The sequence below is a fragment of the Lepisosteus platostomus genome, unplaced genomic scaffold (assembly GCF_059453375.1).
Source record: "Lepisosteus platostomus isolate fLepPlt1 unplaced genomic scaffold, fLepPlt1.hap1 Scaffold_29_H1, whole genome shotgun sequence".
Taxonomy (NCBI): Eukaryota; Metazoa; Chordata; class Actinopteri; order Semionotiformes; family Lepisosteidae; genus Lepisosteus; species Lepisosteus platostomus.
In genome coordinates, this window is record NW_028291657.1 from 762247 (window position 1) to 906425 (window position 144179).

The following is a 144179-nucleotide window of genomic DNA, read 5'->3' on the forward strand; positions in this document are numbered from 1 at the left end:
TCAGCAGAAATAAACATGTTTCTGCAAGTTTGGTCACCCCCATGTAACTTATAGGGCAGTAACAGCACCTTTTCAAAACGTGTTTTTCAGCCCGAAATAAACGCGTTTTTTCAGACATCAGAATCCTAATGTAACTGCAAGGCTCAGAAGAGCCCACACACTCTGCTCTTAACCCCAGTGTGCTGAAAGTGTCAAAACGTGTTTTTCAGCAGAAATAAACATGTTTCTGCAAGTTTGGTCACCCCCATGTAAGTTATGGGGCAGTAACAGAACACTTTTCAAAACGTGTTTTTCAGCCCGAAATAAACGCGTTTTTTCAGACATCAGAATCCTAATGTAACTGCAAGGCTCAGAAGAGCCTACACACTCTGCTCTTAACCCCAGTGTGCTGAAAGTTTCAAAACGTGTTTTTCAGCAGAAATAAACATGTTTCTGCAAGTTTGGTCACCCCCATGTAAGTTATGGGGCAGTAACAGCACACTTTTCAAAACGTGTTTTTCAGCCCGAAATAAACACGTTTTTTCAGACTTCAGAATCCTAATGTAACTGCAAGGCTCAGAAGAGCCTACACACTCTGCTCTTAACCCCAGTGTGCTGAAAGTTTCAAAACGTGTTTTTCAGCAGAAATAAACATGTTTCTGCAAGTTTGGTCACACCCATGTAACTTATGGGGCAGTAACAGCACCCTTTTCAAAACGTGTTTTTCAGCCCGAAATAAACGCGTTTTTTCAGACATCAGAATCCTAATGTAACTGCAAGGCTCAGAAGAGCCCACACACTCTGCTCTTAACCCCAGTGTGCTGAAAGTGTCAAAACGTGTTTTTCAGCAGAAATAAACATGTTTCTGCAAGTTTGGTCAACCCCATGTAACTTATGGGGCAGTAACAGAACACTTTTCAAAACGTGTTTTTCAGCCCGAAATAAACGCGTTTTTTCAGACATTAGGATCCTAAAGTAACTGCAAGGCTCAGAAGAGCCCACACACTCTGCTCTTAACCCCAGTGTGCTGAAAGTGTCAAAACGTGCTTTTCAGCAGAAATAAACATGTTTCTGCAAGTTTGGTCAACCCCATGTAACTTATGGGGCAGTAACAGCACACATTTCAAAACGTGTTTTTCAGCCCGAAATAAACGCGTTTTTTCAGACATCAGAATCCTAATGTAACTGCAAGGCTCAGAAGAGCCCACACACTCTGCTCTTAACCCCAGTGTGCTGAAAGTGTCAAAACGTGTTTTTCAGCAGAAATAAACATGTTTCTGCAAGTTTGGTCACCCCCATGTAAGTTATGGGGCAGTAACAGCACACTTTTCAAAACGTGTTTTTCAGCCCGAAATAAACACGTTTTTTCAGACTTCAGAATCCTAATGTAACTGCAAGGCTCAGAAGAGCCTACACACTCTGCTCTTAACCCCAGTGTGCTGAATGTTTCAAAACGTGTTTTTCAGCAGAAATAAACATGTTTCTACAAGTTTGGTCACCCCCATGTAACTTATGGGGCAGTAACAGCACACATTTCAAAACGTGTTTTTCAGCCCGAAATAAACGCGTTTTTTCAGACATCAGAATCCTAATGTAACTGCAAGGCTCAGAAGAGCCCACACACTCTGCTCTTAACCCCAGTGTGCTGAAAGTGTCAAAACGTGTTTTTCAGCAGAAATAAACATGTTTCTGCAAGCTTGGTCACCCCCATGTAAGTTATGGGGCAGTAACAGCACACTTTTCAAAACGTGTTTTTCAGCCCGAAATAAACACGTTTTTTCAGACTTCAGAATCCCAATGTATCTGCAAGGCTCAGTAGAGCCCACACACTCAGCTCTTAACCCCAGTGTGCTGAAAGTGTCAAAACGTGTTTTTCAGCAGAAATAAACATGTTTCTGCAAGTTTGGTCAACCCCATGTAAGTTATGGGGCAATAACAGCACCCTTTTCAAAACGTGTTTTTCAGCCCGAAATAAACGCGTTTTTTCAGACATCAGAATCCTAATGTAACTGCAAGGCTCAGAAGAGCCCACACACTCTGCTCTTAACCCCAGTGTGCTGAAAGTGTCAAAACGTGTTTTTCAGCAGAAATAAACATGTTTCTGCAAGTTTGGTCAACCCCATGTAACTTATGGGGCAGTAACAGAACACTTTTCAAAACGTGTTTTTCAGCCCGAAATATACGCGTTTTTTCAGACATCAGAATCCTAATGTAACTGCAAGGCTCAGAAGAGCCCACACACTCTGCTCTTAACCCCAGTGTGCTGAAAGTGTCAAAACGTGTTTTTCAGCAGAAATAAACATGTTTCTGCAAGTTTGGTCACCCCCATGTAAGTTATGGGGCAGTAACAGCACACTTTTCAAAACGTGTTTTTCAGCCCGAAATAAACACGTTTTTTCAGACTTCAGAATCCTAATGTAACTGCAAGGCTCAGAAGAGCCTACACACTCTGCTCTTAACCCCAGTGTGCTGAAAGTTTCAAAACGTGTTTTTCAGCAGAAATAAACATGTTTCTACAAGTTTGGTCACCCCCATGTAACTTATGGGGCAGTAACAGCACACATTTCAAAACGTGTTTTTCAGCCCGAAATAAACGCGTTTTTTCAGACATCAGAATCCTAATGTAACTGCAAGGCTCAGAAGAGCCCACACACTCTGCTCTTAACCCCAGTGTGCTGAAAGTGTCAAAACGTGTTTTTCAGCAGAAATAAACATGTTTCTGCAAGCTTGGTCACCCCCATGTAAGTTATGGGGCAGTAACAGCACACTTTTCAAAACGTGTTTTTCAGCCCGAAATAAACACGTTTTTTCAGACTTCAGAATCCCAATGTATCTGCAAGGCTCAGTAGAGCCCACACACTCAGCTCTTAACCCCAGTGTGCTGAAAGTGTCAAAACGTGTTTTTCAGCAGAAATAAACATGTTTCTGCAAGTTTGGTCAACCCCATGTAAGTTATGGGGCAGTAACAGCACCCTTTTCAAAACGTGTTTTTCAGCCCGAAATAAACGCGTTTTTTCAGACATCAGAATCCTAATGTAACTGCAAGGCTCAGAAGAGCCCACACACTCTGCTCTTAACCCCAGTGTGCTGAAAGTGTCAAAACGTGTTTTTCAGCAGAAATAAACATGTTTCTGCAAGTTTGGTCAACCCCATGTAACTTATGGGGCAGTAACAGAACACTTTTCAAAACGTGTTTTTCAGCCCGAAATATACGCGTTTTTTCAGACATCAGAATCCTAATGTAACTGCAAGGCTCAGAAGAGCCTACACACTCTGCTCTTAACCCCAGTGTGCTGAAAGTTTCAAAACGTGTTTTCGAGCAGAAATAAACATGTTTCTGCAAGTTTGGTCACCCCCATGTAACTTATGGGGCAGTAACAGCACACTTTTCAAAACGTGTTTTTCAGCCCGAAATAAACGCGTTTTTTCAGACATCAGAATCCTAATGTAACTGCAAGGCTCAGAAGAGTCCACACACTCTGCTCTTAACCCCAGTGTGCTGAAAGTGTCAAAACGTGTTTTTCAGCAGAAATAAACATGTTTCTGCAAGTTTGGTCAACCCCATGTAACTTATGGGGCAGTAACAGCACCCTTTTCAAAACGTGTTTTTCAGCCCGAAATAAACGCGTTTTTTCATACATCAGAATCCTAATGTAACTGCAAGGCTCAGAAGAGCCCACACACTCTGCTCTTAACCCCAGTGTGCTGAAAGTGTCAAAAACGTGTTTTTCAGCAGAAATAAACATGTTTCTGCAAGTTTGGTCAACCCCATGTAAGTTATGGGGCAGTAACAGCACACTTTTCAAAACGTGTTTTTCAGCCCGAAATAAACACGTTTTTTCAGACTGCAGAATGCCAATGTAACTGCAAGGCTCAGAAGAGCCCACACACTCAGCTCTTAACCCCAGTGTGCTGAAAGTGTCAAAACGTGTTTTTCAGCAGAAATAAACATGTTTCTGCAAGTTTGGTCAACCCCATGTAACTTATGGGGCAGTAACAGCACCCTTTTCAAAACGTGTTTTTCAGCCCGAATTAAACGCGTTTTTTCATACATCAGAATCCTAATGTAACTGCAAGGCACATAAGAGCCCACACACTCTGCTCTTAACCCCAGTGTGCTGAAAGTGTCAAAACGTGTTTTTCAGCAGAAATAAACATGTTTCTGCAAGTTTGGTCAACCCCATGTAACTTATGGGGCAGTAACAGCACCCTTTTCAAAACGTGTTTTTCAGCCCGAAATAAACGCGTTTTTTCAGACATCAGAATCCTAATGTAACTGCAAGGCTCAGAAGAGCCCACACACTCTGCTCTTAACCCCAGTGTGCTGAAAGTGTCAAAACGTGTTTTTCAGCAGAAATAAACATGTTTCTGCAAGTTTGGTCAACCCCATGTAACTTATGGGGCAGTAACAGAACACTTTTCAAAACATGTTTTTCAGCCCGAAATATACGCGTTTTTTCAGACATCAGAATCCTAATGTAACTGCAAGGCTCAGAAGAGCCCACACACTCTGCTCTTAACCCCAGTGTGCTGAAAGTGTCAAAAACGTGTTTTTCAGCAGAAATAAACATGTTTCTGCAAGTTTGGTCAACCCCATGTAAGTTATGGGGCAGTAACAGCACACTTTTCAAAACGTGTTTTTCAGCCCGAAATAAACACGTTTTTTCAGACTGCAGAATGCCAATGTAACTGCAAGGCTCAGAAGAGCCCACACACTCAGCTCTTAACCCCAGTGTGCTGAAAGTGTCAAAACGTGTTTTTCAGCAGAAATAAACATGTTTCTGCAAGTTTGGTCAACCCCATGTAACTTATGGGGCAGTAACAGCACCCTTTTCAAAACGTGTTTTTCAGCCCGAATTAAACGCGTTTTTTCATACATCAGAATCCTAATGTAACTGCAAGGCACATAAGAGCCCACACACTCTGCTCTTAACCCCAGTGTGCTGAAAGTGTCAAAACGTGTTTTTCAGCAGAAATAAACATGTTTCTGCAAGTTTGGTCAACCCCATGTAACTTATGGGGCAGTAACAGCACCCTTTTCAAAACGTGTTTTTCAGCCCGAAATAAACGCGTTTTTTCAGACATCAGAATCCTAATGTAACTGCAAGGCTCAGAAGAGCCCACACACTCTGCTCTTAACCCCAGTGTGCTGAAAGTGTCAAAACGTGTTTTTCAGCAGAAATAAACATGTTTCTGCAAGTTTGGTCAACCCCATGTAACTTATGGGGCAGTAACAGAACACTTTTCAAAACGTGTTTTTCAGCCCGAAATAAACGCGTTTTTTCAGACATCAGAATCCTAATGTAACTGCAAGGCTCAGAAGAGCCTACACACTCTGCTCTTAACCCCAGTGTGCTGAAAATGTCAAAACGTGTTTTTCAGCAGAAATAAACATGTTTCTGCAAGTTTGGTCACCCCCATGTAAGTTATGGGGCAGTAACAGCACACTTTTCAAAACGTGTTTTTCAGCCCGAAATAAACGCGTTTTTTCAGACATCAGAATCCTAAAGTAACTGCAAGGCTCAGAAGAGCCTACACACTCTGCTCTTAACCCCAGTGTGCTGAAAGTTTCAAAACGTGTTTTTCAGCAGAAATAAACATGTTTCTGCAAGTTTGGTCACCCCCATGTAAGTTATGGGGCAGTAACAGCACACTTTTCAAAACGTGTTTTTCAGCCCGAAATAAACACGTTTTTTCAGACTTCAGAATCCTAATGTAACTGCAAGGCTCAGAAGAGCCTACACACTCTGCTCTTAACCCCAGTGTGCTGAAAGTTTCAAAACATGTTTTTCAGCAGAAATAAACATGTTTCTGCAAGTTTGGTCACCCCCATGTAACTTATGGGGCAGTAACAGAACACTTTTCAAAACGTGTTTTTCAGCCCGAAATAAACGCGTTTTTTCAGACATCAGAATCCTAATGTAACTGCAAGGCTCAGAAGAGCCTACACACTCTGCTCTTAACCCCAGTGTGCTGAAAGTTTCAAAACGTGTTTTTCAGCAGAAATAAACATGTTTCTGCAAGTTTGGTCACCCCCATGTAAGTTATGGGGCAGTAACAGCACACTTTTCAAAACGTGTTTTTCAGCCCGAAATAAACACGTTTTTTCAGACTTCAGAATCCTAATGTAACTGCAAGGCTCAGAAGAGCCTACACACTCTGCTCTTAACCCCAGTGTGCTGAAAGTTTCAAAACGTGTTTTTCAGCAGAAATAAACATGTTTCTGCAAGTTTGGTCACCCCCATGTAAGTTATGGGGCAGTAACAGCACACTTTTCAAAACGTGTTTTTCAGCCCGAAATAAACACGTTTTTTCAGACTTCAGAATCCTAATGTAACTGCAAGGCTCAGAAGAGCCTACACACTCTGCTCTTAACCCCAGTGTGCTGAAAGTTTCAAAACGTGTTTTTCAGCAGAAATAAACATGTTTCTGCAAGTTTAGTCACCCCCATGTAACTTATGGGGCAGTAACAGCACACTTTTCAAAACGTGTTTTTCAGCCCGAAATAAACGCGTTTTTTCAGACATCAGAATCCTAATGTAACTGCAAGGCTCAGAAGAGTCCACACACTCTGCTCTTAACCCCAGTGTGCTGAAAGTTTCAAAACGTGTTTTTCAGCAGAAATAAACATGTTTCTGCAAGTTTGGTCAACCCCTTGTAACTTATGGGGCAGTAACAGCACCCTTTTCAAAACGTGTTTTTCAGCCCGAAATAAACGCGTTTTTTCAGACATCAGAATCCTAATGTAACTGCAAGGCTCAGAAGAGCCCACACACTCTGCTCTTAACCCCAGTGTGCTGAAAGTGTCAAAACGTGTTTTTCAGCAGAAATAAACATGTTTCTGCAAGTTTGGTCAACCCCATGTAACTTATGGGGCAGTAAGAGAACACTTTTCAAAACGTGTTTTTCAGCCCGAAATAAACGCGTTTTTTCAGACATCAGGATCCTAATGTAACTGCAAGTCTCAGAAGAGCCCACACACTCTGCTCTTAACCCCAGTGTGCTGAAAGTGTCAAAACGTGTTTTTCAGCAGAAATAAACATGTTTCTGCAAGTTTGGTCACCCCCATGTAACTTATGGGGCAGTAACAGCACACATTTCAAAACGTGTTTTTCAGCCTGAAATAAACGCGTTTTTTCAGACATCAGAATCCTAATGTAACTGCAAGGCTCAGAAGAGCCCACACACTCTGCTCTTAACCCCAGTGTGCTGAAAGTGTCAAAACGTGTTTTTCAGCAGAAATAAACATGTTTCTGCAAGTTTGGTCAACCCCATGTAACTTAAGAGGCAGTAACAGAACACTTTTCAAAACGTGTTTTTCAGCCCGAAATTAACGCGTTTTTTCAGACATCAGAATCCTAATGTAACTGCAAGGCTCAGAAGAGCCCACACACTCTGCTCTTAACCCCAGTGTGCTGAAAGTGTCAAAACGTGTTTTTCAGCAGAAATAAACATGTATCTGCAAGTTTGGTCACCCCCATGTAACTTATGGGGCAGTAACAGCACCCTTTTCAAAACGTGTTTTTCAGCCCGAAATAAACGCGTTTTTTCAGACATCAGAATCCTAATGTAACTGCAAGGCTCAGAAGAGCCCACACACTCTGCTCTTAACCCCAGTGTGCTGAAAGTGTCAAAACGTGTTTTTCAGCAGAAATAAACATGTTTCTGCAAGTTTGGTCACCCCCATGTAAGTTATGGGGCAGTAACAGAACACTTTTCAAAACGTGTTTTTCAGCCCGAAATAAACGCGTTTTTTCAGACATCAGAATCCTAATGTAACTGCAAGGCTCAGAAGAGCCTACACACTCTGCTCTTAACCCCAGTGTGCTGAAAGTTTCAAAACGTGTTTTTCAGCAGAAATAAACATGTTTCTGCAAGTTTGGTCACCCCCATGTAAGTTATGGGGCAGTAACAGCACACTTTTCAAAACGTGTTTTTCAGCCCGAAATAAACACGTTTTTTCAGACTTCAGAATCCTAATGTAACTGCAAGGCTCAGAAGAGCCTACACACTCTGCTCTTAACCCCAGTGTGCTGAAAGTTTCAAAACGTGTTTTTCAGCAGAAATAAACATGTTTCTGCAAGTTTGGTCACACCCATGTAACTTATGGGGCAGTAACAGCACCCTTTTCAAAACGTGTTTTTCAGCCCGAAATAAACGCGTTTTTTCAGACATCAGAATCCTAATGTAACTGCAAGGCTCAGAAGAGCCCACACACTCTGCTCTTAACCCCAGTGTGCTGAAAGTGTCAAAACGTGTTTTTCAGCAGAAATAAACATGTTTCTGCAAGTTTGGTCAACCCCATGTAACTTATGGGGCAGTAACAGAACACTTTTCAAAACGTGTTTTTCAGCCCGAAATAAACGCGTTTTTTCAGACATTAGGATCCTAAAGTAACTGCAAGGCTCAGAAGAGCCCACACACTCTGCTCTTAACCCCAGTGTGCTGAAAGTGTCAAAACGTGTTTTTCAGCAGAAATAAACATGTTTCTGCAAGTTTGGTCAACCCCATGTAACTTATGGGGCAGTAACAGCACCCTTTTCAAAACGTGTTTTTCAGCCCGAAATAAACGCGTTTTTTCAGACATCAGAATCCTAATGTAACTGCAAGGCTCAGAAGAGCCCACACACTCTGCTCTTAACCCCAGTGTGCTGAAAGTGTCAAAACGTGTTTTTCAGCAGAAATAAACATGTTTCTGCAAGTTTGGTCAACCCCATGTAACTTATGGGGCAGTAACAGAACACTTTTCAAAACGTGTTTTTCAGCCCGAAATAAACGCGTTTTTTCAGACATTAGGATCCTAAAGTAACTGCAAGGCTCAGAAGAGCCCACACACTCTGCTCTTAACCCCAGTGTGCTGAAAGTGTCAAAACGTGTTTTTCAGCAGAAATAAACATGTTTCTGCAAGTTTGGTCAACCCCATGTAACTTATGGGGCAGTAACAGAACCCTTTTCAAAACGTGTTTTTCAGCCCGAAATAAACGCGTTTTTTCAGACATCAGAATCCTAATGTAACTGCAAGGCTCAGAAGAGCCTACACACTCTGCTCTTAACCCCAGTGTGCTGAAAATGTCAAAACGTGTTTTTCAGCAGAAATAAACATGTTTCTGCAAGTTTGGTCACCCCCATGTAAGTTATGGGGCAGTAACAGCACACTTTTCAAAACGTGTTTTTCAGCCCGAAATAAACGCGTTTTTTCAGACATCAGAATCCTAATGTAACTGCAAGGCTCAGAAGAGCCTACACACTCTGCTCTTAACCCCAGTGTGCTGAAAGTTTCAAAACGTGTTTTTCAGCAGAAATAAACATGTTTCTGCAAGTTTGGTCACCCCCATGTAAGTTATGGGGCAGTAACAGCACACTTTTCAAAACGTGTTTTTCAGCCCGAAATAAACACGTTTTTTCAGACTTCAGAATCCTAATGTAACTGCAAGGCTCAGAAGAGCCTACACACTCTGCTCTTAACCCCAGTGTGCTGAAAGTGTCAAAACGTGTTTTTCAGCAGAAATAAACATGTTTCTGCAAGTTTGGTCAACCCCATGTAACTTATGGGGCAGTAACAGCACCCTTTTCAAAACGTGTTTTTCAGCCCGAAATAAACGCGTTTTTTCAGACATCAGAATCCTAATGTAACTGCAAGGCTCAGAAGAGCCCACACACTCTGCTCTTAACCCCAGTGTGCTGAAAGTGTCAAAACGTGTTTTTCAGCAGAAATAAACATGTTTCTGCAAGTTTGGTCAACCCCATGTAACTTATGGGGCAGTAACAGAACACTTTTCAAAACGTGTTTTTCAGCCCGAAATAAACGCGTTTTTTCAGACATTAGGATCCTAAAGTAACTGCAAGGCTCAGAAGAGCCCACACACTCTGCTCTTAACCCCAGTGTGCTGAAAGTGTCAAAACGTGTTTTTCAGCAGAAATAAACATGTTTCTGCAAGTTTGGTCAACCCCATGTAACTTATGGGGCAGTAACAGAACCCTTTTCAAAACGTGTTTTTCAGCCCGAAATAAACGCGTTTTTTCAGACATCAGAATCCTAATGTAACTGCAAGGCTCAGAAGAGCCTACACACTCTGCTCTTAACCCCAGTGTGCTGAAAATGTCAAAACGTGTTTTTCAGCAGAAATAAACATGTTTCTGCAAGTTTGGTCACCCCCATGTAAGTTATGGGGCAGTAACAGCACACTTTTCAAAACGTGTTTTTCAGCCCGAAATAAACGCGTTTTTTCAGACATCAGAATCCTAATGTAACTGCAAGGCTCAGAAGAGCCTACACACTCTGCTCTTAACCCCAGTGTGCTGAAAGTTTCAAAACGTGTTTTTCAGCAGAAATAAACATGTTTCTGCAAGTTTGGTCACCCCCATGTAAGTTATGGGGCAGTAACAGCACACTTTTCAAAACGTGTTTTTCAGCCCGAAATAAACACGTTTTTTCAGACTTCAGAATCCTAATGTAACTGCAAGGCTCAGAAGAGCCTACACACTCTGCTCTTAACCCCAGTGTGCTGAAAGTGTCAAAACGTGTTTTTCAGCAGAAATAAACATGTTTCTGCAAGTTTGGTCAACCCCATGTAACTTATGGGGCAGTAACAGAACACTTTTCAAAACGTGTTTTTCAGCCCGAAATAAACGCGTTTTTTCAGACATTAGGATCCTAAAGTAACTGCAAGGCTCAGAAGAGCCCACACACTCTGCTCTTAACCCCAGTGTGCTGAAAGTGTCAAAACGTGTTTTTCAGCAGAAATAAACATGTTTCTGCAAGTTTGGTCAACCCCATGTAACTTATGGGGCAGTAACAGAACCCTTTTCAAAACGTGTTTTTCAGCCCGAAATAAACGCGTTTTTTCAGACATCAGAATCCTAATGTAACTGCAAGGCTCAGAAGAGCCTACACACTCTGCTCTTAACTCCAGTGTGCTGAAAATGTCAAAACGTGTTTTTCAGCAGAAATAAACATGTTTCTGCAAGTTTGGTCACCCCCATGTAAGTTATGGGGCAGTAACAGCACACTTTTCAAAACGTGTTTTTCAGCCCGAAATAAACGCGTTTTTTCAGACATCAGAATCCTAATGTAACTGCAAGGCTCAGAAGAGCCTACACACTCTGCTCTTAACCCCAGTGTGCTGAAAGTTTCAAAACGTGTTTTTCAGCAGAAATAAACATGTTTCTGCAAGTTTGGTCACCCCCATGTAAGTTATGGGGCAGTAACAGCACACTTTTCAAAACGTGTTTTTCAGCCCGAAATAAACACGTTTTTTCAGACTTCAGAATCCTAATGTAACTGCAAGGCTCAGAAGAGCCTACACACTCTGCTCTTAACCCCAGTGTGCTGAAAGTTTCAAAACGTGTTTTTCAGCAGAAATAAACATGTTTCTGCAAGTTTAGTCACCCCCATGTAACTTATGGGGCAGTAACAGCACACTTTTCAAAACGTGTTTTTCAGCCCGAAATAAACGCGTTTTTTCAGACATCAGAATCCTAATGTAACTGCAAGGCTCAGAAGAGTCCACACACTCTGCTCTTAACCCCAGTGTGCTGAAAGTTTCAAAACGTGTTTTTCAGCAGAAATAAACATGTTTCTGCAAGTTTGGTCACCCCCATGTAACTTATGGGGCAGTAACAGCACACTTTTCAAAACGTGTTTTTCAGCCCGAAATAAACGCGTTTTTTCAGACATCAGAATCCTAATGTAACTGCAAGGCTCAGAAGAGCCCACACACTCTGCTCTTAACCCCAGTGTGCTGAAAGTGTCAAAACGTGTTTTTCAGCAGAAATAAACATGTTTCTGCAAGTTTGGTCAACCCCATGTAACTTAAGGGGCAGTAACAGAACACTTTTCAAAACGTGTTTTTCAGCCCGAAATTAACGCGTTTTTTCAGACATCAGGATCCTAATGTAACTGCAAGTCTCAGAAGAGCCCACACACTCTGCTCTTAACCCCAGTGTGCTGAAAGTGTCAAAACGTGTTTTTCAGCAGAAATAAACATGTTTCTGCAAGTTTGGTCACCCCCATGTAACTTATGGGGCAGTAACAGCACACATTTCAAAACGTGTTTTTCAGCCTGAAATAAACGCGTTTTTTCAGACATCAGAATCCTAATGTAACTGCAAGGCTCAGAAGAGCCCACACACTCTGCTCTTAACCCCAGTGTGCTGAAAGTGTCAAAACGTGTTTTTCAGCAGAAATAAACATGTTTCTGCAAGTTTGGTCAACCCCATGTAACTTAAGGGGCAGTAACAGAACACTTTTCAAAACGTGTTTTTCAGCCCGAAATTAACGCGTTTTTTCAGACATCAGAATCCTAATGTAACTGCAAGGCTCAGAAGAGCCCACACACTCTGCTCTTAACCCCAGTGTGCTGAAAGTGTCAAAACGTGTTTTTCAGCAGAAATAAACATGTTTCTGCAAGTTTGGTCACCCCCATGTAACTTATAGGGCAGTAACAGCACCTTTTCAAAACGTGTTTTTCAGCCCGAAATAAACGCGTTTTTTCAGACATCAGAATCCTAATGTAACTGCAAGGCTCAGAAGAGCCCACACACTCTGCTCTTAACCCCAGTGTGCTGAAAGTTTCAAAACGTGTTTTTCAGCAGAAATAAACATGTTTCTGCAAGTTTGGTCACCCCCATGTAAGTTATGGGGCAGTAACAGCACACTTTTCAAAACGTGTTTTTCAGCCCGAAATAAACACGTTTTTTCAGACTTCAGAATCCTAATGTAACTGCAAGGCTCAGAAGAGCCTACACACTCTGCTCTTAACCCCAGTGTGCTGAAAGTTTCAAAACGTGTTTTTCAGCAGAAATAAACATGTTTCTGCAAGTTTGGTCACACCCATGTAACTTATGGGGCAGTAACAGCACCCTTTTCAAAACGTGTTTTTCAGCCCGAAATAAACGCGTTTTTTCAGACATCAGAATCCTAATGTAACTGCAAGGCTCAGAAGAGCCCACACACTCTGCTCTTAACCCCAGTGTGCTGAAAGTGTCAAAACGTGTTTTTCAGCAGAAATAAACATGTTTCTGCAAGTTTGGTCAACCCCATGTAACTTATGGGGCAGTAACAGAACACTTTTCAAAACGTGTTTTTCAGCCCGAAATAAACGCGTTTTTTCAGACATTAGGATCCTAAAGTAACTGCAAGGCTCAGAAGAGCCCACACACTCTGCTCTTAACCCCAGTGTGCTGAAAGTGTCAAAACGTGCTTTTCAGCAGAAATAAACATGTTTCTGCAAGTTTGGTCAACCCCATGTAACTTATGGGGCAGTAACAGCACACATTTCAAAACGTGTTTTTCAGCCCGAAATAAACGCGTTTTTTCAGACATCAGAATCCTAATGTAACTGCAAGGCTCAGAAGAGCCCACACACTCTGCTCTTAACCCCAGTGTGCTGAAAGTGTCAAAACGTGTTTTTCAGCAGAAATAAACATGTTTCTGCAAGTTTGGTCACCCCCATGTAAGTTATGGGGCAGTAACAGCACACTTTTCAAAACGTGTTTTTCAGCCCGAAATAAACACGTTTTTTCAGACTTCAGAATCCTAATGTAACTGCAAGGCTCAGAAGAGCCTACACACTCTGCTCTTAACCCCAGTGTGCTGAAAGTTTCAAAACGTGTTTTTCAGCAGAAATAAACATGTTTCTACAAGTTTGGTCACCCCCATGTAACTTATGGGGCAGTAACAGCACACATTTCAAAACGTGTTTTTCAGCCCGAAATAAACGCGTTTTTTCAGACATCAGAATCCTAATGTAACTGCAAGGCTCAGAAGAGCCCACACACTCTGCTCTTAACCCCAGTGTGCTGAAAGTGTCAAAACGTGTTTTTCAGCAGAAATAAACATGTTTCTGCAAGCTTGGTCACCCCCATGTAAGTTATGGGGCAGTAACAGCACACTTTTCAAAACGTGTTTTTCAGCCCGAAATAAACACGTTTTTTCAGACTTCAGAATCCCAATGTATCTGCAAGGCTCAGTAGAGCCCACACACTCAGCTCTTAACCCCAGTGTGCTGAAAGTGTCAAAACGTGTTTTTCAGCAGAAATAAACATGTTTCTGCAAGTTTGGTCAACCCCATGTAAGTTATGGGGCAGTAACAGCACCCTTTTCAAAACGTGTTTTTCAGCCCGAAATAAACGCGTTTTTTCAGACATCAGAATCCTAATGTAACTGCAAGGCTCAGAAGAGCCCACACACTCTGCTCTTAACCCCAGTGTGCTGAAAGTGTCAAAACGTGTTTTTCAGCAGAAATAAACATGTTTCTGCAAGTTTGGTCAACCCCATGTAACTTATGGGGCAGTAACAGCACCCTTTTCAAAACGTGTTTTTCAGCCCGAATTAAACGCGTTTTTTCATACATCAGAATCCTAATGTAACTGCAAGGCACATAAGAGCCCACACACTCTGCTCTTAACCCCAGTGTGCTGAAAGTGTCAAAACGTGTTTTTCAGCAGAAATAAACATGTTTCTGCAAGTTTGGTCAACCCCATGTAACTTATGGGGCAGTAACAGCACCCTTTTCAAAACGTGTTTTTCAGCCCGAAATAAACGCGTTTTTTCAGACATCAGAATCCTAATGTAACTGCAAGGCTCAGAAGAGCCCACACACTCTGCTCTTAACCCCAGTGTGCTGAAAGTGTCAAAACGTGTTTTTCAGCAGAAATAAACATGTTTCTGCAAGTTTGGTCAACCCCATGTAACTTATGGGGCAGTAACAGAACACTTTTCAAAACGTGTTTTTCAGCCCGAAATAAACGCGTTTTTTCAGACATCAGAATCCTAATGTAACTGCAAGGCTCAGAAGAGCCTACACACTCTGCTCTTAACCCCAGTGTGCTGAAAATGTCAAAACGTGTTTTTCAGCAGAAATAAACATGTTTCTGCAAGTTTGGTCACCCCCATGTAAGTTATGGGGCAGTAACAGCACACTTTTCAAAACGTGTTTTTCAGCCCGAAATAAACGCGTTTTTTCAGACATCAGAATCCTAATGTAACTGCAAGGCTCAGAAGAGCCTACACACTCTGCTCTTAACCCCAGTGTGCTGAAAGTTTCAAAACGTGTTTTTCAGCAGAAATAAACATGTTTCTGCAAGTTTGGTCACCCCCATGTAAGTTATGGGGCAGTAACAGCACACTTTTCAAAACGTGTTTTTCAGCCCGAAATAAACACGTTTTTTCAGACTTCAGAATCCTAATGTAACTGCAAGGCTCAGAAGAGCCTACACACTCTGCTCTTAACCCCAGTGTGCTGAAAGTTTCAAAACGTGTTTTTCAGCAGAAATAAACATGTTTCTGCAAGTTTGGTCACCCCCATGTAACTTATGGGGCAGTAACAGAACACTTTTCAAAACGTGTTTTTCAGCCCGAAATAAACGCGTTTTTTCAGACATCAGAATCCTAATGTAACTGCAAGGCTCAGAAGAGCCTACACACTCTGCTCTTAACCCCAGTGTGCTGAAAGTTTCAAAACGTGTTTTTCAGCAGAAATAAACATGTTTCTGCAAGTTTGGTCACCCCCATGTAAGTTATGGGGCAGTAACAGCACACTTTTCAAAACGTGTTTTTCAGCCCGAAATAAACACGTTTTTTCAGACTTCAGAATCCTAATGTAACTGCAAGGCTCAGAAGAGCCTACACACTCTGCTCTTAACCCCAGTGTGCTGAAAGTTTCAAAACGTGTTTTTCAGCAGAAATAAACATGTTTCTGCAAGTTTGGTCACCCCCATGTAAGTTATGGGGCAGTAACAGCACACTTTTCAAAACGTGTTTTTCAGCCCGAAATAAACACGTTTTTTCAGACTTCAGAATCCTAATGTAACTGCAAGGCTCAGAAGAGCCTACACACTCTGCTCTTAACCCCAGTGTGCTGAAAGTTTCAAAACGTGTTTTTCAGCAGAAATAAACATGTTTCTGCAAGTTTAGTCACCCCCATGTAACTTATGGGGCAGTAACAGCACACTTTTCAAAACGTGTTTTTCAGCCCGAAATAAACGCGTTTTTTCAGACATCAGAATCCTAATGTAACTGCAAGGCTCAGAAGAGTCCACACACTCTGCTCTTAACCCCAGTGTGCTGAAAGTTTCAAAACGTGTTTTTCAGCAGAAATAAACATGTTTCTGCAAGTTTGGTCAACCCCTTGTAACTTATGGGGCAGTAACAGCACCCTTTTCAAAACGTGTTTTTCAGCCCGAAATAAACGCGTTTTTTCAGACATCAGAATCCTAATGTAACTGCAAGGCTCAGAAGAGCCCACACACTCTGCTCTTAACCCCAGTGTGCTGAAAGTGTCAAAACGTGTTTTTCAGCTGAAATAAACATGTTTCTGTAAGTTTGGTCAACCCCATGTAACTTATGGGGCAGTAAGAGAACACTTTTCAAAACGTGTTTTTCAGCCCGAAATAAACGCGTTTTTTCAGACATCAGGATCCTAATGTAACTGCAAGGCTCAGAAGAGTCCACACACTCTGCTCTTAACCCCAGTGTGCTGAAAGTTTCAAAACGTGTTTTTCAGCAGAAATAAACATGTTTCTGCAAGTTTGGTCAACCCCTTGTAACTTATGGGGCAGTAACAGCACCCTTTTCAAAACGTGTTTTTCAGCCCGAAATAAACGCGTTTTTTCAGACATCAGAATCCTAATGTAACTGCAAGGCTCAGAAGAGCCCACACACTCTGCTCTTAACCCCAGTGTGCTGAAAGTGTCAAAACGTGTTTTTCAGCAGAAATAAACATGTTTCTGCAAGTTTGGTCACCCCCATGTAACTTATGGGGCAGTAACAGCACACATTTCAAAACGTGTTTTTCAGCCTGAAATAAACGCGTTTTTTCAGACATCAGAATCCTAATGTAACTGCAAGGCTCAGAAGAGCCCACACACTCTGCTCTTAACCCCAGTGTGCTGAAAGTGTCAAAACGTGTTTTTCAGCAGAAATAAACATGTTTCTGCAAGTTTGGTCAACCCCATGTAACTTAAGGGGCAGTAACAGAACACTTTTCAAAACGTGTTTTTCAGCCCGAAATTAATGCGTTTTTTCAGACATCAGAATCCTAATGTAACTGCAAGGCTCAGAAGAGCCCACACACTCTGCTCTTAACCCCAGTGTGCTGAAAGTGTCAAAACGTGTTTTTCAGCAGAAATAAACATGTTTCTGCAAGTTTGGTCACCCCCATGTAACTTATGGGGCAGTAACAGCACCCTTTTCAAAACGTGTTTTTCAGCCCGAAATAAACGCGTTTTTTCAGACATCAGAATCCTAATGTAACTGCAAGGCTCAGAAGAGCCCACACACTCTGCTCTTAACCCCAGTGTGCTGAAAGTGTCAAAACGTGTTTTTCAGCAGAAATAAACATGTTTCTGCAAGTTTGGTCACCCCCATGTAAGTTATGGGGCAGTAACAGAACACTTTTCAAAACGTGTTTTTTTGCCCGAAATAAACGCGTTTTTTCAGACATCAGAATCCTAATGTAACTGCAAGGCTCAGAAGAGCCTACACACTCTGCTCTTAACCCCAGTGTGCTGAAAGTTTCAAAACGTGTTTTTCAGCAGAAATAAACATGTTTCTGCAAGTTTGGTCACCCCCATGTAAGTTATGGGGCAGTAAAAGCACACTTTTCAAAACGTGTTTTTCAGCCCGAAATAAACACGTTTTTTCAGACTTCAGAATCCTAATGTAACTGCAAGGCTCAGAAGAGCCTACACACTCTGCTCTTAACCCCAGTGTGCTGAAAGTTTCAAAACGTGTTTTTCAGCAGAAATAAACATGTTTCTGCAAGTTTGGTCACACCCATGTAACTTATGGGGCAGTAACAGCACCCTTTTCAAAACGTGTTTTTCAGCCCGAAATAAACGCGTTTTTTCAGACATCAGAATCCTAATGTAACTGCAAGGCTCAGAAGAGCCCACACACTCTGCTCTTAACCCCAGTGTGCTGAAAGTGTCAAAACGTGTTTTTCAGCAGAAATAAACATGTTTCTGCAAGTTTGGTCAACCCCATGTAACTTATGGGGCAGTAACAGAACACTTTTCAAAACGTGTTTTTCAGCCCGAAATAAACGCGTTTTTTCAGACATTAGGATCCTAAAGTAACTGCAAGGCTCAGAAGAGCCCACACACTCTGCTCTTAACCCCAGTGTGCTGAAAGTGTCAAAACGTGTTTTTCAGCAGAAATAAACATGTTTCTGCAAGTTTGGTCAACCCCATGTAACTTATGGGGCAGTAACAGAACCCTTTTCAAAACGTGTTTTTCAGCCCGAAATAAACGCGTTTTTTCAAACATCAGAATCCTAATGTAACTGCAAGGCTCAGAAGAGCCTACACACTCTGCTCTTAACCCCAGTGTGCTGAAAATGTCAAAACGTGTTTTTCAGCAGAAATAAACATGTTTCTGCAAGTTTGGTCACCCCCATGTAAGTTATGGGGCAGTAACAGCACACTTTTCAAAACGTGTTTTTCAGCCCGAAATAAACGCGTTTTTTCAGACATCAGAATCCTAATGTAACTGCAAGGCTCAGAAGAGCCTACACACTCTGCTCTTAACCCCAGTGTGCTGAAAGTTTCAAAACGTGTTTTTCAGCAGAAATAAACATGTTTCTGCAAGTTTGGTCACCCCCATGTAAGTTATGGGGCAGTAACAGCACACTTTTCAAAACGTGTTTTTCAGCCCGAAATAAACACGTTTTTTCAGACTTCAGAATCCTAATGTAACTGCAAGGCTCAGAAGAGCCTACACACTCTGCTCTTAACCCCAGTGTGCTGAAAGTGTCAAAACGTGTTTTTCAGCAGAAATAAACATGTTTCTGCAAGTTTGGTCAACCCCATGTAACTTATGGGGCAGTAACAGAACACTTTTCAAAACGTGTTTTTCAGCCTGAAATAAACGCGTTTTTTCAGACATTAGGATCCTAAAGTAACTGCAAGGCTCAGAAGAGCCCACACACTCTGCTCTTAACCCCAGTGTGCTGAAAGTGTCAAAACGTGTTTTTCAGCAGAAATAAACATGTTTCTGCAAGTTTGGTCAACCCCATGTAACTTATGGGGCAGTAACAGAACCCTTTTCAAAACGTGTTTTTCAGCCCGAAATAAACGCGTTTTTTCAGACATCAGAATCCTAATGTAACTGCAAGGCTCAGAAGAGCCTACACACTCTGCTCTTAACCCCAGTGTGCTGAAAATGTCAAAACGTGTTTTTCAGCAGAAATAAACATGTTTCTGCAAGTTTGGTCACCCCCATGTAAGTTATGGGGCAGTAACAGCACACTTTTCAAAACGTGTTTTTCAGCCCGAAATAAACGCGTTTTTTCAGACATCAGAATCCTAATGTAACTGCAAGGCTCAGAAGAGCCTACACACTCTGCTCTTAACCCCAGTGTGCTGAAAGTTTCAAAACGTGTTTTTCAGCAGAAATAAACATGTTTCTGCAAGTTTGGTCACCCCCATGTAAGTTATGGGGCAGTAACAGCACACTTTTCAAAACGTGTTTTTCAGCCCGAAATAAACACGTTTTTTCAGACTTCAGAATCCTAATGTAACTGCAAGGCTCAGAAGAGCCTACACACTCTGCTCTTAACCCCAGTGTGCTGAAAGTTTCAAAACGTGTTTTTCAGCAGAAATAAACATGTTTCTGCAAGTTTAGTCACCCCCATGTAACTTATGGGGCAGTAACAGCACACTTTTCAAAACGTGTTTTTCAGCCCGAAATAAACGCGTTTTTTCAGACATCAGAATCCTAATGTAACTGCAAGGCTCAGAAGAGTCCACACACTCTGCTCTTAACCCCAGTGTGCTGAAAGTTTCAAAACGTGTTTTTCAGCAGAAATAAACATGTTTCTGCAAGTTTGGTCACCCCCATGTAACTTATGGGGCAGTAACAGCACACTTTTCAAAACGTGTTTTTCAGCCCGAAATAAACGCGTTTTTTCAGACATCAGAATCCTAATGTAACTGCAAGGCTCAGAAGAGCCCACACACTCTGCTCTTAACCCCAGTGTGCTGAAAGTGTCAAAACGTGTTTTTCAGCAGAAATAAACATGTTTCTGCAAGTTTGGTCAACCCCATGTAACTTAAGGGGCAGTAACAGAACACTTTTCAAAACGTGTTTTTCAGCCCGAAATTAACGCGTTTTTTCAGACATCAGGATCCTAATGTAACTGCAAGTCTCAGAAGAGCCCACACACTCTGCTCTTAACCCCAGTGTGCTGAAAGTGTCAAAACGTGTTTTTCAGCAGAAATAAACATGTTTCTGCAAGTTTGGTCACCCCCATGTAACTTATGGGGCAGTAACAGCACACATTTCAAAACGTGTTTTTCAGCCTGAAATAAACGCGTTTTTTCAGACATCAGAATCCTAATGTAACTGCAAGGCTCAGAAGAGCCCACACACTCTGCTCTTAACCCCAGTGTGCTGAAAGTGTCAAAACGTGTTTTTCAGCAGAAATAAACATGTTTCTGCAAGTTTGGTCAACCCCATGTAACTTAAGGGGCAGTAACAGAACACTTTTCAAAACGTGTTTTTCAGCCCGAAATTAACGCGTTTTTTCAGACATCAGAATCCTAATGTAACTGCAAGGCTCAGAAGAGCCCACACACTCTGCTCTTAACCCCAGTGTGCTGAAAGTGTCAAAACGTGTTTTTCAGCAGAAATAAACATGTTTCTGCAAGTTTGGTCACCCCCATGTAACTTATAGGGCAGTAACAGCACCTTTTCAAAACGTGTTTTTCAGCCCGAAATAAACGCGTTTTTTCAGACATCAGAATCCTAATGTAACTGCAAGGCTCAGAAGAGCCCACACACTCTGCTCTTAACCCCAGTGTGCTGAAAGTTTCAAAACGTGTTTTTCAGCAGAAATAAACATGTTTCTGCAAGTTTGGTCACCCCCATGTAAGTTATGGGGCAGTAACAGCACACTTTTCAAAACGTGTTTTTCAGCCCGAAATAAACACGTTTTTTCAGACTTCAGAATCCTAATGTAACTGCAAGGCTCAGAAGAGCCTACACACTCTGCTCTTAACCCCAGTGTGCTGAAAGTTTCAAAACGTGTTTTTCAGCAGAAATAAACATGTTTCTGCAAGTTTGGTCACACCCATGTAACTTATGGGGCAGTAACAGCACCCTTTTCAAAACGTGTTTTTCAGCCCGAAATAAACGCGTTTTTTCAGACATCAGAATCCTAATGTAACTGCAAGGCTCAGAAGAGCCCACACACTCTGCTCTTAACCCCAGTGTGCTGAAAGTGTCAAAACGTGTTTTTCAGCAGAAATAAACATGTTTCTGCAAGTTTGGTCAACCCCATGTAACTTATGGGGCAGTAACAGAACACTTTTCAAAACGTGTTTTTCAGCCCGAAATAAACGCGTTTTTTCAGACATTAGGATCCTAAAGGAACTGCAAGGCTCAGAAGAGCCCACACACTCTGCTCTTAACCCCAGTGTGCTGAAAGTGTCAAAACGTGCTTTTCAGCAGAAATAAACATGTTTCTGCAAGTTTGGTCAACCCCATGTAACTTATGGGGCAGTAACAGCACACATTTCAAAACGTGTTTTTCAGCCCGAAATAAACGCGTTTTTTCAGACATCAGAATCCTAATGTAACTGCAAGGCTCAGAAGAGCCCACACACTCTGCTCTTAACCCCAGTGTGCTGAAAGTGTCAAAACGTGTTTTTCAGCAGAAATAAACATGTTTCTGCAAGTTTGGTCAACCCCATGTAACTTATGGGGCAGTAACAGAACACTTTTCAAAACGTGTTTTTCAGCCCGAAATAAACGCGTTTTTTCAGACATTAGGATCCTAAAGTAACTGCAAGGCTCAGAAGAGCCCACACACTCTGCTCTTAACCCCAGTGTGCTGAAAGTGTCAAAACGTGTTTTTCAGCAGAAATAAACATGTTTCTGCAAGTTTGGTCAACCCCATGTAACTTATGGGGCAGTAACAGAACCCTTTTCAAAACGTGTTTTTCAGCCCGAAATAAACGCGTTTTTTCAGACATCAGAATCCTAATGTAACTGCAAGGCTCAGAAGAGCCTACACACTCTGCTCTTAACCCCAGTGTGCTGAAAATGTCAAAACGTGTTTTTCAGCAGAAATAAACATGTTTCTGCAAGTTTGGTCACCCCCATGTAAGTTATGGGGCAGTAACAGCACACTTTTCAAAACGTGTTTTTCAGCCCGAAATAAACGCGTTTTTTCAGACATCAGAATCCTAATGTAACTGCAAGGCTCAGAAGAGCCTACACACTCTGCTCTTAACCCCAGTGTGCTGAAAGTTTCAAAACGTGTTTTTCAGCAGAAATAAACATGTTTCTGCAAGTTTGGTCACCCCCATGTAAGTTATGGGGCAGTAACAGCACACTTTTCAAAACGTGTTTTTCAGCCCGAAATAAACACGTTTTTTCAGACTTCAGAATCCTAATGTAACTGCAAGGCTCAGAAGAGCCTACACACTCTGCTCTTAACCCCAGTGTGCTGAAAGTTTCAAAACGTGTTTTTCAGCAGAAATAAACATGTTTCTGCAAGTTTAGTCACCCCCATGTAACTTATGGGGCAGTAACAGCACACTTTTCAAAACGTGTTTTTCAGCCCGAAATAAACGCGTTTTTTCAGACATCAGAATCCTAATGTAACTGCAAGGCTCAGAAGAGTCCACACACTCTGCTCTTAACCCCAGTGTGCTGAAAGTTTCAAAACGTGTTTTTCAGCAGAAATAAACATGTTTCTGCAAGTTTGGTCACCCCCATGTAACTTATGGGGCAGTAACAGCACACTTTTCAAAACGTGTTTTTCAGCCCGAAATAAACGCGTTTTTTCAGACATCAGAATCCTAATGTAACTGCAAGGCTCAGAAGAGCCCACACACTCTGCTCTTAACCCCAGTGTGCTGAAAGTGTCAAAACGTGTTTTTCAGCAGAAATAAACATGTTTCTGCAAGTTTGGTCAACCCCATGTAACTTAAGGGGCAGTAACAGAACACTTTTCAAAACGTGTTTTTCAGCCCGAAATTAACGCGTTTTTTCAGACATCAGGATCCTAATGTAACTGCAAGTCTCAGAAGAGCCCACACACTCTGCTCTTAACCCCAGTGTGCTGAAAGTGTCAAAACGTGTTTTTCAGCAGAAATAAACATGTTTCTGCAAGTTTGGTCACCCCCATGTAACTTATGGGGCAGTAACAGCACACATTTCAAAACGTGTTTTTCAGCCTGAAATAAACGCGTTTTTTCAGACATCAGAATCCTAATGTAACTGCAAGGCTCAGAAGAGCCCACACACTCTGCTCTTAACCCCAGTGTGCTGAAAGTGTCAAAACGTGTTTTTCAGCAGAAATAAACATGTTTCTGCAAGTTTGGTCAACCCCATGTAACTTAAGGGGCAGTAACAGAACACTTTTCAAAACGTGTTTTTCAGCCCGAAATTAACGCGTTTTTTCAGACATCAGAATCCTAATGTAACTGCAAGGCTCAGAAGAGCCCACACACTCTGCTCTTAACCCCAGTGTGCTGAAAGTGTCAAAACGTGTTTTTCAGCAGAAATAAACATGTTTCTGCAAGTTTGGTCACCCCCATGTAACTTATAGGGCAGTAACAGCACCTTTTCAAAACGTGTTTTTCAGCCCGAAATAAACGCGTTTTTTCAGACATCAGAATCCTAATGTAACTGCAAGGCTCAGAAGAGCCCACACACTCTGCTCTTAACCCCAGTGTGCTGAAAGTTTCAAAACGTGTTTTTCAGCAGAAATAAACATGTTTCTGCAAGTTTGGTCACCCCCATGTAAGTTATGGGGCAGTAACAGCACACTTTTCAAAACGTGTTTTTCAGCCCGAAATAAACACGTTTTTTCAGACTTCAGAATCCTAATGTAACTGCAAGGCTCAGAAGAGCCTACACACTCTGCTCTTAACCCCAGTGTGCTGAAAGTTTCAAAACGTGTTTTTCAGCAGAAATAAACATGTTTCTGCAAGTTTGGTCACACCCATGTAACTTATGGGGCAGTAACAGCACCCTTTTCAAAACGTGTTTTTCAGCCCGAAATAAACGCGTTTTTTCAGACATCAGAATCCTAATGTAACTGCAAGGCTCAGAAGAGCCCACACACTCTGCTCTTAACCCCAGTGTGCTGAAAGTGTCAAAACGTGTTTTTCAGCAGAAATAAACATGTTTCTGCAAGTTTGGTCAACCCCATGTAACTTATGGGGCAGTAACAGAACACTTTTCAAAACGTGTTTTTCAGCCCGAAATAAACGCGTTTTTTCAGACATTAGGATCCTAAAGTAACTGCAAGGCTCAGAAGAGCCCACACACTCTGCTCTTAACCCCAGTGTGCTGAAAGTGTCAAAACGTGCTTTTCAGCAGAAATAAACATGTTTCTGCAAGTTTGGTCAACCCCATGTAACTTATGGGGCAGTAACAGCACACATTTCAAAACGTGTTTTTCAGCCCGAAATAAACGCGTTTTTTCAGACATCAGAATCCTAATGTAACTGCAAGGCTCAGAAGAGCCCACACACTCTGCTCTTAACCCCAGTGTGCTGAAAGTGTCAAAACGTGTTTTTCAGCAGAAATAAACATGTTTCTGCAAGTTTGGTCACCCCCATGTAAGTTATGGGGCAGTAACAGCACACTTTTCAAAACGTGTTTTTCAGCCCGAAATAAACACGTTTTTTCAGACTTCAGAATCCTAATGTAACTGCAAGGCTCAGAAGAGCCTACACACTCTGCTCTTAACCCCAGTGTGCTGAAAGTTTCAAAACGTGTTTTTCAGCAGAAATAAACATGTTTCTACAAGTTTGGTCACCCCCATGTAACTTATGGGGCAGTAACAGCACACATTTCAAAACGTGTTTTTCAGCCCGAAATAAACGCGTTTTTTCAGACATCAGAATCCTAATGTAACTGCAAGGCTCAGAAGAGCCCACACACTCTGCTCTTAACCCCAGTGTGCTGAAAGTGTCAAAACGTGTTTTTCAGCAGAAATAAACATGTTTCTGCAAGCTTGGTCACCCCCATGTAAGTTATGGGGCAGTAACAGCACACTTTTCAAAACGTGTTTTTCAGCCCGAAATAAACACGTTTTTTCAGACTTCAGAATCCCAATGTATCTGCAAGGCTCAGTAGAGCCCACACACTCAGCTCTTAACCCCAGTGTGCTGAAAGTGTCAAAACGTGTTTTTCAGCAGAAATAAACATGTTTCTGCAAGTTTGGTCAACCCCATGTAAGTTATGGGGCAGTAACAGCACCCTTTTCAAAACGTGTTTTTCAGCCCGAAATAAACGCGTTTTTTCAGACATCAGAATCCTAATGTAACTGCAAGGCTCAGAAGAGCCCACACACTCTGCTCTTAACCCCAGTGTGCTGAAAGTGTCAAAACGTGTTTTTCAGCAGAAATAAACATGTTTCTGCAAGTTTGGTCAACCCCATGTAACTTATGGGGCAGTAACAGCACCCTTTTCAAAACGTGTTTTTCAGCCCGAATTAAACGCGTTTTTTCATACATCAGAATCCTAATGTAACTGCAAGGCACATAAGAGCCCACACACTCTGCTCTTAACCCCAGTGTGCTGAAAGTGTCAAAACGTGTTTTTCAGCAGAAATAAACGTTTCTGCAAGTTTGGTCAACCCCATGTAACTTATGGGGCAGTAACAGCACCCTTTTCAAAACGTGTTTTTCAGCCCGAAATAAACGCGTTTTTTCAGACATCAGAATCCTAATGTAACTGCAAGGCTCAGAAGAGCCCACACACTCTGCTCTTAACCCCAGTGTGCTGAAAGTGTCAAAACGTGTTTTTCAGCAGAAATAAACATGTTTCTGCAAGTTTGGTCAACCCCATGTAACTTATGGGGCAGTAACAGAACACTTTTCAAAACGTGTTTTTCAGCCCGAAATAAACGCGTTTTTTCAGACATCAGAATCCTAATGTAACTGCAAGGCTCAGAAGAGCCTACACACTCTGCTCTTAACCCCAGTGTGCTGAAAATGTCAAAACGTGTTTTTCAGCAGAAATAAACATGTTTCTGCAAGTTTGGTCACCCCCATGTAAGTTATGGGGCAGTAACAGCACACTTTTCAAAACGTGTTTTTCAGCCCGAAATAAACGCGTTTTTTCAGACATCAGAATCCTAATGTAACTGCAAGGCTCAGAAGAGCCTACACACTCTGCTCTTAACCCCAGTGTGCTGAAAGTTTCAAAACGTGTTTTTCAGCAGAAATAAACATGTTTCTGCAAGTTTGGTCACCCCCATGTAAGTTATGGGGCAGTAACAGCACACTTTTCAAAACGTGTTTTTCAGCCCGAAATAAACACGTTTTTTCAGACTTCAGAATCCTAATGTAACTGCAAGGCTCAGAAGAGCCTACACACTCTGCTCTTAACCCCAGTGTGCTGAAAGTTTCAAAACGTGTTTTTCAGCAGAAATAAACATGTTTCTGCAAGTTTAGTCACCCCCATGTAACTTATGGGGCAGTAACAGCACACTTTTCAAAACGTGTTTTTCAGCCCGAAATAAACGCGTTTTTTCAGACATCAGAATCCTAATGTAACTGCAAGGCTCAGAAGAGTCCACACACTCTGCTCTTAACCCCAGTGTGCTGAAAGTTTCAAAACGTGTTTTTCAGCAGAAATAAACATGTTTCTGCAAGTTTGGTCACCCCCATGTAACTTATGGGGCAGTAACAGCACACTTTTCAAAACGTGTTTTTCAGCCCGAAATAAACGCGTTTTTTCAGACATCAGAATCCTAATGTAACTGCAAGGCTCAGAAGAGCCCACACACTCTGCTCTTAACCCCAGTGTGCTGAAAGTGTCAAAACGTGTTTTTCAGCAGAAATAAACATGTTTCTGCAAGTTTGGTCAACCCCATGTAACTTAAGGGGCAGTAACAGAACACTTTTCAAAACGTGTTTTTCAGCCCGAAATTAACGCGTTTTTTCAGACATCAGGATCCTAATGTAACTGCAAGTCTCAGAAGAGCCCACACACTCTGCTCTTAACCCCAGTGTGCTGAAAGTGTCAAAACGTGTTTTTCAGCAGAAATAAACATGTTTCTGCAAGTTTGGTCACCCCCATGTAACTTATGGGGCAGTAACAGCACACATTTCAAAACGTGTTTTTCAGCCTGAAATAAACGCGTTTTTTCAGACATCAGAATCCTAATGTAACTGCAAGGCTCAGAAGAGCCCACACACTCTGCTCTTAACCCCAGTGTGCTGAAAGTGTCAAAACGTGTTTTTCAGCAGAAATAAACATGTTTCTGCAAGTTTGGTCAACCCCATGTAACTTAAGGGGCAGTAACAGAACACTTTTCAAAACGTGTTTTTCAGCCCGAAATTAACGCGTTTTTTCAGACATCAGAATCCTAATGTAACTGCAAGGCTCAGAAGAGCCCACACACTCTGCTCTTAACCCCAGTGTGCTGAAAGTGTCAAAACGTGTTTTTCAGCAGAAATAAACATGTTTCTGCAAGTTTGGTCACCCCCATGTAACTTATAGGGCAGTAACAGCACCTTTTCAAAACGTGTTTTTCAGCCCGAAATAAACGCGTTTTTTCAGACATCAGAATCCTAATGTAACTGCAAGGCTCAGAAGAGCCCACACACTCTGCTCTTAACCCCAGTGTGCTGAAAGTTTCAAAACGTGTTTTTCAGCAGAAATAAACATGTTTCTGCAAGTTTGGTCACCCCCATGTAAGTTATGGGGCAGTAACAGCACACTTTTCAAAACGTGTTTTTCAGCCCGAAATAAACACGTTTTTTCAGACTTCAGAATCCTAATGTAACTGCAAGGCTCAGAAGAGCCTACACACTCTGCTCTTAACCCCAGTGTGCTGAAAGTTTCAAAACGTGTTTTTCAGCAGAAATAAACATGTTTCTGCAAGTTTGGTCACACCCATGTAACTTATGGGGCAGTAACAGCACCCTTTTCAAAACGTGTTTTTCAGCCCGAAATAAACGCGTTTTTTCAGACATCAGAATCCTAATGTAACTGCAAGGCTCAGAAGAGCCCACACACTCTGCTCTTAACCCCAGTGTGCTGAAAGTGTCAAAACGTGTTTTTCAGCAGAAATAAACATGTTTCTGCAAGTTTGGTCAACCCCATGTAACTTATGGGGCAGTAACAGAACACTTTTCAAAACGTGTTTTTCAGCCCGAAATAAACGCGTTTTTTCAGACATTAGGATCCTAAAGTAACTGCAAGGCTCAGAAGAGCCCACACACTCTGCTCTTAACCCCAGTGTGCTGAAAGTGTCAAAACGTGCTTTTCAGCAGAAATAAACATGTTTCTGCAAGTTTGGTCAACCCCATGTAACTTATGGGGCAGTAACAGCACACATTTCAAAACGTGTTTTTCAGCCCGAAATAAACGCGTTTTTTCAGACATCAGAATCCTAATGTAACTGCAAGGCTCAGAAGAGCCCACACACTCTGCTCTTAACCCCAGTGTGCTGAAAGTGTCAAAACGTGTTTTTCAGCAGAAATAAACATGTTTCTGCAAGTTTGGTCACCCCCATGTAAGTTATGGGGCAGTAACAGCACACTTTTCAAAACGTGTTTTTCAGCCCGAAATAAACACGTTTTTTCAGACTTCAGAATCCTAATGTAACTGCAAGGCTCAGAAGAGCCTACACACTCTGCTCTTAACCCCAGTGTGCTGAAAGTTTCAAAACGTGTTTTTCAGCAGAAATAAACATGTTTCTACAAGTTTGGTCACCCCCATGTAACTTATGGGGCAGTAACAGCACACATTTCAAAACGTGTTTTTCAGCCCGAAATAAACGCGTTTTTTCAGACATCAGAATCCTAATGTAACTGCAAGGCTCAGAAGAGCCCACACACTCTGCTCTTAACCCCAGTGTGCTGAAAGTGTCAAAACGTGTTTTTCAGCAGAAATAAACATGTTTCTGCAAGCTTGGTCACCCCCATGTAAGTTATGGGGCAGTAACAGCACACTTTTCAAAACGTGTTTTTCAGCCCGAAATAAACACGTTTTTTCAGACTTCAGAATCCCAATGTATCTGCAAGGCTCAGTAGAGCCCACACACTCAGCTCTTAACCCCAGTGTGCTGAAAGTGTCAAAACGTGTTTTTCAGCAGAAATAAACATGTTTCTGCAAGTTTGGTCAACCCCATGTAAGTTATGGGGCAGTAACAGCACCCTTTTCAAAACGTGTTTTTCAGCCCGAAATAAACGCGTTTTTTCAGACATCAGAATCCTAATGTAACTGCAAGGCTCAGAAGAGCCCACACACTCTGCTCTTAACCCCAGTGTGCTGAAAGTGTCAAAACGTGTTTTTCAGCAGAAATAAACATGTTTCTGCAAGTTTGGTCAACCCCATGTAACTTATGGGGCAGTAACAGCACCCTTTTCAAAACGTGTTTTTCAGCCCGAATTAAACGCGTTTTTTCATACATCAGAATCCTAATGTAACTGCAAGGCACATAAGAGCCCACACACTCTGCTCTTAACCCCAGTGTGCTGAAAGTGTCAAAACGTGTTTTTCAGCAGAAATAAACATGTTTCTGCAAGTTTGGTCAACCCCATGTAACTTATGGGGCAGTAACAGCACCCTTTTCAAAACGTGTTTTTCAGCCCGAAATAAACGCGTTTTTTCAGACATCAGAATCCTAATGTAACTGCAAGGCTCAGAAGAGCCCACACACTCTGCTCTTAACCCCAGTGTGCTGAAAGTGTCAAAACGTGTTTTTCAGCAGAAATAAACATGTTTCTGCAAGTTTGGTCAACCCCATGTAACTTATGGGGCAGTAACAGAACACTTTTCAAAACGTGTTTTTCAGCCCGAAATAAACGCGTTTTTTCAGACATCAGAATCCTAATGTAACTGCAAGGCTCAGAAGAGCCTACACACTCTGCTCTTAACCCCAGTGTGCTGAAAATGTCAAAACGTGTTTTTCAGCAGAAATAAACATGTTTCTGCAAGTTTGGTCACCCCCATGTAAGTTATGGGGCAGTAACAGCACACTTTTCAAAACGTGTTTTTCAGCCCGAAATAAACGCGTTTTTTCAGACATCAGAATCCTAATGTAACTGCAAGGCTCAGAAGAGCCTACACACTCTGCTCTTAACCCCAGTGTGCTGAAAGTTTCAAAACGTGTTTTTCAGCAGAAATAAACATGTTTCTGCAAGTTTGGTCACCCCCATGTAAGTTATGGGGCAGTAACAGCACACTTTTCAAAACGTGTTTTTCAGCCCGAAATAAACACGTTTTTTCAGACTTCAGAATCCTAATGTAACTGCAAGGCTCAGAAGAGCCTACACACTCTGCTCTTAACCCCAGTGTGCTGAAAGTTTCAAAACGTGTTTTTCAGCAGAAATAAACATGTTTCTGCAAGTTTGGTCACCCCCATGTAACTTATGGGGCAGTAACAGAACACTTTTCAAAACGTGTTTTTCAGCCCGAAATAAACGCGTTTTTTCAGACATCAGAATCCTAATGTAACTGCAAGGCTCAGAAGAGCCTACACACTCTGCTCTTAACCCCAGTGTGCTGAAAGTTTCAAAACGTGTTTTTCAGCAGAAATAAACATGTTTCTGCAAGTTTGGTCACCCCCATGTAAGTTATGGGGCAGTAACAGCACACTTTTCAAAACGTGTTTTTCAGCCCGAAATAAACACGTTTTTTCAGACTTCAGAATCCTAATGTAACTGCAAGGCTCAGAAGAGCCTACACACTCTGCTCTTAACCCCAGTGTGCTGAAAGTTTCAAAACGTGTTTTTCAGCAGAAATAAACATGTTTCTGCAAGTTTGGTCACCCCCATGTAAGTTATGGGGCAGTAACAGCACACTTTTCAAAACGTGTTTTTCAGCCCGAAATAAACACGTTTTTTCAGACTTCAGAATCCTAATGTAACTGCAAGGCTCAGAAGAGCCTACACACTCTGCTCTTAACCCCAGTGTGCTGAAAGTTTCAAAACGTGTTTTTCAGCAGAAATAAACATGTTTCTGCAAGTTTAGTCACCCCCATGTAACTTATGGGGCAGTAACAGCACACTTTTCAAAACGTGTTTTTCAGCCCGAAATAAACGCGTTTTTTCAGACATCAGAATCCTAATGTAACTGCAAGGCTCAGAAGAGTCCACACACTCTGCTCTTAACCCCAGTGTGCTGAAAGTTTCAAAACGTGTTTTTCAGCAGAAATAAACATGTTTCTGCAAGTTTGGTCAACCCCTTGTAACTTATGGGGCAGTAACAGCACCCTTTTCAAAACGTGTTTTTCAGCCCGAAATAAACGCGTTTTTTCAGACATCAGAATCCTAATGTAACTGCAAGGCTCAGAAGAGCCCACACACTCTGCTCTTAACCCCAGTGTGCTGAAAGTGTCAAAACGTGTTTTTCAGCTGAAATAAACATGTTTCTGTAAGTTTGGTCAACCCCATGTAACTTATGGGGCAGTAAGAGAACACTTTTCAAAACGTGTTTTTCAGCCCGAAATAAACGCGTTTTTTCAGACATCAGGATCCTAATGTAACTGCAAGGCTCAGAAGAGTCCACACACTCTGCTCTTAACCCCAGTGTGCTGAAAGTTTCAAAACGTGTTTTTCAGCAGAAATAAACATGTTTCTGCAAGTTTGGTCAACCCCTTGTAACTTATGGGGCAGTAACAGCACCCTTTTCAAAACGTGTTTTTCAGCCCGAAATAAACGCGTTTTTTCAGACATCAGAATCCTAATGTAACTGCAAGGCTCAGAAGAGCCCACACACTCTGCTCTTAACCCCAGTGTGCTGAAAGTGTCAAAACGTGTTTTTCAGCAGAAATAAACATGTTTCTGCAAGTTTGGTCACCCCCATGTAACTTATGGGGCAGTAACAGCACACATTTCAAAACGTGTTTTTCAGCCTGAAATAAACGCGTTTTTTCAGACATCAGAATCCTAATGTAACTGCAAGGCTCAGAAGAGCCCACACACTCTGCTCTTAACCCCAGTGTGCTGAAAGTGTCAAAACGTGTTTTTCAGCAGAAATAAACATGTTTCTGCAAGTTTGGTCAACCCCATGTAACTTAAGGGGCAGTAACAGAACACTTTTCAAAACGTGTTTTTCAGCCCGAAATTAATGCGTTTTTTCAGACATCAGAATCCTAATGTAACTGCAAGGCTCAGAAGAGCCCACACACTCTGCTCTTAACCCCAGTGTGCTGAAAGTGTCAAAACGTGTTTTTCAGCAGAAATAAACATGTTTCTGCAAGTTTGGTCACCCCCATGTAACTTATGGGGCAGTAACAGCACCCTTTTCAAAACGTGTTTTTCAGCCCGAAATAAACGCGTTTTTTCAGACATCAGAATCCTAATGTAACTGCAAGGCTCAGAAGAGCCCACACACTCTGCTCTTAACCCCAGTGTGCTGAAAGTGTCAAAACGTGTTTTTCAGCAGAAATAAACATGTTTCTGCAAGTTTGGTCACCCCCATGTAAGTTATGGGGCAGTAACAGAACACTTTTCAAAACGTGTTTTTTTGCCCGAAATAAACGCGTTTTTTCAGACATCAGAATCCTAATGTAACTGCAAGGCTCAGAAGAGCCTACACACTCTGCTCTTAACCCCAGTGTGCTGAAAGTTTCAAAACGTGTTTTTCAGCAGAAATAAACATGTTTCTGCAAGTTTGGTCACCCCCATGTAAGTTATGGGGCAGTAACAGCACACTTTTCAAAACGTGTTTTTCAGCCCGAAATAAACACGTTTTTTCAGACTTCAGAATCCTAATGTAACTGCAAGGCTCAGAAGAGCCTACACACTCTGCTCTTAACCCCAGTGTGCTGAAAGTTTCAAAACGTGTTTTTCAGCAGAAATAAACATGTTTCTGCAAGTTTGGTCACACCCATGTAACTTATGGGGCAGTAACAGCACCCTTTTCAAAACGTGTTTTTCAGCCCGAAATAAACGCGTTTTTTCAGACATCAGAATCCTAATGTAACTGCAAGGCTCAGAAGAGCCCACACACTCTGCTCTTAACCCCAGTGTGCTGAAAGTGTCAAAACGTGTTTTTCAGCAGAAATAAACATGTTTCTGCAAGTTTGGTCAACCCCATGTAACTTATGGGGCAGTAACAGAACACTTTTCAAAACGTGTTTTTCAGCCCGAAATAAACGCGTTTTTTCAGACATTAGGATCCTAAAGTAACTGCAAGGCTCAGAAGAGCCCACACACTCTGCTCTTAACCCCAGTGTGCTGAAAGTGTCAAAACGTGTTTTTCAGCAGAAATAAACATGTTTCTGCAAGTTTGGTCAACCCCATGTAACTTATGGGGCAGTAACAGAACCCTTTTCAAAACGTGTTTTTCAGCCCGAAATAAACGCGTTTTTTCAAACATCAGAATCCTAATGTAACTGCAAGGCTCAGAAGAGCCTACACACTCTGCTCTTAACCCCAGTGTGCTGAAAATGTCAAAACGTGTTTTTCAGCAGAAATAAACATGTTTCTGCAAGTTTGGTCACCCCCATGTAAGTTATGGGGCAGTAACAGCACACTTTTCAAAACGTGTTTTTCAGCCCGAAATAAACGCGTTTTTTCAGACATCAGAATCCTAATGTAACTGCAAGGCTCAGAAGAGCCTACACACTCTGCTCTTAACCCCAGTGTGCTGAAAGTTTCAAAACGTGTTTTTCAGCAGAAATAAACATGTTTCTGCAAGTTTGGTCACCCCCATGTAAGTTATGGGGCAGTAACAGCACACTTTTCAAAACGTGTTTTTCAGCCCGAAATAAACACGTTTTTTCAGACTTCAGAATCCTAATGTAACTGCAAGGCTCAGAAGAGCCTACACACTCTGCTCTTAACCCCAGTGTGCTGAAAGTGTCAAAACGTGTTTTTCAGCAGAAATAAACATGTTTCTGCAAGTTTGGTCAACCCCATGTAACTTATGGGGCAGTAACAGAACACTTTTCAAAACGTGTTTTTCAGCCTGAAATAAACGCGTTTTTTCAGACATTAGGATCCTAAAGTAACTGCAAGGCTCAGAAGAGCCCACACACTCTGCTCTTAACCCCAGTGTGCTGAAAGTGTCAAAACGTGTTTTTCAGCAGAAATAAACATGTTTCTGCAAGTTTGGTCAACCCCATGTAACTTATGGGGCAGTAACAGAACCCTTTTCAAAACGTGTTTTTCAGCCCGAAATAAACGCGTTTTTTCAGACATCAGAATCCTAATGTAACTGCAAGGCTCAGAAGAGCCTACACACTCTGCTCTTAACCCCAGTGTGCTGAAAATGTCAAAACGTGTTTTTCAGCAGAAATAAACATGTTTCTGCAAGTTTGGTCACCCCCATGTAAGTTATGGGGCAGTAACAGCACACTTTTCAAAACGTGTTTTTCAGCCCGAAATAAACGCGTTTTTTCAGACATCAGAATCCTAATGTAACTGCAAGGCTCAGAAGAGCCTACACACTCTGCTCTTAACCCCAGTGTGCTGAAAGTTTCAAAACGTGTTTTTCAGCAGAAATAAACATGTTTCTGCAAGTTTGGTCACCCCCATGTAAGTTATGGGGCAGTAACAGCACACTTTTCAAAACGTGTTTTTCAGCCCGAAATAAACACGTTTTTTCAGACTTCAGAATCCTAATGTAACTGCAAGGCTCAGAAGAGCCTACACACTCTGCTCTTAACCCCAGTGTGCTGAAAGTTTCAAAACGTGTTTTTCAGCAGAAATAAACATGTTTCTGCAAGTTTAGTCACCCCCATGTAACTTATGGGGCAGTAACAGCACACTTTTCAAAACGTGTTTTTCAGCCCGAAATAAACGCGTTTTTTCAGACATCAGAATCCTAATGTAACTGCAAGGCTCAGAAGAGTCCACACACTCTGCTCTTAACCCCAGTGTGCTGAAAGTTTCAAAACGTGTTTTTCAGCAGAAATAAACATGTTTCTGCAAGTTTGGTCACCCCCATGTAACTTATGGGGCAGTAACAGCACACTTTTCAAAACGTGTTTTTCAGCCCGAAATAAACGCGTTTTTTCAGACATCAGAATCCTAATGTAACTGCAAGGCTCAGAAGAGCCCACACACTCTGCTCTTAACCCCAGTGTGCTGAAAGTGTCAAAACGTGTTTTTCAGCAGAAATAAACATGTTTCTGCAAGTTTGGTCAACCCCATGTAACTTAAGGGGCAGTAACAGAACACTTTTCAAAACGTGTTTTTCAGCCCGAAATTAACGCGTTTTTTCAGACATCAGGATCCTAATGTAACTGCAAGTCTCAGAAGAGCCCACACACTCTGCTCTTAACCCCAGTGTGCTGAAAGTGTCAAAACGTGTTTTTCAGCAGAAATAAACATGTTTCTGCAAGTTTGGTCACCCCCATGTAACTTATGGGGCAGTAACAGCACACATTTCAAAACGTGTTTTTCAGCCTGAAATAAACGCGTTTTTTCAGACATCAGAATCCTAATGTAACTGCAAGGCTCAGAAGAGCCCACACACTCTGCTCTTAACCCCAGTGTGCTGAAAGTGTCAAAACGTGTTTTTCAGCAGAAATAAACATGTTTCTGCAAGTTTGGTCAACCCCATGTAACTTAAGGGGCAGTAACAGAACACTTTTCAAAACGTGTTTTTCAGCCCGAAATTAACGCGTTTTTTCAGACATCAGAATCCTAATGTAACTGCAAGGCTCAGAAGAGCCCACACACTCTGCTCTTAACCCCAGTGTGCTGAAAGTGTCAAAACGTGTTTTTCAGCAGAAATAAACATGTTTCTGCAAGTTTGGTCACCCCCATGTAACTTATAGGGCAGTAACAGCACCTTTTCAAAACGTGTTTTTCAGCCCGAAATAAACGCGTTTTTTCAGACATCAGAATCCTAATGTAACTGCAAGGCTCAGAAGAGCCCACACACTCTGCTCTTAACCCCAGTGTGCTGAAAGTTTCAAAACGTGTTTTTCAGCAGAAATAAACATGTTTCTGCAAGTTTGGTCACCCCCATGTAAGTTATGGGGCAGTAACAGCACACTTTTCAAAACGTGTTTTTCAGCCCGAAATAAACACGTTTTTTCAGACTTCAGAATCCTAATGTAACTGCAAGGCTCAGAAGAGCCTACACACTCTGCTCTTAACCCCAGTGTGCTGAAAGTTTCAAAACGTGTTTTTCAGCAGAAATAAACATGTTTCTGCAAGTTTGGTCACACCCATGTAACTTATGGGGCAGTAACAGCACCCTTTTCAAAACGTGTTTTTCAGCCCGAAATAAACGCGTTTTTTCAGACATCAGAATCCTAATGTAACTGCAAGGCTCAGAAGAGCCCACACACTCTGCTCTTAACCCCAGTGTGCTGAAAGTGTCAAAACGTGTTTTTCAGCAGAAATAAACATGTTTCTGCAAGTTTGGTCAACCCCATGTAACTTATGGGGCAGTAACAGAACACTTTTCAAAACGTGTTTTTCAGCCCGAAATAAACGCGTTTTTTCAGACATTAGGATCCTAAAGGAACTGCAAGGCTCAGAAGAGCCCACACACTCTGCTCTTAACCCCAGTGTGCTGAAAGTGTCAAAACGTGCTTTTCAGCAGAAATAAACATGTTTCTGCAAGTTTGGTCAACCCCATGTAACTTATGGGGCAGTAACAGCACACATTTCAAAACGTGTTTTTCAGCCCGAAATAAACGCGTTTTTTCAGACATCAGAATCCTAATGTAACTGCAAGGCTCAGAAGAGCCCACACACTCTGCTCTTAACCCCAGTGTGCTGAAAGTGTCAAAACGTGTTTTTCAGCAGAAATAAACATGTTTCTGCAAGTTTGGTCAACCCCATGTAACTTATGGGGCAGTAACAGAACACTTTTCAAAACGTGTTTTTCAGCCCGAAATAAACGCGTTTTTTCAGACATTAGGATCCTAAAGTAACTGCAAGGCTCAGAAGAGCCCACACACTCTGCTCTTAACCCCAGTGTGCTGAAAGTGTCAAAACGTGTTTTTCAGCAGAAATAAACATGTTTCTGCAAGTTTGGTCAACCCCATGTAACTTATGGGGCAGTAACAGAACCCTTTTCAAAACGTGTTTTTCAGCCCGAAATAAACGCGTTTTTTCAGACATCAGAATCCTAATGTAACTGCAAGGCTCAGAAGAGCCTACACACTCTGCTCTTAACCCCAGTGTGCTGAAAATGTCAAAACGTGTTTTTCAGCAGAAATAAACATGTTTCTGCAAGTTTGGTCACCCCCATGTAAGTTATGGGGCAGTAACAGCACACTTTTCAAAACGTGTTTTTCAGCCCGAAATAAACGCGTTTTTTCAGACATCAGAATCCTAATGTAACTGCAAGGCTCAGAAGAGCCTACACACTCTGCTCTTAACCCCAGTGTGCTGAAAGTTTCAAAACGTGTTTTTCAGCAGAAATAAACATGTTTCTGCAAGTTTGGTCACCCCCATGTAAGTTATGGGGCAGTAACAGCACACTTTTCAAAACGTGTTTTTCAGCCCGAAATAAACACGTTTTTTCAGACTTCAGAATCCTAATGTAACTGCAAGGCTCAGAAGAGCCTACACACTCTGCTCTTAACCCCAGTGTGCTGAAAGTTTCAAAACGTGTTTTTCAGCAGAAATAAACATGTTTCTGCAAGTTTAGTCACCCCCATGTAACTTATGGGGCAGTAACAGCACACTTTTCAAAACGTGTTTTTCAGCCCGAAATAAACGCGTTTTTTCAGACATCAGAATCCTAATGTAACTGCAAGGCTCAGAAGAGTCCACACACTCTGCTCTTAACCCCAGTGTGCTGAAAGTTTCAAAACGTGTTTTTCAGCAGAAATAAACATGTTTCTGCAAGTTTGGTCACCCCCATGTAACTTATGGGGCAGTAACAGCACACTTTTCAAAACGTGTTTTTCAGCCCGAAATAAACGCGTTTTTTCAGACATCAGAATCCTAATGTAACTGCAAGGCTCAGAAGAGCCCACACACTCTGCTCTTAACCCCAGTGTGCTGAAAGTGTCAAAACGTGTTTTTCAGCAGAAATAAACATGTTTCTGCAAGTTTGGTCAACCCCATGTAACTTAAGGGGCAGTAACAGAACACTTTTCAAAACGTGTTTTTCAGCCCGAAATTAACGCGTTTTTTCAGACATCAGGATCCTAATGTAACTGCAAGTCTCAGAAGAGCCCACACACTCTGCTCTTAACCCCAGTGTGCTGAAAGTGTCAAAACGTGTTTTTCAGCAGAAATAAACATGTTTCTGCAAGTTTGGTCACCCCCATGTAACTTATGGGGCAGTAACAGCACACATTTCAAAACGTGTTTTTCAGCCTGAAATAAACGCGTTTTTTCAGACATCAGAATCCTAATGTAACTGCAAGGCTCAGAAGAGCCCACACACTCTGCTCTTAACCCCAGTGTGCTGAAAGTGTCAAAACGTGTTTTTCAGCAGAAATAAACATGTTTCTGCAAGTTTGGTCAACCCCATGTAACTTAAGGGGCAGTAACAGAACACTTTTCAAAACGTGTTTTTCAGCCCGAAATTAACGCGTTTTTTCAGACATCAGAATCCTAATGTAACTGCAAGGCTCAGAAGAGCCCACACACTCTGCTCTTAACCCCAGTGTGCTGAAAGTGTCAAAACGTGTTTTTCAGCAGAAATAAACATGTTTCTGCAAGTTTGGTCACCCCCATGTAACTTATAGGGCAGTAACAGCACCTTTTCAAAACGTGTTTTTCAGCCCGAAATAAACGCGTTTTTTCAGACATCAGAATCCTAATGTAACTGCAAGGCTCAGAAGAGCCCACACACTCTGCTCTTAACCCCAGTGTGCTGAAAGTTTCAAAACGTGTTTTTCAGCAGAAATAAACATGTTTCTGCAAGTTTGGTCACCCCCATGTAAGTTATGGGGCAGTAACAGCACACTTTTCAAAACGTGTTTTTCAGCCCGAAATAAACACGTTTTTTCAGACTTCAGAATCCTAATGTAACTGCAAGGCTCAGAAGAGCCTACACACTCTGCTCTTAACCCCAGTGTGCTGAAAGTTTCAAAACGTGTTTTTCAGCAGAAATAAACATGTTTCTGCAAGTTTGGTCACACCCATGTAACTTATGGGGCAGTAACAGCACCCTTTTCAAAACGTGTTTTTCAGCCCGAAATAAACGCGTTTTTTCAGACATCAGAATCCTAATGTAACTGCAAGGCTCAGAAGAGCCCACACACTCTGCTCTTAACCCCAGTGTGCTGAAAGTGTCAAAACGTGTTTTTCAGCAGAAATAAACATGTTTCTGCAAGTTTGGTCAACCCCATGTAACTTATGGGGCAGTAACAGAACACTTTTCAAAACGTGTTTTTCAGCCCGAAATAAACGCGTTTTTTCAGACATTAGGATCCTAAAGTAACTGCAAGGCTCAGAAGAGCCCACACACTCTGCTCTTAACCCCAGTGTGCTGAAAGTGTCAAAACGTGCTTTTCAGCAGAAATAAACATGTTTCTGCAAGTTTGGTCAACCCCATGTAACTTATGGGGCAGTAACAGCACACATTTCAAAACGTGTTTTTCAGCCCGAAATAAACGCGTTTTTTCAGACATCAGAATCCTAATGTAACTGCAAGGCTCAGAAGAGCCCACACACTCTGCTCTTAACCCCAGTGTGCTGAAAGTGTCAAAACGTGTTTTTCAGCAGAAATAAACATGTTTCTGCAAGTTTGGTCACCCCCATGTAAGTTATGGGGCAGTAACAGCACACTTTTCAAAACGTGTTTTTCAGCCCGAAATAAACACGTTTTTTCAGACTTCAGAATCCTAATGTAACTGCAAGGCTCAGAAGAGCCTACACACTCTGCTCTTAACCCCAGTGTGCTGAAAGTTTCAAAACGTGTTTTTCAGCAGAAATAAACATGTTTCTACAAGTTTGGTCACCCCCATGTAACTTATGGGGCAGTAACAGCACACATTTCAAAACGTGTTTTTCAGCCCGAAATAAACGCGTTTTTTCAGACATCAGAATCCTAATGTAACTGCAAGGCTCAGAAGAGCCCACACACTCTGCTCTTAACCCCAGTGTGCTGAAAGTGTCAAAACGTGTTTTTCAGCAGAAATAAACATGTTTCTGCAAGCTTGGTCACCCCCATGTAAGTTATGGGGCAGTAACAGCACACTTTTCAAAACGTGTTTTTCAGCCCGAAATAAACACGTTTTTTCAGACTTCAGAATCCCAATGTATCTGCAAGGCTCAGTAGAGCCCACACACTCAGCTCTTAACCCCAGTGTGCTGAAAGTGTCAAAACGTGTTTTTCAGCAGAAATAAACATGTTTCTGCAAGTTTGGTCAACCCCATGTAAGTTATGGGGCAGTAACAGCACCCTTTTCAAAACGTGTTTTTCAGCCCGAAATAAACGCGTTTTTTCAGACATCAGAATCCTAATGTAACTGCAAGGCTCAGAAGAGCCCACACACTCTGCTCTTAACCCCAGTGTGCTGAAAGTGTCAAAACGTGTTTTTCAGCAGAAATAAACATGTTTCTGCAAGTTTGGTCAACCCCATGTAACTTATGGGGCAGTAACAGCACCCTTTTCAAAACGTGTTTTTCAGCCCGAATTAAACGCGTTTTTTCATACATCAGAATCCTAATGTAACTGCAAGGCACATAAGAGCCCACACACTCTGCTCTTAACCCCAGTGTGCTGAAAGTGTCAAAACGTGTTTTTCAGCAGAAATAAACGTTTCTGCAAGTTTGGTCAACCCCATGTAACTTATGGGGCAGTAACAGCACCCTTTTCAAAACGTGTTTTTCAGCCCGAAATAAACGCGTTTTTTCAGACATCAGAATCCTAATGTAACTGCAAGGCTCAGAAGAGCCCACACACTCTGCTCTTAACCCCAGTGTGCTGAAAGTGTCAAAACGTGTTTTTCAGCAGAAATAAACATGTTTCTGCAAGTTTGGTCAACCCCATGTAACTTATGGGGCAGTAACAGAACACTTTTCAAAACGTGTTTTTCAGCCCGAAATAAACGCGTTTTTTCAGACATCAGAATCCTAATGTAACTGCAAGGCTCAGAAGAGCCTACACACTCTGCTCTTAACCCCAGTGTGCTGAAAATGTCAAAACGTGTTTTTCAGCAGAAATAAACATGTTTCTGCAAGTTTGGTCACCCCCATGTAAGTTATGGGGCAGTAACAGCACACTTTTCAAAACGTGTTTTTCAGCCCGAAATAAACGCGTTTTTTCAGACATCAGAATCCTAATGTAACTGCAAGGCTCAGAAGAGCCTACACACTCTGCTCTTAACCCCAGTGTGCTGAAAGTTTCAAAACGTGTTTTTCAGCAGAAATAAACATGTTTCTGCAAGTTTGGTCACCCCCATGTAAGTTATGGGGCAGTAACAGCACACTTTTCAAAACGTGTTTTTCAGCCCGAAATAAACACGTTTTTTCAGACTTCAGAATCCTAATGTAACTGCAAGGCTCAGAAGAGCCTACACACTCTGCTCTTAACCCCAGTGTGCTGAAAGTTTCAAAACGTGTTTTTCAGCAGAAATAAACATGTTTCTGCAAGTTTGGTCACCCCCATGTAACTTATGGGGCAGTAACAGAACACTTTTCAAAACGTGTTTTTCAGCCCGAAATAAACGCGTTTTTTCAGACATCAGAATCCTAATGTAACTGCAAGGCTCAGAAGAGCCTACACACTCTGCTCTTAACCCCAGTGTGCTGAAAGTTTCAAAACGTGTTTTTCAGCAGAAATAAACATGTTTCTGCAAGTTTGGTCACCCCCTTGTAACTTATGGGGCAGTAACAGCACCCTTTTCAAAACGTGTTTTTCAGCCCGAAATAAACGCGTTTTTTCAGACATCAGAATCCTAATGTAACTGCAAGGCTCAGAAGAGCCCACACACTCTGCTCTTAACCCCAGTGTGCTGAAAGTGTCAAAACGTGTTTTTCAGCTGAAATAAACATGTTTCTGTAAGTTTGGTCAACCCCATGTAACTTATGGGGCAGTAAGAGAACACTTTTCAAAACGTGTTTTTCAGCCCGAAATAAACGCGTTTTTTCAGACATCAGGATCCTAATGTAACTGCAAGTCTCAGAAGAGCCCACACACTCTGCTCTTAACCCCAGTGTGCTGAAAGTGTCAAAACGTGTTTTTCAGCAGAAATAAACATGTTTCTGCAAGTTTGGTCACCCCCATGTAACTTATGGGGCAGTAACAGCACACATTTCAAAACGTGTTTTTCAGCCTGAAATAAACGCGTTTCTTCAGACATCAGAATCCTAATGTAACTGCAAGGCTCAGAAGAGCCCACACACTCTGCTCTTAACCCCAGTGTGCTGAAAGTGTCAAAACGTGTTTTTCAGCAGAAATAAACATGTTTCTGCAAGTTTGGTCAACCCCATGTAACTTAAGGGGCAGTAACAGAACACTTTTCAAAACGTGTTTTTCAGCCCGAAATTAATGCGTTTTTTCAGACATCAGAATCCTAATGTAACTGCAAGGCTCAGAAGAGCCCACACACTCTGCTCTTAACCCCAGTGTGCTGAAAGTGTCAAAACGTGTTTTTCAGCAGAAATAAACATGTTTCTGCAAGTTTGGTCACCCCCATGTAACTTATGGGGCAGTAACAGCACCCTTTTCAAAACGTGTTTTTCAGCCCGAAATAAACGCGTTTTTTCAGACATCAGAATCCTAATGTAACTGCAAGGCTCAGAAGAGCCCACACACTCTGCTCTTAACCCCAGTGTGCTGAAAGTGTCAAAACGTGTTTTTCAGCAGAAATAAACATGTTTCTGCAAGTTTGGTCACCCCCATGTAAGTTATGGGGCAGTAACAGAACACTTTTCAAAACGTGTTTTTTTGCCCGAAATAAACGCGTTTTTTCAGACATCAGAATCCTAATGTAACTGCAAGGCTCAGAAGAGCCTACACACTCTGCTCTTAACCCCAGTGTGCTGAAAGTTTCAAAACGTGTTTTTCAGCAGAAATAAACATGTTTCTGCAAGTTTGGTCACCCCCATGTAAGTTATGGGGCAGTAACAGCACACTTTTCAAAACGTGTTTTTCAGCCCGAAATAAACACGTTTTTTCAGACTTCAGAATCCTAATGTAACTGCAAGGCTCAGAAGAGCCTACACACTCTGCTCTTAACCCCAGTGTGCTGAAAGTTTCAAAACGTGTTTTTCAGCAGAAATAAACATGTTTCTGCAAGTTTGGTCACACCCATGTAACTTATGGGGCAGTAACAGCACCCTTTTCAAAACGTGTTTTTCAGCCCGAAATAAACGCGTTTTTTCAGACATCAGAATCCTAATGTAACTGCAAGGCTCAGAAGAGCCCACACACTCTGCTCTTAACCCCAGTGTGCTGAAAGTGTCAAAACGTGTTTTTCAGCAGAAATAAACATGTTTCTGCAAGTTTGGTCAACCCCATGTAACTTATGGGGCAGTAACAGAACACTTTTCAAAACGTGTTTTTCAGCCCGAAATAAACGCGTTTTTTCAGACATTAGGATCCTAAAGTAACTGCAAGGCTCAGAAGAGCCCACACACTCTGCTCTTAACCCCAGTGTGCTGAAAGTGTCAAAACGTGTTTTTCAGCAGAAATAAACATGTTTCTGCAAGTTTGGTCAACCCCATGTAACTTATGGGGCAGTAACAGAACCCTTTTCAAAACGTGTTTTTCAGCCCGAAATAAACGCGTTTTTTCAGACATCAGAATCCTAATGTAACTGCAAGGCTCAGAAGAGCCTACACACTCTGCTCTTAACCCCAGTGTGCTGAAAATGTCAAAACGTGTTTTTCAGCAGAAATAAACATGTTTCTGCAAGTTTGGTCACCCCCATGTAAGTTATGGGGCAGTAACAGCACACTTTTCAAAACGTGTTTTTCAGCCCGAAATAAACGCGTTTTTTCAGACATCAGAATCCTAATGTAACTGCAAGGCTCAGAAGAGCCTACACACTCTGCTCTTAACCCCAGTGTGCTGAAAGTTTCAAAACGTGTTTTTCAGCAGAAATAAACATGTTTCTGCAAGTTTGGTCACCCCCATGTAAGTTATGGGGCAGTAACAGCACACTTTTCAAAACGTGTTTTTCAGCCCGAAATAAACACGTTTTTTCAGACTTCAGAATCCTAATGTAACTGCAAGGCTCAGAAGAGCCTACACACTCTGCTCTTAACCCCAGTGTGCTGAAAGTGTCAAAACGTGTTTTTCAGCAGAAATAAACATGTTTCTGCAAGTTTGGTCAACCCCATGTAACTTATGGGGCAGTAACAGAACACTTTTCAAAACGTGTTTTTCAGCCCGAAATAAACGCGTTTTTTCAGACATTAGGATCCTAAAGTAACTGCAAGGCTCAGAAGAGCCCACACACTCTGCTCTTAACCCCAGTGTGCTGAAAGTGTCAAAACGTGTTTTTCAGCAGAAATAAACATGTTTCTGCAAGTTTGGTCAACCCCATGTAACTTATGGGGCAGTAACAGAACCCTTTTCAAAACGTGTTTTTCAGCCCGAAATAAACGCGTTTTTTCAGACATCAGAATCCTAATGTAACTGCAAGGCTCAGAAGAGCCTACACACTCTGCTCTTAACCCCAGTGTGCTGAAAATGTCAAAACGTGTTTTTCAGCAGAAATAAACATGTTTCTGCAAGTTTGGTCACCCCCATGTAAGTTATGGGGCAGTAACAGCACACTTTTCAAAACGTGTTTTTCAGCCCGAAATAAACGCGTTTTTTCAGACATCAGAATCCTAATGTAACTGCAAGGCTCAGAAGAGCCTACACACTCTGCTCTTAACCCCAGTGTGCTGAAAGTTTCAAAACGTGTTTTTCAGCAGAAATAAACATGTTTCTGCAAGTTTGGTCACCCCCATGTAAGTTATGGGGCAGTAACAGCACACTTTTCAAAACGTGTTTTTCAGCCCGAAATAAACACGTTTTTTCAGACTTCAGAATCCTAATGTAACTGCAAGGCTCAGAAGAGCCTACACACTCTGCTCTTAACCCCAGTGTGCTGAAAGTTTCAAAACGTGTTTTTCAGCAGAAATAAACATGTTTCTGCAAGTTTAGTCACCCCCATGTAACTTATGGGGCAGTAACAGCACACTTTTCAAAACGTGTTTTTCAGCCCGAAATAAACGCGTTTTTTCAGACATCAGAATCCTAATGTAACTGCAAGGCTCAGAAGAGTCCACACACTCTGCTCTTAACCCCAGTGTGCTGAAAGTTTCAAAACGTGTTTTTCAGCAGAAATAAACATGTTTCTGCAAGTTTGGTCACCCCCATGTAACTTATGGGGCAGTAACAGCACACTTTTCAAAACGTGTTTTTCAGCCCGAAATAAACGCGTTTTTTCAGACATCAGAATCCTAATGTAACTGCAAGGCTCAGAAGAGCCCACACACTCTGCTCTTAACCCCAGTGTGCTGAAAGTGTCAAAACGTGTTTTTCAGCAGAAATAAACATGTTTCTGCAAGTTTGGTCAACCCCATGTAACTTAAGGGGCAGTAACAGAACACTTTTCAAAACGTGTTTTTCAGCCCGAAATTAACGCGTTTTTTCAGACATCAGGATCCTAATGTAACTGCAAGTCTCAGAAGAGCCCACACACTCTGCTCTTAACCCCAGTGTGCTGAAAGTGTCAAAACGTGTTTTTCAGCAGAAATAAACATGTTTCTGCAAGTTTGGTCACCCCCATGTAACTTATGGGGCAGTAACAGCACACATTTCAAAACGTGTTTTTCAGCCTGAAATAAACGCGTTTTTTCAGACATCAGAATCCTAATGTAACTGCAAGGCTCAGAAGAGCCCACACACTCTGCTCTTAACCCCAGTGTGCTGAAAGTGTCAAAACGTGTTTTTCAGCAGAAATAAACATGTTTCTGCAAGTTTGGTCAACCCCATGTAACTTAAGGGGCAGTAACAGAACACTTTTCAAAACGTGTTTTTCAGCCCGAAATTAACGCGTTTTTTCAGACATCAGAATCCTAATGTAACTGCAAGGCTCAGAAGAGCCCACACACTCTGCTCTTAACCCCAGTGTGCTGAAAGTGTCAAAACGTGTTTTTCAGCAGAAATAAACATGTTTCTGCAAGTTTGGTCACCCCCATGTAACTTATAGGGCAGTAACAGCACCTTTTCAAAACGTGTTTTTCAGCCCGAAATAAACGCGTTTTTTCAGACATCAGAATCCTAATGTAACTGCAAGGCTCAGAAGAGCCCACACACTCTGCTCTTAACCCCAGTGTGCTGAAAGTTTCAAAACGTGTTTTTCAGCAGAAATAAACATGTTTCTGCAAGTTTGGTCACCCCCATGTAAGTTATGGGGCAGTAACAGCACACTTTTCAAAACGTGTTTTTCAGCCCGAAATAAACACGTTTTTTCAGACTTCAGAATCCTAATGTAACTGCAAGGCTCAGAAGAGCCTACACACTCTGCTCTTAACCCCAGTGTGCTGAAAGTTTCAAAACGTGTTTTTCAGCAGAAATAAACATGTTTCTGCAAGTTTGGTCACACCCATGTAACTTATGGGGCAGTAACAGCACCCTTTTCAAAACGTGTTTTTCAGCCCGAAATAAACGCGTTTTTTCAGACATCAGAATCCTAATGTAACTGCAAGGCTCAGAAGAGCCCACACACTCTGCTCTTAACCCCAGTGTGCTGAAAGTGTCAAAACGTGTTTTTCAGCAGAAATAAACATGTTTCTGCAAGTTTGGTCAACCCCATGTAACTTATGGGGCAGTAACAGAACACTTTTCAAAACGTGTTTTTCAGCCCGAAATAAACGCGTTTTTTCAGACATTAGGATCCTAAAGGAACTGCAAGGCTCAGAAGAGCCCACACACTCTGCTCTTAACCCCAGTGTGCTGAAAGTGTCAAAACGTGCTTTTCAGCAGAAATAAACATGTTTCTGCAAGTTTGGTCAACCCCATGTAACTTATGGGGCAGTAACAGCACACATTTCAAAACGTGTTTTTCAGCCCGAAATAAACGCGTTTTTTCAGACATCAGAATCCTAATGTAACTGCAAGGCTCAGAAGAGCCCACACACTCTGCTCTTAACCCCAGTGTGCTGAAAGTGTCAAAACGTGTTTTTCAGCAGAAATAAACATGTTTCTGCAAGTTTGGTCACCCCCATGTAAGTTATGGGGCAGTAACAGAACACTTTTCAAAACGTGTTTTTCAGCCCGAAATAAACGCGTTTTTTCAGACATCAGAATCCTAATGTAACTGCAAGGCTCAGAAGAGCCTACACACTCTGCTCTTAACCCCAGTGTGCTGAAAGTTTCAAAACGTGTTTTTCAGCAGAAATAAACATGTTTCTGCAAGTTTGGTCACCCCCATGTAAGTTATGGGGCAGTAACAGCACACTTTTCAAAACGTGTTTTTCAGCCCGAAATAAACACGTTTTTTCAGACTTCAGAATCCTAATGTAACTGCAAGGCTCAGAAGAGCCTACACACTCTGCTCTTAACCCCAGTGTGCTGAAAGTTTCAAAACGTGTTTTTCAGCAGAAATAAACATGTTTCTGCAAGTTTGGTCACACCCATGTAACTTATGGGGCAGTAACAGCACCCTTTTCAAAACGTGTTTTTCAGCCCGAAATAAACGCGTTTTTTCAGACATCAGAATCCTAATGTAACTGCAAGGCTCAGAAGAGCCCACACACTCTGCTCTTAACCCCAGTGTGCTGAAAGTGTCAAAACGTGTTTTTCAGCAGAAATAAACATTTTTCTGCAAGTTTGGTCAACCCCATGTAACTTATGGGGCAGTAACAGAACACTTTTCAAAACGTGTTTTTCAGCCCGAAATAAACGCGTTTTTTCAGACATTAGGATCCTAAAGTAACTGCAAGGCTCAGAAGAGCCCACACACTCTGCTCTTAACCCCAGTGTGCTGAAAGTGTCAAAACGTGTTTTTCAGCAGAAATAAACATGTTTCTGCAAGTTTGGTCAACCCCATGTAACTTATGGGGCAGTAACAGCACCCTTTTCAAAACGTGTTTTTCAGCCCGAAATAAACGCGTTTTTTCAGACATCAGAATCCTAATGTAACTGCAAGGCTCAGAAGAGCCCACACACTCTGCTCTTAACCCCAGTGTGCTGAAAGTGTCAAAACGTGTTTTTCAGCAGAAATAAACATGTTTCTGCAAGTTTGGTCAACCCCATGTAACTTATGGGGCAGTAACAGAACACTTTTCAAAACGTGTTTTTCAGCCCGAAATAAACGCGTTTTTTCAGACATTAGGATCCTAAAGTAACTGCAAGGCTCAGAAGAGCCCACACACTCTGCTCTTAACCCCAGTGTGCTGAAAGTGTCAAAACGTGTTTTTCAGCAGAAATAAACATGTTTCTGCAAGTTTGGTCAACCCCATGTAACTTATGGGGCAGTAACAGAACCCTTTTCAAAACGTGTTTTTCAGCCCGAAATAAACGCGTTTTTTCAGACATCAGAATCCTAATGTAACTGCAAGGCTCAGAAGAGCCTACACACTCTGCTCTTAACCCCAGTGTGCTGAAAATGTCAAAACGTGTTTTTCAGCAGAAATAAACATGTTTCTGCAAGTTTGGTCACCCCCATGTAAGTTATGGGGCAGTAACAGCACACTTTTCAAAACGTGTTTTTCAGCCCGAAATAAACGCGTTTTTTCAGACATCAGAATCCTAATGTAACTGCAAGGCTCAGAAGAGCCTACACACTCTGCTCTTAACCCCAGTGTGCTGAAAGTTTCAAAACGTGTTTTTCAGCAGAAATAAACATGTTTCTGCAAGTTTGGTCACCCCCATGTAAGTTATGGGGCAGTAACAGCACACTTTTCAAAACGTGTTTTTCAGCCCGAAATAAACACGTTTTTTCAGACTTCAGAATCCTAATGTAACTGCAAGGCTCAGAAGAGCCTACACACTCTGCTCTTAACCCCAGTGTGCTGAAAGTGTCAAAACGTGTTTTTCAGCAGAAATAAACATGTTTCTGCAAGTTTGGTCAACCCCATGTAACTTATGGGGCAGTAACAGAACACTTTTCAAAACGTGTTTTTCAGCCCGAAATAAACGCGTTTTTTCAGACATTAGGATCCTAAAGTAACTGCAAGGCTCAGAAGAGCCCACACACTCTGCTCTTAACCCCAGTGTGCTGAAAGTGTCAAAACGTGTTTTTCAGCAGAAATAAACATGTTTCTGCAAGTTTGGTCAACCCCATGTAACTTATGGGGCAGTAACAGAACCCTTTTCAAAACGTGTTTTTCAGCCCGAAATAAACGCGTTTTTTCAGACATCAGAATCCTAATGTAACTGCAAGGCTCAGAAGAGCCTACACACTCTGCTCTTAACCCCAGTGTGCTGAAAATGTCAAAACGTGTTTTTCAGCAGAAATAAACATGTTTCTGCAAGTTTGGTCACCCCCATGTAAGTTATGGGGCAGTAACAGCACACTTTTCAAAACGTGTTTTTCAGCCCGAAATAAACGCGTTTTTTCAGACATCAGAATCCTAATGTAACTGCAAGGCTCAGAAGAGCCTACACACTCTGCTCTTAACCCCAGTGTGCTGAAAGTTTCAAAACGTGTTTTTCAGCAGAAATAAACATGTTTCTGCAAGTTTGGTCACCCCCATGTAAGTTATGGGGCAGTAACAGCACACTTTTCAAAACGTGTTTTTCAGCCCGAAATAAACACGTTTTTTCAGACTTCAGAATCCTAATGTAACTGCAAGGCTCAGAAGAGCCTACACACTCTGCTCTTAACCCCAGTGTGCTGAAAGTTTCAAAACGTGTTTTTCAGCAGAAATAAACATGTTTCTGCAAGTTTAGTCACCCCCATGTAACTTATGGGGCAGTAACAGCACACTTTTCAAAACGTGTTTTTCAGCCCGAAATAAACGCGTTTTTTCAGACATCAGAATCCTAATGTAACTGCAAGGCTCAGAAGAGTCCACACACTCTGCTCTTAACCCCAGTGTGCTGAAAGTTTCAAAACGTGTTTTTCAGCAGAAATAAACATGTTTCTGCAAGTTTGGTCACCCCCATGTAACTTATGGGGCAGTAACAGCACACTTTTCAAAACGTGTTTTTCAGCCCGAAATAAACGCGTTTTTTCAGACATCAGAATCCTAATGTAACTGCAAGGCTCAGAAGAGCCCACACACTCTGCTCTTAACCCCAGTGTGCTGAAAGTGTCAAAACGTGTTTTTCAGCAGAAATAAACATGTTTCTGCAAGTTTGGTCAACCCCATGTAACTTAAGGGGCAGTAACAGAACACTTTTCAAAACGTGTTTTTCAGCCCGAAATTAACGCGTTTTTTCAGACATCAGGATCCTAATGTAACTGCAAGTCTCAGAAGAGCCCACACACTCTGCTCTTAACCCCAGTGTGCTGAAAGTGTCAAAACGTGTTTTTCAGCAGAAATAAACATGTTTCTGCAAGTTTGGTCACCCCCATGTAACTTATGGGGCAGTAACAGCACACATTTCAAAACGTGTTTTTCAGCCTGAAATAAACGCGTTTTTTCAGACATCAGAATCCTAATGTAACTGCAAGGCTCAGAAGAGCCCACACACTCTGCTCTTAACCCCAGTGTGCTGAAAGTGTCAAAACGTGTTTTTCAGCAGAAATAAACATGTTTCTGCAAGTTTGGTCAACCCCATGTAACTTAAGGGGCAGTAACAGAACACTTTTCAAAACGTGTTTTTCAGCCCGAAATTAACGCGTTTTTTCAGACATCAGAATCCTAATGTAACTGCAAGGCTCAGAAGAGCCCACACACTCTGCTCTTAACCCCAGTGTGCTGAAAGTGTCAAAACGTGTTTTTCAGCAGAAATAAACATGTTTCTGCAAGTTTGGTCACCCCCATGTAACTTATAGGGCAGTAACAGCACCTTTTCAAAACGTGTTTTTCAGCCCGAAATAAACGCGTTTTTTCAGACATCAGAATCCTAATGTAACTGCAAGGCTCAGAAGAGCCCACACACTCTGCTCTTAACCCCAGTGTGCTGAAAGTTTCAAAACGTGTTTTTCAGCAGAAATAAACATGTTTCTGCAAGTTTGGTCACCCCCATGTAAGTTATGGGGCAGTAACAGCACACTTTTCAAAACGTGTTTTTCAGCCCGAAATAAACACGTTTTTTCAGACTTCAGAATCCTAATGTAACTGCAAGGCTCAGAAGAGCCTACACACTCTGCTCTTAACCCCAGTGTGCTGAAAGTTTCAAAACGTGTTTTTCAGCAGAAATAAACATGTTTCTGCAAGTTTGGTCACACCCATGTAACTTATGGGGCAGTAACAGCACCCTTTTCAAAACGTGTTTTTCAGCCCGAAATAAACGCGTTTTTTCAGACATCAGAATCCTAATGTAACTGCAAGGCTCAGAAGAGCCCACACACTCTGCTCTTAACCCCAGTGTGCTGAAAGTGTCAAAACGTGTTTTTCAGCAGAAATAAACATGTTTCTGCAAGTTTGGTCAACCCCATGTAACTTATGGGGCAGTAACAGAACACTTTTCAAAACGTGTTTTTCAGCCCGAAATAAACGCGTTTTTTCAGACATTAGGATCCTAAAGTAACTGCAAGGCTCAGAAGAGCCCACACACTCTGCTCTTAACCCCAGTGTGCTGAAAGTGTCAAAACGTGCTTTTCAGCAGAAATAAACATGTTTCTGCAAGTTTGGTCAACCCCATGTAACTTATGGGGCAGTAACAGCACACATTTCAAAACGTGTTTTTCAGCCCGAAATAAACGCGTTTTTTCAGACATCAGAATCCTAATGTAACTGCAAGGCTCAGAAGAGCCCACACACTCTGCTCTTAACCCCAGTGTGCTGAAAGTGTCAAAACGTGTTTTTCAGCAGAAATAAACATGTTTCTGCAAGTTTGGTCACCCCCATGTAAGTTATGGGGCAGTAACAGCACACTTTTCAAAACGTGTTTTTCAGCCCGAAATAAACACGTTTTTTCAGACTTCAGAATCCTAATGTAACTGCAAGGCTCAGAAGAGCCTACACACTCTGCTCTTAACCCCAGTGTGCTGAAAGTTTCAAAACGTGTTTTTCAGCAGAAATAAACATGTTTCTACAAGTTTGGTCACCCCCATGTAACTTATGGGGCAGTAACAGCACACATTTCAAAACGTGTTTTTCAGCCCGAAATAAACGCGTTTTTTCAGACATCAGAATCCTAATGTAACTGCAAGGCTCAGAAGAGCCCACACACTCTGCTCTTAACCCCAGTGTGCTGAAAGTGTCAAAACGTGTTTTTCAGCAGAAATAAACATGTTTCTGCAAGCTTGGTCACCCCCATGTAAGTTATGGGGCAGTAACAGCACACTTTTCAAAACGTGTTTTTCAGCCCGAAATAAACACGTTTTTTCAGACTTCAGAATCCCAATGTATCTGCAAGGCTCAGTAGAGCCCACACACTCAGCTCTTAACCCCAGTGTGCTGAAAGTGTCAAAACGTGTTTTTCAGCAGAAATAAACATGTTTCTGCAAGTTTGGTCAACCCCATGTAAGTTATGGGGCAGTAACAGCACCCTTTTCAAAACGTGTTTTTCAGCCCGAAATAAACGCGTTTTTTCAGACATCAGAATCCTAATGTAACTGCAAGGCTCAGAAGAGCCCACACACTCTGCTCTTAACCCCAGTGTGCTGAAAGTGTCAAAACGTGTTTTTCAGCAGAAATAAACATGTTTCTGCAAGTTTGGTCAACCCCATGTAACTTATGGGGCAGTAACAGAACACTTTTCAAAACGTGTTTTTCAGCCCGAAATATACGCGTTTTTTCAGACATCAGAATCCTAATGTAACTGCAAGGCTCAGAAGAGCCTACACACTCTGCTCTTAACCCCAGTGTGCTGAAAGTTTCAAAACGTGTTTTCGAGCAGAAATAAACATGTTTCTGCAAGTTTGGTCACCCCCATGTAACTTATGGGGCAGTAACAGCACACTTTTCAAAACGTGTTTTTCAGCCCGAAATAAACGCGTTTTTTCAGACATCAGAATCCTAATGTAACTGCAAGGCTCAGAAGAGTCCACACACTCTGCTCTTAACCCCAGTGTGCTGAAAGTGTCAAAACGTGTTTTTCAGCAGAAATAAACATGTTTCTGCAAGTTTGGTCAACCCCATGTAACTTATGGGGCAGTAACAGCACCCTTTTCAAAACGTGTTTTTCAGCCCGAAATAAACGCGTTTTTTCATACATCAGAATCCTAATGTAACTGCAAGGCTCAGAAGAGCCCACACACTCTGCTCTTAACCCCAGTGTGCTGAAAGTGTCAAAAACGTGTTTTTCAGCAGAAATAAACATGTTTCTGCAAGTTTGGTCAACCCCATGTAAGTTATGGGGCAGTAACAGCACACTTTTCAAAACGTGTTTTTCAGCCCGAAATAAACACGTTTTTTCAGACTGCAGAATGCCAATGTAACTGCAAGGCTCAGAAGAGCCCACACACTCAGCTCTTAACCCCAGTGTGCTGAAAGTGTCAAAACGTGTTTTTCAGCAGAAATAAACATGTTTCTGCAAGTTTGGTCAACCCCATGTAACTTATGGGGCAGTAACAGCACCCTTTTCAAAACGTGTTTTTCAGCCCGAATTAAACGCGTTTTTTCATACATCAGAATCCTAATGTAACTGCAAGGCACATAAGAGCCCACACACTCTGCTCTTAACCCCAGTGTGCTGAAAGTGTCAAAACGTGTTTTTCAGCAGAAATAAACATGTTTCTGCAAGTTTGGTCAACCCCATGTAACTTATGGGGCAGTAACAGCACCCTTTTCAAAACGTGTTTTTCAGCCCGAAATAAACGCGTTTTTTCAGACATCAGAATCCTAATGTAACTGCAAGGCTCAGAAGAGCCCACACACTCTGCTCTTAACCCCAGTGTGCTGAAAGTGTCAAAACGTGTTTTTCAGCAGAAATAAACATGTTTCTGCAAGTTTGGTCACCCCCATGTAAGTTATGGGGCAGTAACAGAACACTTTTCAAAACGTGTTTTTCAGCCCGAAATAAACGCGTTTTTTCAGACATCAGAATCCTAATGTAACTGCAAGGCTCAGAAGAGCCTACACACTCTGCTCTTAACCCCAGTGTGCTGAAAGTTTCAAAACGTGTTTTTCAGCAGAAATAAACATGTTTCTGCAAGTTTGGTCACCCCCATGTAAGTTATGGGGCAGTAACAGCACACTTTTCAAAACGTGTTTTTCAGCCCGAAATAAACACGTTTTTTCAGACTTCAGAATCCTAATGTAACTGCAAGGCTCAGAAGAGCCTACACACTCTGCTCTTAACCCCAGTGTGCTGAAAGTTTCAAAACGTGTTTTTCAGCAGAAATAAACATGTTTCTGCAAGTTTGGTCACCCCCATGTAACTTATGGGGCAGTAACAGAACACTTTTCAAAACGTGTTTTTCAGCCCGAAATAAACGCGTTTTTTCAGACATCAGAATCCTAATGTAACTGCAAGGCTCAGAAGAGCCTACACACTCTGCTCTTAACCCCAGTGTGCTGAAAGTTTCAAAACGTGTTTTTCAGCAGAAATAAACATGTTTCTGCAAGTTTGGTCACCCCCATGTAAGTTATGGGGCAGTAACAGCACACTTTTCAAAACGTGTTTTTCAGCCCGAAATAAACACGTTTTTTCAGACTTCAGAATCCTAATGTAACTGCAAGGCTCAGAAGAGCCTACACACTCTGCTCTTAACCCCAGTGTGCTGAAAGTTTCAAAACGTGTTTTTCAGCAGAAATAAACATGTTTCTGCAAGTTTGGTCACCCCCATGTAAGTTATGGGGCAGTAACAGCACACTTTTCAAAACGTGTTTTTCAGCCCGAAATAAACACGTTTTTTCAGACTTCAGAATCCTAATGTAACTGCAAGGCTCAGAAGAGCCTACACACTCTGCTCTTAACCCCAGTGTGCTGAAAGTTTCAAAACGTGTTTTTCAGCAGAAATAAACATGTTTCTGCAAGTTTAGTCACCCCCATGTAACTTATGGGGCAGTAACAGCACACTTTTCAAAACGTGTTTTTCAGCCCGAAATAAACGCGTTTTTTCAGACATCAGAATCCTAATGTAACTGCAAGGCTCAGAAGAGTCCACACACTCTGCTCTTAACCCCAGTGTGCTGAAAGTTTCAAAACGTGTTTTTCAGCAGAAATAAACATGTTTCTGCAAGTTTGGTCAACCCCTTGTAACTTATGGGGCAGTAACAGCACCCTTTTCAAAACGTGTTTTTCAGCCCGAAATAAACGCGTTTTTTCAGACATCAGAATCCTAATGTAACTGCAAGGCTCAGAAGAGCCCACACACTCTGCTCTTAACCCCAGTGTGCTGAAAGTGTCAAAACGTGTTTTTCAGCTGAAATAAACATGTTTCTGTAAGTTTGGTCAACCCCATGTAACTTATGGGGCAGTAAGAGAACACTTTTCAAAACGTGTTTTTCAGCCCGAAATAAACGCGTTTTTTCAGACATCAGGATCCTAATGTAACTGCAAGTCTCAGAAGAGCCCACACACTCTGCTCTTAACCCCAGTGTGCTGAAAGTGTCAAAACGTGTTTTTCAGCAGAAATAAACATGTTTCTGCAAGTTTGGTCACCCCCATGTAACTTATGGGGCAGTAACAGCACACATTTCAAAACGTGTTTTTCAGCCTGAAATAAACGCGTTTTTTCAGACATCAGAATCCTAATGTAACTGCAAGGCTCAGAAGAGCCCACACACTCTGCTCTTAACCCCAGTGTGCTGAAAGTGTCAAAACGTGTTTTTCAGCAGAAATAAACATGTTTCTGCAAGTTTGGTCAACCCCATGTAACTTAAGGGGCAGTAACAGAACACTTTTCAAAACGTGTTTTTCAGCCCGAAATTAATGCGTTTTTTCAGACATCAGAATCCTAATGTAACTGCAAGGCTCAGAAGAGCCCACACACTCTGCTCTTAACCCCAGTGTGCTGAAAGTGTCAAAACGTGTTTTTCAGCAGAAATAAACATGTTTCTGCAAGTTTGGTCACCCCCATGTAACTTATGGGGCAGTAACAGCACCCTTTTCAAAACGTGTTTTTCAGCCCGAAATAAACGCGTTTTTTCAGACATCAGAATCCTAATGTAACTGCAAGGCTCAGAAGAGCCCACACACTCTGCTCTTAACCCCAGTGTGCTGAAAGTGTCAAAACGTGTTTTTCAGCAGAAATAAACATGTTTCTGCAAGTTTGGTCACCCCCATGTAAGTTATGGGGCAGTAACAGCACACTTTTCAAAACGTGTTTTTCAGCCCGAAATAAACACGTTTTTTCAGACTTCAGAATCCTAATGTAACTGCAAGGCTCAGAAGAGCCTACACACTCTGCTCTTAACCCCAGTGTGCTGAAAGTTTCAAAACGTGTTTTTCAGCAGAAATAAACATGTTTCTGCAAGTTTGGTCACACCCATGTAACTTATGGGGCAGTAACAGCACCCTTTTCAAAACGTGTTTTTCAGCCCGAAATAAACGCGTTTTTTCAGACATCAGAATCCTAATGTAACTGCAAGGCTCAGAAGAGCCCACACACTCTGCTCTTAACCCCAGTGTGCTGAAAGTGTCAAAACGTGTTTTTCAGCAGAAATAAACATGTTTCTGCAAGTTTGGTCAACCCCATGTAACTTATGGGGCAGTAACAGAACACTTTTCAAAACGTGTTTTTCAGCCCGAAATAAACGCGTTTTTTCAGACATTAGGATCCTAAAGTAACTGCAAGGCTCAGAAGAGCCCACACACTCTGCTCTTAACCCCAGTGTGCTGAAAGTGTCAAAACGTGTTTTTCAGCAGAAATAAACATGTTTCTGCAAGTTTGGTCAACCCCATGTAACTTATGGGGCAGTAACAGAACCCTTTTCAAAACGTGTTTTTCAGCCCGAAATAAACGCGTTTTTTCAGACATCAGAATCCTAATGTAACTGCAAGGCTCAGAAGAGCCTACACACTCTGCTCTTAACCCCAGTGTGCTGAAAATGTCAAAACGTGTTTTTCAGCAGAAATAAACATGTTTCTGCAAGTTTGGTCACCCCCATGTAAGTTATGGGGCAGTAACAGCACACTTTTCAAAACGTGTTTTTCAGCCCGAAATAAACGCGTTTTTTCAGACATCAGAATCCTAATGTAACTGCAAGGCTCAGAAGAGCCTACACACTCTGCTCTTAACCCCAGTGTGCTGAAAGTTTCAAAACGTGTTTTTCAGCAGAAATAAACATGTTTCTGCAAGTTTGGTCACCCCCATGTAAGTTATGGGGCAGTAACAGCACACTTTTCAAAACGTGTTTTTCAGCCCGAAATAAACACGTTTTTTCAGACTTCAGAATCCTAATGTAACTGCAAGGCTCAGAAGAGCCTACACACTCTGCTCTTAACCCCAGTGTGCTGAAAGTGTCAAAACGTGTTTTTCAGCAGAAATAAACATGTTTCTGCAAGTTTGGTCAACCCCATGTAACTTATGGGGCAGTAACAGAACACTTTTCAAAACGTGTTTTTCAGCCCGAAATAAACGCGTTTTTTCAGACATTAGGATCCTAAAGTAACTGCAAGGCTCAGAAGAGCCCACACACTCTGCTCTTAACCCCAGTGTGCTGAAAGTGTCAAAACGTGTTTTTCAGCAGAAATAAACATGTTTCTGCAAGTTTGGTCAACCCCATGTAACTTATGGGGCAGTAACAGAACCCTTTTCAAAACGTGTTTTTCAGCCCGAAATAAACGCGTTTTTTCAGACATCAGAATCCTAATGTAACTGCAAGGCTCAGAAGAGCCTACACACTCTGCTCTTAACCCCAGTGTGCTGAAAATGTCAAAACGTGTTTTTCAGCAGAAATAAACATGTTTCTGCAAGTTTGGTCACCCCCATGTAAGTTATGGGGCAGTAACAGCACACTTTTCAAAACGTGTTTTTCAGCCCGAAATAAACGCGTTTTTTCAGACATCAGAATCCTAATGTAACTGCAAGGCTCAGAAGAGCCTACACACTCTGCTCTTAACCCCAGTGTGCTGAAAGTTTCAAAACGTGTTTTTCAGCAGAAATAAACATGTTTCTGCAAGTTTGGTCACCCCCATGTAAGTTATGGGGCAGTAACAGCACACTTTTCAAAACGTGTTTTTCAGCCCGAAATAAACACGTTTTTTCAGACTTCAGAATCCTAATGTAACTGCAAGGCTCAGAAGAGCCTACACACTCTGCTCTTAACCCCAGTGTGCTGAAAGTTTCAAAACGTGTTTTTCAGCAGAAATAAACATGTTTCTGCAAGTTTAGTCACCCCCATGTAACTTATGGGGCAGTAACAGCACACTTTTCAAAACGTGTTTTTCAGCCCGAAATAAACGCGTTTTTTCAGACATCAGAATCCTAATGTAACTGCAAGGCTCAGAAGAGTCCACACACTCTGCTCTTAACCCCAGTGTGCTGAAAGTTTCAAAACGTGTTTTTCAGCAGAAATAAACATGTTTCTGCAAGTTTGGTCACCCCCATGTAACTTATGGGGCAGTAACAGCACACTTTTCAAAACGTGTTTTTCAGCCCGAAATAAACGCGTTTTTTCAGACATCAGAATCCTAATGTAACTGCAAGGCTCAGAAGAGCCCACACACTCTGCTCTTAACCCCAGTGTGCTGAAAGTGTCAAAACGTGTTTTTCAGCAGAAATAAACATGTTTCTGCAAGTTTGGTCAACCCCATGTAACTTAAGGGGCAGTAACAGAACACTTTTCAAAACGTGTTTTTCAGCCCGAAATTAACGCGTTTTTTCAGACATCAGGATCCTAATGTAACTGCAAGTCTCAGAAGAGCCCACACACTCTGCTCTTAACCCCAGTGTGCTGAAAGTGTCAAAACGTGTTTTTCAGCAGAAATAAACATGTTTCTGCAAGTTTGGTCACCCCCATGTAACTTATGGGGCAGTAACAGCACACATTTCAAAACGTGTTTTTCAGCCTGAAATAAACGCGTTTTTTCAGACATCAGAATCCTAATGTAACTGCAAGGCTCAGAAGAGCCCACACACTCTGCTCTTAACCCCAGTGTGCTGAAAGTGTCAAAACGTGTTTTTCAGCAGAAATAAACATGTTTCTGCAAGTTTGGTCAACCCCATGTAACTTAAGGGGCAGTAACAGAACACTTTTCAAAACGTGTTTTTCAGCCCGAAATTAACGCGTTTTTTCAGACATCAGAATCCTAATGTAACTGCAAGGCTCAGAAGAGCCCACACACTCTGCTCTTAACCCCAGTGTGCTGAAAGTGTCAAAACGTGTTTTTCAGCAGAAATAAACATGTTTCTGCAAGTTTGGTCACCCCCATGTAACTTATAGGGCAGTAACAGCACCTTTTCAAAACGTGTTTTTCAGCCCGAAATAAACGCGTTTTTTCAGACATCAGAATCCTAATGTAACTGCAAGGCTCAGAAGAGCCCACACACTCTGCTCTTAACCCCAGTGTGCTGAAAGTTTCAAAACGTGTTTTTCAGCAGAAATAAACATGTTTCTGCAAGTTTGGTCACCCCCATGTAAGTTATGGGGCAGTAACAGCACACTTTTCAAAACGTGTTTTTCAGCCCGAAATAAACACGTTTTTTCAGACTTCAGAATCCTAATGTAACTGCAAGGCTCAGAAGAGCCTACTTACTCTGCTCTTAACCCCAGTGTGCTGAAAGTTTCAAAACGTGTTTTTCAGCAGAAATAAACATGTTTCTGCAAGTTTGGTCACACCCATGTAACTTATGGGGCAGTAACAGCACCCTTTTCAAAACGTGTTTTTCAGCCCGAAATAAACGCGTTTTTTCAGACATCAGAATCCTAATGTAACTGCAAGGCTCAGAAGAGCCCACACACTCTGCTCTTAACCCCAGTGTGCTGAAAGTGTCAAAACGTGTTTTTCAGCAGAAATAAACATGTTTCTGCAAGTTTGGTCAACCCCATGTAACTTATGGGGCAGTAACAGAACACTTTTCAAAACGTGTTTTTCAGCCCGAAATAAACGCGTTTTTTCAGACATTAGGATCCTAAAGGAACTGCAAGGCTCAGAAGAGCCCACACACTCTGCTCTTAACCCCAGTGTGCTGAAAGTGTCAAAACGTGCTTTTCAGCAGAAATAAACATGTTTCTGCAAGTTTGGTCAACCCCATGTAACTTATGGGGCAGTAACAGCACACATTTCAAAACGTGTTTTTCAGCCCGAAATAAACGCGTTTTTTCAGACATCAGAATCCTAATGTAACTGCAAGGCTCAGAAGAGCCCACACACTCTGCTCTTAACCCCAGTGTGCTGAAAGTGTCAAAACGTGTTTTTCAGCAGAAATAAACATGTTTCTGCAAGTTTGGTCACCCCCATGTAAGTTATGGGGCAGTAACAGCACACTTTTCAAAACGTGTTTTTCAGCCCGAAATAAACACGTTTTTTCAGACTTCAGAATCCTAATGTAACTGCAAGGCTCAGAAGAGCCTACACACTCTGCTCTTAACCCCAGTGTGCTGAAAGTTTCAAAACGTGTTTTTCAGCAGAAATAAACATGTTTCTACAAGTTTGGTCACCCCCATGTAACTTATGGGGCAGTAACAGCACACATTTCAAAACGTGTTTTTCAGCCCGAAATAAACGCGTTTTTTCAGACATCAGAATCCTAATGTAACTGCAAGGCTCAGAAGAGCCCACACACTCTGCTCTTAACCCCAGTGTGCTGAAAGTGTCAAAACGTGTTTTTCAGCAGAAATAAACATGTTTCTGCAAGCTTGGTCACCCCCATGTAAGTTATGGGGCAGTAACAGCACACTTTTCAAAACGTGTTTTTCAGCCCGAAATAAACACGTTTTTTCAGACTTCAGAATCCCAATGTATCTGCAAGGCTCAGTAGAGCCCACACACTCAGCTCTTAACCCCAGTGTGCTGAAAGTGTCAAAACGTGTTTTTCAGCAGAAATAAACATGTTTCTGCAAGTTTGGTCAACCCCATGTAAGTTATGGGGCAGTAACAGCACCCTTTTCAAAACGTGTTTTTCAGCCCGAAATAAACGCGTTTTTTCAGACATCAGAATCCTAATGTAACTGCAAGGCTCAGAAGAGCCCACACACTCTGCTCTTAACCCCAGTGTGCTGAAAGTGTCAAAACGTGTTTTTCAGCAGAAATAAACATGTTTCTGCAAGTTTGGTCAACCCCATGTAACTTATGGGGCAGTAACAGAACACTTTTCAAAACGTGTTTTTCAGCCCGAAATATACGCGTTTTTTCAGACATCAGGATCCTAATGTAACTGCAAGTCTCAGAAGAGCCCACACACTCTGCTCTTAACCCCAGTGTGCTGAAAGTTTCAAAACGTGTTTTCGAGCAGAAATAAACATGTTTCTGCAAGTTTGGTCACCCCCATGTAACTTATGGGGCAGTAACAGCACACTTTTCAAAACGTGTTTTTCAGCCCGAAATAAACGCGTTTTTTCAGACATCAGAATCCTAATGTAACTGCAAGGCTCAGAAGAGTCCACACACTCTGCTCTTAACCCCAGTGTGCTGAAAGTGTCAAAACGTGTTTTTCAGCAGAAATAAACATGTTTCTGCAAGTTTGGTCACCCCCATGTAAGTTATGGGGCAGTAACAGAACACTTTTCAAAACGTGTTTTTTTGCCCGAAATAAACGCGTTTTTTCAGACATCAGAATCCTAATGTAACTGCAAGGCTCAGAAGAGCCTACACACTCTGCTCTTAACCCCAGTGTGCTGAAAGTTTCAAAACGTGTTTTTCAGCAGAAATAAACATGTTTCTGCAAGTTTGGTCACCCCCATGTAAGTTATGGGGCAGTAACAGCACACTTTTCAAAACGTGTTTTTCAGCCCGAAATAAACACGTTTTTTCAGACTTCAGAATCCTAATGTAACTGCAAGGCTCAGAAGAGCCTACACACTCTGCTCTTAACCCCAGTGTGCTGAAAGTGTCAAAACGTGCTTTTCAGCAGAAATAAACATGTTTCTGCAAGTTTGGTCAACCCCATGTAACTTATGGGGCAGTAACAGCACACATTTCAAAACGTGTTTTTCAGCCCGAAATAAACGCGTTTTTTCAGACATCAGAATCCTAATGTAACTGCAAGGCTCAGAAGAGCCCACACACTCTGCTCTTAACCCCAGTGTGCTGAAAGTGTCAAAACGTGTTTTTCAGCAGAAATAAACATGTTTCTGCAAGTTTGGTCACCCCCATGTAAGTTATGGGGCAGTAACAGCACACTTTTCAAAACGTGTTTTTCAGCCCGAAATAAACACGTTTTTTCAGACTTCAGAATCCTAATGTAACTGCAAGGCTCAGAAGAGCCTACACACTCTGCTCTTAACCCCAGTGTGCTGAAAGTTTCAAAACGTGTTTTTCAGCAGAAATAAACATGTTTCTACAAGTTTGGTCACCCCCATGTAACTTATGGGGCAGTAACAGCACACATTTCAAAACGTGTTTTTCAGCCCGAAATAAACGCGTTTTTTCAGACATCAGAATCCTAATGTAACTGCAAGGCTCAGAAGAGCCCACACACTCTGCTCTTAACCCCAGTGTGCTGAAAGTGTCAAAACGTGTTTTTCAGCAGAAATAAACATGTTTCTGCAAGCTTGGTCACCCCCATGTAAGTTATGGGGCAGTAACAGCACACTTTTCAAAACGTGTTTTTCAGCCCGAAATAAACACGTTTTTTCAGACTTCAGAATCCCAATGTATCTGCAAGGCTCAGTAGAGCCCACACACTCAGCTCTTAACCCCAGTGTGCTGAAAGTGTCAAAACGTGTTTTTCAGCAGAAATAAACATGTTTCTGCAAGTTTGGTCAACCCCATGTAAGTTATGGGGCAGTAACAGCACCCTTTTCAAAACGTGTTTTTCAGCCCGAAATAAACGCGTTTTTTCAGACATCAGAATCCTAATGTAACTGCAAGGCTCAGAAGAGCCCACACACTCTGCTCTTAACCCCAGTGTGCTGAAAGTGTCAAAACGTGTTTTTCAGCAGAAATAAACATGTTTCTGCAAGTTTGGTCAACCCCATGTAACTTATGGGGCAGTAACAGAACACTTTTCAAAACGTGTTTTTCAGCCCGAAATATACGCGTTTTTTCAGACATCAGGATCCTAATGTAACTGCAAGTCTCAGAAGAGCCCACACACTCTGCTCTTAACCCCAGTGTGCTGAAAGTTTCAAAACGTGTTTTCGAGCAGAAATAAACATGTTTCTGCAAGTTTGGTCACCCCCATGTAACTTATGGGGCAGTAACAGCACACTTTTCAAAACGTGTTTTTCAGCCCGAAATAAACGCGTTTTTTCAGACATCAGAATCCTAATGTAACTGCAAGGCTCAGAAGAGTCCACACACTCTGCTCTTAACCCCAGTGTGCTGAAAGTGTCAAAACGTGTTTTTCAGCAGAAATAAACATGTTTCTGCAAGTTTGGTCACCCCCATGTAAGTTATGGGGCAGTAACAGAACACTTTTCAAAACGTGTTTTTTTGCCCGAAATAAACGCGTTTTTTCAGACATCAGAATCCTAATGTAACTGCAAGGCTCAGAAGAGCCTACACACTCTGCTCTTAACCCCAGTGTGCTGAAAGTTTCAAAACGTGTTTTTCAGCAGAAATAAACATGTTTCTGCAAGTTTGGTCACCCCCATGTAAGTTATGGGGCAGTAACAGCACACTTTTCAAAACGTGTTTTTCAGCCCGAAATAAACACGTTTTTTCAGACTTCAGAATCCTAATGTAACTGCAAGGCTCAGAAGAGCCTACACACTCTGCTCTTAACCCCAGTGTGCTGAAAGTTTCAAAACGTGTTTTTCAGCAGAAATAAACATGTTTCTGCAAGTTTGGTCACACCCATGTAACTTATGGGGCAGTAACAGCACCCTTTTCAAAACGTGTTTTTCAGCCCGAAATAAACGCGTTTTTTCAGACATCAGAATCCTAATGTAACTGCAAGGCTCAGAAGAGCCCACACACTCTGCTCTTAACCCCAGTGTGCTGAAAGTGTCAAAACGTGTTTTTCAGCAGAAATAAACATGTTTCTGCAAGTTTGGTCAACCCCATGTAACTTATGGGGCAGTAACAGAACACTTTTCAAAACGTGTTTTTCAGCCCGAAATAAACGCGTTTTTTCAGACATTAGGATCCTAAAGTAACTGCAAGGCTCAGAAGAGCCCACACACTCTGCTCTTAACCCCAGTGTGCTGAAAGTGTCAAAACGTGTTTTTCAGCAGAAATAAACATGTTTCTGCAAGTTTGGTCAACCCCATGTAACTTATGGGGCAGTAACAGAACCCTTTTCAAAACGTGTTTTTCAGCCCGAAATAAACGCGTTTTTTCAGACATCAGAATCCTAATGTAACTGCAAGGCTCAGAAGAGCCTACACACTCTGCTCTTAACCCCAGTGTGCTGAAAATGTCAAAACGTGTTTTTCAGCAGAAATAAACATGTTTCTGCAAGTTTGGTCACCCCCATGTAAGTTATGGGGCAGTAACAGCACACTTTTCAAAACGTGTTTTTCAGCCCGAAATAAACGCGTTTTTTCAGACATCAGAATCCTAATGTAACTGCAAGGCTCAGAAGAGCCTACACACTCTGCTCTTAACCCCAGTGTGCTGAAAGTTTCAAAACGTGTTTTTCAGCAGAAATAAACATGTTTCTGCAAGTTTGGTCACCCCCATGTAAGTTATGGGGCAGTAACAGCACACTTTTCAAAACGTGTTTTTCAGCCCGAAATAAACACGTTTTTTCAGACTTCAGAATCCTAATGTAACTGCAAGGCTCAGAAGAGCCTACACACTCTGCTCTTAACCCCAGTGTGCTGAAAGTTTCAAAACGTGTTTTTCAGCAGAAATAAACATGTTTCTGCAAGTTTAGTCACCCCCATGTAACTTATGGGGCAGTAACAGCACACTTTTCAAAACGTGTTTTTCAGCCCGAAATAAACGCGTTTTTTCAGACATCAGAATCCTAATGTAACTGCAAGGCTCAGAAGAGTCCACACACTCTGCTCTTAACCCCAGTGTGCTGAAAGTTTCAAAACGTGTTTTTCAGCAGAAATAAACATGTTTCTGCAAGTTTGGTCACCCCCATGTAACTTATGGGGCAGTAACAGCACACTTTTCAAAACGTGTTTTTCAGCCCGAAATAAACGCGTTTTTTCAGACATCAGAATCCTAATGTAACTGCAAGGCTCAGAAGAGCCCACACACTCTGCTCTTAACCCCAGTGTGCTGAAAGTGTCAAAACGTGTTTTTCAGCAGAAATAAACATGTTTCTGCAAGTTTGGTCAACCCCATGTAACTTAAGGGGCAGTAACAGAACACTTTTCAAAACGTGTTTTTCAGCCCGAAATTAACGCGTTTTTTCAGACATCAGGATCCTAATGTAACTGCAAGTCTCAGAAGAGCCCACACACTCTGCTCTTAACCCCAGTGTGCTGAAAGTGTCAAAACGTGTTTTTCAGCAGAAATAAACATGTTTCTGCAAGTTTGGTCACCCCCATGTAACTTATGGGGCAGTAACAGCACACATTTCAAAACGTGTTTTTCAGCCTGAAATAAACGCGTTTTTTCAGACATCAGAATCCTAATGTAACTGCAAGGCTCAGAAGAGCCCACACACTCTGCTCTTAACCCCAGTGTGCTGAAAGTGTCAAAACGTGTTTTTCAGCAGAAATAAACATGTTTCTGCAAGTTTGGTCAACCCCATGTAACTTAAGGGGCAGTAACAGAACACTTTTCAAAACGTGTTTTTCAGCCCGAAATTAACGCGTTTTTTCAGACATCAGAATCCTAATGTAACTGCAAGGCTCAGAAGAGCCCACACACTCTGCTCTTAACCCCAGTGTGCTGAAAGTGTCAAAACGTGTTTTTCAGCAGAAATAAACATGTTTCTGCAAGTTTGGTCACCCCCATGTAACTTATAGGGCAGTAACAGCACCTTTTCAAAACGTGTTTTTCAGCCCGAAATAAACGCGTTTTTTCAGACATCAGAATCCTAATGTAACTGCAAGGCTCAGAAGAGCCCACACACTCTGCTCTTAACCCCAGTGTGCTGAAAGTTTCAAAACGTGTTTTTCAGCAGAAATAAACATGTTTCTGCAAGTTTGGTCACCCCCATGTAAGTTATGGGGCAGTAACAGCACACTTTTCAAAACGTGTTTTTCAGCCCGAAATAAACACGTTTTTTCAGACTTCAGAATCCTAATGTAACTGCAAGGCTCAGAAGAGCCTACACACTCTGCTCTTAACCCCAGTGTGCTGAAAGTTTCAAAACGTGTTTTTCAGCAGAAATAAACATGTTTCTGCAAGTTTGGTAACACCCATGTAACTTATGGGGCAGTAACAGCACCCTTTTCAAAACGTGTTTTTCAGCCCGAAATAAACGCGTTTTTTCAGACATCAGAATCCTAATGTAACTGCAAGGCTCAGAAGAGCCCACACACTCTGCTCTTAACCCCAGTGTGCTGAAAGTGTCAAAACGTGTTTTTCAGCAGAAATAAACATGTTTCTGCAAGTTTGGTCAACCCCATGTAACTTATGGGGCAGTAACAGAACACTTTTCAAAACGTGTTTTTCAGCCCGAAATAAACGCGTTTTTTCAGACATTAGGATCCTAAAGGAACTGCAAGGCTCAGAAGAGCCCACACACTCTGCTCTTAACCCCAGTGTGCTGAAAGTGTCAAAACGTGCTTTTCAGCAGAAATAAACATGTTTCTGCAAGTTTGGTCAACCCCATGTAACTTATGGGGCAGTAACAGCACACATTTCAAAACGTGTTTTTCAGCCCGAAATAAACGCGTTTTTTCAGACATCAGAATCCTAATGTAACTGCAATGCTCAGAAGAGCCCACACACTCTGCTCTTAACCCCAGTGTGCTGAAAGTGTCAAAACGTGTTTTTCAGCAGAAATAAACATGTTTCTGCAAGTTTGGTCACCCCCATGTAAGTTATGGGGCAGTAACAGCACACTTTTCAAAACGTGTTTTTCAGCCCGAAATAAACACGTTTTTTCAGACTTCAGAATCCTAATGTAACTGCAAGGCTCAGAAGAGCCTACACACTCTGCTCTTAACCCCAGTGTGCTGAAAGTTTCAAAACGTGTTTTTCAGCAGAAATAAACATGTTTCTACAAGTTTGGTCACCCCCATGTAACTTATGGGGCAGTAACAGCACACATTTCAAAACGTGTTTTTCAGCCCGAAATAAACGCGTTTTTTCAGACATCAGAATCCTAATGTAACTGCAAGGCTCAGAAGAGCCCACACACTCTGCTCTTAACCCCAGTGTGCTGAAAGTGTCAAAACGTGTTTTTCAGCAGAAATAAACATGTTTCTGCAAGCTTGGTCACCCCCATGTAAGTTATGGGGCAGTAACAGCACACTTTTCAAAACGTGTTTTTCAGCCCGAAATAAACACGTTTTTTCAGACTTCAGAATCCCAATGTATCTGCAAGGCTCAGTAGAGCCCACACACTCAGCTCTTAACCCCAGTGTGCTGAAAGTGTCAAAACGTGTTTTTCAGCAGAAATAAACATGTTTCTGCAAGTTTGGTCAACCCCATGTAAGTTATGGGGCAGTAACAGCACCCTTTTCAAAACGTGTTTTTCAGCCCGAAATAAACGCGTTTTTTCAGACATCAGAATCCTAATGTAACTGCAAGGCTCAGAAGAGCCCACACACTCTGCTCTTAACCCCAGTGTGCTGAAAGTGTCAAAACGTGTTTTTCAGCAGAAATAAACATGTTTCTGCAAGTTTGGTCAACCCCATGTAACTTATGGGGCAGTAACAGAACACTTTTCAAAACGTGTTTTTCAGCCCGAAATATACGCGTTTTTTCAGACATCAGAATCCTAATGTAACTGCAAGGCTCAGAAGAGTCCACACACTCTGCTCTTAACCCCAGTGTGCTGAAAGTGTCAAAACGTGTTTTTCAGCAGAAATAAACATGTTTCTGCAAGTTTGGTCAACCCCATGTAACTTATGGGGCAGTAACAGCACACTTTTCAAAACGTGTTTTTCAGCCCGAAATAAACGCGTTTTTTCAGACATCAGAATCCTAATGTAACTGCAAGGCTCAGAAGAGTCCACACACTCTGCTCTTAACCCCAGTGTGCTGAAAGTTTCAAAACGTGTTTTTCAGCAGAAATAAACATGTTTCTGCAAGTTTGGTCAACCCCTTGTAACTTATGGGGCAGTAACAGCACCCTTTTCAAAACGTGTTTTTCAGCCCGAAATAAACGCGTTTTTTCAGACATCAGAATCCTAATGTAACTGCAAGGCTCAGAAGAGCCCACACACTCTGCTCTTAACCCCAGTGTGCTGAAAGTGTCAAAACGTGTTTTTCAGCTGAAATAAACATGTTTCTGTAAGTTTGGTCAACCCCATGTAACTTATGGGGCAGTAAGAGAACACTTTTCAAAACGTGTTTTTCAGCCCGAAATAAACGCGTTTTTTCAGACATCAGGATCCTAATGTAACTGCAAGTCTCAGAAGAGCCCACACACTCTGCTCTTAACCCCAGTGTGCTGAAAGTGTCAAAACGTGTTTTTCAGCAGAAATAAACATGTTTCTGCAAGTTTGGTCACCCCCATGTAACTTATGGGGCAGTAACAGCACACATTTCAAAACGTGTTTTTCAGCCTGAAATAAACGCGTTTTTTCAGACATCAGAATCCTAATGTAACTGCAAGGCTCAGAAGAGCCCACACACTCTGCTCTTAACCCCAGTGTGCTGAAAGTGTCAAAACGTGTTTTTCAGCAGAAATAAACATGTTTCTGCAAGTTTGGTCAACCCCATGTAACTTAAGGGGCAGTAACAGAACACTTTTCAAAACGTGTTTTTCAGCCCGAAATTAATGCGTTTTTTCAGACATCAGAATCCTAATGTAACTGCAAGGCTCAGAAGAGCCCACACACTCTGCTCTTAACCCCAGTGTGCTGAAAGTGTCAAAACGTGTTTTTCAGCAGAAATAAACATGTTTCTGCAAGTTTGGTCACCCCCATGTAACTTATGGGGCAGTAACAGCACCCTTTTCAAAACGTGTTTTTCAGCCCGAAATAAACGCGTTTTTTCAGACATCAGAATCCTAATGTAACTGCAAGGCTCAGAAGAGCCCACACACTCTGCTCTTAACCCCAGTGTGCTGAAAGTGTCAAAACGTGTTTTTCAGCAGAAATAAACATGTTTCTGCAAGTTTGGTCACCCCCATGTAAGTTATGGGGCAGTAACAGAACACTTTTCAAAACGTGTTTTTCAGCCCGAAATAAACGCGTTTTTTCAGACATCAGAATCCTAATGTAACTGCAAGGCTCAGAAGAGCCTACACACTCTGCTCTTAACCCCAGTGTGCTGAAAGTTTCAAAACGTGTTTTTCAGCAGAAATAAACATGTTTCTGCAAGTTTGGTCACCCCCATGTAAGTTATGGGGCAGTAACAGCACACTTTTCAAAACGTGTTTTTCAGCCCGAAATAAACACGTTTTTTCAGACTTCAGAATCCTAATGTAACTGCAAGGCTCAGAAGAGCCTACACACTCTGCTCTTAACCCCAGTGTGCTGAAAGTTTCAAAACGTGTTTTTCAGCAGAAATAAACATGTTTCTGCAAGTTTGGTCACACCCATGTAACTTATGGGGCAGTAACAGCACCCTTTTCAAAACGTGTTTTTCAGCCCGAAATAAACGCGTTTTTTCATACATCAGAATCCTAATGTAACTGCAAGGCTCAGAAGAGCCCACACACTCTGCTCTTAACCCCAGTGTGCTGAAAGTGTCAAAACGTGTTTTTCAGCAGAAATAAACATGTTTCTGCAAGTTTGGTCAACCCCATGTAACTTATGGGGCAGTAACAGAACACTTTTCAAAACGTGTTTTTCAGCCCGAAATAAACGCGTTTTTTCAGACATTAGGATCCTAAAGTAACTGCAAGGCTCAGAAGAGCCCACACACTCTGCTCTTAACCCCAGTGTGCTGAAAGTGTCAAAACGTGTTTTTCAGCAGAAATAAACATGTTTCTGCAAGTTTGGTCAACCCCATGTAACTTATGGGGCAGTAACAGAACACTTTTCAAAACGTGTTTTTCAGCCCGAAATAAACGCGTTTTTTCAGACATCAGAATCCTAATGTAACTGCAAGGCTCAGAAGAGCCTACACACTCTGCTCTTAACCCCAGTGTGCTGAAAGTTTCAAAACGTGTTTTTCAGCAGAAATAAACATGTTTCTGCAAGTTTGGTCAACCCCTTGTAACTTATGGGGCAGTAACAGCACCCTTTTCAAAACGTGTTTTTCAGCCCGAAATAAACGCGTTTTTTCAGACATCAGAATCCTAATGTAACTGCAAGGCTCAGAAGAGCCCACACACTCTGCTCTTAACCCCAGTGTGCTGAAAGTGTCAAAACGTGTTTTTCAGCTGAAATAAACATGTTTCTGTAAGTTTGGTCAACCCCATGTAACTTATGGGGCAGTAAGAGAACACTTTTCAAAACGTGTTTTTCAGCCCGAAATAAACGCGTTTTTTCAGACATCAGGATCCTAATGTAACTGCAAGTCTCAGAAGAGCCCACACACTCTGCTCTTAACCCCAGTGTGCTGAAAGTGTCAAAACGTGTTTTTCAGCAGAAATAAACATGTTTCTGCAAGTTTGGTCACCCCCATGTAACTTATGGGGCAGTAACAGCACACATTTCAAAACGTGTTTTTCAGCCTGAAATAAACGCGTTTTTTCAGACATCAGAATCCTAATGTAACTGCAAGGCTCAGAAGAGCCCACACACTCTGCTCTTAACCCCAGTGTGCTGAAAGTGTCAAAACGTGTTTTTCAGCAGAAATAAACATGTTTCTGCAAGTTTGGTCAACCCCATGTAACTTAAGGGGCAGTAACAGAACACTTTTCAAAACGTGTTTTTCAGCCCGAAATTAATGCGTTTTTTCAGACATCAGAATCCTAATGTAACTGCAAGGCTCAGAAGAGCCCACACACTCTGCTCTTAACCCCAGTGTGCTGAAAGTGTCAAAACGTGTTTTTCAGCAGAAATAAACATGTTTCTGCAAGTTTGGTCACCCCCATGTAACTTATGGGGCAGTAACAGCACCCTTTTCAAAACGTGTTTTTCAGCCCGAAATAAACGCGTTTTTTCAGACATCAGAATCCTAATGTAACTGCAAGGCTCAGAAGAGCCCACACACTCTGCTCTTAACCCCAGTGTGCTGAAAGTGTCAAAACGTGTTTTTCAGCAGAAATAAACATGTTTCTGCAAGTTTGGTCACCCCCATGTAAGTTATGGGGCAGTAACAGAACACTTTTCAAAACGTGTTTTTCAGCCCGAAATAAACGCGTTTTTTCAGACATCAGAATCCTAATGTAACTGCAAGGCTCAGAAGAGCCTACACACTCTGCTCTTAACCCCAGTGTGCTGAAAGTTTCAAAACGTGTTTTTCAGCAGAAATAAACATGTTTCTGCAAGTTTGGTCACCCCCATGTAAGTTATGGGGCAGTAACAGCACACTTTTCAAAACGTGTTTTTCAGCCCGAAATAAACACGTTTTTTCAGACTTCAGAATCCTAATGTAACTGCAAGGCTCAGAAGAGCCTACACACTCTGCTCTTAACCCCAGTGTGCTGAAAGTTTCAAAACGTGTTTTTCAGCAGAAATAAACATGTTTCTGCAAGTTTGGTCACACCCATGTAACTTATGGGGCAGTAACAGCACCCTTTTCAAAACGTGTTTTTCAGCCCGAAATAAACGCGTTTTTTCAGACATCAGAATCCTAATGTAACTGCAAGGCTCAGAAGAGCCCACACACTCTGCTCTTAACCCCAGTGTGCTGAAAGTGTCAAAACGTGTTTTTCAGCAGAAATAAACATGTTTCTGCAAGTTTGGTCAACCCCATGTAACTTATGGGGCAGTAACAGAACACTTTTCAAAACGTGTTTTTCAGCCCGAAATAAACGCGTTTTTTCAGACATTAGGATCCTAAAGTAACTGCAAGGCTCAGAAGAGCCCACACACTCTGCTCTTAACCCCAGTGTGCTGAAAGTGTCAAAACGTGTTTTTCAGCAGAAATAAACATGTTTCTGCAAGTTTGGTCAACCCCATGTAACTTATGGGGCAGTAACAGAACCCTTTTCAAAACGTGTTTTTCAGCCCGAAATAAACGCGTTTTTTCAGACATCAGAATCCTAATGTAACTGCAAGGCTCAGAAGAGCCTACACACTCTGCTCTTAACCCCAGTGTGCTGAAAATGTCAAAACGTGTTTTTCAGCAGAAATAAACATGTTTCTGCAAGTTTGGTCACCCCCATGTAAGTTATGGGGCAGTAACAGCACACTTTTCAAAACGTGTTTTTCAGCCCGAAATAAACGCGTTTTTTCAGACATCAGAATCCTAATGTAACTGCAAGGCTCAGAAGAGCCTACACACTCTGCTCTTAACCCCAGTGTGCTGAAAGTTTCAAAACGTGTTTTTCAGCAGAAATAAACATGTTTCTGCAAGTTTGGTCACCCCCATGTAAGTTATGGGGCAGTAACAGCACACTTTTCAAAACGTGTTTTTCAGCCCGAAATAAACACGTTTTTTCAGACTTCAGAATCCTAATGTAACTGCAAGGCTCAGAAGAGCCTACACACTCTGCTCTTAACCCCAGTGTGCTGAAAGTGTCAAAACGTGTTTTTCAGCAGAAATAAACATGTTTCTGCAAGTTTGGTCAACCCCATGTAACTTATGGGGCAGTAACAGAACACTTTTCAAAACGTGTTTTTCAGCCCGAAATAAACGCGTTTTTTCAGACATTAGGATCCTAAAGTAACTGCAAGGCTCAGAAGAGCCCACACACTCTGCTCTTAACCCCAGTGTGCTGAAAGTGTCAAAACGTGTTTTTCAGCAGAAATAAACATGTTTCTGCAAGTTTGGTCAACCCCATGTAACTTATGGGGCAGTAACAGAACCCTTTTCAAAACGTGTTTTTCAGCCCGAAATAAACGCGTTTTTTCAGACATCAGAATCCTAATGTAACTGCAAGGCTCAGAAGAGCCTACACACTCTGCTCTTAACCCCAGTGTGCTGAAAGTTTCAAAACGTGTTTTTCAGCAGAAATAAACATGTTTCTGCAAGTTTGGTCACCCCCATGTAAGTTATGGGGCAGTAACAGCACACTTTTCAAAACGTGTTTTTCAGCCCGAAATAAACACGTTTTTTCAGACTTCAGAATCCTAATGTAACTGCAAGGCTCAGAAGAGCCTACACACTCTGCTCTTAACCCCAGTGTGCTGAAAGTTTCAAAACGTGTTTTTCAGCAGAAATAAACATGTTTCTGCAAGTTTAGTCACCCCCATGTAACTTATGGGGCAGTAACAGCACACTTTTCAAAACGTGTTTTTCAGCCCGAAATAAACGCGTTTTTTCAGACATCAGAATCCTAATGTAACTGCAAGGCTCAGAAGAGTCCACACACTCTGCTCTTAACCCCAGTGTGCTGAAAGTTTCAAAACGTGTTTTTCAGCAGAAATAAACATGTTTCTGCAAGTTTGGTCACCCCCATGTAACTTATGGGGCAGTAACAGCACACTTTTCAAAACGTGTTTTTCAGCCCGAAATAAACGCGTTTTTTCAGACATCAGAATCCTAATGTAACTGCAAGGCTCAGAAGAGCCCACACACTCTGCTCTTAACCCCAGTGTGCTGAAAGTGTCAAAACGTGTTTTTCAGCAGAAATAAACATGTTTCTGCAAGTTTGGTCAACCCCATGTAACTTAAGGGGCAGTAACAGAACACTTTTCAAAACGTGTTTTTCAGCCCGAAATTAACGCGTTTTTTCAGACATCAGGATCCTAATGTAACTGCAAGTCTCAGAAGAGCCCACACACTCTGCTCTTAACCCCAGTGTGCTGAAAGTGTCAAAACGTGTTTTTCAGCAGAAATAAACATGTTTCTGCAAGTTTGGTCACCCCCATGTAACTTATGGGGCAGTAACAGCACACATTTCAAAACGTGTTTTTCAGCCTGAAATAAACGCGTTTTTTCAGACATCAGAATCCTAATGTAACTGCAAGGCTCAGAAGAGCCCACACACTCTGCTCTTAACCCCAGTGTGCTGAAAGTGTCAAAACGTGTTTTTCAGCAGAAATAAACATGTTTCTGCAAGTTTGGTCAACCCCATGTAACTTAAGGGGCAGTAACAGAACACTTTTCAAAACGTGTTTTTCAGCCCGAAATTAACGCGTTTTTTCAGACATCAGAATCCTAATGTAACTGCAAGGCTCAGAAGAGCCCACACACTCTGCTCTTAACCCCAGTGTGCTGAAAGTGTCAAAACGTGTTTTTCAGCAGAAATAAACATGTTTCTGCAAGTTTGGTCACCCCCATGTAAGTTATGGGGCAGTAACAGAACACTTTTCAAAACGTGTTTTTCAGCCCGAAATAAACGCGTTTTTTCAGACATCAGAATCCTAATGTAACTGCAAGGCTCAGAAGAGCCTACACACTCTGCTCTTAACCCCAGTGTGCTGAAAGTTTCAAAACGTGTTTTTCAGCAGAAATAAACATGTTTCTGCAAGTTTGGTCACCCCCATGTAAGTTATGGGGCAGTAACAGCACACTTTTCAAAAGTTGTTTTTCAGCCCGAAATAAACACGTTTTTTCAGACTTCAGAATCCTAATGTAACTGCAAGGCTCAGAAGAGCCTACACACTCTGCTCTTAACCCCAGTGTGCTGAAAGTTTCAAAACGTGTTTTTCAGCAGAAATAAACATGTTTCTGCAAGTTTGGTCACACCCATGTAACTTATGGGGCAGTAACAGCACCCTTTTCAAAACGTGTTTTTCAGCCCGAAATAAACGCGTTTTTTCAGACATCAGAATCCTAATGTAACTGCAAGGCTCAGAAGAGCCCACACACTCTGCTCTTAACCCCAGTGTGCTGAAAGTGTCAAAACGTGTTTTTCAGCAGAAATAAACATGTTTCTGCAAGTTTGGTCAACCCCATGTAACTTATGGGGCAGTAACAGAACACTTTTCAAAACGTGTTTTTCAGCCCGAAATAAACGCGTTTTTTCAGACATTAGGATCCTAAAGTAACTGCAAGGCTCAGAAGAGCCCACACACTCTGCTCTTAACCCCAGTGTGCTGAAAGTGTCAAAACGTGTTTTTCAGCAGAAATAAACATGTTTCTGCAAGTTTGGTCAACCCCATGTAACTTATGGGGCAGTAACAGAACCCTTTTCAAAACGTGTTTTTCAGCCCGAAATAAACGCGTTTTTTCAGACATCAGAATCCTAATGTAACTGCAAGGCTCAGAAGAGCCTACACACTCTGCTCTTAACCCCAGTGTGCTGAAAATGTCAAAACGTGTTTTTCAGCAGAAATAAACATGTTTCTGCAAGTTTGGTCACCCCCATGTAAGTTATGGGGCAGTAACAGCACACTTTTCAAAACGTGTTTTTCAGCCCGAAATAAACGCGTTTTTTCAGACATCAGAATCCTAATGTAACTGCAAGGCTCAGAAGAGCCTACACACTCTGCTCTTAACCCCAGTGTGCTGAAAGTTTCAAAACGTGTTTTTCAGCAGAAATAAACATGTTTCTGCAAGTTTGGTCACCCCCATGTAAGTTATGGGGCAGTAACAGCACACTTTTCAAAACGTGTTTTTCAGCCCGAAATAAACACGTTTTTTCAGACTTCAGAATCCTAATGTAACTGCAAGGCTCAGAAGAGCCTACACACTCTGCTCTTAACCCCAGTGTGCTGAAAGTGTCAAAACGTGTTTTTCAGCAGAAATAAACATGTTTCTGCAAGTTTGGTCAACCCCATGTAACTTATGGGGCAGTAACAGAACACTTTTCAAAACGTGTTTTTCAGCCCGAAATAAACGCGTTTTTTCAGACATTAGGATCCTAAAGTAACTGCAAGGCTCAGAAGAGCCCACACACTCTGCTCTTAACCCCAGTGTGCTGAAAGTGTCAAAACGTGTTTTTCAGCAGAAATAAACATGTTTCTGCAAGTTTGGTCAACCCCATGTAACTTATGGGGCAGTAACAGAACCCTTTTCAAAACGTGTTTTTCAGCCCGAAATAAACGCGTTTTTTCAGACATCAGAATCCTAATGTAACTGCAAGGCTCAGAAGAGCCTACACACTCTGCTCTTAACCCCAGTGTGCTGAAAATGTCAAAACGTGTTTTTCAGCAGAAATAAACATGTTTCTGCAAGTTTGGTCACCCCCATGTAAGTTATGGGGCAGTAACAGCACACTTTTCAAAACGTGTTTTTCAGCCCGAAATAAACGCGTTTTTTCAGACATCAGAATCCTAATGTAACTGCAAGGCTCAGAAGAGCCTACACACTCTGCTCTTAACCCCAGTGTGCTGAAAGTTTCAAAACGTGTTTTTCAGCAGAAATAAACATGTTTCTGCAAGTTTGGTCACCCCCATGTAAGTTATGGGGCAGTAACAGCACACTTTTCAAAACGTGTTTTTCAGCCCGAAATAAACACGTTTTTTCAGACTTCAGAATCCTAATGTAACTGCAAGGCTCAGAAGAGCCTACACACTCTGCTCTTAACCCCAGTGTGCTGAAAGTTTCAAAACGTGTTTTTCAGCAGAAATAAACATGTTTCTGCAAGTTTAGTCACCCCCATGTAACTTATGGGGCAGTAACAGCACACTTTTCAAAACGTGTTTTTCAGCCCAAAATAAACGCGTTTTTTCAGACATCAGAATCCTAATGTAACTGCAAGGCTCAGAAGAGTCCACACACTCTGCTCTTAACCCCAGTGTGCTGAAAGTTTCAAAACGTGTTTTTCAGCAGAAATAAACATGTTTCTGCAAGTTTGGTCACCCCCATGTAACTTATGGGGCAGTAACAGCACACTTTTCAAAACGTGTTTTTCAGCCCGAAATAAACGCGTTTTTTCAGACATCAGAATCCTAATGTAACTGCAAGGCTCAGAAGAGCCCACACACTCTGCTCTTAACCCCAGTGTGCTGAAAGTGTCAAAACGTGTTTTTCAGCAGAAATAAACATGTTTCTGCAAGTTTGGTCAACCCCATGTAACTTAAGGGGCAGTAACAGAACACTTTTCAAAACGTGTTTTTCAGCCCGAAATTAACGCGTTTTTTCAGACATCAGGATCCTTATGTAACTGCAAGTCTCAGAAGAGCCCACACACTCTGCTCTTAACCCCAGTGTGCTGAAAGTGTCAAAACGTGTTTTTCAGCAGAAATAAACATGTTTCTGCAAGTTTGGTCACCCCCATGTAACTTATGGGGCAGTAACAGCACACATTTCAAAACGTGTTTTTCAGCCTGAAATAAACGCGTTTTTTCAGACATCAGAATCCTAATGTAACTGCAAGGCTCAGAAGAGCCCACACACTCTGCTCTTAACCCCAGTGTGCTGAAAGTGTCAAAACGTGTTTTTCAGCAGAAATAAACATGTTTCTGCAAGTTTGGTCAACCCCATGTAACTTAAGTGGCAGTAACAGAACACTTTTCAAAACGTGTTTTTCAGCCCGAAATTAACGCGTTTTTTCAGACATCAGAATCCTAATGTAACTGCAAGGCTCAGAAGAGCCCACACACTCTGCTCTTAACCCCAGTGTGCTGAAAGTGTCAAAACGTGTTTTTCAGCAGAAATAAACATGTTTCTGCAAGTTTGGTCACCCCCATGTAACTTATAGGGCAGTAACAGCACCTTTTCAAAACGTGTTTTTCAGCCCGAAATAAACGCGTTTTTTCAGACATCAGAATCCTAATGTAACTGCAAGGCTCAGAAGAGCCCACACACTCTGCTCTTAACCCCAGTGTGCTGAAAGTTTCAAAACGTGTTTTTCAGCAGAAATAAACATGTTTCTGCAAGTTTGGTCACCCCCATGTAAGTTATGGGGCAGTAACAGCACACTTTTCAAAACGTGTTTTTCAGCCCGAAATAAACACGTTTTTTCAGACTTCAGAATCCTAATGTAACTGCAAGGCTCAGAAGAGCCTACACACTCTGCTCTTAACCCCAGTGTGCTGAAAGTTTCAAAACGTGTTTTTCAGCAGAAATAAACATGTTTCTGCAAGTTTAGTCACCCCCATGTAACTTATGGGGCAGTAACAGCACACTTTTCAAAACGTGTTTTTCAGCCCGAAATAAACGCGTTTTTTCAGACATCAGAATCCTAATGTAACTGCAAGGCTCAGAAGAGTCCACACACTCTGCTCTTAACCCCAGTGTGCTGAAAGTTTCAAAACGTGTTTTTCAGCAGAAATAAACATGTTTCTGCAAGTTTGGTCACCCCCATGTAACTTATGGGGCAGTAACAGCACACTTTTCAAAACGTGTTTTTCAGCCCGAAATAAACGCGTTTTTTCAGACATCAGAATCCTAATGTAACTGCAAGGCTCAGAAGAGCCCACACACTCTGCTCTTAACCCCAGTGTGCTGAAAGTGTCAAAACGTGTTTTTCAGCAGAAATAAACATGTTTCTGCAAGTTTGGTCAACCCCATGTAACTTAAGGGGCAGTAACAGAACACTTTTCAAAACGTGTTTTTCAGCCCGAAATTAACGCGTTTTTTCAGACATCAGGATCCTAATGTAACTGCAAGTCTCAGAAGAGCCCACACACTCTGCTCTTAACCCCAGTGTGCTGAAAGTGTCAAAACGTGTTTTTCAGCAGAAATAAACATGTTTCTGCAAGTTTGGTCACCCCCATGTAACTTATGGGGCAGTAACAGCACACATTTCAAAACGTGTTTTTCAGCCTGAAATAAACGCGTTTTTTCAGACATCAGAATCCTAATGTAACTGCAAGGCTCAGAAGAGCCCACACACTCTGCTCTTAACCCCAGTGTGCTGAAAGTGTCAAAACGTGTTTTTCAGCAGAAATAAACATGTTTCTGCAAGTTTGGTCAACCCCATGTAACTTAAGGGGCAGTAACAGAACACTTTTCAAAACGTGTTTTTCAGCCCGAAATTAACGCGTTTTTTCAGACATCAGAATCCTAATGTAACTGCAAGGCTCAGAAGAGCCCACACACTCTGCTCTTAACCCCAGTGTGCTGAAAGTGTCAAAACGTGTTTTTCAGCAGAAATAAACATGTTTCTGCAAGTTTGGTCACCCCCATGTAAGTTATGGGGCAGTAACAGAACACTTTTCAAAACGTGTTTTTCAGCCCGAAATAAACGCGTTTTTTCAGACATCAGAATCCTAATGTAACTGCAAGGCTCAGAAGAGCCTACACACTCTGCTCTTAACCCCAGTGTGCTGAAAGTTTCAAAACGTGTTTTTCAGCAGAAATAAACATGTTTCTGCAAGTTTGGTCACCCCCATGTAACTTATGGGGCAGTAACAGCACACATTTCAAAACGTGTTTTTCAGCCTGAAATAAACGCGTTTTTTCAGACATCAGAATCCTAATGTAACTGCAAGGCTCAGAAGAGCCCACACACTCTGCTCTTAACCCCAGTGTGCTGAAAGTGTCAAAACGTGTTTTTCAGCAGAAATAAACATGTTTCTGCAAGTTTGGTCAACCCCATGTAACTTAAGGGGCAGTAACAGAACACTTTTCAAAACGTGTTTTTCAGCCCGAAATTAACGCGTTTTTTCAGACATCAGAATCCTAATGTAACTGCAAGGCTCAGAAGAGCCCACACACTCTGCTCTTAACCCCAGTGTGCTGAAAGTGTCAAAACGTGTTTTTCAGCAGAAATAAACATGTATCTGCAAGTTTGGTCACCCCCATGTAACTTATGGGGCAGTAACAGCACCCTTTTCAAAACGTGTTTTTCAGCCCGAAATAAACGCGTTTTTTCAGACATCAGAATCCTAATGTAACTGCAAGGCTCAGAAGAGCCCACACACTCTGCTCTTAACCCCAGTGTGCTGAAAGTGTCAAAACGTGTTTTTCAGCAGAAATAAACATGTTTCTGCAAGTTTGGTCACCCCCATGTAAGTTATGGGGCAGTAACAGAACACTTTTCAAAACGTGTTTTTCAGCCCGAAATAAACGCGTTTTTTCAGACATCAGAATCCTAATGTAACTGCAAGGCTCAGAAGAGCCTACACACTCTGCTCTTAACCCCAGTGTGCTGAAAGTTTCAAAACGTGTTTTTCAGCAGAAATAAACATGTTTCTGCAAGTTTGGTCACCCCCATGTAAGTTATGGGGCAGTAACAGCACACTTTTCAAAACGTGTTTTTCAGCCCGAAATAAACACGTTTTTTCAGACTTCAGAATCCTAATGTAACTGAAAGGCTCAGAAGAGCCTACACACTCTGCTCTTAACCCCAGTGTGCTGAAAGTTTCAAAACGTGTTTTTCAGCAGAAATAAACATGTTTCTGCAAGTTTGGTCACACCCATGTAACTTATGGGGCAGTAACAGCACCCTTTTCAAAACGTGTTTTTCAGCCCGAAATAAACGCGTTTTTTCAGACATCAGAATCCTAATGTAACTGCAAGGCTCAGAAGAGCCCACACACTCTGCTCTTAACCCCAGTGTGCTGAAAGTGTCAAAACGTGTTTTTCAGCAGAAATAAACATGTTTCTGCAAGTTTGGTCAACCCCATGTAACTTATGGGGCAGTAACAGAACACTTTTCAAAACGTGTTTTTCAGCCCGAAATAAACGCGTTTTTTCAGACATTAGGATCCTAAAGTAACTGCAAGGCTCAGAAGAGCCCACACACTCTGCTCTTAACCCCAGTGTGCTGAAAGTGTCAAAACGTGTTTTTCAGCAGAAATAAACATGTTTCTGCAAGTTTGGTCAACCCCATGTAACTTATGGGGCAGTAACAGCACCCTTTTCAAAACGTGTTTTTCAGCCCGAAATAAACGCGTTTTTTCAGACATCAGAATCCTAATGTAACTGCAAGGCTCAGAAGAGCCCACACACTCTGCTCTTAACCCCAGTGTGCTGAAAGTGTCAAAACGTGTTTTTCAGCAGAAATAAACATGTTTCTGCAAGTTTGGTCAACCCCATGTAACTTATGGGGCAGTAACAGAACACTTTTCAAAACGTGTTTTTCAGCCCGAAATAAACGCGTTTTTTCAGACATTAGGATCCTAAAGTAACTGCAAGGCTCAGAAGAGCCCACACACTCTGCTCTTAACCCCAGTGTGCTGAAAGTGTCAAAACGTGTTTTTCAGCAGAAATAAACATGTTTCTGCAAGTTTGGTCAACCCCATGTAACTTATGGGGCAGTAACAGCACACATTTCAAAACGTGTTTTTCAGCCCGAAATAAACGCGTTTTTTCAGACATCAGAATCCTAATGTAACTGCAAGGCTCAGAAGAGCCCACACACTCTGCTCTTAACCCCAGTGTGCTGAAAGTGTCAAAACGTGTTTTTCAGCAGAAATAAACATGTTTCTGCAAGTTTGGTCACCCCCATGTAAGTTATGGGGCAGTAACAGAACACTTTTCAAAACGTGTTTTTCAGCCCGAAATAAACGCGTTTTTTCAGACATCAGAATCCTAATGTAACTGCAAGGCTCAGAAGAGCCTACACACTCTGCTCTTAACCCCAGTGTGCTGAAAGTTTCAAAACGTGTTTTTCAGCAGAAATAAACATGTTTCTGCAAGTTTGGTCACCCCCATGTAAGTTATGGGGCAGTAACAGCACACTTTTCAAAACGTGTTTTTCAGCCCGAAATAAACACGTTTTTTCAGACTTCAGAATCCTAATGTAACTGAAAGGCTCAGAAGAGCCTACACACTCTGCTCTTAACCCCAGTGTGCTGAAAGTTTCAAAACGTGTTTTTCAGCAGAAATAAACATGTTTCTGCAAGTTTGGTCACACCCATGTAACTTATGGGGCAGTAACAGCACCCTTTTCAAAACGTGTTTTTCAGCCCGAAATAAACGCGTTTTTTCAGACATCAGAATCCTAATGTAACTGCAAGGCTCAGAAGAGCCCACACACTCTGCTCTTAACCCCATTGTGCTGAAAGTGTCAAAACGTGTTTTTCAGCAGAAATAAACATGTTTCTGCAAGTTTGGTCAACCCCATGTAACTTATGGGGCAGTAACAGAACACTTTTCAAAACGTGTTTTTCAGCCCGAAATAAACGCGTTTTTTCAGACATTAGGATCCTAAAGTAACTGCAAGGCTCAGAAGAGCCCACACACTCTGCTCTTAACCCCAGTGTGCTGAAAGTGTCAAAACGTGTTTTTCAGCAGAAATAAACATGTTTCTGCAAGTTTGGTCAACCCCATGTAACTTATGGGGCAGTAACAGCACCCTTTTCAAAACGTGTTTTTCAGCCCGAAATAAACGCGTTTTTTCAGACATCAGAATCCTAATGTAACTGCAAGGCTCAGAAGAGCCCACACACTCTGCTCTTAACCCCAGTGTGCTGAAAGTGTCAAAACGTGTTTTTCAGCAGAAATAAACATGTTTCTGCAAGTTTGGTCAACCCCATGTAACTTATGGGGCAGTAACAGAACACTTTTCAAAACGTGTTTTTCAGCCCGAAATAAACGCGTTTTTTCAGACATTAGGATCCTAAAGTAACTGCAAGGCTCAGAAGAGCCCACACACTCTGCTCTTAACCCCAGTGTGCTGAAAGTGTCAAAACGTGTTTTTCAGCAGAAATAAACATGTTTCTGCAAGTTTGGTCAACCCCATGTAACTTATGGGGCAGTAACAGAACCCTTTTCAAAACGTGTTTTTCAGCCCGAAATAAACGCGTTTTTTCAGACATCAGAATCCTAATGTAACTGCAAGGCTCAGAAGAGCCTACACACTCTGCTCTTAACCCCAGTGTGCTGAAAATGTCAAAACGTGTTTTTCAGCAGAAATAAACATGTTTCTGCAAGTTTGGTCACCCCCATGTAAGTTATGGGGCAGTAACAGCACACTTTTCAAAACGTGTTTTTCAGCCCGAAATAAACGCGTTTTTTCAGACATCAGAATCCTAATGTAACTGCAAGGCTCAGAAGAGCCTACACACTCTGCTCTTAACCCCAGTGTGCTGAAAGTTTCAAAACGTGTTTTTCAGCAGAAATAAACATGTTTCTGCAAGTTTGGTCACCCCCATGTAAGTTATGGGGCAGTAACAGCACACTTTTCAAAACGTGTTTTTCAGCCCGAAATAAACACGTTTTTTCAGACTTCAGAATCCTAATGTAACTGCAAGGCTCAGAAGAGCCTACACACTCTGCTCTTAACCCCAGTGTGCTGAAAGTGTCAAAACGTGTTTTTCAGCAGAAATAAACATGTTTCTGCAAGTTTGGTCAACCCCATGTAACTTATGGGGCAGTAACAGAACACTTTTCAAAACGTGTTTTTCAGCCCGAAATAAACGCGTTTTTTCAGACATTAGGATCCTAAAGTAACTGCAAGGCTCAGAAGAGCCCACACACTCTGCTCTTAACCCCAGTGTGCTGAAAGTGTCAAAACGTGTTTTTCAGCAGAAATAAACATGTTTCTGCAAGTTTGGTCAACCCCATGTAACTTATGGGGCAGTAACAGAACCCTTTTCAAAACGTGTTTTTCAGCCCGAAATAAACGCGTTTTTTCAGACATCAGAATCCTAATGTAACTGCAAGGCTCAGAAGAGCCTACACACTCTGCTCTTAACCCCAGTGTGCTGAAAATGTCAAAACGTGTTTTTCAGCAGAAATAAACATGTTTCTGCAAGTTTGGTCACCCCCATGTAAGTTATGGGGCAGTAACAGCACACTTTTCAAAACGTGTTTTTCAGCCCGAAATAAACGCGTTTTTTCAGACATCAGAATCCTAATGTAACTGCAAGGCTCAGAAGAGCCTACACACTCTGCTCTTAACCCCAGTGTGCTGAAAGTTTCAAAACGTGTTTTTCAGCAGAAATAAACATGTTTCTGCAAGTTTGGTCACCCCCATGTAAGTTATGGGGCAGTAACAGCACACTTTTCAAAACGTGTTTTTCAGCCCGAAATAAACACGTTTTTTCAGACTTCAGAATCCTAATGTAACTGCAAGGCTCAGAAGAGCCTACACACTCTGCTCTTAACCCCAGTGTGCTGAAAGTTTCAAAACGTGTTTTTCAGCAGAAATAAACATGTTTCTGCAAGTTTAGTCACCCCCATGTAACTTATGGGGCAGTAACAGCACACTTTTCAAAACGTGTTTTTCAGCCCGAAATAAACGCGTTTTTTCAGACATCAGAATCCTAATGTAACTGCAAGGCTCAGAAGAGTCCACACACTCTGCTCTTAACCCCAGTGTGCTGAAAGTTTCAAAACGTGTTTTTCAGCAGAAATAAACATGTTTCTGCAAGTTTGGTCACCCCCATGTAACTTATGGGGCAGTAACAGCACACTTTTCAAAACGTGTTTTTCAGCCCGAAATAAACGCGTTTTTTCAGACATCAGAATCCTAATGTAACTGCAAGGCTCAGAAGAGCCCACACACTCTGCTCTTAACCCCAGTGTGCTGAAAGTGTCAAAACGTGTTTTTCAGCAGAAATAAACATGTTTCTGCAAGTTTGGTCAACCCCATGTAACTTAAGGGGCAGTAACAGAACACTTTTCAAAACGTGTTTTTCAGCCCGAAATTAACGCGTTTTTTCAGACATCAGGATCCTAATGTAACTGCAAGTCTCAGAAGAGCCCACACACTCTGCTCTTAACCCCAGTGTGCTGAAAGTGTCAAAACGTGTTTTTCAGCAGAAATAAACATGTTTCTGCAAGTTTGGTCACCCCCATGTAACTTATGGGGCAGTAACAGCACACATTTCAAAACGTGTTTTTCAGCCTGAAATAAACGCGTTTTTTCAGACACTAGAATCCTAATGTAACTGCAAGGCTCAGAAGAGCCCACACACTCTGCTCTTAACCCCAGTGTGCTGAAAGTGTCAAAACGTGTTTTTCAGCAGAAATAAACATGTTTCTGCAAGTTTGGTCAACCCCATGTAACTTAAGGGGCAGTAACAGAACACTTTTCAAAACGTGTTTTTCAGCCCGAAATTAACGCGTTTTTTCAGACATCAGAATCCTAATGTAACTGCAAGGCTCAGAAGAGCCCACACACTCTGCTCTTAACCCCAGTGTGCTGAAAGTGTCAAAACGTGTTTTTCAGCAGAAATAAACATGTTTCTGCAAGTTTGGTCACCCCCATGTAACTTATAGGGCAGTAACAGTACCTTTTCAAAACGTGTTTTTCAGCCCGAAATAAACGCGTTTTTTCAGACATCAGAATCCTAATGTAACTGCAAGGCTCAGAAGAGCCCACACACTCTGCTCTTAACCCCAGTGTGCTGAAAGTTTCAAAACGTGTTTTTCAGCAGAAATAAACATGTTTCTGCAAGTTTGGTCACCCCCATGTAAGTTATGGGGCAGTAACAGCACACTTTTCAAAACGTGTTTTTCAGCCCGAAATAAACACGTTTTTTCAGACTTCAGAATCCTAATGTAACTGCAAGGCTCAGAAGAGCCTACACACTCTGCTCTTAACCCCAGTGTGCTGAAAGTTTCAAAACGTGTTTTTCAGCAGAAATAAACATGTTTCTGCAAGTTTGGTCACACCCATGTAACTTATGGGGCAGTAACAGCACCCTTTTCAAAACGTGTTTTTCAGCCCGAAATAAACGCGTTTTTTCAGACATCAGAATCCTAATGTAACTGCAAGGCTCAGAAGAGCCCACACACTCTGCTCTTAACCCCAGTGTGCTGAAAGTGTCAAAACGTGTTTTTCAGCAGAAATAAACATGTTTCTGCAAGTTTGGTCAACCCCATGTAACTTATGGGGCAGTAACAGAACACTTTTCAAAACGTGTTTTTCAGCCCGAAATAAACGCGTTTTTTCAGACATTAGGATCCTAAAGTAACTGCAAGGCTCAGAAGAGCCCACACACTCTGCTCTTAACCCCAGTGTGCTGAAAGTGTCAAAACGTGCTTTTCAGCAGAAATAAACATGTTTCTGCAAGTTTGGTCAACCCCATGTAACTTATGGGGCAGTAACAGCACACATTTCAAAACGTGTTTTTCAGCCCGAAATAAACGCGTTTTTTCAGACATCAGAATCCTAATGTAACTGCAAGGCTCAGAAGAGCCCACACACTCTGCTCTTAACCCCAGTGTGCTGAAAGTGTCAAAACGTGTTTTTCAGCAGAAATAAACATGTTTCTGCAAGTTTGGTCACCCCCATGTAAGTTATGGGGCAGTAACAGCACACTTTTCAAAACGTGTTTTTCAGCCCGAAATAAACACGTTTTTTCAGACTTCAGAATCCTAATGTAACTGCAAGGCTCAGAAGAGCCTACACACTCTGCTCTTAACCCCAGTGTGCTGAAAGTTTCAAAACGTGTTTTTCAGCAGAAATAAACATGTTTCTACAAGTTTGGTCACCCCCATGTAACTTATGGGGCAGTAACAGCACACATTTCAAAACGTGTTTTTCAGCCCGAAATAAACGCGTTTTTTCAGACATCAGAATCCTAATGTAACTGCAAGGCTCAGAAGAGCCCACACACTCTGCTCTTAACCCCAGTGTGCTGAAAGTGTCAAAACGTGTTTTTCAGCAGAAATAAACATGTTTCTGCAAGCTTGGTCACCCCCATGTAAGTTATGGGGCAGTAACAGCACACTTTTCAAAACGTGTTTTTCAGCCCGAAATAAACACGTTTTTTCAGACTTCAGAATCCCAATGTATCTGCAAGGCTCAGTAGAGCCCACACACTCAGCTCTTAACCCCAGTGTGCTGAAAGTGTCAAAACGTGTTTTTCAGCAGAAATAAACATGTTTCTGCAAGTTTGGTCAACCCCATGTAAGTTATGGGGCAGTAACAGCACCCTTTTCAAAACGTGTTTTTCAGCCCGAAATAAACGCGTTTTTTCAGACATCAGAATCCTAATGTAACTGCAAGGCTCAGAAGAGCCCACACACTCTGCTCTTAACCCCAGTGTGCTGAAAGTGTCAAAACGTGTTTTTCAGCAGAAATAAACATGTTTCTGCAAGTTTGGTCAACCCCATGTAACTAATGGGGCAGTAACAGAACACTTTTCAAAACGTGTTTTTCAGCCCGAAATATACGCGTTTTTTCAGACATCAGAATCCTAATGTAACTGCAAGGCTCAGAAGAGCCTACACACTCTGCTCTTAACCCCAGTGTGCTGAAAGTTTCAAAACGTGTTTTCGAGCAGACATAAACATGTTTCTGCAAGTTTGGTCACCCCCATGTAACTTATGGGGCAGTAACAGCACACTTTTCAAAACGTGTTTTTCAGCCCGAAATAAACGCGTTTTTTCAGACATCAGAATCCTAATGTAACTGCAAGGCTCAGAAGAGTCCACACACTCTGCTCTTAACCCCAGTGTGCTGAAAGTGTCAAAACGTGTTTTTCAGCAGAAATAAACATGTTTCTGCAAGTTTGGTCAACCCCATGTAACTTATGGGGCAGTAACAGCACCCTTTTCAAAACGTGTTTTTCAGCCCGAAATAAACGCGTTTTTTCATACATCAGAATCCTAATGTAACTGCAAGGCTCAGAAGAGCCCACACACTCTGCTCTTAACCCCAGTGTGCTGAAAGTGTCAAAAACGTGTTTTTCAGCAGAAATAAACATGTTTCTGCAAGTTTGGTCAACCCCATGTAAGTTATGGGGCAGTAACAGCACACTTTTCAAAACGTGTTTTTCAGCCCGAAATAAACACGTTTTTTCAGACTGCAGAATGCCAATGTAACTGCAAGGCTCAGAAGAGCCCACACACTCAGCTCTTAACCCCAGTGTGCTGAAAGTGTCAAAACGTGTTTTTCAGCAGAAATAAACATGTTTCTGCAAGTTTGGTCAACCCCATGTAACTTATGGGGCAGTAACAGCACCCTTTTCAAAACGTGTTTTTCAGCCCGAATTAAACGCGTTTTTTCATACATCAGAATCCTAATGTAACTGCAAGGCACATAAGAGCCCACACACTCTGCTCTTAACCCCAGTGTGCTGAAAGTGTCAAAACGTGTTTTTCAGCAGAAATAAACATGTTTCTGCAAGTTTGGTCAACCCCATGTAACTTATGGGGCAGTAACAGCACCCTTTTCAAAACGTGTTTTTCAGCCCGAAATAAACGCGTTTTTTCAGACATCAGAATCCTAATGTAACTGCAAGGCTCAGAAGAGCCCACACACTCTGCTCTTAACCCCAGTGTGCTGAAAGTGTCAAAACGTGTTTTTCAGCAGAAATAAACATGTTTCTGCAAGTTTGGTCAACCCCATGTAACTTATGGGGCAGTAACAGAACACTTTTCAAAACGTGTTTTTCAGCCCGAAATAAACGCGTTTTTTCAGACATCAGAATCCTAATGTAACTGCAAGGCTCAGAAGAGCCTACACACTCTGCTCTTAACCCCAGTGTGCTGAAAATGTCAAAACGTGTTTTTCAGCAGAAATAAACATGTTTCTGCAAGTTTGGTCACCCCCATGTAAGTTATGGGGCAGTAACAGCACACTTTTCAAAACGTGTTTTTCAGCCCGAAATAAACGCGTTTTTTCAGACATCAGAATCCTAATGTAACTGCAAGGCTCAGAAGAGCCTACACACTCTGCTCTTAACCCCAGTGTGCTGAAAGTTTCAAAACGTGTTTTTCAGCAGAAATAAACATGTTTCTGCAAGTTTGGTCACCCCCATGTAAGTTATGGGGCAGTAACAGCACACTTTTCAAAACGTGTTTTTCAGCCCGAAATAAACACGTTTTTTCAGACTTCAGAATCCTAATGTAACTGCAAGGCTCAGAAGAGCCTACACACTCTGCTCTTAACCCCAGTGTGCTGAAAGTTTCAAAACGTGTTTTTCAGCAGAAATAAACATGTTTCTGCAAGTTTGGTCACCCCCATGTAACTTATGGGGCAGTAACAGAACACTTTTCAAAACGTGTTTTTCAGCCCGAAATAAACGCGTTTTTTCAGACATCAGAATCCTAATGTAACTGCAAGGCTCAGAAGAGCCTACACACTCTGCTCTTAACCCCAGTGTGCTGAAAGTTTCAAAACGTGTTTTTCAGCAGAAATAAACATGTTTCTGCAAGTTTGGTCACCCCCATGTAAGTTATGGGGCAGTAACAGCACACTTTTCAAAACGTGTTTTTCAGCCCGAAATAAACACGTTTTTTCAGACTTCAGAATCCTAATGTAACTGCAAGGCTCAGAAGAGCCTACACACTCTGCTCTTAACCCCAGTGTGCTGAAAGTTTCAAAACGTGTTTTTCAGCAGAAATAAACATGTTTCTGCAAGTTTGGTCACCCCCATGTAAGTTATGGGGCAGTAACAGCACACTTTTCAAAACGTGTTTTTCAGCCCGAAATAAACACGTTTTTTCAGACTTCAGAATCCTAATGTAACTGCAAGGCTCAGAAGAGCCTACACACTCTGCTCTTAACCCCAGTGTGCTGAAAGTTTCAAAACGTGTTTTTCAGCAGAAATAAACATGTTTCTGCAAGTTTAGTCACCCCCATGTAACTTATGGGGCAGTAACAGCACACTTTTCAAAACGTGTTTTTCAGCCCGAAATAAACGCGTTTTTTCAGACATCAGAATCCTAATGTAACTGCAAGGCTCAGAAGAGTCCACACACTCTGCTCTTAACCCCAGTGTGCTGAAAGTTTCAAAACGTGTTTTTCAGCAGAAATAAACATGTTTCTGCAAGTTTGGTCAACCCCTTGTAACTTATGGGGCAGTAACAGCACCCTTTTCAAAACGTGTTTTTCAGCCCGAAATAAACGCGTTTTTTCAGACATCAGAATCCTAATGTAACTGCAAGGCTCAGAAGAGCCCACACACTCTGCTCTTAACCCCAGTGTGCTGAAAGTGTCAAAACGTGTTTTTCAGCTGAAATAAACATGTTTCTGTAAGTTTGGTCAACCCCATGTAACTTATGGGGCAGTAAGAGAACACTTTTCAAAACGTGTTTTTCAGCCCGAAATAAACGCGTTTTTTCAGACATCAGGATCCTAATGTAACTGCAAGTCTCAGAAGAGCCCACACACTCTGCTCTTAACCCCAGTGTGCTGAAAGTGTCAAAACGTGTTTTTCAGCAGAAATAAACATGTTTCTGCAAGTTTGGTCACCCCCATGTAACTTATGGGGCAGTAACAGCACACATTTCAAAACGTGTTTTTCAGCCTGAAATAAACGCGTTTTTTCAGACATCAGAATCCTAATGTAACTGCAAGGCTCAGAAGAGCCCACACACTCTGCTCTTAACCCCAGTGTGCTGAAAGTGTCAAAACGTGTTTTTCAGCAGAAATAAACATGTTTCTGCAAGTTTGGTCAACCCCATGTAACTTAAGGGGCAGTAACAGAACACTTTTCAAAACGTGTTTTTCAGCCCGAAATTAATGCGTTTTTTCAGACATCAGAATCCTAATGTAACTGCAAGGCTCAGAAGAGCCCACACACTCTGCTCTTAACCCCAGTGTGCTGAAAGTGTCAAAACGTGTTTTTCAGCAGAAATAAACATGTTTCTGCAAGTTTGGTCACCCCCATGTAACTTATGGGGCAGTAACAGCACCCTTTTCAAAACGTGTTTTTCAGCCCGAAATAAACGCGTTTTTTCAGACATCAGAATCCTAATGTAACTGCAAGGCTCAGAAGAGCCCACACACTCTGCTCTTAACCCCAGTGTGCTGAAAGTGTCAAAACGTGTTTTTCAGCAGAAATAAACATGTTTCTGCAAGTTTGGTCACCCCCATGTAAGTTATGGGGCAGTAACAGAACACTTTTCAAAACGTGTTTTTTTGCCCGAAATAAACGCGTTTTTTCAGACATCAGAATCCTAATGTAACTGCAAGGCTCAGAAGAGCCTACACACTCTGCTCTTAACCCCAGTGTGCTGAAAGTTTCAAAACGTGTTTTTCAGCAGAAATAAACATGTTTCTGCAAGTTTGGTCACCCCCATGTAAGTTATGGGGCAGTAACAGCACACTTTTCAAAACGTGTTTTTCAGCCCGAAATAAACACGTTTTTTCAGACTTCAGAATCCTAATGTAACTGCAAGGCTCAGAAGAGCCTACACACTCTGCTCTTAACCCCAGTGTGCTGAAAGTTTCAAAACGTGTTTTTCAGCAGAAATAAACATGTTTCTGCAAGTTTGGTCACACCCATGTAACTTATGGGGCAGTAACAGCACCCTTTTCAAAACGTGTTTTTCAGCCCGAAATAAACGCGTTTTTTCAGACATCAGAATCCTAATGTAACTGCAAGGCTCAGAAGAGCCCACACACTCTGCTCTTAACCCCAGTGTGCTGAAAGTGTCAAAACGTGTTTTTCAGCAGAAATAAACATGTTTCTGCACGTTTGGTCAACCCCATGTAACTTATGGGGCAGTAACAGAACACTTTTCAAAACGTGTTTTTCAGCCCGAAATAAACGCGTTTTTTCAGACATTAGGATCCTAAAGTAACTGCAAGGCTCAGAAGAGCCCACACACTCTGCTCTTAACCCCAGTGTGCTGAAAGTGTCAAAACGTGTTTTTCAGCAGAAATAAACATGTTTCTGCAAGTTTGGTCAACCCCATGTAACTTATGGGGCAGTAACAGAACCCATTTCAAAACGTGTTTTTCAGCCCGAAATAAACGCGTTTTTTCAGACATCAGAATCCTAATGTAACTGCAAGGCTCAGAAGAGCCTACACACTCTGCTCTTAACCCCAGTGTGCTGAAAATGTCAAAACGTGTTTTTCAGCAGAAATAAACATGTTTCTGCAAGTTTGGTCACCCCCATGTAAGTTATGGGGCAGTAACAGCACACTTTTCAAAACGTGTTTTTCAGCCCGAAATAAACGCGTTTTTTCAGACATCAGAATCCTAATGTAACTGCAAGGCTCAGAAGAGCCTACACACTCTGCTCTTAACCCCAGTGTGCTGAAAGTTTCAAAACGTGTTTTTCAGCAGAAATAAACATGTTTCTGCAAGTTTGGTCACCCCCATGTAAGTTATGGGGCAGTAACAGCACACTTTTCAAAACGTGTTTTTCAGCCCGAAATAAACACGTTTTTTCAGACTTCAGAATCCTAATGTAACTGCAAGGCTCAGAAGAGCCTACACACTCTGCTCTTAACCCCAGTGTGCTGAAAGTGTCAAAACGTGTTTTTCAGCAGAAATAAACATGTTTCTGCAAGTTTGGTCAACCCCATGTAACTTATGGGGCAGTAACAGAACACTTTTCAAAACGTGTTTTTCAGCCCGAAATAAACGCGTTTTTTCAGACATTAGGATCCTAAAGTAACTGCAAGGCTCAGAAGAGCCCACACACTCTGCTCTTAACCCCAGTGTGCTGAAAGTGTCAAAACGTGTTTTTCAGCAGAAATAAACATGTTTCTGCAAGTTTGGTCAACCCCATGTAACTTATGGGGCAGTAACAGAACCCTTTTCAAAACGTGTTTTTCAGCCCGAAATAAACGCGTTTTTTCAGACATCAGAATCCTAATGTAACTGCAAGGCTCAGAAGAGCCTACACACTCTGCTCTTAACCCCAGTGTGCTGAAAATGTCAAAACGTGTTTTTCAGCAGAAATAAACATGTTTCTGCAAGTTTGGTCACCCCCATGTAAGTTATGGGGCAGTAACAGCACACTTTTCAAAACGTGTTTTTCAGCCCGAAATAAACGCGTTTTTTCAGACATCAGAATCCTAATGTAACTGCAAGGCTCAGAAGAGCCTACACACTCTGCTCTTAACCCCAGTGTGCTGAAAGTTTCAAAACGTGTTTTTCAGCAGAAATAAACATGTTTCTGCAAGTTTGGTCACCCCCATGTAAGTAATGGGGCAGTAACAGCACACTTTTCAAAACGTGTTTTTCAGCCCGAAATAAACACGTTTTTTCAGACTTCAGAATCCTAATGTAACTGCAAGGCTCAGAAGAGCCTACACACTCTGCTCTTAACCCCAGTGTGCTGAAAGTTTCAAAACGTGTTTTTCAGCAGAAATAAACATGTTTCTGCAAGTTTAGTCACCCCCATGTAACTTATGGGGCAGTAACAGCACACTTTTCAAAACGTGTTTTTCAGCCCGAAATAAACGCGTTTTTTCAGACATCAGAATCCTAATGTAACTGCAAGGCTCAGAAGAGTCCACACACTCTGCTCTTAACCCCAGTGTGCTGAAAGTTTCAAAACGTGTTTTTCAGCAGAAATAAACATGTTTCTGCAAGTTTGGTCACCCCCATGTAACTTATGGGGCAGTAACAGCACACTTTTCAAAACGTGTTTTTCAGCCCGAAATAAACGCGTTTTTTCAGACATCAGAATCCTAATGTAACTGCAAGGCTCAGAAGAGCCCACACACTCTGCTCTTAACCCCAGTGTGCTGAAAGTGTCAAAACGTGTTTTTCAGCAGAAATAAACATGTTTCTGCAAGTTTGGTCAACCCCATGTAACTTAAGGGGCAGTAACAGAACACTTTTCAAAACGTGTTTTTCAGCCCGAAATTAACGCGTTTTTTCAGACATCAGGATCCTAATGTAACTGCAAGTCTCAGAAGAGCCCACACACTCTGCTCTTAACCCCAGTGTGCTGAAAGTGTCAAAACGTGTTTTTCAGCAGAAATAAACATGTTTCTGCAAGTTTGGTCACCCCCATGTAACTTATGGGGCAGTAACAGCACACATTTCAAAACGTGTTTTTCAGCCTGAAATAAACGCGTTTTTTCAGACATCAGAATCCTAATGTAACTGCAAGGCTCAGAAGAGCCCACACACTCTGCTCTTAACCCCAGTGTGCTGAAAGTGTCAAAACGTGTTTTTCAGCAGAAATAAACATGTTTCTGCAAGTTTGGTCAACCCCATGTAACTTAAGGGGCAGTAACAGAACACTTTTCAAAACGTGTTTTTCAGCCCGAAATTAACGCGTTTTTTCAGACATCAGAATCCTAATGTAACTGCAAGGCTCAGAAGAGCCCACACACTCTGCTCTTAACCCCAGTGTGCTGAAAGTGTCAAAACGTGTTTTTCAGCAGAAATAAACATGTTTCTGCAAGTTTGGTCACCCCCATGTAACTTATAGGGCAGTAACAGCACCTTTTCAAAACGTGTTTTTCAGCCCGAAATAAACGCGTTTTTTCAGACATCAGAATCCTAATGTAACTGCAAGGCTCAGAAGAGCCCACACACTCTGCTCTTAACCCCAGTGTGCTGAAAGTTTCAAAACGTGTTTTTCAGCAGAAATAAACATGTTTCTGCAAGTTTGGTCACCCCCATGTAAGTTATGGGGCAGTAACAGCACACTTTTCAAAACGTGTTTTTCAGCCCGAAATAAACACGTTTTTTCAGACTTCAGAATCCTAATGTAACTGCAAGGCTCAGAAGAGCCTACACACTCTGCTCTTAACCCCAGTGTGCTGAAAGTTTCAAAACGTGTTTTTCAGCAGAAATAAACATGTTTCTGCAAGTTTGGTCACACCCATGTAACTTATGGGGCAGTAACAGCACCCTTTTCAAAACGTGTTTTTCAGCCCGAAATAAACGCGTTTTTTCAGACATCAGAATCCTAATGTAACTGCAAGGCTCAGAAGAGCCCACACACTCTGCTCTTAACCCCAGTGTGCTGAAAGTGTCAAAACGTGTTTTTCAGCAGAAATAAACATGTTTCTGCAAGTTTGGTCAACCCCATGTAACTTATGGGGCAGTAACAGAACACTTTTCAAAACGTGTTTTTCAGCCCGAAATAAACGCGTTTTTTCAGACATTAGGATCCTAAAGGAACTGCAAGGCTCAGAAGAGCCCACACACTCTGCTCTTAACCCCAGTGTGCTGAAAGTGTCAAAACGTGCTTTTCAGCAGAAATAAACATGTTTCTGCAAGTTTGGTGAACCCCATGTAACTTATGGGGCAGTAACAGCACACATTTCAAAACGTGTTTTTCAGCCCGAAATAAACGCGTTTTTTCAGACATCAGAATCCTAATGTAACTGCAAGGCTCAGAAGAGCCCACACACTCTGCTCTTAACCCCAGTGTGCTGAAAGTGTCAAAACGTGTTTTTCAGCAGAAATAAACATGTTTCTGCAAGTTTGGTCACCCCCATGTAAGTTATGGGGCAGTAACAGCACACTTTTCAAAACGTGTTTTTCAGCCCGAAATAAACACGTTTTTTCAGACTTCAGAATCCTAATGTAACTGCAAGGCTCAGAAGAGCCTACACACTCTGCTCTTAACCCCAGTGTGCTGAAAGTTTCAAAACGTGTTTTTCAGCAGAAATAAACATGTTTCTGCAAGTTTAGTCACCCCCATGTAACTTATGGGGCAGTAACAGCACACTTTTCAAAACGTGTTTTTCAGCCCGAAATAAACGCGTTTTTTCAGACATCAGAATCCTAATGTAACTGCAAGGCTCAGAAGAGTCCACACACTCTGCTCTTAACCCCAGTGTGCTGAAAGTGTCAAAACGTGTTTTTCAGCAGAAATAAACATGTTTCTGCAAGTTTGGTCACCCCCATGTAAGTTATGGGGCAGTAACAGAACACTTTTCAAAACGTGTTTTTTTGCCCGAAATAAACGCGTTTTTTCAGACATCAGAATCCTAATGTAACTGCAAGGCTCAGAAGAGCCTACACACTCTGCTCTTAACCCCAGTGTGCTGAAAGTTTCAAAACGTGTTTTTCAGCAGAAATAAACATGTTTCTGCAAGTTTGGTCACCCCCATGTAAGTTATGGGGCAGTAACAGCACACTTTTCAAAACGTGTTTTTCAGCCCGAAATAAACACGTTTTTTCAGACTTCAGAATCCTAATGTAACTGCAAGGCTCAGAAGAGCCTACACACTCTGCTCTTAACCCCAGTGTGCTGAAAGTTTCAAAACGTGTTTTTCAGCAGAAATAAACATGTTTCTGCAAGTTTGGTCACACCCATGTAACTTATGGGGCAGTAACAGCACCCTTTTCAAAACGTGTTTTTCAGCCCGAAATAAACGCGTTTTTTCAGACATCAGAATCCTAATGTAACTGCAAGGCTCAGAAGAGCCCACACACTCTGCTCTTAACCCCAGTGTGCTGAAAGTGTCAAAACGTGTTTTTCAGCAGAAATAAACATGTTTCTGCACGTTTGGTCAACCCCATGTAACTTATGGGGCAGTAACAGAACACTTTTCAAAACGTGTTTTTCAGCCCGAAATAAACGCGTTTTTTCAGACATTAGGATCCTAAAGTAACTGCAAGGCTCAGAAGAGCCCACACACTCTGCTCTTAACCCCAGTGTGCTGAAAGTGTCAAAACGTGTTTTTCAGCAGAAATAAACATGTTTCTGCAAGTTTGGTCAACCCCATGTAACTTATGGGGCAGTAACAGAACCCATTTCAAAACGTGTTTTTCAGCCCGAAATAAACGCGTTTTTTCAGACATCAGAATCCTAATGTAACTGCAAGGCTCAGAAGAGCCTACACACTCTGCTCTTAACCCCAGTGTGCTGAAAATGTCAAAACGTGTTTTTCAGCAGAAATAAACATGTTTCTGCAAGTTTGGTCACCCCCATGTAAGTTATGGGGCAGTAACAGCACACTTTTCAAAACGTGTTTTTCAGCCCGAAATAAACGCGTTTTTTCAGACATCAGAATCCTAATGTAACTGCAAGGCTCAGAAGAGCCTACACACTCTGCTCTTAACCCCAGTGTGCTGAAAGTTTCAAAACGTGTTTTTCAGCAGAAATAAACATGTTTCTGCAAGTTTGGTCACCCCCATGTAAGTTATGGGGCAGTAACAGCACACTTTTCAAAACGTGTTTTTCAGCCCGAAATAAACACGTTTTTTCAGACTTCAGAATCCTAATGTAACTGCAAGGCTCAGAAGAGCCTACACACTCTGCTCTTAACCCCAGTGTGCTGAAAGTGTCAAAACGTGTTTTTCAGCAGAAATAAACATGTTTCTGCAAGTTTGGTCAACCCCATGTAACTTATGGGGCAGTAACAGAACACTTTTCAAAACGTGTTTTTCAGCCCGAAATAAACGCGTTTTTTCAGACATTAGGATCCTAAAGTAACTGCAAGGCTCAGAAGAGCCCACACACTCTGCTCTTAACCCCAGTGTGCTGAAAGTGTCAAAACGTGTTTTTCAGCAGAAATAAACATGTTTCTGCAAGTTTGGTCAACCCCATGTAACTTATGGGGCAGTAACAGAACCCTTTTCAAAACGTGTTTTTCAGCCCGAAATAAACGCGTTTTTTCAGACATCAGAATCCTAATGTAACTGCAAGGCTCAGAAGAGCCTACACACTCTGCTCTTAACCCCAGTGTGCTGAAAATGTCAAAACGTGTTTTTCAGCAGAAATAAACATGTTTCTGCAAGTTTGGTCACCCCCATGTAAGTTATGGGGCAGTAACAGCACACTTTTCAAAACGTGTTTTTCAGCCCGAAATAAACGCGTTTTTTCAGACATCAGAATCCTAATGTAACTGCAAGGCTCAGAAGAGCCTACACACTCTGCTCTTAACCCCAGTGTGCTGAAAGTTTCAAAACGTGTTTTTCAGCAGAAATAAACATGTTTCTGCAAGTTTGGTCACCCCCATGTAAGTAATGGGGCAGTAACAGCACACTTTTCAAAACGTGTTTTTCAGCCCGAAATAAACACGTTTTTTCAGACTTCAGAATCCTAATGTAACTGCAAGGCTCAGAAGAGCCTACACACTCTGCTCTTAACCCCAGTGTGCTGAAAGTTTCAAAACGTGTTTTTCAGCAGAAATAAACATGTTTCTGCAAGTTTAGTCACCCCCATGTAACTTATGGGGCAGTAACAGCACACTTTTCAAAACGTGTTTTTCAGCCCGAAATAAACGCGTTTTTTCAGACATCAGAATCCTAATGTAACTGCAAGGCTCAGAAGAGTCCACACACTCTGCTCTTAACCCCAGTGTGCTGAAAGTTTCAAAACGTGTTTTTCAGCAGAAATAAACATGTTTCTGCAAGTTTGGTCACCCCCATGTAACTTATGGGGCAGTAACAGCACACTTTTCAAAACGTGTTTTTCAGCCCGAAATAAACGCGTTTTTTCAGACATCAGAATCCTAATGTAACTGCAAGGCTCAGAAGAGCCCACACACTCTGCTCTTAACCCCAGTGTGCTGAAAGTGTCAAAACGTGTTTTTCAGCAGAAATAAACATGTTTCTGCAAGTTTGGTCAACCCCATGTAACTTAAGGGGCAGTAACAGAACACTTTTCAAAACGTGTTTTTCAGCCCGAAATTAACGCGTTTTTTCAGACATCAGGATCCTAATGTAACTGCAAGTCTCAGAAGAGCCCACACACTCTGCTCTTAACCCCAGTGTGCTGAAAGTGTCAAAACGTGTTTTTCAGCAGAAATAAACATGTTTCTGCAAGTTTGGTCACCCCCATGTAACTTATGGGGCAGTAACAGCACACATTTCAAAACGTGTTTTTCAGCCTGAAATAAACGCGTTTTTTCAGACATCAGAATCCTAATGTAACTGCAAGGCTCAGAAGAGCCCACACACTCTGCTCTTAACCCCAGTGTGCTGAAAGTGTCAAAACGTGTTTTTCAGCAGAAATAAACATGTTTCTGCAAGTTTGGTCAACCCCATGTAACTTAAGGGGCAGTAACAGAACACTTTTCAAAACGTGTTTTTCAGCCCGAAATTAACGCGTTTTTTCAGACATCAGAATCCTAATGTAACTGCAAGGCTCAGAAGAGCCCACACACTCTGCTCTTAACCCCAGTGTGCTGAAAGTGTCAAAACGTGTTTTTCAGCAGAAATAAACATGTTTCTGCAAGTTTGGTCACCCCCATGTAAGTTATGGGGCAGTAACAGAACACTTTTCAAAACGTGTTTTTTTGCCCGAAATAAACGCGTTTTTTCAGACATCAGAATCCTAATGTAACTGCAAGGCTCAGAAGAGCCTACACACTCTGCTCTTAACCCCAGTGTGCTGAAAGTTTCAAAACGTGTTTTTCAGCAGAAATAAACATGTTTCTGCAAGTTTGGTCACCCCCATGTAAGTTATGGGGCAGTAACAGCACACTTTTCAAAACGTGTTTTTCAGCCCGAAATAAACACGTTTTTTCAGACTTCAGAATCCTAATGTAACTGCAAGGCTCAGAAGAGCCTACACACTCTGCTCTTAACCCCAGTGTGCTGAAAGTTTCAAAACGTGTTTTTCAGCAGAAATAAACATGTTTCTGCAAGTTTGGTCACACCCATGTAACTTATGGGGCAGTAACAGCACCCTTTTCAAAACGTGTTTTTCAGCCCGAAATAAACGCGTTTTTTCAGACATCAGAATCCTAATGTAACTGCAAGGCTCAGAAGAGCCCACACACTCTGCTCTTAACCCCAGTGTGCTGAAAGTGTCAAAACGTGTTTTTCAGCAGAAATAAACATGTTTCTGCACGTTTGGTCAACCCCATGTAACTTATGGGGCAGTAACAGAACACTTTTCAAAACGTGTTTTTCAGCCCGAAATAAACGCGTTTTTTCAGACATTAGGATCCTAAAGTAACTGCAAGGCTCAGAAGAGCCCACACACTCTGCTCTTAACCCCAGTGTGCTGAAAGTGTCAAAACGTGTTTTTCAGCAGAAATAAACATGTTTCTGCAAGTTTGGTCAACCCCATGTAACTTATGGGGCAGTAACAGAACCCATTTCAAAACGTGTTTTTCAGCCCGAAATAAACGCGTTTTTTCAGACATCAGAATCCTAATGTAACTGCAAGGCTCAGAAGAGCCTACACACTCTGCTCTTAACCCCAGTGTGCTGAAAATGTCAAAACGTGTTTTTCAGCAGAAATAAACATGTTTCTGCAAGTTTGGTCACCCCCATGTAAGTTATGGGGCAGTAACAGCACACTTTTCAAAACGTGTTTTTCAGCCCGAAATAAACGCGTTTTTTCAGACATCAGAATCCTAATGTAACTGCAAGGCTCAGAAGAGCCTACACACTCTGCTCTTAACCCCAGTGTGCTGAAAGTTTCAAAACGTGTTTTTCAGCAGAAATAAACATGTTTCTGCAAGTTTGGTCACCCCCATGTAAGTTATGGGGCAGTAACAGCACACTTTTCAAAACGTGTTTTTCAGCCCGAAATAAACACGTTTTTTCAGACTTCAGAATCCTAATGTAACTGCAAGGCTCAGAAGAGCCTACACACTCTGCTCTTAACCCCAGTGTGCTGAAAGTGTCAAAACGTGTTTTTCAGCAGAAATAAACATGTTTCTGCAAGTTTGGTCAACCCCATGTAACTTATGGGGCAGTAACAGAACACTTTTCAAAACGTGTTTTTCAGCCCGAAATAAACGCGTTTTTTCAGACATTAGGATCCTAAAGTAACTGCAAGGCTCAGAAGAGCCCACACACTCTGCTCTTAACCCCAGTGTGCTGAAAGTGTCAAAACGTGTTTTTCAGCAGAAATAAACATGTTTCTGCAAGTTTGGTCAACCCCATGTAACTTATGGGGCAGTAACAGAACCCTTTTCAAAACGTGTTTTTCAGCCCGAAATAAACGCGTTTTTTCAGACATCAGAATCCTAATGTAACTGCAAGGCTCAGAAGAGCCTACACACTCTGCTCTTAACCCCAGTGTGCTGAAAATGTCAAAACGTGTTTTTCAGCAGAAATAAACATGTTTCTGCAAGTTTGGTCACCCCCATGTAAGTTATGGGGCAGTAACAGCACACTTTTCAAAACGTGTTTTTCAGCCCGAAATAAACGCGTTTTTTCAGACATCAGAATCCTAATGTAACTGCAAGGCTCAGAAGAGCCTACACACTCTGCTCTTAACCCCAGTGTGCTGAAAGTTTCAAAACGTGTTTTTCAGCAGAAATAAACATGTTTCTGCAAGTTTGGTCACCCCCATGTAAGTAATGGGGCAGTAACAGCACACTTTTCAAAACGTGTTTTTCAGCCCGAAATAAACACGTTTTTTCAGACTTCAGAATCCTAATGTAACTGCAAGGCTCAGAAGAGCCTACACACTCTGCTCTTAACCCCAGTGTGCTGAAAGTTTCAAAACGTGTTTTTCAGCAGAAATAAACATGTTTCTGCAAGTTTAGTCACCCCCATGTAACTTATGGGGCAGTAACAGCACACTTTTCAAAACGTGTTTTTCAGCCCGAAATAAACGCGTTTTTTCAGACATCAGAATCCTAATGTAACTGCAAGGCTCAGAAGAGTCCACACACTCTGCTCTTAACCCCAGTGTGCTGAAAGTTTCAAAACGTGTTTTTCAGCAGAAATAAACATGTTTCTGCAAGTTTGGTCACCCCCATGTAACTTATGGGGCAGTAACAGCACACTTTTCAAAACGTGTTTTTCAGCCCGAAATAAACGCGTTTTTTCAGACATCAGAATCCTAATGTAACTGCAAGGCTCAGAAGAGCCCACACACTCTGCTCTTAACCCCAGTGTGCTGAAAGTGTCAAAACGTGTTTTTCAGCAGAAATAAACATGTTTCTGCAAGTTTGGTCAACCCCATGTAACTTAAGGGGCAGTAACAGAACACTTTTCAAAACGTGTTTTTCAGCCCGAAATTAACGCGTTTTTTCAGACATCAGGATCCTAATGTAACTGCAAGTCTCAGAAGAGCCCACACACTCTGCTCTTAACCCCAGTGTGCTGAAAGTGTCAAAACGTGTTTTTCAGCAGAAATAAACATGTTTCTGCAAGTTTGGTCACCCCCATGTAACTTATGGGGCAGTAACAGCACACATTTCAAAACGTGTTTTTCAGCCTGAAATAAACGCGTTTTTTCAGACATCAGAATCCTAATGTAACTGCAAGGCTCAGAAGAGCCCACACACTCTGCTCTTAACCCCAGTGTGCTGAAAGTGTCAAAACGTGTTTTTCAGCAGAAATAAACATGTTTCTGCAAGTTTGGTCAACCCCATGTAACTTAAGGGGCAGTAACAGAACACTTTTCAAAACGTGTTTTTCAGCCCGAAATTAACGCGTTTTTTCAGACATCAGAATCCTAATGTAACTGCAAGGCTCAGAAGAGCCCACACACTCTGCTCTTAACCCCAGTGTGCTGAAAGTGTCAAAACGTGTTTTTCAGCAGAAATAAACATGTTTCTGCAAGTTTGGTCACCCCCATGTAACTTATAGGGCAGTAACAGCACCTTTTCAAAACGTGTTTTTCAGCCCGAAATAAACGCGTTTTTTCAGACATCAGAATCCTAATGTAACTGCAAGGCTCAGAAGAGCCCACACACTCTGCTCTTAACCCCAGTGTGCTGAAAGTTTCAAAACGTGTTTTTCAGCAGAAATAAACATGTTTCTGCAAGTTTGGTCACCCCCATGTAAGTTATGGGGCAGTAACAGCACACTTTTCAAAACGTGTTTTTCAGCCCGAAATAAACACGTTTTTTCAGACTTCAGAATCCTAATGTAACTGCAAGGCTCAGAAGAGCCTACACACTCTGCTCTTAACCCCAGTGTGCTGAAAGTTTCAAAACGTGTTTTTCAGCAGAAATAAACATGTTTCTGCAAGTTTGGTCACACCCATGTAACTTATGGGGCAGTAACAGCACCCTTTTCAAAACGTGTTTTTCAGCCCGAAATAAACGCGTTTTTTCAGACATCAGAATCCTAATGTAACTGCAAGGCTCAGAAGAGCCCACACACTCTGCTCTTAACCCCAGTGTGCTGAAAGTGTCAAAACGTGTTTTTCAGCAGAAATAAACATGTTTCTGCAAGTTTGGTCAACCCCATGTAACTTATGGGGCAGTAACAGAACACTTTTCAAAACGTGTTTTTCAGCCCGAAATAAACGCGTTTTTTCAGACATTAGGATCCTAAAGGAACTGCAAGGCTCAGAAGAGCCCACACACTCTGCTCTTAACCCCAGTGTGCTGAAAGTGTCAAAACGTGCTTTTCAGCAGAAATAAACATGTTTCTGCAAGTTTGGTGAACCCCATGTAACTTATGGGGCAGTAACAGCACACATTTCAAAACGTGTTTTTCAGCCCGAAATAAACGCGTTTTTTCAGACATCAGAATCCTAATGTAACTGCAAGGCTCAGAAGAGCCCACACACTCTGCTCTTAACCCCAGTGTGCTGAAAGTGTCAAAACGTGTTTTTCAGCAGAAATAAACATGTTTCTGCAAGTTTGGTCACCCCCATGTAAGTTATGGGGCAGTAACAGCACACTTTTCAAAACGTGTTTTTCAGCCCGAAATAAACACGTTTTTTCAGACTTCAGAATCCTAATGTAACTGCAAGGCTCAGAAGAGCCTACACACTCTGCTCTTAACCCCAGTGTGCTGAAAGTTTCAAAACGTGTTTTTCAGCAGAAATAAACATGTTTCTGCAAGTTTAGTCACCCCCATGTAACTTATGGGGCAGTAACAGCACACTTTTCAAAACGTGTTTTTCAGCCCGAAATAAACGCGTTTTTTCAGACATCAGAATCCTAATGTAACTGCAAGGCTCAGAAGAGTCCACACACTCTGCTCTTAACCCCAGTGTGCTGAAAGTGTCAAAACGTGTTTTTCAGCAGAAATAAACATGTTTCTGCAAGTTTGGTCACCCCCATGTAAGTTATGGGGCAGTAACAGAACACTTTTCAAAACGTGTTTTTTTGCCCGAAATAAACGCGTTTTTTCAGACATCAGAATCCTAATGTAACTGCAAGGCTCAGAAGAGCCTACACACTCTGCTCTTAACCCCAGTGTGCTGAAAGTTTCAAAACGTGTTTTTCAGCAGAAATAAACATGTTTCTGCAAGTTTGGTCACCCCCATGTAAGTTATGGGGCAGTAACAGCACACTTTTCAAAACGTGTTTTTCAGCCCGAAATAAACACGTTTTTTCAGACTTCAGAATCCTAATGTAACTGCAAGGCTCAGAAGAGCCTACACACTCTGCTCTTAACCCCAGTGTGCTGAAAGTTTCAAAACGTGTTTTTCAGCAGAAATAAACATGTTTCTGCAAGTTTGGTCACACCCATGTAACTTATGGGGCAGTAACAGCACCCTTTTCAAAACGTGTTTTTCAGCCCGAAATAAACGCGTTTTTTCAGACATCAGAATCCTAATGTAACTGCAAGGCTCAGAAGAGCCCACACACTCTGCTCTTAACCCCAGTGTGCTGAAAGTGTCAAAACGTGTTTTTCAGCAGAAATAAACATGTTTCTGCACGTTTGGTCAACCCCATGTAACTTATGGGGCAGTAACAGAACACTTTTCAAAACGTGTTTTTCAGCCCGAAATAAACGCGTTTTTTCAGACATTAGGATCCTAAAGTAACTGCAAGGCTCAGAAGAGCCCACACACTCTGCTCTTAACCCCAGTGTGCTGAAAGTGTCAAAACGTGTTTTTCAGCAGAAATAAACATGTTTCTGCAAGTTTGGTCAACCCCATGTAACTTATGGGGCAGTAACAGAACCCATTTCAAAACGTGTTTTTCAGCCCGAAATAAACGCGTTTTTTCAGACATCAGAATCCTAATGTAACTGCAAGGCTCAGAAGAGCCTACACACTCTGCTCTTAACCCCAGTGTGCTGAAAATGTCAAAACGTGTTTTTCAGCAGAAATAAACATGTTTCTGCAAGTTTGGTCACCCCCATGTAAGTTATGGGGCAGTAACAGCACACTTTTCAAAACGTGTTTTTCAGCCCGAAATAAACGCGTTTTTTCAGACATCAGAATCCTAATGTAACTGCAAGGCTCAGAAGAGCCTACACACTCTGCTCTTAACCCCAGTGTGCTGAAAGTTTCAAAACGTGTTTTTCAGCAGAAATAAACATGTTTCTGCAAGTTTGGTCACCCCCATGTAAGTTATGGGGCAGTAACAGCACACTTTTCAAAACGTGTTTTTCAGCCCGAAATAAACACGTTTTTTCAGACTTCAGAATCCTAATGTAACTGCAAGGCTCAGAAGAGCCTACACACTCTGCTCTTAACCCCAGTGTGCTGAAAGTGTCAAAACGTGTTTTTCAGCAGAAATAAACATGTTTCTGCAAGTTTGGTCAACCCCATGTAACTTATGGGGCAGTAACAGAACACTTTTCAAAACGTGTTTTTCAGCCCGAAATAAACGCGTTTTTTCAGACATTAGGATCCTAAAGTAACTGCAAGGCTCAGAAGAGCCCACACACTCTGCTCTTAACCCCAGTGTGCTGAAAGTGTCAAAACGTGTTTTTCAGCAGAAATAAACATGTTTCTGCAAGTTTGGTCAACCCCATGTAACTTATGGGGCAGTAACAGAACCCTTTTCAAAACGTGTTTTTCAGCCCGAAATAAACGCGTTTTTTCAGACATCAGAATCCTAATGTAACTGCAAGGCTCAGAAGAGCCTACACACTCTGCTCTTAACCCCAGTGTGCTGAAAATGTCAAAACGTGTTTTTCAGCAGAAATAAACATGTTTCTGCAAGTTTGGTCACCCCCATGTAAGTTATGGGGCAGTAACAGCACACTTTTCAAAACGTGTTTTTCAGCCCGAAATAAACGCGTTTTTTCAGACATCAGAATCCTAATGTAACTGCAAGGCTCAGAAGAGCCTACACACTCTGCTCTTAACCCCAGTGTGCTGAAAGTTTCAAAACGTGTTTTTCAGCAGAAATAAACATGTTTCTGCAAGTTTGGTCACCCCCATGTAAGTAATGGGGCAGTAACAGCACACTTTTCAAAACGTGTTTTTCAGCCCGAAATAAACACGTTTTTTCAGACTTCAGAATCCTAATGTAACTGCAAGGCTCAGAAGAGCCTACACACTCTGCTCTTAACCCCAGTGTGCTGAAAGTTTCAAAACGTGTTTTTCAGCAGAAATAAACATGTTTCTGCAAGTTTAGTCACCCCCATGTAACTTATGGGGCAGTAACAGCACACTTTTCAAAACGTGTTTTTCAGCCCGAAATAAACGCGTTTTTTCAGACATCAGAATCCTAATGTAACTGCAAGGCTCAGAAGAGTCCACACACTCTGCTCTTAACCCCAGTGTGCTGAAAGTTTCAAAACGTGTTTTTCAGCAGAAATAAACATGTTTCTGCAAGTTTGGTCACCCCCATGTAACTTATGGGGCAGTAACAGCACACTTTTCAAAACGTGTTTTTCAGCCCGAAATAAACGCGTTTTTTCAGACATCAGAATCCTAATGTAACTGCAAGGCTCAGAAGAGCCCACACACTCTGCTCTTAACCCCAGTGTGCTGAAAGTGTCAAAACGTGTTTTTCAGCAGAAATAAACATGTTTCTGCAAGTTTGGTCAACCCCATGTAACTTAAGGGGCAGTAACAGAACACTTTTCAAAACGTGTTTTTCAGCCCGAAATTAACGCGTTTTTTCAGACATCAGGATCCTAATGTAACTGCAAGTCTCAGAAGAGCCCACACACTCTGCTCTTAACCCCAGTGTGCTGAAAGTGTCAAAACGTGTTTTTCAGCAGAAATAAACATGTTTCTGCAAGTTTGGTCACCCCCATGTAACTTATGGGGCAGTAACAGCACACATTTCAAAACGTGTTTTTCAGCCTGAAATAAACGCGTTTTTTCAGACATCAGAATCCTAATGTAACTGCAAGGCTCAGAAGAGCCCACACACTCTGCTCTTAACCCCAGTGTGCTGAAAGTGTCAAAACGTGTTTTTCAGCAGAAATAAACATGTTTCTGCAAGTTTGGTCAACCCCATGTAACTTAAGGGGCAGTAACAGAACACTTTTCAAAACGTGTTTTTCAGCCCGAAATTAACGCGTTTTTTCAGACATCAGAATCCTAATGTAACTGCAAGGCTCAGAAGAGCCCACACACTCTGCTCTTAACCCCAGTGTGCTGAAAGTGTCAAAACGTGTTTTTCAGCAGAAATAAACATGTTTCTGCAAGTTTGGTCACCCCCATGTAACTTATAGGGCAGTAACAGCACCTTTTCAAAACGTGTTTTTCAGCCCGAAATAAACGCGTTTTTTCAGACATCAGAATCCTAATGTAACTGCAAGGCTCAGAAGAGCCCACACACTCTGCTCTTAACCCCAGTGTGCTGAAAGTTTCAAAACGTGTTTTTCAGCAGAAATAAACATGTTTCTGCAAGTTTGGTCACCCCCATGTAAGTTATGGGGCAGTAACAGCACACTTTTCAAAACGTGTTTTTCAGCCCGAAATAAACACGTTTTTTCAGACTTCAGAATCCTAATGTAACTGCAAGGCTCAGAAGAGCCTACACACTCTGCTCTTAACCCCAGTGTGCTGAAAGTTTCAAAACGTGTTTTTCAGCAGAAATAAACATGTTTCTGCAAGTTTGGTCACACCCATGTAACTTATGGGGCAGTAACAGCACCCTTTTCAAAACGTGTTTTTCAGCCCGAAATAAACGCGTTTTTTCAGACATCAGAATCCTAATGTAACTGCAAGGCTCAGAAGAGCCCACACACTCTGCTCTTAACCCCAGTGTGCTGAAAGTGTCAAAACGTGTTTTTCAGCAGAAATAAACATGTTTCTGCAAGTTTGGTCAACCCCATGTAACTTATGGGGCAGTAACAGAACACTTTTCAAAACGTGTTTTTCAGCCCGAAATAAACGCGTTTTTTCAGACATTAGGATCCTAAAGGAACTGCAAGGCTCAGAAGAGCCCACACACTCTGCTCTTAACCCCAGTGTGCTGAAAGTGTCAAAACGTGCTTTTCAGCAGAAATAAACATGTTTCTGCAAGTTTGGTCAACCCCATGTAACTTATGGGGCAGTAACAGCACACATTTCAAAACGTGTTTTTCAGCCCGAAATAAACGCGTTTTTTCAGACATCAGAATCCTAATGTAACTGCAAGGCTCAGAAGAGCCCACACACTCTGCTCTTAACCCCAGTGTGCTGAAAGTGTCAAAACGTGTTTTTCAGCAGAAATAAACATGTTTCTGCAAGTTTGGTCACCCCCATGTAAGTTATGGGGCAGTAACAGCACACTTTTCAAAACGTGTTTTTCAGCCCGAAATAAACACGTTTTTTCAGACTTCAGAATCCTAATGTAACTGCAAGGCTCAGAAGAGCCTACACACTCTGCTCTTAACCCCAGTGTGCTGAAAGTTTCAAAACGTGTTTTTCAGCAGAAATAAACATGTTTCTACAAGTTTGGTCACCCCCATGTAACTTATGGGGCAGTAACAGCACACATTTCAAAACGTGTTTTTCAGCCCGAAATAAACGCGTTTTTTCAGACATCAGAATCCTAATGTAACTGCAAGGCTCAGAAGAGCCCACACACTCTGCTCTTAACCCCAGTGTGCTGAAAGTGTCAAAACGTGTTTTTCAGCAGAAATAAACATGTTTCTGCAAGCTTGGTCACCCCCATGTAAGTTATGGGGCAGTAACAGCACACTTTTCAAAACGTGTTTTTCAGCCCGAAATAAACACGTTTTTTCAGACTTCAGAATCCCAATGTATCTGCAAGGCTCAGTAGAGCCCACACACTCAGCTCTTAACCCCAGTGTGCTGAAAGTGTCAAAACGTGTTTTTCAGCAGAAATAAACATGTTTCTGCAAGTTTGGTCAACCCCATGTAAGTTATGGGGCAGTAACAGCACCCTTTTCAAAACGTGTTTTTCAGCCCGAAATAAACGCGTTTTTTCAGACATCAGAATCCTAATGTAACTGCAAGGCTCAGAAGAGCCCACACACTCTGCTCTTAACCCCAGTGTGCTGAAAGTGTCAAAACGTGTTTTTCAGCAGAAATAAACATGTTTCTGCAAGTTTGGTCAACCCCATGTAACTTATGGGGCAGTAACAGAACACTTTTCAAAACGTGTTTTTCAGCCCGAAATATACGCGTTTTTTCAGACATCAGAATCCTAATGTAACTGCAAGGCTCAGAAGAGCCTACACACTCTGCTCTTAACCCCAGTGTGCTGAAAGTTTCAAAACGTGTTTTCGAGCAGAAATAAACATGTTTCTGCAAGTTTGGTCACCCCCATGTAACTTATGGGGCAGTAACAGCACACTTTTCAAAACGTGTTTTTCAGCCCGAAATAAACGCGTTTTTTCAGACATCAGAATCCTAATGTAACTGCAAGGCTCAGAAGAGTCCACACACTCTGCTCTTAACCCCAGTGTGCTGAAAGTGTCAAAACGTGTTTTTCAGCAGAAATAAACATGTTTCTGCAAGTTTGGTCAACCCCATGTAACTTATGGGGCAGTAACAGCACACTTTTCAAAACGTGTTTTTCAGCCCGAAATAAACGCGTTTTTTCAGACATCAGAATCCTAATGTAACTGCAAGGCTCAGAAGAGTCCACACACTCTGCTCTTAACCCCAGTGTGCTGAAAGTTTCAAAACGTGTTTTTCAGCAGAAATAAACATGTTTCTGCAAGTTTGGTCAACCCCTTGTAACTTATGGGGCAGTAACAGCACCCTTTTCAAAACGTGTTTTTCAGCCCGAAATAAACGCGTTTTTTCAGACATCAGAATCCTAATGTAACTGCAAGGCTCAGAAGAGCCCACACACTCTGCTCTTAACCCCAGTGTGCTGAAAGTGTCAAAACGTGTTTTTCAGCTGAAATAAACATGTTTCTGTAAGTTTGGTCAACCCCATGTAACTTATGGGGCAGTAAGAGAACACTTTTCAAAACGTGTTTTTCAGCCCGAAATAAACGCGTTTTTTCAGACATCAGGATCCTAATGTAACTGCAAGTCTCAGAAGAGCCCACACACTCTGCTCTTAACCCCAGTGTGCTGAAAGTGTCAAAACGTGTTTTTCAGCAGAAATAAACATGTTTCTGCAAGTTTGGTCACCCCCATGTAACTTATGGGGCAGTAACAGCAAACATTTCAAAACGTGTTTTTCAGCCTGAAATAAACGCGTTTTTTCAGACATCAGAATCCTAATGTAACTGCAAGGCTCAGAAGAGCCCACACACTCTGCTCTTAACCCCAGTGTGCTGAAAGTGTCAAAACGTGTTTTTCAGCAGAAATAAACATGTTTCTGCAAGTTTGGTCAACCCCATGTAACTTAAGGGGCAGTAACAGAACACTTTTCAAAACGTGTTTTTCAGCCCGAAATTAATGCGTTTTTTCAGACATCAGAATCCTAATGTAACTGCAAGGCTCAGAAGAGCCCACACACTCTGCTCTTAACCCCAGTGTGCTGAAAGTGTCAAAACGTGTTTTTCAGCAGAAATAAACATGTTTCTGCAAGTTTGGTCACCCCCATGTAACTTATGGGGCAGTAACAGCACACTTTTCAAAACGTGTTTTTCAGCCCGAAATAAACGCGTTTTTTCAGACATCAGAATCCTAATGTAACTGCAAGGCTCAGAAGAGCCCACACACTCTGCTCTTAACCCCAGTGTGCTGAAAGTGTCAAAACGTGTTTTTCAGCAGAAATAAACATGTTTCTGCAAGTTTGGTCACCCCCATGTAAGTTATGGGGCAGTAACAGAACACTTTTCAAAACGTGTTTTTCAGCCCGAAATAAACGCGTTTTTTCAGACATCAGAATCCTAATGTAACTGCAAGGCTCAGAAGAGCCTACACACTCTGCTCTTAACCCCAGTGTGCTGAAAGTTTCAAAACGTGTTTTTCAGCAGAAATAAACATGTTTCTGCAAGTTTGGTCACCCCCATGTAAGTTATGGGGCAGTAACAGCACACTTTTCAAAACGTGTTTTTCAGCCCGAAATAAACACGTTTTTTCAGACTTCAGAATCCTAATGTAACTGCAAGGCTCAGAAGAGCCTACACACTCTGCTCTTAACCCCAGTGTGCTGAAAGTTTCAAAACGTGTTTTTCAGCAGAAATAAACATGTTTCTGCAAGTTTGGTCACACCCATGTAACTTATGGGGCAGTAACAGCACCCTTTTCAAAACGTGTTTTTCAGCCCGAAATAAACGCGTTTTTTCATACATCAGAATCCTAATGTAACTGCAAGGCTCAGAAGAGCCCACACACTCTGCTCTTAACCCCAGTGTGCTGAAAGTGTCAAAACGTGTTTTTCAGCAGAAATAAACATGTTTCTGCAAGTTTGGTCAACCCCATGTAACTTATGGGGCAGTAACAGAACACTTTTCAAAACGTGTTTTTCAGCCCGAAATAAACGCGTTTTTTCAGACATTAGGATCCTAAAGTAACTGCAAGGCTCAGAAGAGCCCACACACTCTGCTCTTAACCCCAGTGTGCTGAAAGTGTCAAAACGTGTTTTTCAGCAGAAATAAACATGTTTCTGCAAGTTTGGTCAACCCCATGTAACTTATGGGGCAGTAACAGAACACTTTTCAAAACGTGTTTTTCAGCCCGAAATAAACGCGTTTTTTCAGACATCAGAATCCTAATGTAACTGCAAGGCTCAGAAGAGCCTACACACTCTGCTCTTAACCCCAGTGTGCTGAAAGTTTCAAAACGTGTTTTTCAGCAGAAATAAACATGTTTCTGCAAGTTTGGTCAACCCCTTGTAACTTATGGGGCAGTAACAGCACCCTTTTCAAAACGTGTTTTTCAGCCCGAAATAAACGCGTTTTTTCAGACATCAGAATCCTAATGTAACTGCAAGGCTCAGAAGAGCCCACACACTCTGCTCTTAACCCCAGTGTGCTGAAAGTGTCAAAACGTGTTTTTCAGCTGAAATAAACATGTTTCTGTAAGTTTGGTCAACCCCATGTAACTTATGGGGCAGTAAGAGAACACTTTTCAAAACGTGTTTTTCAGCCCGAAATAAACGCGTTTTTTCAGACATCAGGATCCTAATGTAACTGCAAGTCTCAGAAGAGCCCACACACTCTGCTCTTAACCCCAGTGTGCTGAAAGTGTCAAAACGTGTTTTTCAGCAGAAATAAACATGTTTCTGCAAGTTTGGTCACCCCCATGTAACTTATGGGGCAGTAACAGCACACATTTCAAAACGTGTTTTTCAGCCTGAAATAAACGCGTTTTTTCAGACATCAGAATCCTAATGTAACTGCAAGGCTCAGAAGAGCCCACACACTCTGCTCTTAACCCCAGTGTGCTGAAAGTGTCAAAACGTGTTTTTCAGCAGAAATAAACATGTTTCTGCAAGTTTGGTCAACCCCATGTAACTTAAGGGGCAGTAACAGAACACTTTTCAAAACGTGTTTTTCAGCCCGAAATAAACGCGTTTTTTCAGACATCAGAATCCTAATGTAACTGCAAGGCTCAGAAGAGCCCACACACTCTGCTCTTAACCCCAGTGTGCTGAAAGTTTCAAAACGTGTTTTTCAGCAGAAATAAACATGTTTCTGCAAGTTTGGTCACCACCATGTAAGTTATGGGGCAGTAACAGCACACTTTTCAAAACGTGTTTTTCAGCCCGAAATAAACACGTTTTTTCAGACTTCAGAATCCTAATGTAACTGCAAGGCTCAGAAGAGCCTACACACTCTGCTCTTAACCCCAGTGTGCTGAAAGTTTCAAAACGTGTTTTTCAGCAGAAATAAACATGTTTCTGCAAGTTTGGTCACACCCATGTAACTTATGGGGCAGTAACAGCACCCTTTTCAAAACGTGTTTTTCAGCCCGAAATAAACGCGTTTTTTCAGACATCAGAATCCTAATGTAACTGCAAGGCTCAGAAGAGCCCACACACTCTGCTCTTAACCCCAGTGTGCTGAAAGTGTCAAAACGTGTTTTTCAGCAGAAATAAACATGTTTCTGCAAGTTTGGTCAACCCCATGTAACTTATGGGGCAGTAACAGAACACTTTTCAAAACGTGTTTTTCAGCCCGAAATAAACGCGTTTTTTCAGACATTAGGATCCTAAAGGAACTGCAAGGCTCAGAAGAGCCCACACACTCTGCTCTTAACCCCAGTGTGCTGAAAGTGTCAAAACGTGCTTTTCAGCAGAAATAAACATGTTTCTGCAAGTTTGGTCAACCCCATGTAACTTATGGGGCAGTAACAGCACACATTTCAAAACGTGTTTTTCAGCCCGAAATAAACGCGTTTTTTCAGACATCAGAATCCTAATGTAACTGCAAGGCTCAGAAGAGCCCACACACTCTGCTCTTAACCCCAGTGTGCTGAAAGTGTCAAAACGTGTTTTTCAGCAGAAATAAACATGTTTCTGCAAGTTTGGTCACCCCCATGTAAGTTATGGGGCAGTAACAGCACACTTTTCAAAACGTGTTTTTCAGCCCGAAATAAACACGTTTTTTCAGACTTCAGAATCCTAATGTAACTGCAAGGCTCAGAAGAGCCTACACACTCTGCTCTTAACCCCAGTGTGCTGAAAGTTTCAAAACGTGTTTTTCAGCAGAAATAAACATGTTTCTACAAGTTTGGTCACCCCCATGTAACTTATGGGGCAGTAACAGCACACATTTCAAAACGTGTTTTTCAGCCCGAAATAAACGCGTTTTTTCAGACATCAGAATCCTAATGTAACTGCAAGGCTCAGAAGAGCCCACACACTCTGCTCTTAACCCCAGTGTGCTGAAAGTGTCAAAACGTGTTTTTCAGCAGAAATAAACATGTTTCTGCAAGCTTGGTCACCCCCATGTAAGTTATGGGGCAGTAACAGCACACTTTTCAAAACGTGTTTTTCAGCCCGAAATAAACACGTTTTTTCAGACTTCAGAATCCCAATGTATCTGCAAGGCTCAGTAGAGCCCACACACTCAGCTCTTAACCCCAGTGTGCTGAAAGTGTCAAAACGTGTTTTTCAGCAGAAATAAACATGTTTCTGCAAGTTTGGTCAACCCCATGTAAGTTATGGGGCAGTAACAGCACCCTTTTCAAAACGTGTTTTTCAGCCCGAAATAAACGCGTTTTTTCAGACATCAGAATCCTAATGTAACTGCAAGGCTCAGAAGAGCCCACACACTCTGCTCTTAACCCCAGTGTGCTGAAAGTGTCAAAACGTGTTTTTCAGCAGAAATAAACATGTTTCTGCAAGTTTGGTCAACCCCATGTAACTTATGGGGCAGTAACAGAACACTTTTCAAAACGTGTTTTTCAGCCCGAAATATACGCGTTTTTTCAGACATCAGAATCCTAATGTAACTGCAAGGCTCAGAAGAGCCTACACACTCTGCTCTTAACCCCAGTGTGCTGAAAGTTTCAAAACGTGTTTTCGAGCAGAAATAAACATGTTTCTGCAAGTTTGGTCACCCCCATGTAACTTATGGGGCAGTAACAGCACACTTTTCAAAACGTGTTTTTCAGCCCGAAATAAACGCGTTTTTTCAGACATCAGAATCCTAATGTAACTGCAAGGCTCAGAAGAGTCCACACACTCTGCTCTTAACCCCAGTGTGCTGAAAGTGTCAAAACGTGTTTTTCAGCAGAAATAAACATGTTTCTGCAAGTTTGGTCAACCCCATGTAACTTATGGGGCAGTAACAGCACACTTTTCAAAACGTGTTTTTCAGCCCGAAATAAACGCGTTTTTTCAGACATCAGAATCCTAATGTAACTGCAAGGCTCAGAAGAGTCCACACACTCTGCTCTTAACCCCAGTGTGCTGAAAGTTTCAAAACGTGTTTTTCAGCAGAAATAAACATGTTTCTGCAAGTTTGGTCAACCCCTTGTAACTTATGGGGCAGTAACAGCACCCTTTTCAAAACGTGTTTTTCAGCCCGAAATAAACGCGTTTTTTCAGACATCAGAATCCTAATGTAACTGCAAGGCTCAGAAGAGCCCACACACTCTGCTCTTAACCCCAGTGTGCTGAAAGTGTCAAAACGTGTTTTTCAGCTGAAATAAACATGTTTCTGTAAGTTTGGTCAACCCCATGTAACTTATGGGGCAGTAAGAGAACACTTTTCAAAACGTGTTTTTCAGCCCGAAATAAACGCGTTTTTTCAGACATCAGGATCCTAATGTAACTGCAAGTCTCAGAAGAGCCCACACACTCTGCTCTTAACCCCAGTGTGCTGAAAGTGTCAAAACGTGTTTTTCAGCAGAAATAAACATGTTTCTGCAAGTTTGGTCACCCCCATGTAACTTATGGGGCAGTAACAGCACACATTTCAAAACGTGTTTTTCAGCCTGAAATAAACGCGTTTTTTCAGACATCAGAATCCTAATGTAACTGCAAGGCTCAGAAGAGCCCACACACTCTGCTCTTAACCCCAGTGTGCTGAAAGTGTCAAAACGTGTTTTTCAGCAGAAATAAACATGTTTCTGCAAGTTTGGTCAACCCCATGTAACTTAAGGGGCAGTAACAGAACACTTTTCAAAACGTGTTTTTCAGCCCGAAATTAATGCGTTTTTTCAGACATCAGAATCCTAATGTAACTGCAAGGCTCAGAAGAGCCCACACACTCTGCTCTTAACCCCAGTGTGCTGAAAGTGTCAAAACGTGTTTTTCAGCAGAAATAAACATGTTTCTGCAAGTTTGGTCACCCCCATGTAACTTATGGGGCAGTAACAGCACCCTTTTCAAAACGTGTTTTTCAGCCCGAAATAAACGCGTTTTTTCAGACATCAGAATCCTAATGTAACTGCAAGGCTCAGAAGAGCCCACACACTCTGCTCTTAACCCCAGTGTGCTGAAAGTGTCAAAACGTGTTTTTCAGCAGAAATAAACATGTTTCTGCAAGTTTGGTCACCCCCATGTAAGTTATGGGGCAGTAACAGAACACTTTTCAAAACGTGTTTTTCAGCCCGAAATAAACGCGTTTTTTCAGACATCAGAATCCTAATGTAACTGCAAGGCTCAGAAGAGCCTACACACTCTGCTCTTAACCCCAGTGTGCTGAAAGTTTCAAAACGTGTTTTTCAGCAGAAATAAACATGTTTCTGCAAGTTTGGTCACCCCCATGTAAGTTATGGGGCAGTAACAGCACACTTTTCAAAACGTGTTTTTCAGCCCGAAATAAACACGTTTTTTCAGACTTCAGAATCCTAATGTAACTGCAAGGCTCAGAAGAGCCTACACACTCTGCTCTTAACCCCAGTGTGCTGAAAGTTTCAAAACGTGTTTTTCAGCAGAAATAAACATGTTTCTGCAAGTTTGGTCACACCCATGTAACTTATGGGGCAGTAACAGCACCCTTTTCAAAACGTGTTTTTCAGCCCGAAATAAACGCGTTTTTTCATACATCAGAATCCTAATGTAACTGCAAGGCTCAGAAGAGCCCACACACTCTGCTCTTAACCCCAGTGTGCTGAAAGTGTCAAAACGTGTTTTTCAGCAGAAATAAACATGTTTCTGCAAGTTTGGTCAACCCCATGTAACTTATGGGGCAGTAACAGAACACTTTTCAAAACGTGTTTTTCAGCCCGAAATAAACGCGTTTTTTCAGACATTAGGATCCTAAAGTAACTGCAAGGCTCAGAAGAGCCCACACACTCTGCTCTTAACCCCAGTGTGCTGAAAGTGTCAAAACGTGTTTTTCAGCAGAAATAAACATGTTTCTGCAAGTTTGGTCAACCCCATGTAACTTATGGGGCAGTAACAGAACACTTTTCAAAACGTGTTTTTCAGCCCGAAATAAACGCGTTTTTTCAGACATCAGAATCCTAATGTAACTGCAAGGCTCAGAAGAGCCTACACACTCTGCTCTTAACCCCAGTGTGCTGAAAGTTTCAAAACGTGTTTTTCAGCAGAAATAAACATGTTTCTGCAAGTTTGGTCAACCCCTTGTAACTTATGGGGCAGTAACAGCACCCTTTTCAAAACGTGTTTTTCAGCCCGAAATAAACGCGTTTTTTCAGACATCAGAATCCTAATGTAACTGCAAGGCTCAGAAGAGCCCACACACTCTGCTCTTAACCCCAGTGTGCTGAAAGTGTCAAAACGTGTTTTTCAGCTGAAATAAACATGTTTCTGTAAGTTTGGTCAACCCCATGTAACTTATGGGGCAGTAAGAGAACACTTTTCAAAACGTGTTTTTCAGCCCGAAATAAACGCGTTTTTTCAGACATCAGGATCCTAATGTAACTGCAAGTCTCAGAAGAGCCCACACACTCTGCTCTTAACCCCAGTGTGCTGAAAGTGTCAAAACGTGTTTTTCAGCAGAAATAAACATGTTTCTGCAAGTTTGGTCACCCCCATGTAACTTATGGGGCAGTAACAGCACACATTTCAAAACGTGTTTTTCAGCCTGAAATAAACGCGTTTTTTCAGACATCAGAATCCTAATGTAACTGCAAGGCTCAGAAGAGCCCACACACTCTGCTCTTAACCCCAGTGTGCTGAAAGTGTCAAAACGTGTTTTTCAGCAGAAATAAACATGTTTCTGCAAGTTTGGTCAACCCCATGTAACTTAAGGGGCAGTAACAGAACACTTTTCAAAACGTGTTTTTCAGCCCGAAATTAATGCGTTTTTTCAGACATCAGAATCCTAATGTAACTGCAAGGCTCAGAAGAGCCCACACACTCTGCTCTTAACCCCAGTGTGCTGAAAGTGTCAAAACGTGTTTTTCAGCAGAAATAAACATGTTTCTGCAAGTTTGGTCACCCCCATGTAACTTATGGGGCAGTAACAGCACCCTTTTCAAAACGTGTTTTTCAGCCCGAAATAAACGCGTTTTTTCAGACATCAGAATCCTAATGTAACTGCAAGGCTCAGAAGAGCCCACACACTCTGCTCTTAACCCCAGTGTGCTGAAAGTGTCAAAACGTGTTTTTCAGCAGAAATAAACATGTTTCTGCAAGTTTGGTCACCCCCATGTAAGTTATGGGGCAGTAACAGCACCCTTTTCAAAACGTGTTTTTCAGCCCGAAATAAACGCGTTTTTTCAGACTTCAGAATCCCAATGTATCTGCAAGGCTCAGTAGAGCCCACACACTCAGCTCTTAACCCCAGTGTGCTGAAAGTGTCAAAACGTGTTTTTCAGCAGAAATAAACATGTTTCTGCAAGTTTGGTCAACCCCATGTAAGTTATGGGGCAGTAACAGCACCCTTTTCAAAACGTGTTTTTCAGCCCGAAATAAACGCGTTTTTTCAGACATCAGAATCCTAATGTAACTGCAAGGCTCAGAAGAGCCCACACACTCTGCTCTTAACCCCAGTGTGCTGAAAGTGTCAAAACGTGTTTTTCAGCAGAAATAAACATGTTTCTGCAAGTTTGGTCAACCCCATGTAACTTATGGGGCAGTAACAGAACACTTTTCAAAACGTGTTTTTCAGCCCGAAATATACGCGTTTTTTCAGACATCAGAATCCTAATGTAACTGCAAGGCTCAGAAGAGCCTACACACTCTGCTCTTAACCCCAGTGTGCTGAAAGTTTCAAAACGTGTTTTCGAGCAGAAATAAACATGTTTCTGCAAGTTTGGTCACCCCCATGTAACTTATGGGGCAGTAACAGCACACTTTTCAAAACGTGTTTTTCAGCCCGAAATAAACGCGTTTTTTCAGACATCAGAATCCTAATGTAACTGCAAGGCTCAGAAGAGTCCACACACTCTGCTCTTAACCCCAGTGTGCTGAAAGTGTCAAAACGTGTTTTTCAGCAGAAATAAACATGTTTCTGCAAGTTTGGTCAACCCCATGTAACTTATGGGGCAGTAACAGCACACTTTTCAAAACGTGTTTTTCAGCCCGAAATAAACGCGTTTTTTCAGACATCAGAATCCTAATGTAACTGCAAGGCTCAGAAGAGTCCACACACTCTGCTCTTAACCCCAGTGTGCTGAAAGTTTCAAAACGTGTTTTTCAGCAGAAATAAACATGTTTCTGCAAGTTTGGTCAACCCCTTGTAACTTATGGGGCAGTAACAGCACCCTTTTCAAAACGTGTTTTTCAGCCCGAAATAAACGCGTTTTTTCAGACATCAGAATCCTAATGTAACTGCAAGGCTCAGAAGAGCCCACACACTCTGCTCTTAACCCCAGTGTGCTGAAAGTGTCAAAACGTGTTTTTCAGCTGAAATAAACATGTTTCTGTAAGTTTGGTCAACCCCATGTAACTTATGGGGCAGTAAGAGAACACTTTTCAAAACGTGTTTTTCAGCCCGAAATAAACGCGTTTTTTCAGACATCAGGATCCTAATGTAACTGCAAGTCTCAGAAGAGCCCACACACTCTGCTCTTAACCCCAGTGTGCTGAAAGTGTCAAAACGTGTTTTTCAGCAGAAATAAACATGTTTCTGCAAGTTTGGTCACCCCCATGTAACTTATGGGGCAGTAACAGCACACATTTCAAAACGTGTTTTTCAGCCTGAAATAAACGCGTTTTTTCAGACATCAGAATCCTAATGTAACTGCAAGGCTCAGAAGAGCCCACACACTCTGCTCTTAACCCCAGTGTGCTGAAAGTGTCAAAACGTGTTTTTCAGCAGAAATAAACATGTTTCTGCAAGTTTGGTCAACCCCATGTAACTTAAGGGGCAGTAACAGAACACTTTTCAAAACGTGTTTTTCAGCCCGAAATTAATGCGTTTTTTCAGACATCAGAATCCTAATGTAACTGCAAGGCTCAGAAGAGCCCACACACTCTGCTCTTAACCCCAGTGTGCTGAAAGTGTCAAAACGTGTTTTTCAGCAGAAATAAACATGTTTCTGCAAGTTTGGTCACCCCCATGTAACTTATGGGGCAGTAACAGCACCCTTTTCAAAACGTGTTTTTCAGCCCGAAATAAACGCGTTTTTTCAGACATCAGAATCCTAATGTAACTGCAAGGCTCAGAAGAGCCCACACACTCTGCTCTTAACCCCAGTGTGCTGAAAGTGTCAAAACGTGTTTTTCAGCAGAAATAAACATGTTTCTGCAAGTTTGGTCACCCCCATGTAAGTTATGGGGCAGTAACAGAACACTTTTCAAAACGTGTTTTTCAGCCCGAAATAAACGCGTTTTTTCAGACATCAGAATCCTAATGTAACTGCAAGGCTCAGAAGAGCCTACACACTCTGCTCTTAACCCCAGTGTGCTGAAAGTTTCAAAACGTGTTTTTCAGCAGAAATAAACATGTTTCTGCAAGTTTGGTCACCCCCATGTAAGTTATGGGGCAGTAACAGCACACTTTTCAAAACGTGTTTTTCAGCCCGAAATAAACACGTTTTTTCAGACTTCAGAATCCTAATGTAACTGCAAGGCTCAGAAGAGCCTACACACTCTGCTCTTAACCCCAGTGTGCTGAAAGTTTCAAAACGTGTTTTTCAGCAGAAATAAACATGTTTCTGCAAGTTTGGTCACACCCATGTAACTTATGGGGCAGTAACAGCACCCTTTTCAAAACGTGTTTTTCAGCCCGAAATAAACGCGTTTTTTCATACATCAGAATCCTAATGTAACTGCAAGGCTCAGAAGAGCCCACACACTCTGCTCTTAACCCCAGTGTGCTGAAAGTGTCAAAACGTGTTTTTCAGCAGAAATAAACATGTTTCTGCAAGTTTGGTCAACCCCATGTAACTTATGGGGCAGTAACAGAACACTTTTCAAAACGTGTTTTTCAGCCCGAAATAAACGCGTTTTTTCAGACATTAGGATCCTAAAGTAACTGCAAGGCTCAGAAGAGCCCACACACTCTGCTCTTAACCCCAGTGTGCTGAAAGTGTCAAAACGTGTTTTTCAGCAGAAATAAACATGTTTCTGCAAGTTTGGTCAACCCCATGTAACTTATGGGGCAGTAACAGAACACTTTTCAAAACGTGTTTTTCAGCCCGAAATAAACGCGTTTTTTCAGACATCAGAATCCTAATGTAACTGCAAGGCTCAGAAGAGCCTACACACTCTGCTCTTAACCCCAGTGTGCTGAAAGTTTCAAAACGTGTTTTTCAGCAGAAATAAACATGTTTCTGCAAGTTTGGTCAACCCCTTGTAACTTATGGGGCAGTAACAGCACCCTTTTCAAAACGTGTTTTTCAGCCCGAAATAAACGCGTTTTTTCAGACATCAGAATCCTAATGTAACTGCAAGGCTCAGAAGAGCCCACACACTCTGCTCTTAACCCCAGTGTGCTGAAAGTGTCAAAACGTGTTTTTCAGCTGAAATAAACATGTTTCTGTAAGTTTGGTCAACCCCATGTAACTTATGGGGCAGTAAGAGAACACTTTTCAAAACGTGTTTTTCAGCCCGAAATAAACGCGTTTTTTCAGACATCAGGATCCTAATGTAACTGCAAGTCTCAGAAGAGCCCACACACTCTGCTCTTAACCCCAGTGTGCTGAAAGTGTCAAAACGTGTTTTTCAGCAGAAATAAACATGTTTCTGCAAGTTTGGTCACCCCCATGTAACTTATGGGGCAGTAACAGCACACATTTCAAAACGTGTTTTTCAGCCTGAAATAAACGCGTTTTTTCAGACATCAGAATCCTAATGTAACTGCAAGGCTCAGAAGAGCCCACACACTCTGCTCTTAACCCCAGTGTGCTGAAAGTGTCAAAACGTGTTTTTCAGCAGAAATAAACATGTTTCTGCAAGTTTGGTCAACCCCATGTAACTTAAGGGGCAGTAACAGAACACTTTTCAAAACGTGTTTTTCAGCCCGAAATTAATGCGTTTTTTCAGACATCAGAATCCTAATGTAACTGCAAGGCTCAGAAGAGCCCACACACTCTGCTCTTAACCCCAGTGTGCTGAAAGTGTCAAAACGTGTTTTTCAGCAGAAATAAACATGTTTCTGCAAGTTTGGTCACCCCCATGTAACTTATGGGGCAGTAACAGCACCCTTTTCAAAACGTGTTTTTCAGCCCGAAATAAACGCGTTTTTTCAGACATCAGAATCCTAATGTAACTGCAAGGCTCAGAAGAGCCCACACACTCTGCTCTTAACCCCAGTGTGCTGAAAGTGTCAAAACGTGTTTTTCAGCAGAAATAAACATGTTTCTGCAAGTTTGGTCACCCCCATGTAAGTTATGGGGCAGTAACAGAACACTTTTCAAAACGTGTTTTTCAGCCCGAAATAAACGCGTTTTTTCAGACATCAGAATCCTAATGTAACTGCAAGGCTCAGAAGAGCCTACACACTCTGCTCTTAACCCCAGTGTGCTGAAAGTTTCAAAACGTGTTTTTCAGCAGAAATAAACATGTTTCTGCAAGTTTGGTCACCCCCATGTAAGTTATGGGGCAGTAACAGCACACTTTTCAAAACGTGTTTTTCAGCCCGAAATAAACACGTTTTTTCAGACTTCAGAATCCTAATGTAACTGCAAGGCTCAGAAGAGCCTACACACTCTGCTCTTAACCCCAGTGTGCTGAAAGTTTCAAAACGTGTTTTTCAGCAGAAATAAACATGTTTCTGCAAGTTTGGTCACACCCATGTAACTTATGGGGCAGTAACAGCACCCTTTTCAAAACGTGTTTTTCAGCCCGAAATAAACGCGTTTTTTCAGACATCAGAATCCTAATGTAACTGCAAGGCTCAGAAGAGCCCACACACTCTGCTCTTAACCCCAGTGTGCTGAAAGTGTCAAAACGTGTTTTTCAGCAGAAATAAACATGTTTCTGCAAGTTTGGTCAACCCCATGTAACTTATGGGGCAGTAACAGAACACTTTTCAAAACGTGTTTTTCAGCCCGAAATAAACGCGTTTTTTCAGACATTAGGATCCTAAAGTAACTGCAAGGCTCAGAAGAGCCCACACACTCTGCTCTTAACCCCAGTGTGCTGAAAGTGTCAAAACGTGTTTTTCAGCAGAAATAAACATGTTTCTGCAAGTTTGGTCAACCCCATGTAACTTATGGGGCAGTAACAGAACCCTTTTCAAAACGTGTTTTTCAGCCCGAAATAAACGCGTTTTTTCAGACATCAGAATCCTAATGTAACTGCAAGGCTCAGAAGAGCCTACACACTCTGCTCTTAACCCCAGTGTGCTGAAAATGTCAAAACGTGTTTTTCAGCAGAAATAAACATGTTTCTGCAAGTTTGGTCACCCCCATGTAAGTTATGGGGCAGTAACAGCACACTTTTCAAAACGTGTTTTTCAGCCCGAAATAAACGCGTTTTTTCAGACATCAGAATCCTAATGTAACTGCAAGGCTCAGAAGAGCCTACACACTCTGCTCTTAACCCCAGTGTGCTGAAAGTTTCAAAACGTGTTTTTCAGCAGAAATAAACATGTTTCTGCAAGTTTGGTCACCCCCATGTAAGTTATGGGGCAGTAACAGCACACTTTTCAAAACGTGTTTTTCAGCCCGAAATAAACACGTTTTTTCAGACTTCAGAATCCTAATGTAACTGCAAGGCTCAGAAGAGCCTACACACTCTGCTCTTAACCCCAGTGTGCTGAAAGTGTCAAAACGTGTTTTTCAGCAGAAATAAACATGTTTCTGCAAGTTTGGTCAACCCCATGTAACTTATGGGGCAGTAACAAAACACTTTTCAAAACGTGTTTTTCAGCCCGAAATAAACGCGTTTTTTCAGACATTAGGATCCTAAAGTAACTGCAAGGCTCAGAAGAGCCCACACACTCTGCTCTTAACCCCAGTGTGCTGAAAGTGTCAAAACGTGTTTTTCAGCAGAAATAAACATGTTTCTGCAAGTTTGGTCAACCCCATGTAACTTATGGGGCAGTAACAGAACCCTTTTCAAAACGTGTTTTTCAGCCCGAAATAAACGCGTTTTTTCAGACATCAGAATCCTAATGTAACTGCAAGGCTCAGAAGAGCCTACACACTCTGCTCTTAACCCCAGTGTGCTGAAAGTTTCAAAACGTGTTTTTCAGCAGAAATAAACATGTTTCTGCAAGTTTGGTCACCCCCATGTAAGTTATGGGGCAGTAACAGCACACTTTTCAAAACGTGTTTTTCAGCCCGAAATAAACACGTTTTTTCAGACTTCAGAATCCTAATGTAACTGCAAGGCTCAGAAGAGCCTACACACTCTGCTCTTAACCCCAGTGTGCTGAAAGTTTCAAAACGTGTTTTTCAGCAGAAATAAACATGTTTCTGCAAGTTTAGTCACCCCCATGTAACTTATGGGGCAGTAACAGCACACTTTTCAAAACGTGTTTTTCAGCCCGAAATAAACGCGTTTTTTCAGACATCAGAATCCTAATGTAACTGCAAGGCTCAGAAGAGTCCACACACTCTGCTCTTAACCCCAGTGTGCTGAAAGTTTCAAAACGTGTTTTTCAGCAGAAATAAACATGTTTCTGCAAGTTTGGTCACCCCCATGTAACTTATGGGGCAGTAACAGCACACTTTTCAAAACGTGTTTTTCAGCCCGAAATAAACGCGTTTTTTCAGACATCAGAATCCTAATGTAACTGCAAGGCTCAGAAGAGCCCACACACTCTGCTCTTAACCCCAGTGTGCTGAAAGTGTCAAAACGTGTTTTTCAGCAGAAATAAACATGTTTCTGCAAGTTTGGTCAACCCCATGTAACTTAAGGGGCAGTAACAGAACACTTTTCAAAACGTGTTTTTCAGCCCGAAATTAACGCGTTTTTTCAGACATCAGGATCCTAATGTAACTGCAAGTCTCAGAAGAGCCCACACACTCTGCTCTTAACCCCAGTGTGCTGAAAGTGTCAAAACGTGTTTTTCAGCAGAAATAAACATGTTTCTGCAAGTTTGGTCACCCCCATGTAACTTATGGGGCAGTAACAGCACACATTTCAAAACGTGTTTTTCAGCCTGAAATAAACGCGTTTTTTCAGACATCAGAATCCTAATGTAACTGCAAGGCTCAGAAGAGCCCACACACTCTGCTCTTAACCCCAGTGTGCTGAAAGTGTCAAAACGTGTTTTTCAGCAGAAATAAACATGTTTCTGCAAGTTTGGTCAACCCCATGTAACTTAAGGGGCAGTAACAGAACACTTTTCAAAACGTGTTTTTCAGCCCGAAATTAACGCGTTTTTTCAGACATCAGAATCCTAATGTAACTGCAAGGCTCAGAAGAGCCCACACACTCTGCTCTTAACCCCAGTGTGCTGAAAGTGTCAAAACGTGTTTTTCAGCAGAAATAAACATGTTTCTGCAAGTTTGGTCACCCCCATGTAAGTTATGGGGCAGTAACAGAACACTTTTCAAAACGTGTTTTTCAGCCCGAAATAAACGCGTTTTTTCAGACATCAGAATCCTAATGTAACTGCAAGGCTCAGAAGAGCCTACACACTCTGCTCTTAACCCCAGTGTGCTGAAAGTTTCAAAACGTGTTTTTCAGCAGAAATAAACATGTTTCTGCAAGTTTGGTCACCCCCATGTAAGTTATGGGGCAGTAACAGCACACTTTTCAAAACGTGTTTTTCAGCCCGAAATAAACACGTTTTTTCAGACTTCAGAATCCTAATGTAACTGCAAGGCTCAGAAGAGCCTACACACTCTGCTCTTAACCCCAGTGTGCTGAAAGTTTCAAAACGTGTTTTTCAGCAGAAATAAACATGTTTCTGCAAGTTTGGTCACACCCATGTAACTTATGGGGCAGTAACAGCACCCTTTTCAAAACGTGTTTTTCAGCCCGAAATAAACGCGTTTTTTCAGACATCAGAATCCTAATGTAACTGCAAGGCTCAGAAGAGCCCACACACTCTGCTCTTAACCCCAGTGTGCTGAAAGTGTCAAAACGTGTTTTTCAGCAGAAATAAACATGTTTCTGCAAGTTTGGTCAACCCCATGTAACTTATGGGGCAGTAACAGAACACTTTTCAAAACGTGTTTTTCAGCCCGAAATAAACGCGTTTTTTCAGACATTAGGATCCTAAAGTAACTGCAAGGCTCAGAAGAGCCCACACACTCTGCTCTTAACCCCAGTGTGCTGAAAATGTCAAAACGTGTTTTTCAGCAGAAATAAACATGTTTCTGCAAGTTTGGTCACCCCCATGTAAGTTATGGGGCAGTAACAGCACACTTTTCAAAACGTGTTTTTCAGCCCGAAATAAACGCGTTTTTTCAGACATCAGAATCCTAATGTAACTGCAAGGCTCAGAAGAGCCTACACACTCTGCTCTTAACCCCAGTGTGCTGAAAGTGTCAAAACGTGTTTTTCAGCAGAAATAAACATGTTTCTGCAAGTTTGGTCAACCCCATGTAACTTATGGGGCAGTAACAGCACACTTTTCAAAACGTGTTTTTCAGCCCGAAATAAACGCGTTTTTTCAGACATCAGAATCCTAATGTAACTGCAAGGCTCAGAAGAGTCCACACACTCTGCTCTTAACCCCAGTGTGCTGAAAGTTTCAAAACGTGTTTTTCAGCAGAAATAAACATGTTTCTGCAAGTTTGGTCAACCCCTTGTAACTTATGGGGCAGTAACAGCACCCTTTTCAAAACGTGTTTTTCAGCCCGAAATAAACGCGTTTTTTCAGACATCAGGATCCTAATGTAACTGCAAGACTCAGAAGAGCCCACACACTCTGCTCTTAACCCCAGTGTGCTGAAAGTGTCAAAACGTGTTTTTCAGCAGAAATAAACATGTTTCTGCAAGTTTGGTCACCCCCATGTAACTTATGGGGCAGTAACAGCACACATTTCAAAACGTGTTTTTCAGCCTGAAATAAACGCGTTTTTTCAGACATCAGAATCCTAATGTAACTGCAAGGCTCAGAAGAGCCCACACACTCTGCTCTTAACCCCAGTGTGCTGAAAGTGTCAAAACGTGTTTTTCAGCAGAAATAAACATGTTTCTGCAAGTTTGGTCAACCCCATGTAACTTAAGGGGCAGTAACAGAACACTTTTCAAAACGTGTTTTTCAGCCCGAAATTAATGCGTTTTTTCAGACATCAGAATCCTAATGTAACTGCAAGGCTCAGAAGAGCCCACACACTCTGCTCTTAACCCCAGTGTGCTGAAAGTGTCAAAACGTGTTTTTCAGCAGAAATAAACATGTTTCTGCAAGTTTGGTCACCCCCATGTAACTTATGGGGCAGTAACAGCACCCTTTTCAAAACGTGTTTTTCAGCCCGAAATAAACGCGTTTTTTCAGACATCAGAATCCTAATGTAACTGCAAGGCTCAGAAGAGCCCACACACTCTGCTCTTAACCCCAGTGTGCTGAAAGTGTCAAAACGTGTTTTTCAGCAGAAATAAACATGTTTCTGCAAGTTTGGTCACCCCCATGTAAGTTATGGGGCAGTAACAGAACACTTTTCAAAACGTGTTTTTCAGCCCGAAATAAACGCGTTTTTTCAGACATCAGAATCCTAATGTAACTGCAAGGCTCAGAAGAGCCTACACACTCTGCTCTTAACCCCAGTGTGCTGAAAGTTTCAAAACGTGTTTTTCAGCAGAAATAAACATGTTTCTGCAAGTTTGGTCACCCCCATGTAAGTTATGGGGCAGTAACAGCACACTTTTCAAAACGTGTTTTTCAGCCCGAAATAAACACGTTTTTTCAGACTTCAGAATCCTAATGTAACTGCAAGGCTCAGAAGAGCCTACACACTCTGCTCTTAACCCCAGTGTGCTGAAAGTTTCAAAACGTGTTTTTCAGCAGAAATAAACATGTTTCTGCAAGTTTGGTCACACCCATGTAACTTATGGGGCAGTAACAGCACCCTTTTCAAAACGTGTTTTTCAGCCCGAAATAAACGCGTTTTTTCATACATCAGAATCCTAATGTAACTGCAAGGCTCAGAAGAGCCCACACACTCTGCTCTTAACCCCAGTGTGCTGAAAGTGTCAAAACGTGTTTTTCAGCAGAAATAAACATGTTTCTGCAAGTTTGGTCAACCCCATGTAACTTATGGGGCAGTAACAGAACACTTTTCAAAACGTGTTTTTCAGCCCGAAATAAACGCGTTTTTTCAGACATTAGGATCCTAAAGTAACTGCAAGGCTCAGAAGAGCCCACACACTCTGCTCTTAACCCCAGTGTGCTGAAAGTGTCAAAACGTGTTTTTCAGCAGAAATAAACATGTTTCTGCAAGTTTGGTCAACCCCATGTAACTTATGGGGCAGTAACAGAACACTTTTCAAAACGTGTTTTTCAGCCCGAAATAAACGCGTTTTTTCAGACATCAGAATCCTAATGTAACTGCAAGGCTCAGAAGAGCCTACACACTCTGCTCTTAACCCCAGTGTGCTGAAAGTTTCAAAACGTGTTTTTCAGCAGAAATAAACATGTTTCTGCAAGTTTGGTCAACCCCTTGTAACTTATGGGGCAGTAACAGCACCCTTTTCAAAACGTGTTTTTCAGCCCGAAATAAACGCGTTTTTTCAGACATCAGAATCCTAATGTAACTGCAAGTCTCAGAAGAGCCCACACACTCTGCTCTTAACCCCAGTGTGCTGAAAGTGTCAAAACGTGTTTTTCAGCTGAAATAAACATGTTTCTGTAAGTTTGGTCAACCCCATGTAACTTATGGGGCAGTAAGAGAACACTTTTCAAAACGTGTTTTTCAGCCCGAAATAAACGCGTTTTTTCAGACATCAGGATCCTAATGTAACTGCAAGTCTCAGAAGAGCCCACACACTCTGCTCTTAACCCCAGTGTGCTGAAAGTGTCAAAACGTGTTTTTCAGCAGAAATAAACATGTTTCTGCAAGTTTGGTCACCCCCATGTAACTTATGGGGCAGTAACAGCACACATTTCAAAACGTGTTTTTCAGCCTGAAATAAACGCGTTTTTTCAGACATCAGAATCCTAATGTAACTGCAAGGCTCAGAAGAGCCCACACACTCTGCTCTTAACCCCAGTGTGCTGAAAGTGTCAAAACGTGTTTTTCAGCAGAAATAAACATGTTTCTGCAAGTTTGGTCAACCCCATGTAACTTAAGGGGCAGTAACAGAACACTTTTCAAAACGTGTTTTTCAGCCCGAAATTAATGCGTTTTTTCAGACATCAGAATCCTAATGTAACTGCAAGGCTCAGAAGAGCCCACACACTCTGCTCTTAACCCCAGTGTGCTGAAAGTGTCAAAACGTGTTTTTCAGCAGAAATAAACATGTTTCTGCAAGTTTGGTCACCCCCATGTAACTTATGGGGCAGTAACAGCACCCTTTTCAAAACGTGTTTTTCAGCCCGAAATAAACGCGTTTTTTCAGACATCAGAATCCTAATGTAACTGCAAGGCTCAGAAGAGCCCACACACTCTGCTCTTAACCCCAGTGTGCTGAAAGTGTCAAAACGTGTTTTTCAGCAGAAATAAACATGTTTCTGCAAGTTTGGTCACCCCCATGTAAGTTATGGGGCAGTAACAGAACACTTTTCAAAACGTGTTTTTCAGCCCGAAATAAACGCGTTTTTTCAGACATCAGAATCCTAATGTAACTGCAAGGCTCAGAAGAGCCTACACACTCTGCTCTTAACCCCAGTGTGCTGAAAGTTTCAAAACGTGTTTTTCAGCAGAAATAAACATGTTTCTGCAAGTTTGGTCACCCCCATGTAAGTTATGGGGCAGTAACAGCACACTTTTCAAAACGTGTTTTTCAGCCCGAAATAAACACGTTTTTTCAGACTTCAGAATCCTAATGTAACTGCAAGGCTCAGAAGAGCCTACACACTCTGCTCTTAACCCCAGTGTGCTGAAAGTTTCAAAACGTGTTTTTCAGCAGAAATAAACATGTTTCTGCAAGTTTGGTCACACCCATGTAACTTATGGGGCAGTAACAGCACCCTTTTCAAAACGTGTTTTTCAGCCCGAAATAAACGCGTTTTTTCAGACATCAGAATCCTAATGTAACTGCAAGGCTCAGAAGAGCCCACACACTCTGCTCTTAACCCCAGTGTGCTGAAAGTGTCAAAACGTGTTTTTCAGCAGAAATAAACATGTTTCTGCAAGTTTGGTCAACCCCATGTAACTTATGGGGCAGTAACAGAACACTTTTCAAAACGTGTTTTTCAGCCCGAAATAAACGCGTTTTTTCAGACATTAGGATCCTAAAGTAACTGCAAGGCTCAGAAGAGCCCACACACTCTGCTCTTAACCCCAGTGTGCTGAAAGTGTCAAAACGTGTTTTTCAGCAGAAATAAACATGTTTCTGCAAGTTTGGTCAACCCCATGTAACTTATGGGGCAGTAACAGAACCCTTTTCAAAACGTGTTTTTCAGCCCGAAATAAACGCGTTTTTTCAGACATCAGAATCCTAATGTAACTGCAAGGCTCAGAAGAGCCTACACACTCTGCTCTTAACCCCAGTGTGCTGAAAATGTCAAAACGTGTTTTTCAGCAGAAATAAACATGTTTCTGCAAGTTTGGTCACCCCCATGTAAGTTATGGGGCAGTAACAGCACACTTTTCAAAACGTGTTTTTCAGCCCGAAATAAACGCGTTTTTTCAGACATCAGAATCCTAATGTAACTGCAAGGCTCAGAAGAGCCTACACACTCTGCTCTTAACCCCAGTGTGCTGAAAGTTTCAAAACGTGTTTTTCAGCAGAAATAAACATGTTTCTGCAAGTTTGGTCACCCCCATGTAAGTTATGGGGCAGTAACAGCACACTTTTCAAAACGTGTTTTTCAGCCCGAAATAAACACGTTTTTTCAGACTTCAGAATCCTAATGTAACTGCAAGGCTCAGAAGAGCCTACACACTCTGCTCTTAACCCCAGTGTGCTGAAAGTGTCAAAACGTGTTTTTCAGCAGAAATAAACATGTTTCTGCAAGTTTGGTCAACCCCATGTAACTTATGGGGCAGTAACAGAACACTTTTCAAAACGTGTTTTTCAGCCCGAAATAAACGCGTTTTTTCAGACATTAGGATCCTAAAGTAACTGCAAGGCTCAGAAGAGCCCACACACTCTGCTCTTAACCCCAGTGTGCTGAAAGTGTCAAAACGTGTTTTTCAGCAGAAATAAACATGTTTCTGCAAGTTTGGTCAACCCCATGTAACTTATGGGGCAGTAACAGAACCCTTTTCAAAACGTGTTTTTCAGCCCGAAATAAACGCGTTTTTTCAGACATCAGAATCCTAATGTAACTGCAAGGCTCAGAAGAGCCTACACACTCTGCTCTTAACCCCAGTGTGCTGAAAGTTTCAAAACGTGTTTTTCAGCAGAAATAAACATGTTTCTGCAAGTTTGGTCACCCCCATGTAAGTTATGGGGCAGTAACAGCACACTTTTCAAAACGTGTTTTTCAGCCCGAAATAAACACGTTTTTTCAGACTTCAGAATCCTAATGTAACTGCAAGGCTCAGAAGAGCCTACACACTCTGCTCTTAACCCCAGTGTGCTGAAAGTTTCAAAACGTGTTTTTCAGCAGAAATAAACATGTTTCTGCAAGTTTAGTCACCCCCATGTAACTTATGGGGCAGTAACAGCACACTTTTCAAAACGTGTTTTTCAGCCCGAAATAAACGCGTTTTTTCAGACATCAGAATCCTAATGTAACTGCAAGGCTCAGAAGAGTCCACACACTCTGCTCTTAACCCCAGTGTGCTGAAAGTTTCAAAACGTGTTTTTCAGCAGAAATAAACATGTTTCTGCAAGTTTGGTCACCCCCATGTAACTTATGGGGCAGTAACAGCACACTTTTCAAAACGTGTTTTTCAGCCCGAAATAAACGCGTTTTTTCAGACATCAGAATCCTAATGTAACTGCAAGGCTCAGAAGAGCCCACACACTCTGCTCTTAACCCCAGTGTGCTGAAAGTGTCAAAACGTGTTTTTCAGCAGAAATAAACATGTTTCTGCAAGTTTGGTCAACCCCATGTAACTTAAGGGGCAGTAACAGAACACTTTTCAAAACGTGTTTTTCAGCCCGAAATTAACGCGTTTTTTCAGACATCAGGATCCTAATGTAACTGCAAGTCTCAGAAGAGCCCACACACTCTGCTCTTAACCCCAGTGTGCTGAAAGTGTCAAAACGTGTTTTTCAGCAGAAATAAACATGTTTCTGCAAGTTTGGTCACCCCCATGTAACTTATGGGGCAGTAACAGCACACATTTCAAAACGTGTTTTTCAGCCTGAAATAAACGCGTTTTTTCAGACATCAGAATCCTAATGTAACTGCAAGGCTCAGAAGAGCCCACACACTCTGCTCTTAACCCCAGTGTGCTGAAAGTGTCAAAACGTGTTTTTCAGCAGAAATAAACATGTTTCTGCAAGTTTGGTCAACCCCATGTAACTTAAGGGGCAGTAACAGAACACTTTTCAAAACGTGTTTTTCAGCCCGAAATTAACGCGTTTTTTCAGACATCAGAATCCTAATGTAACTGCAAGGCTCAGAAGAGCCCACACACTCTGCTCTTAACCCCAGTGTGCTGAAAGTGTCAAAACGTGTTTTTCAGCAGAAATAAACATGTTTCTGCAAGTTTGGTCACCCCCATGTAAGTTATGGGGCAGTAACAGAACACTTTTCAAAACGTGTTTTTCAGCCCGAAATAAACGCGTTTTTTCAGACATCAGAATCCTAATGTAACTGCAAGGCTCAGAAGAGCCTACACACTCTGCTCTTAACCCCAGTGTGCTGAAAGTTTCAAAACGTGTTTTTCAGCAGAAATAAACATGTTTCTGCAAGTTTGGTCACCCCCATGTAAGTTATGGGGCAGTAACAGCACACTTTTCAAAACGTGTTTTTCAGCCCGAAATAAACACGTTTTTTCAGACTTCAGAATCCTAATGTAACTGCAAGGCTCAGAAGAGCCTACACACTCTGCTCTTAACCCCAGTGTGCTGAAAGTTTCAAAACGTGTTTTTCAGCAGAAATAAACATGTTTCTGCAAGTTTGGTCACACCCATGTAACTTATGGGGCAGTAACAGCACCCTTTTCAAAACGTGTTTTTCAGCCCGAAATAAACGCGTTTTTTCAGACATCAGAATCCTAATGTAACTGCAAGGCTCAGAAGAGCCCACACACTCTGCTCTTAACCCCAGTGTGCTGAAAGTGTCAAAACGTGTTTTTCAGCAGAAATAAACATGTTTCTGCAAGTTTGGTCAACCCCATGTAACTTATGGGGCAGTAACAGAACACTTTTCAAAACGTGTTTTTCAGCCCGAAATAAACGCGTTTTTTCAGACATTAGGATCCTAAAGTAACTGCAAGGCTCAGAAGAGCCCACACACTCTGCTCTTAACCCCAGTGTGCTGAAAATGTCAAAACGTGTTTTTCAGCAGAAATAAACATGTTTCTGCAAGTTTGGTCACCCCCATGTAAGTTATGGGGCAGTAACAGCACACTTTTCAAAACGTGTTTTTCAGCCCGAAATAAACGCGTTTTTTCAGACATCAGAATCCTAATGTAACTGCAAGGCTCAGAAGAGCCTACACACTCTGCTCTTAACCCCAGTGTGCTGAAAGTTTCAAAACGTGTTTTTCAGCAGAAATAAACATGTTTCTGCAAGTTTGGTCACCCCCATGTAAGTTATGGGGCAGTAACAGCACACTTTTCAAAACGTGTTTTTCAGCCCGAAATAAACACGTTTTTTCAGACTTCAGAATCCTAATGTAACTGCAAGGCTCAGAAGAGCCTACACACTCTGCTCTTAACCCCAGTGTGCTGAAAGTGTCAAAACGTGTTTTTCAGCAGAAATAAACATGTTTCTGCAAGTTTGGTCAACCCCATGTAACTTATGGGGCAGTAACAGAACACTTTTCAAAACGTGTTTTTCAGCCCGAAATAAACGCGTTTTTTCAGACATCAGAATCCTAATGTAACTGCAAGGCTCAGAAGAGTCCACACACTCTGCTCTTAACCCCAGTGTGCTGAAAGTTTCAAAACGTGTTTTTCAGCAGAAATAAACATGTTTCTGCAAGTTTGGTCACCCCCATGTAACTTATGGGGCAGTAACAGCACACTTTTCAAAACGTGTTTTTCAGCCCGAAATAAACGCGTTTTTTCAGACATCAGAATCCTAATGTAACTGCAAGGCTCAGAAGAGCCCACACACTCTGCTCTTAACCCCAGTGTGCTGAAAGTGTCAAAACGTGTTTTTCAGCAGAAATAAACATGTTTCTGCAAGTTTGGTCAACCCCATGTAACTTAAGGGGCAGTAACAGAACACTTTTCAAAACGTGTTTTTCAGCCCGAAATTAACGCGTTTTTTCAGACATCAGGATCCTAATGTAACTGCAAGTCTCAGAAGAGCCCACACACTCTGCTCTTAACCCCAGTGTGCTGAAAGTGTCAAAACGTGTTTTTCAGCAGAAATAAACATGTTTCTGCAAGTTTGGTCACCCCCATGTAACTTATGGGGCAGTAACAGCACACATTTCAAAACGTGTTTTTCAGCCTGAAATAAACGCGTTTTTTCAGACATCAGAATCCTAATGTAACTGCAAGGCTCAGAAGAGCCCACACACTCTGCTCTTAACCCCAGTGTGCTGAAAGTGTCAAAACGTGTTTTTCAGCAGAAATAAACATGTTTCTGCAAGTTTGGTCAACCCCATGTAACTTAAGGGGCAGTAACAGAACACTTTTCAAAACGTGTTTTTCAGCCCGAAATTAACGCGTTTTTTCAGACATCAGAATCCTAATGTAACTGCAAGGCTCAGAAGAGCCCACACACTCTGCTCTTAACCCCAGTGTGCTGAAAGTTTCAAAACGTGTTTTTCAGCAGAAATAAACATGTTTCTGCAAGTTTGGTCACCCCCATGTAAGTTATGGGGCAGTAACAGCACACTTTTCAAAACGTGTTTTTCAGCCCGAAATAAACACGTTTTTTCAGACTTCAGAATCCTAATGTAACTGCAAGGCTCAGAAGAGCCTACACACTCTGCTCTTAACCCCAGTGTGCTGAAAGTTTCAAAACGTGTTTTTCAGCAGAAATAAACATGTTTCTGCAAGTTTAGTCACCCCCATGTAACTTATGGGGCAGTAACAGCACACTTTTCAAAACGTGTTTTTCAGCCCGAAATAAACGCGTTTTTTCAGACATCAGAATCCTAATGTAACTGCAAGGCTCAGAAGAGCCCACACACTCTGCTCTTAACCCCAGTGTGCTGAAAGTGTCAAAACGTGTTTTTCAGCAGAAATAAACATGTTTCTGCAAGTTTGGTCAACCCCATGTAACTTATGGGGCAGTAACAGAACACTTTTCAAAACGTGTTTTTCAGCCCGAAATAAACGCGTTTTTTCAGACATTAGGATCCTAAAGGAACTGCAAGGCTCAGAAGAGCCCACACACTCTGCTCTTAACCCCAGTGTGCTGAAAGTGTCAAAACGTGCTTTTCAGCAGAAATAAACATGTTTCTGCAAGTTTGGTCAACCCCATGTAACTTATGGGGCAGTAACAGCACACATTTCAAAACGTGTTTTTCAGCCCGAAATAAACGCGTTTTTTCAGACATCAGAATCCTAATGTAACTGCAAGGCTCAGAAGAGCCCACACACTCTGCTCTTAACCCCAGTGTGCTGAAAGTGTCAAAACGTGTTTTTCAGCAGAAATAAACATGTTTCTGCAAGTTTGGTCACCCCCATGTAAGTTATGGGGCAGTAACAGCACACTTTTCAAAACGTGTTTTTCAGCCCGAAATAAACACGTTTTTTCAGACTTCAGAATCCTAATGTAACTGCAAGGCTCAGAAGAGCCTACACACTCTGCTCTTAACCCCAGTGTGCTGAAAGTTTCAAAACGTGTTTTTCAGCAGAAATAAACATGTTTCTACAAGTTTGGTCACCCCCATGTAACTTATGGGGCAGTAACAGCACACATTTCAAAACGTGTTTTTCAGCCCGAAATAAACGCGTTTTTTCAGACATCAGAATCCTAATGTAACTGCAAGGCTCAGAAGAGCCCACACACTCTGCTCTTAACCCCAGTGTGCTGAAAGTGTCAAAACGTGTTTTTCAGCAGAAATAAACATGTTTCTGCAAGCTTGGTCACCCCCATGTAAGTTATGGGGCAGTAACAGCACACTTTTCAAAACGTGTTTTTCAGCCCGAAATAAACACGTTTTTTCAGACTTCAGAATCCCAATGTATCTGCAAGGCTCAGTAGAGCCCACACACTCAGCTCTTAACCCCAGTGTGCTGAAAGTGTCAAAACGTGTTTTTCAGCAGAAATAAACATGTTTCTGCAAGTTTGGTCAACCCCATGTAAGTTATGGGGCAGTAACAGCACCCTTTTCAAAACGTGTTTTTCAGCCCGAAATAAACGCGTTTTTTCAGACATCAGAATCCTAATGTAACTGCAAGGCTCAGAAGAGCCCACACACTCTGCTCTTAACCCCAGTGTGCTGAAAGTGTCAAAACGTGTTTTTCAGCAGAAATAAACATGTTTCTGCAAGTTTGGTCAACCCCATGTAACTTATGGGGCAGTAACAGAACACTTTTCAAAACGTGTTTTTCAGCCCGAAATATACGCGTTTTTTCAGACATCAGAATCCTAATGTAACTGCAAGGCTCAGAAGAGCCTACACACTCTGCTCTTAACCCCAGTGTGCTGAAAGTTTCAAAACGTGTTTTCGAGCAGAAATAAACATGTTTCTGCAAGTTTGGTCACCCCCATGTAACTTATGGGGCAGTAACAGCACACTTTTCAAAACGTGTTTTTCAGCCCGAAATAAACGCGTTTTTTCAGACATCAGAATCCTAATGTAACTGCAAGGCTCAGAAGAGTCCACACACTCTGCTCTTAACCCCAGTGTGCTGAAAGTGTCAAAACGTGTTTTTCAGCAGAAATAAACATGTTTCTGCAAGTTTGGTCAACCCCATGTAACTTATGGGGCAGTAACAGCACACTTTTCAAAACGTGTTTTTCAGCCCGAAATAAACGCGTTTTTTCAGACATCAGAATCCTAATGTAACTGCAAGGCTCAGAAGAGTCCACACACTCTGCTCTTAACCCCAGTGTGCTGAAAGTTTCAAAACGTGTTTTTCAGCAGAAATAAACATGTTTCTGCAAGTTTGGTCAACCCCTTGTAACTTATGGGGCAGTAACAGCACCCTTTTCAAAACGTGTTTTTCAGCCCGAAATAAACGCGTTTTTTCAGACATCAGAATCCTAATGTAACTGCAAGGCTCAGAAGAGCCCACACACTCTGCTCTTAACCCCAGTGTGCTGAAAGTGTCAAAACGTGTTTTTCAGCTGAAATAAACATGTTTCTGTAAGTTTGGTCAACCCCATGTAACTTATGGGGCAGTAAGAGAACACTTTTCAAAACGTGTTTTTCAGCCCGAAATAAACGCGTTTTTTCAGACATCAGGATCCTAATGTAACTGCAAGTCTCAGAAGAGCCCACACACTCTGCTCTTAACCCCAGTGTGCTGAAAGTGTCAAAACGTGTTTTTCAGCAGAAATAAACATGTTTCTGCAAGTTTGGTCACCCCCATGTAACTTATGGGGCAGTAACAGCACACATTTCAAAACGTGTTTTTCAGCCTGAAATAAACGCGTTTTTTCAGACATCAGAATCCTAATGTAACTGCAAGGCTCAGAAGAGCCCACACACTCTGCTCTTAACCCCAGTGTGCTGAAAGTGTCAAAACGTGTTTTTCAGCAGAAATAAACATGTTTCTGCAAGTTTGGTCAACCCCATGTAACTTAAGGGGCAGTAACAGAACACTTTTCAAAACGTGTTTTTCAGCCCGAAATTAATGCGTTTTTTCAGACATCAGAATCCTAATGTAACTGCAAGGCTCAGAAGAGCCCACACACTCTGCTCTTAACCCCAGTGTGCTGAAAGTGTCAAAACGTGTTTTTCAGCAGAAATAAACATGTTTCTGCAAGTTTGGTCACCCCCATGTAACTTATGGGGCAGTAACAGCACCCTTTTCAAAACGTGTTTTTCAGCCCGAAATAAACGCGTTTTTTCAGACATCAGAATCCTAATGTAACTGCAAGGCTCAGAAGAGCCCACACACTCTGCTCTTAACCCCAGTGTGCTGAAAGTGTCAAAACGTGTTTTTCAGCAGAAATAAACATGTTTCTGCAAGTTTGGTCACCCCCATGTAAGTTATGGGGCAGTAACAGAACACTTTTCAAAACGTGTTTTTCAGCCCGAAATAAACGCGTTTTTTCAGACATCAGAATCCTAATGTAACTGCAAGGCTCAGAAGAGCCTACACACTCTGCTCATAACCCCAGTGTGCTGAAAGTTTCAAAACGTGTTTTTCAGCAGAAATAAACATGTTTCTGCAAGTTTGGTCACCCCCATGTAAGTTATGGGGCAGTAACAGCACACTTTTCAAAACGTGTTTTTCAGCCCGAAATAAACACGTTTTTTCAGACTTCAGAATCCTAATGTAACTGCAAGGCTCAGAAGAGCCTACACACTCTGCTCTTAACCCCAGTGTGCTGAAAGTTTCAAAACGTGTTTTTCAGCAGAAATAAACATGTTTCTGCAAGTTTGGTCACACCCATGTAACTTATGGGGCAGTAACAGCACCCTTTTCAAAACGTGTTTTTCAGCCCGAAATAAACGCGTTTTTTCATACATCAGAATCCTAATGTAACTGCAAGGCTCAGAAGAGCCCACACACTCTGCTCTTAACCCCAGTGTGCTGAAAGTGTCAAAACGTGTTTTTCAGCAGAAATAAACATGTTTCTGCAAGTTTGGTCAACCCCATGTAACTTATGGGGCAGTAACAGAACACTTTTCAAAACGTGTTTTTCAGCCCGAAATAAACGCGTTTTTTCAGACATTAGGATCCTAAAGTAACTGCAAGGCTCAGAAGAGCCCACACACTCTGCTCTTAACCCCAGTGTGCTGAAAGTGTCAAAACGTGTTTTTCAGCAGAAATAAACATGTTTCTGCAAGTTTGGTCAACCCCATGTAACTTATGGGGCAGTAACAGAACACTTTTCAAAACGTGTTTTTCAGCCCGAAATAAACGCGTTTTTTCAGACATCAGAATCCTAATGTAACTGCAAGGCTCAGAAGAGCCTACACACTCTGCTCTTAACCCCAGTGTGCTGAAAGTTTCAAAACGTGTTTTTCAGCAGAAATAAACATGTTTCTGCAAGTTTGGTCAACCCCTTGTAACTTATGGGGCAGTAACAGCACCCTTTTCAAAACGTGTTTTTCAGCCCGAAATAAACGCGTTTTTTCAGACATCAGAATCCTAATGTAACTGCAAGGCTCAGAAGAGCCCACACACTCTGCTCTTAACCCCAGTGTGCTGAAAGTGTCAAAACGTGTTTTTCAGCTGAAATAAACATGTTTCTGTAAGTTTGGTCAACCCCATGTAACTTATGGGGCAGTAAGAGAACACTTTTCAAAACGTGTTTTTCAGCCCGAAATAAACGCGTTTTTTCAGACATCAGGATCCTAATGTAACTGCAAGTCTCAGAAGAGCCCACACACTCTGCTCTTAACCCCAGTGTGCTGAAAGTGTCAAAACGTGTTTTTCAGCAGAAATAAACATGTTTCTGCAAGTTTGGTCACCCCCATGTAACTTATGGGGCAGTAACAGCACACATTTCAAAACGTGTTTTTCAGCCTGAAATAAACGCGTTTTTTCAGACATCAGAATCCTAATGTAACTGCAAGGCTCAGAAGAGCCCACACACTCTGCTCTTAACCCCAGTGTGCTGAAAGTGTCAAAACGTGTTTTTCAGCAGAAATAAACATGTTTCTGCAAGTTTGGTCAACCCCATGTAACTTAAGGGGCAGTAACAGAACACTTTTCAAAACGTGTTTTTCAGCCCGAAATTAATGCGTTTTTTCAGACATCAGAATCCTAATGTAACTGCAAGGCTCAGAAGAGCCCACACACTCTGCTCTTAACCCCAGTGTGCTGAAAGTGTCAAAACGTGTTTTTCAGCAGAAATAAACATGTTTCTGCAAGTTTGGTCACCCCCATGTAACTTATGGGGCAGTAACAGCACCCTTTTCAAAACGTGTTTTTCAGCCCGAAATAAACGCGTTTTTTCAGACATCAGAATCCTAATGTAACTGCAAGGCTCAGAAGAGCCCACACACTCTGCTCTTAACCCCAGTGTGCTGAAAGTGTCAAAACGTGTTTTTCAGCAGAAATAAACATGTTTCTGCAAGTTTGGTCACCCCCATGTAAGTTATGGGGCAGTAACAGAACACTTTTCAAAACGTGTTTTTCAGCCCGAAATAAACGCGTTTTTTCAGACATCAGAATCCTAATGTAACTGCAAGGCTCAGAAGAGCCTACACACTCTGCTCTTAACCCCAGTGTGCTGAAAGTTTCAAAACGTGTTTTTCAGCAGAAATAAACATGTTTCTGCAAGTTTGGTCACCCCCATGTAAGTTATGGGGCAGTAACAGCACACTTTTCAAAACGTGTTTTTCAGCCCGAAATAAACACGTTTTTTCAGACTTCAGAATCCTAATGTAACTGCAAGGCTCAGAAGAGCCTACACACTCTGCTCTTAACCCCAGTGTGCTGAAAGTTTCAAAACGTGTTTTTCAGCAGAAATAAACATGTTTCTGCAAGTTTGGTCACACCCATGTAACTTATGGGGCAGTAACAGCACCCTTTTCAAAACGTGTTTTTCAGCCCGAAATAAACGCGTTTTTTCAGACATCAGAATCCTAATGTAACTGCAAGGCTCAGAAGAGCCCACACACTCTGCTCTTAACCCCAGTGTGCTGAAAGTGTCAAAACGTGTTTTTCAGCAGAAATAAACATGTTTCTGCAAGTTTGGTCAACCCCATGTAACTTATGGGGCAGTAACAGAACACTTTTCAAAACGTGTTTTTCAGCCCGAAATAAACGCGTTTTTTCAGACATTAGGATCCTAAAGTAACTGCAAGGCTCAGAAGAGCCCACACACTCTGCTCTTAACCCCAGTGTGCTGAAAGTGTCAAAACGTGTTTTTCAGCAGAAATAAACATGTTTCTGCAAGTTTGGTCAACCCCATGTAACTTATGGGGCAGTAACAGAACCCTTTTCAAAACGTGTTTTTCAGCCCGAAATAAACGCGTTTTTTCAGACATCAGAATCCTAATGTAACTGCAAGGCTCAGAAGAGCCTACACACTCTGCTCTTAACCCCAGTGTGCTGAAAATGTCAAAACGTGTTTTTCAGCAGAAATAAACATGTTTCTGCAAGTTTGGTCACCCCCATGTAAGTTATGGGGCAGTAACAGCACACTTTTCAAAACGTGTTTTTCAGCCCGAAATAAACGCGTTTTTTCAGACATCAGAATCCTAATGTAACTGCAAGGCTCAGAAGAGCCTACACACTCTGCTCTTAACCCCAGTGTGCTGAAAGTTTCAAAACGTGTTTTTCAGCAGAAATAAACATGTTTCTGCAAGTTTGGTCACCCCCATGTAAGTTATGGGGCAGTAACAGCACACTTTTCAAAACGTGTTTTTCAGCCCGAAATAAACACGTTTTTTCAGACTTCAGAATCCTAATGTAACTGCAAGGCTCAGAAGAGCCTACACACTCTGCTCTTAACCCCAGTGTGCTGAAAGTGTCAAAACGTGTTTTTCAGCAGAAATAAACATGTTTCTGCAAGTTTGGTCAACCCCATGTAACTTATGGGGCAGTAACAGAACACTTTTCAAAACGTGTTTTTCAGCCCGAAATAAACGCGTTTTTTCAGACATTAGGATCCTAAAGTAACTGCAAGGCTCAGAAGAGCCCACACACTCTGCTCTTAACCCCAGTGTGCTGAAAGTGTCAAAACGTGTTTTTCAGCAGAAATAAACATGTTTCTGCAAGTTTGGTCAACCCCATGTAACTTATGGGGCAGTAACAGAACCCTTTTCAAAACGTGTTTTTCAGCCCGAAATAAACGCGTTTTTTCAGACATCAGAATCCTAATGTAACTGCAAGGCTCAGAAGAGCCTACACACTCTGCTCTTAACCCCAGTGTGCTGAAAGTTTCAAAACGTGTTTTTCAGCAGAAATAAACATGTTTCTGCAAGTTTGGTCACCCCCATGTAAGTTATGGGGCAGTAACAGCACACTTTTCAAAACGTGTTTTTCAGCCCGAAATAAACACGTTTTTTCAGACTTCAGAATCCTAATGTAACTGCAAGGCTCAGAAGAGCCTACACACTCTGCTCTTAACCCCAGTGTGCTGAAAGTTTCAAAACGTGTTTTTCAGCAGAAATAAACATGTTTCTGCAAGTTTAGTCACCCCCATGTAACTTATGGGGCAGTAACAGCACACTTTTCAAAACGTGTTTTTCAGCCCGAAATAAACGCGTTTTTTCAGACATCAGAATCCTAATGTAACTGCAAGGCTCAGAAGAGTCCACACACTCTGCTCTTAACCCCAGTGTGCTGAAAGTTTCAAAACGTGTTTTTCAGCAGAAATAAACATGTTTCTGCAAGTTTGGTCACCCCCATGTAACTTATGGGGCAGTAACAGCACACTTTTCAAAACGTGTTTTTCAGCCCGAAATAAACGCGTTTTTTCAGACATCAGAATCCTAATGTAACTGCAAGGCTCAGAAGAGCCCACACACTCTGCTCTTAACCCCAGTGTGCTGAAAGTGTCAAAACGTGTTTTTCAGCAGAAATAAACATGTTTCTGCAAGTTTGGTCAACCCCATGTAACTTAAGGGGCAGTAACAGAACACTTTTCAAAACGTGTTTTTCAGCCCGAAATTAACGCGTTTTTTCAGACATCAGGATCCTAATGTAACTGCAAGTCTCAGAAGAGCCCACACACTCTGCTCTTAACCCCAGTGTGCTGAAAGTGTCAAAACGTGTTTTTCAGCAGAAATAAACATGTTTCTGCAAGTTTGGTCACCCCCATGTAACTTATGGGGCAGTAACAGCACACATTTCAAAACGTGTTTTTCAGCCTGAAATAAACGCGTTTTTTCAGACATCAGAATCCTAATGTAACTGCAAGGCTCAGAAGAGCCCACACACTCTGCTCTTAACCCCAGTGTGCTGAAAGTGTCAAAACGTGTTTTTCAGCAGAAATAAACATGTTTCTGCAAGTTTGGTCAACCCCATGTAACTTAAGGGGCAGTAACAGAACACTTTTCAAAACGTGTTTTTCAGCCCGAAATTAACGCGTTTTTTCAGACATCAGAATCCTAATGTAACTGCAAGGCTCAGAAGAGCCCACACACTCTGCTCTTAACCCCAGTGTGCTGAAAGTGTCAAAACGTGTTTTTCAGCAGAAATAAACATGTTTCTGCAAGTTTGGTCACCCCCATGTAAGTTATGGGTCAGTAACAGAACACTTTTCAAAACGTGTTTTTCAGCCCGAAATAAACGCGTTTTTTCAGACATCAGAATCCTAATGTAACTGCAAGGCTCAGAAGAGCCTACACACTCTGCTCTTAACCCCAGTGTGCTGAAAGTTTCAAAACGTGTTTTTCAGCAGAAATAAACATGTTTCTGCAAGTTTGGTCACCCCCATGTAAGTTATGGGGCAGTAACAGCACACTTTTCAAAACGTGTTTTTCAGCCCGAAATAAACACGTTTTTTCAGACTTCAGAATCCTAATGTAACTGCAAGGCTCAGAAGAGCCTACACACTCTGCTCTTAACCCCAGTGTGCTGAAAGTTTCAAAACGTGTTTTTCAGCAGAAATAAACATGTTTCTGCAAGTTTGGTCACACCCATGTAACTTATGGGGCAGTAACAGCACCCTTTTCAAAACGTGTTTTTCAGCCCGAAATAAACGCGTTTTTTCAGACATCAGAATCCTAATGTAACTGCAAGGCTCAGAAGAGCCCACACACTCTGCTCTTAACCCCAGTGTGCTGAAAGTGTCAAAACGTGTTTTTCAGCAGAAATAAACATGTTTCTGCAAGTTTGGTCAACCCCATGTAACTTATGGGGCAGTAACAGAACCCTTTTCAAAACGTGTTTTTCAGCCCGAAATAAACGCGTTTTTTCAGACATCAGAATCCTAATGTAACTGCAAGGCTCAGAAGAGCCTACACACTCTGCTCTTAACCCCAGTGTGCTGAAAATGTCAAAACGTGTTTTTCAGCAGAAATAAACATGTTTCTGCAAGTTTGGTCACCCCCATGTAAGTTATGGGGCAGTAACAGCACACTTTTCAAAACGTGTTTTTCAGCCCGAAATAAACGCGTTTTTTCAGACATCAGAATCCTAATGTAACTGCAAGGCTCAGAAGAGCCTACACACTCTGCTCTTAACCCCAGTGTGCTGAAAGTTTCAAAACGTGTTTTTCAGCAGAAATAAACATGTTTCTGCAAGTTTGGTCACCCCCATGTAAGTTATGGGGCAGTAACAGCACACTTTTCAAAACGTGTTTTTCAACCCGAAATAAACACGTTTTTTCAGACTTCAGAATCCTAATGTAACTGCAAGGCTCAGAAGAGCCTACACACTCTGCTCTTAACCCCAGTGTGCTGAAAGTGTCAAAACGTTTTTTTCAGCAGAAATAAACATGTTTCTGCAAGTTTGGTCAACCCCATGTAACTTATGGGGCAGTAACAGAACACTTTTCAAAACGTGTTTTTCAGCCCGAAATAAACGCGTTTTTTCAGACATTAGGATCCTAAAGTAACTGCAAGGCTCAGAAGAGCCCACACACTCTGCTCTTAACCCCAGTGTGCTGAAAGTGTCAAAACGTGTTTTTCAGCAGAAATAAACATGTTTCTGCAAGTTTGGTCAACCCCATGTAACTTATGGGGCAGTAACAGAACCCTTTTCAAAACGTGTTTTTCAGCCCGAAATAAACGCGTTTTTTCAGACATCAGAATCCTAATGTAACTGCAAGGCTCAGAAGAGCCTACACACTCTGCTCTTAACCCCAGTGTGCTGAAAATGTCAAAACGTGTTTTTCAGCAGAAATAAACATGTTTCTGCAAGTTTGGTCACCCCCATGTAAGTTATGGGGCAGTAACAGCACACTTTTCAAAACGTGTTTTTCAGCCCGAAATAAACGCGTTTTTTCAGACATCAGAATCCTAATGTAACTGCAAGGCTCAGAAGAGCCTACACACTCTGCTCTTAACCCCAGTGTGCTGAAAGTTTCAAAACGT